This window comes from Puntigrus tetrazona, chromosome 3 (assembly GCF_018831695.1).
Source record: "Puntigrus tetrazona isolate hp1 chromosome 3, ASM1883169v1, whole genome shotgun sequence".
In the NCBI taxonomy this organism is placed as follows: domain Eukaryota; kingdom Metazoa; phylum Chordata; class Actinopteri; order Cypriniformes; family Cyprinidae; genus Puntigrus; species Puntigrus tetrazona.
The window spans coordinates 15,092,719-15,230,009 of record NC_056701.1 but is presented as its reverse complement, the minus strand read 5'-3'; the positions used below and the strand labels follow the sequence as shown (position 1 = coordinate 15,230,009).

At 38.1% G+C, this 137,291-nt stretch overlaps 11 protein-coding genes across 18 annotated transcripts in view; 10 read left to right on the top strand and 1 right to left on the bottom strand.

Annotated features, from left to right (window-relative positions):
- The window catches only part of arhgap23a (Rho GTPase activating protein 23a), a 62,521-nt gene extending 13,113 nt beyond the window's left edge, over nucleotides 1-49,408 (top strand). For 2 of the 7 annotated variants that reach the window (XM_043232014.1, XM_043232003.1), the window contains exons 2-23: nucleotides 21,771-21,968; nucleotides 23,979-24,003; nucleotides 25,383-25,475; nucleotides 27,372-27,450; nucleotides 27,868-27,922; nucleotides 30,457-32,146; nucleotides 37,853-38,011; nucleotides 38,448-38,562; nucleotides 38,664-38,703; nucleotides 39,066-39,203; nucleotides 39,404-39,709; nucleotides 40,543-40,604; nucleotides 40,697-40,925; nucleotides 41,017-41,169; nucleotides 41,368-41,446; nucleotides 41,607-41,680; nucleotides 41,979-42,068; nucleotides 42,603-42,728; nucleotides 42,823-42,864; nucleotides 42,969-43,062; nucleotides 44,795-44,826; nucleotides 45,128-49,408. In XM_043232014.1, the coding sequence (XP_043087949.1) occupies nucleotides 21,771-21,968; nucleotides 23,979-24,003; nucleotides 25,383-25,475; nucleotides 27,372-27,450; nucleotides 27,868-27,922; nucleotides 30,457-32,146; nucleotides 37,853-38,011; nucleotides 38,448-38,562; nucleotides 38,664-38,703; nucleotides 39,066-39,203; nucleotides 39,404-39,709; nucleotides 40,543-40,604; nucleotides 40,697-40,925; nucleotides 41,017-41,169; nucleotides 41,368-41,446; nucleotides 41,607-41,680; nucleotides 41,979-42,068; nucleotides 42,603-42,728; nucleotides 42,823-42,864; nucleotides 42,969-43,062; nucleotides 44,795-44,826; nucleotides 45,128-46,519 (5,271 nt within the window). In that variant the 3' untranslated portion in view covers nucleotides 46,520-49,408. Of the gene's footprint in view, nucleotides 1-15,326; nucleotides 16,194-21,770; nucleotides 21,969-23,978; nucleotides 24,004-25,382; nucleotides 25,476-27,371; nucleotides 27,451-27,867; nucleotides 27,923-29,357; nucleotides 29,486-30,456; nucleotides 32,147-37,852; nucleotides 38,012-38,447; nucleotides 38,563-38,663; nucleotides 38,704-39,065; nucleotides 39,204-39,403; nucleotides 39,710-40,542; nucleotides 40,605-40,696; nucleotides 40,926-41,016; nucleotides 41,170-41,367; nucleotides 41,447-41,606; nucleotides 41,681-41,978; nucleotides 42,069-42,602; nucleotides 42,729-42,822; nucleotides 42,865-42,968; nucleotides 43,063-44,794; nucleotides 44,827-45,127 lie in introns of those variants that run through there. The other 5 variants (XM_043231987.1, XM_043231986.1, XM_043231994.1 and 2 more) reach the window with 5 other exon arrangements.
- A 1,242-nt stretch (nucleotides 49,409-50,650) lies between these two features.
- Nucleotides 50,651-71,261, top strand: plcd3a (phospholipase C, delta 3a). The gene is made up of 15 exons (XM_043233692.1): nucleotides 50,651-51,131; nucleotides 55,834-56,001; nucleotides 60,749-60,977; nucleotides 61,556-61,685; nucleotides 61,802-62,027; nucleotides 62,969-63,170; nucleotides 65,129-65,273; nucleotides 65,358-65,510; nucleotides 66,146-66,298; nucleotides 66,507-66,660; nucleotides 67,918-68,034; nucleotides 68,121-68,299; nucleotides 68,433-68,568; nucleotides 68,746-68,895; nucleotides 69,611-71,261. Exons 1-15 carry the CDS (start codon nucleotides 51,044-51,046, stop codon nucleotides 69,739-69,741), a joined length of 2,361 nt encoding a protein of 786 aa, XP_043089627.1. The 5' UTR covers nucleotides 50,651-51,043; the 3' UTR covers nucleotides 69,742-71,261.
- A 407-nt stretch (nucleotides 71,262-71,668) lies between these two features.
- On the top strand, nucleotides 71,669-80,119 carry nmt1a (N-myristoyltransferase 1a). The gene is made up of 12 exons (XM_043233693.1): nucleotides 71,669-71,819; nucleotides 74,332-74,434; nucleotides 74,748-74,892; nucleotides 75,128-75,246; nucleotides 75,336-75,427; nucleotides 75,518-75,634; nucleotides 76,339-76,509; nucleotides 77,183-77,291; nucleotides 77,377-77,547; nucleotides 77,661-77,828; nucleotides 78,250-78,387; nucleotides 78,651-80,119. Exons 1-12 carry the CDS (start codon nucleotides 71,710-71,712, stop codon nucleotides 78,669-78,671), a joined length of 1,464 nt encoding a protein of 487 aa, XP_043089628.1. The 5' UTR covers nucleotides 71,669-71,709; the 3' UTR covers nucleotides 78,672-80,119.
- Nucleotides 80,120-81,864: 1,745 nt separating this feature from the next.
- On the top strand, nucleotides 81,865-83,716 carry LOC122341310 (C-type lectin domain family 4 member C; the record flags this gene model as incomplete). Its single annotated transcript, XM_043234674.1, has 3 exons — nucleotides 81,865-82,002; nucleotides 82,361-82,479; nucleotides 82,585-83,716. Coding segments are annotated over 3 exons (414 nt in total), but the record flags the coding sequence as incomplete, so codon positions are not given.
- A 685-nt stretch (nucleotides 83,717-84,401) lies between these two features.
- LOC122341947 (killer cell lectin-like receptor subfamily G member 1) lies at nucleotides 84,402-88,193 on the top strand. The gene is made up of 6 exons (XM_043235663.1): nucleotides 84,402-84,536; nucleotides 84,954-85,058; nucleotides 86,855-86,914; nucleotides 87,003-87,068; nucleotides 87,428-87,564; nucleotides 87,985-88,193. Exons 1-6 carry the CDS (start codon nucleotides 84,467-84,469, stop codon nucleotides 88,171-88,173), a joined length of 627 nt encoding a protein of 208 aa, XP_043091598.1. The 5' UTR covers nucleotides 84,402-84,466; the 3' UTR covers nucleotides 88,174-88,193.
- Nucleotides 88,194-88,988: 795 nt separating this feature from the next.
- Nucleotides 88,989-91,790, top strand: LOC122341946 (CD209 antigen-like protein C). Its single transcript, XM_043235662.1, is given in 8 exon segments — nucleotides 88,989-89,125; nucleotides 89,458-89,541; nucleotides 89,687-89,740; nucleotides 89,820-89,900; nucleotides 90,300-90,436; nucleotides 91,029-91,147; nucleotides 91,282-91,330; nucleotides 91,332-91,790. Coding segments are annotated over 8 exon segments (684 nt in total). The 5' UTR covers nucleotides 88,989-89,058; the 3' UTR covers nucleotides 91,425-91,790.
- A 325-nt stretch (nucleotides 91,791-92,115) lies between these two features.
- Nucleotides 92,116-98,595, top strand: LOC122341944 (all-trans-retinol 13,14-reductase-like). Of its 2 annotated transcripts, none has more exons than XM_043235661.1 (11): nucleotides 92,116-92,276; nucleotides 92,508-92,690; nucleotides 92,965-93,191; nucleotides 94,194-94,395; nucleotides 94,492-94,689; nucleotides 94,783-94,902; nucleotides 95,019-95,157; nucleotides 95,249-95,358; nucleotides 96,376-96,542; nucleotides 96,640-96,799; nucleotides 96,961-98,595. In XM_043235661.1, exons 1-11 carry the CDS (start codon nucleotides 92,117-92,119, stop codon nucleotides 97,104-97,106), a joined length of 1,812 nt encoding a protein of 603 aa, XP_043091596.1. In that variant the 5' UTR covers nucleotide 92,116; the 3' UTR covers nucleotides 97,107-98,595. The 2 variants fall into 2 exon arrangements, with proteins under 2 accessions (XP_043091596.1, XP_043091595.1); XM_043235660.1 differs by having other exon boundaries at nucleotides 92,965-93,206.
- An 827-nt stretch (nucleotides 98,596-99,422) lies between these two features.
- retsat.2 (retinol saturase, tandem duplicate 2) lies at nucleotides 99,423-103,509 on the top strand. Its single transcript, XM_043235528.1, is given in 12 exon segments — nucleotides 99,423-99,652; nucleotides 99,795-99,977; nucleotides 100,089-100,330; nucleotides 100,755-100,956; nucleotides 101,053-101,178; nucleotides 101,181-101,249; nucleotides 101,345-101,464; nucleotides 101,575-101,713; nucleotides 101,805-101,914; nucleotides 102,041-102,207; nucleotides 102,305-102,464; nucleotides 102,723-103,509. Coding segments are annotated over 12 exon segments (1,824 nt in total). The 5' UTR covers nucleotides 99,423-99,492; the 3' UTR covers nucleotides 102,869-103,509.
- Nucleotides 103,510-103,641: 132 nt separating this feature from the next.
- On the top strand, nucleotides 103,642-107,464 carry cdk21 (cyclin-dependent kinase 21). The gene is made up of 7 exons (XM_043235529.1): nucleotides 103,642-104,668; nucleotides 104,737-104,869; nucleotides 105,316-105,483; nucleotides 105,574-105,683; nucleotides 106,286-106,336; nucleotides 106,449-106,581; nucleotides 106,685-107,464. The coding sequence occupies exons 1-7, from the start codon at nucleotides 104,190-104,192 to the stop codon at nucleotides 106,775-106,777; spliced, it is 1,167 nt and encodes a 388-aa protein (XP_043091464.1). The 5' UTR covers nucleotides 103,642-104,189; the 3' UTR covers nucleotides 106,778-107,464.
- Nucleotides 107,465-108,233: 769 nt separating this feature from the next.
- On the top strand, nucleotides 108,234-132,091 carry svilc (supervillin c). The gene is made up of 31 exons (XM_043234673.1): nucleotides 108,234-108,270; nucleotides 111,440-111,516; nucleotides 114,051-114,548; nucleotides 115,326-115,490; nucleotides 116,649-116,825; nucleotides 117,984-118,018; nucleotides 119,563-119,624; nucleotides 120,718-120,866; nucleotides 121,202-121,430; nucleotides 122,139-122,626; nucleotides 123,089-123,176; nucleotides 123,382-123,429; nucleotides 123,631-123,699; nucleotides 123,960-124,034; nucleotides 124,458-124,651; nucleotides 124,720-124,874; nucleotides 125,036-125,137; nucleotides 125,236-125,372; nucleotides 126,267-126,414; nucleotides 126,512-126,651; nucleotides 126,786-126,961; nucleotides 127,269-127,439; nucleotides 127,533-127,858; nucleotides 128,635-128,844; nucleotides 128,922-129,129; nucleotides 129,236-129,369; nucleotides 129,461-129,616; nucleotides 129,763-129,891; nucleotides 129,972-130,084; nucleotides 130,176-130,331; nucleotides 130,747-132,091. The coding sequence occupies exons 3-31, from the start codon at nucleotides 114,244-114,246 to the stop codon at nucleotides 130,831-130,833; spliced, it is 4,632 nt and encodes a 1,543-aa protein (XP_043090608.1). The 5' UTR covers nucleotides 108,234-108,270; nucleotides 111,440-111,516; nucleotides 114,051-114,243; the 3' UTR covers nucleotides 130,834-132,091.
- tmem98 (transmembrane protein 98) lies at nucleotides 130,913-137,054 on the bottom strand. Its single transcript, XM_043235668.1, has 7 exons — nucleotides 136,919-137,054; nucleotides 134,566-134,768; nucleotides 134,279-134,410; nucleotides 134,138-134,171; nucleotides 133,399-133,529; nucleotides 133,279-133,338; nucleotides 130,913-133,191 (listed from the first exon to the last, which is right to left on the bottom strand). The coding sequence occupies exons 2-7, from the start codon at nucleotides 134,694-134,696 to the stop codon at nucleotides 133,002-133,004; spliced, it is 678 nt and encodes a 225-aa protein (XP_043091603.1). The 5' UTR covers nucleotides 134,697-134,768; nucleotides 136,919-137,054; the 3' UTR covers nucleotides 130,913-133,001.
- Between the last annotated feature and the right edge of the window lie 237 nt (nucleotides 137,055-137,291).

Here is a 137,291-nt window from a genome sequence, read left to right as displayed (position 1 = left end):
CACACTTCACTTCATTTAGAGAGATCAGCAGACTGCATTTAGTGTTCACAAACATCGGATCCAAGCAGTCAGACTCCAGTGAACACGTTGTCAGTCTATATTACTTAATCAGCGCATGATCTACGCAATTATCGAAATATTTAATTTGCACTATTATTCATGCGAAAAAATTAAAAAATACACAGCCGTGATTTCCCTTTCTGCTTTAAAAATGCAATTCGTTCATTAGAAGATTCAGCCTGGAAGGTTGTCACAGTTACTTATGAGCAGTTTGTGCTTCATGACCTTTCATGTCTTATTTATCTTGACAGTCTCTTCACAATGTTTAGGTCTATGATAGAGGAGAGAGGGAATGTTAGAATAGAGGTCCGTTAACACTGAGGCGCTTGAAACATTGTCAAAGGCCTCCAGAGCTGCTTTACACACTCAGCTCACTTCATTTCTTTCTTTTCTTTCGCTTTTGATCCATTGTCCTTGCCAATACTCTAGATGTCTATAATTCTATTCAAAAACAGTGATTTGTTTTTACATTTTAATACTGTAAGTTAGTCATGAAGTAAAAGAGCAAATAGTTCTCATTCTGCAATGCATGAGCAACTAATCTAATAAGTAAATTAGTGACGTTGATCGTCACTTTTTGTGCATAAGGTCAGATGTTCTTCTACCTAAGCCCAAGACGCTTTTGGAGAACATCAAACTGTGCAGAAGAGCTTGATCATCGGGTTTGATGCAGATGTGACCCCGGACGACAAAAACAGCCATAAGAGTACATGTTTTGAAATTGAGATTTATGCATAATCTAATAGCTAAATAAAGAAGCTTTCCATTCACGTATGGTTTGTTAGTATAGAACCATATAGATATTTGAGAACTATTTGAAAATGGTGCAAAAAAAAAAAAAAAAACCCTTTAAAGTCATCAAAACGAATTGCTAAAAAATTGTTCTGATATACTTAATAAAAATCTTCATGTGATATGATCTTTTCTTATAATAGAAACATATTATAACCCATATGATGTGTTGTTGGCTATTTCTATAAATATACTTGTCTGGTTTATGACTGGTTTTGTTCTCCAGGATCACACATATGGATGGATGGATGGATGGATGGATGGATGGATGGATAAAGAGACAAGGAAAGAGGATAGATGTGTAGACAAACCGGATAAATGCAAAGATAGCCTGGCAGAACTATATTCAAATCGGTTTTGAAAAATGTTCATTAAAAGCAATCCAGGATTTGGATTGGTCAGACTGACAAAGAGCAGAGTCTTTTAGATCCTCTCTCATCTCATGCCAGTGAAATGCTTCTGTGAGTGCGGGAAATGGTGCGGTGAATCAGGAATTGCTGTACACCGATCCATGACGCTGCGAACCCAAATTTAGAAAGGCTTCCTTTCTGAGAAGCCTGATGGTCTAGGTGGGGTGAGGTGACACACACCAGTAGTTCACACAAATAGAAGAAGAGTATAACACTTGATAATTAAACTAATCGAACAGTTCTTGACAAGAGCACATCAGAGGCTTCCTGTGACATACATTAAAACAGCTCTGAGCTCCACCGATGTGGCGCACCACCCTTCAGATATCGCTGACTCATCATATTGAAACGCAGGGGCACGGTATAAAACATGTGTGAGCAGCATGCTGTTATTCACTGCAGTATTATTGGGGCTGTATTTGAAGAATGATCGCTGTAGGCTTTAGATGTTGAATGCAGAAGCCCAGATGGGCGTTGGCCTCCACCGCTGTTCCCAGTGGATGACAGCACTCACATAATGGCTGCTTATTGATCTCTTTTTCTCTCGCGCTCTCCTTCTCTCCCTGCCTGTCTCTGTAACCTAAAGTGAACTTGATGAACCATTACAGAAGTGCTCTTGTTAGTCATGTAACTCTCGGTCTCGGTAGCCTGCAGTCAGTGCAGTGACCTGTGTTTGATGGGAATAGCCATGACAGTGACCCAGTGACCCTGACCACCCATCTCTATCAGCAGCTCATCTGACTGATGGACTCATGAGTTTATTTTTTGCACGCCTTTTTGTGTATATGAGTTTACTATTGAGTTGCTCTATCGAGTTCTTTTCAAAAACGTACCACGTTACCGATTGTTCCTTAAACAGTTCTTTTTATGGTAACTTCTGTAAAATAGGGTGGCTGTCTTATTTCAGGTATTTAGTATCCTGCAGTGTAATGTTATACTTCATCTAAAACTGTTTTAAGTAATGCTTTTTCTACAAACAGCAGTCATTAAAGTTAGTGTATTTTGAATGAGATTTGCTACACTATAAAAATAGGTTGCTCTAAAAATATGGTCGCAATGTTTCTGGTATTACAAGACAGCATCTTACCCTACTTGAAGTTTCAAAAGACGCTTTGTACCTTAAAAAGCACTGATAACCCTCATGATAATGCCGGTGGTAAAAGAAAAAACCACATGATAAATCACAGTTAATTACAAGGCCACCGCTCAAATAGAGGAGGTCATACAAAGACTAAAATAACGCAATAAACACTTACTATAGTTGTCTATAGTAAGTGTTGTCTATCTTTATTATTTTCTATCCATCTGTCCATCTATCCATCTATCCATCCATCCATCCATCCATCCGTCCATCCGTCCATCCAAGCTTTCTAGATTTTTTTGACATTTCTGTCCAGAAAGCCTTTTGCACATTTGATTGTAATAACAGAGCAAAAGCCAAAACTTTCCATTTCTGTCAGTACAGAGTGGGCAGAGGGCAATTTTTGTAAGTATGATGAAAATGCCTCTCTTCCCACTGAAGTGCATTCCTGTGTGCCCTGCAGAAAGAAAGAGAGAGAGAGCGAGAGAGAGAGAGAGAGAGTGGGAGACTAGAGCAAAATTAAAGGAATAGTTGGGCAGGGCGCAGGGCTGTTGTGCTGTGAGGAGATTCACACAATGACTCTCTCTTTCAGAAGAACACAGCAGCTAATGCAGCTCAGCTTGTTGATGGTACACAGCTGGTGTGTGTGGAAGAGAGAGAGCGAGAGAGAGAGAGGAAGGAAGAGAAGACAGATCAGACTGTGTGTTTAGCTATAACTCATTGGGCATGAGGTCATTGTCCAGAGTTTATTCATTCAAGTGATTTGAATCTTTGCTGAAAAGATTTGTTCAGTGATCCTTTCTGTAGGTTATGCCAATACGTCGGTTGAACCAGTCTTTCTGTTACAAGGAAATGATTCACTTTACAGATGAGTCAAAACCGATTCATTAGGATTTGTTAAAAAACAGACTGATTCACGACCAAACTAAACAATAGCCTAAATAATAGATTATTAATAGATTATGCTTTTGAATAATGTCTTTATTCATTTTAATGTTCATTCTCTCAGTCATTTTTATTTATTTCATAAATTGGTCTGTTTTTTTGGTCATGAAATGAATTCACATACCGAACCCACATTCAGTCAGTCATGAGATACTTGGACTTCAATAAGATGCCTCAGTTTGCTTCATTTCTTCACGAGTTAGATGCTTTGTTCATTCAGATGGTTCATAAAACTTGTACAGTGGCACTTTTAGTAGAGGTTGACAAAAAATAATATCTCAATATTTTAAAAACTCTGTCCACATCAGTTTTTGATATTTTTCATATTCTGTGTAAAGGTCAGTTATATATTTTATGGGCGTTTTTCCTTTTATAAAGCATTTTTTTCTAAAAGTGTACATTGTTTTTTGAACACTGATATTTTTAATTATTGAATATAATAAAATATACTCTGAATGTAAAATTAAAACAGTCAGTAGGTGGCGGTAAGTCACTGTAAATAAATGAGTCATTGCGATTGAACTTAATCATTTAAACAGTTGATTCAATGAAATTGTTCTTTTAAAACCGATTCTTGATTCTGATTGGTTGATCTGCATTCAAAGTTGCTGTGGCATATTTGTAACAATAGCCAAATAGTCGATAGTTTATTTTATTTGTTTAGTTTTTTTTATGTCAAAAATCATTAGTATAATAAGAAAAGATCATGTTCCATGAAGATTGTTTGTAAATTTCATGACTGAATTTTTTTTTAAGGCCAGTTAGTCTTTATCACAGCCCATGTGCTGTTTGCCTTTTTTACTTATCTTATTTGCTGCTTGGATTTATTGGTTTTTCCTTAACAACTTGCAAACTTGTTGACCTCAGCATCATGTTTATCATTATTTGTAAACAAATACATAGTTTAACAGGCCTGCATTCTGTATATGATTTGAACATCCAACCCTTGCCCTGTAAGCGCAAATATCCCTGTCTGTGAGTCTTTTAAGGGATAAGATGTTTTTTGCTAGGGAAGCAAGTCCAGGCAGGCCGGGATTGGAGCCTGGGACTTGCCTAGCTGGAGCGGCTGATGGAGAGATAAGTCAAGCGTAGGGTAACATGGCAGCAGCCCGAGGGCAGGGAGGACAACTCTCCTAATACAACTCATTTATCTCATTCTCTCTCATGTTCTTTAGTTATCCATCAGAATTCATGTTTTCATTTTTAAAGGAACCATATTGCATGTTTTTTTTCTCTATGGTCTACATACAATGCAATGTTGGTCCAAGTTATTTTACAAATATCTTGTTGAAATGTTAATGACCCCTGGTTGGAATTTGCAGTGTCCTGCTTAAAGTCATGCAATAAAACAGCAGTTGAAGTTCAACATCAGAAGCTCTGGAAGAGAGTTCAAAAAGCATGAACACATGAACACCATATATATATATATATATATATATATATATATATATATATATATATATATATATATATATATATATATATACATATATTTTGTTCTTATTTTTTGAAAGAGCTTACTAGTTTTATTCAGCAAGGATACGTTAAATTGGTCAAAATTGTAATCATTGTAATACCATTTTGAAATATAGTTTTGACTGACCAAGGTTGGTGTGCATAGATAAAGATCAACAATAGCATTTAGTTGACATCATGAGTCAAAGTGAGTACTACAGTACATTATATGACAAAAAATTATATGACATAAATGCTGCTGTGCAAATGTTTTTTGAGACAGTGGTAAATGAGCCAAATTTGAATACAAATATTCTTCTTTCTTGACCTGCCAAATTAACAGTAGCGTTGCCATTTTGTTTCTTTTTTCCCAAGCATCGGCCAGTGGAACAAATTTATGGCCGTTAGTAGGAAATGTAAAGTAGGAATATCCCACATCCGACTTCGAAAGGAGTGCAGGATAACTTCCACATAAGCGTTTTTCATCAGTCTGGGGCAAACGTGGGTGGTCATATGTTAAAGTGCTCATGGACTGTGACGTCAATTTCATCATGATTTCTGAATGACCCATTTTTGAAGCTTACTTTCCATAAAGACTGAATGGACTGGTTAAGGAGCTTTGCTTCTTGAACATTAAAGTATGTCAGCGTAATACAACATCTAACTCTTAGAACGGAGTAAGCTCAGCTTTCCACGATATGGCCCCAAATCTCAGCAATTCGCGACCTTTCTTTATCAGCGAATCCTCTCTTTAGCTTGTCCTTCTTTTTTTTTATTGGATGTGCTGTTGTTTGTTATGTCCACCACCAACATTCCTCCATACCTCTGTCTCCTCTGTCTATCTTTTCAGCAACTTTCTTTCTCAAGATCAGACTCTTCTTTAAGCTGTTGCCTTATTTGGTTATCTCTCAGCTGAAATCTATGAATACACATTTCTCTGCCTCCCTCTCTTTCTCCTTCCAGTCATCTTCTCTTTCGCGCTCAGCTGCTTGTGTAGGTCTGACAGTTGTGTTTTTTTTTTAACACAGGAGAGTAGCTGAGAGGTTCATGAACTAGCGAGCTGCCTACTTGATAAAAACACTTGGATACTGTAAGCTTATGATGCAAAGGTTGTTTTAAAAAATATATAGGACAATTGGTTTATTGCATTACGTATCTGTCAGGCAGGTTTTTTTTGTCTAGAATAATTTTTTTGTGCAAAATAAACTTTCTTATTATTGCCATTGTATTCATGATATTGTGACAAACTCAAAGTTAACAAAAAAGCATTTATTTGACAGCATTTGTAACATTATAAATGTCTTTACTGTCATCTTTGGTCAATTTAATTCATCCCTGCTGAAATACTTTGGAAAGCTTGTTTAAAACGGATCTTCTTCCATGTCATTGACCCTGTAGTCAAAAAAGTAGCTCAGCGAGAGCAGAGAATGAGAGACTGTCATAAGGTTTCCAGCAAACAAAAATTCCCCGTCAGCAATAAGACAGGGAAGGAGAGAGCAGGAAGTGCTGCCCGCATCTGTAATCAGCATTTGCGTGACTCGGCCAGTTCTGCTAACATGAATCTCACATGGCAACATCAAGAGGCCAGCAAGACAATACACCTTTCCAAGAACTCATTCACTCACACACACACACACACACACACACACACACACACACACAGACTGTGTCATGGCACAGTCCTTACAAACAACAGGAAAGAGAGCACAGATGGGTTGATAGTGAGAACCATGGTTTATTTTCTAAATCATGTCTGGCGCTTTGTGAGTGTTTATGTGAGAATGTGTGTCATTTGGACAGGAAACCAAAATGATCTGTACGTGTGTGTGTGAGAGAGAGAAAAAGAGTGTGTGTGATTCAGTATCATTGAAAACCCCACAAAGGGTTGATATCTGTTTCAAATGAGCTGTTATCGGCTCAGATTTGGGCTGGAAGCTCCTAGAGGCTGTTCTGTTATGGTTGAGTGCCATCGTCTGGATGATTTCGTGGGGCACTGCTGGAATATTCCCAAGTCCCTGCTTTGTATTTGAATTCAGAATTAACACTTGGCAAGTGGCTAATGCGAGAAAATGGACTTTGGCAAGTGAATAAAACTACCTGCCAGTTGGCTGAATACTTTATTAGGAACACAACGCATTGTTTTTATCAGCTTGTAAGAATGAAAATTGGACCCTCTCAAAACCAAGTCTACTAATGAAAACATCCAGGACATGGCATGTTCTTTTCTCCTGAACTGTATGAAGTAACACGTGGAATATTAATATACCAAATGAAAGATGGTATGATCATTGAAGGACAAATAGTACAGCAGGATCAAAATCTTCTTCATCATAAGCAAGCTGGCTTTATTGAGGACCAGTGTCTCAAGACGTCAAACTGTCACTTGGACACTTGGTGCATGGAGAATGAACTGACCACTAGAGTCATGGCTTAGTCGTCTTATATATTAGGCTGTTAAAATTTGGTTTTGCTTTGCGGGACCACGATCTGGCTCTCCTGTCTTTTCCTCTTCTCTAGTCATTGCTTTCATCCCAATGGAGGTTTGAGTTTCAGCCAGTGGAGTCCCCACTGCATTTCTACAGATGTGAACACACACACACACACACACACACACACACACACACACACACACATGGAAGAAACACGTCATCCTTGCAGTCCAACATTGTAATTTACATCTGCTAATTACACAGGGGTTGAGTGAATTGAAGGGGCCCAGTCCTAAGAGGGAGGGGACTGGGCCGCTTCTGACCACAACAAGCCCCTCTCTCTGCAGCTCTCCGGCAGCTAGAGAGAAAAGACATACTCACAGTGTAATGGAGAGCAGGAGATGACGAAAGAGAAATGGAAATTTATTGTGAAGGGTATTTGAAAGATGTCAAGTTGACATTGCCAGTTGTGACTTTTTTTTTAGTAGTGGATATCTTAGTTAGAGATATTTGCTTTTAATTAATTATTGTAAGGTTCTTATCAACACTTTTTGCATATATTCAATATTTGAATGTATTTTTACAAAGCGGCTTTTAAAAGTGGCAATCTTGGTGACTGTGGGCCTCTGATCTATTTAGAAACTGCTAACTACTAAAACTAAAGCTAATTTAATATTATGATAATGAGGGAATATGCTCACTGGTCATTGAGGCTTAATGATGCATTCATGCTGAAACGCTACAGAAATAGCAATGAAAAATTAAATACCACCATTACACATGATCAAGCAAGCTGCCCCAAGCTTTTTAAAAAAAGGTTTAAATGTCAGTTTTCTTTAAAATAGGGATGCGCTGATATTTAAGTTTGTATGACATGGCAAAACTATTTATTTCATGCATATTTTGTACTATTATTGTACTAATATGAATAATTCATGTTCTTAAAGATGAAGTTAAGGTATGTTTTTTGTTTCTTTTTATGAAGGAGAAGTGAGAATGTAAAATTAATAGGGAAAAATTAGCACAAACAATTATTTACAAAAATGGCTCAACCTGCTGGAAAAAATAATTAAACAGATAAAACCAGCCTAAGCTAGATTGCTGGTCTTAGCTGGTTTAAGCTGGTCTCACAGCCTGAATGGGCTGGTTTTGGTTTGGTTGATCAGCTGACCAGCTTAAACCCCACTAAAACCTGGAAACTAGACTGGAAGACAAGATAAATCCAGCCCGGTAGTACAATGTCAGTTCATGTTAAATTAAAATATATCTTATATTGTTTAAAATTGTACTGATCAATAATCACATATACATCAATATAGTGCTTTAATAAACAAGAACACAAACCCCACCAAAAAACTGATAAATGGTTTGGCTTGTGGTTACAGGAACATCCAGTTTAAGTTGCTGTGTTGTCGCTATGCGCCCCGTAACCCTCCTGATTGTGGAAACATTGATGGCTGCCAGGAGGCACGGTCACGATGGTGACGGGGTGTGGTTGTTAAAGCAGCTGTACTGATGTGGAATTCAGCAATGCTGAGGGGAAACCACACACACTGAAACACACCGTTCACACGGACATGAGCGTTCAGAGCCGTACAGGATGTATTTTTAGAGCGGAACAATTTCACAGTTGACTTAAAAAGGGGTCGGCGTTGAGACGGCTGCTGGTCTTCAGGTATCTGACACATCTCCACCCCTTCAGGCCCCGTGTCAGATTTGTGTACGTTTACGTTTAGAAGTCACATTTACACTTTTCTGTCAGGTTGCACTACTGTTCAAAAGTCTTCGAACGGTAAGATTTTTTGTAGTGCTGGGCAAAGATGAAAGTTTTTGTTTATATAATATGTGTGTGTAATATTTATTACGTATATATAAGGACACACACATACAGTATATATTTTAAAAATATATTTACAAGTCTATATTTATATTCATTTAAATCATATTATAAATCACATTTAATATATAAATATTACATATTTTACATGCATGTCTTTGTTTTTATATATACATAATAAATATACACAATAAATGTACATGTATATTATGTGCACAAAAACTTTTATTTATCTTCATTGTCACGTGATCCTTCAGAAATCATCTGTTACTTTTTTATTATCAAATGATGAACAGCTGCTTAATATTTTCGATGAATATGAAGTTCAAAAGAACAGCATTTATTTGAAAAGTAAGTGTCTTTATTGTTGCTTTTTTATTGATTTAATGCGTCATTGCTGAATAGGTGTATTTATTTCTTTAATAAAACGACAAAAGTCATATACCTCAAACCTTTGAACAGTATAGTGCATGTGTGTGTGCATGTGTTCATGTCGGCACATCTGCTCTGTGTTCAGTTTCTGCTCTAATCTCTCTAGTCTTCATGTAGAACAGGTGTGATGCCCTCCACACCCCCTTTTGACTTCCTCTCATGCACGTAATTCAGTCCGGTCACATGCATACCAGTTATACTGCACATTATTATCCTTGATAAATACACCTAGATACGTTTCTGTCTTTCTGTGTCCTAAACCTAAATCAACTGCTTTTCTGCTACACTTTCCAAGTCAATAACCTTTACAATGAAGGCGTCCATCCAAGTGAACCATATGGTGACCTAAAGCAAATTCAATTGAGCTGCAGACATAACCTAGTTAATATTTCATAACTTTGGCAAAACTGACCATTGTACAGCTTTCTTCATATTCTAAAAACTGCTATTGACTATTAACTAAAAACTAGTTTGCTTGTTTTTGTAAATATGACACGTGTCAGTGTTTTCTTTCGTTTTTCAATACCGTTAGCTGATAGTAGTAACCAAAACCGTTCTTAAAAATATTACTTTCTATATTTTTTCCAAGAAAGAAAAAAGTAATACATTTTTGAACTGACAAGAGGGTTAGTGAATGTTAGCACTATTTTTATTTATGGCTGAACTATCCCTTTAAAGGGGTCATATGATGCTATAAACATTATTTTGCGTATGTGGTATAAAGCAATGTTTATGTGGTTTAGGTTTAAAAGAACATACTGTACAATATTGTTTCTTCTCTAAGCCCTGCCTTCTGAAACGGGTCGATCTGTAAGAGGCTCATCATTAAAAAAGTGAGGTGTGCTCTGATTGGCCAGCTATCCAGTGCATTGCGATCATCATGACTTAGTGCTGTCTTTTTATGAGTCATTTTGCATCACGCCTCGTAAACATAACACCACGTCTGTATTCATGATCAGAGAAACGACAACAGAGCTGCCATCCACTGCTCAAAACTCACGCTTGAATACTAAGTTGCAGATTATTTTAATAAGAAAACTTAAAGGTTGCGAGTCAGAAGCGCCAGACAGATAGAATAGCTCCATAGTCTCTGTGCACAGCTAGCTTATGCTGCTCCCAGTTTCAGGAAGTAGTCCTCCGTAAATGGGCTGAACACACTCCAATGTTTGTGTTGATTTTCTTTGCGTCTTTCTTTCTTTATGAAACTACACCCCCACTTTGTGATGTCACGTGTTCATACAAGCCGCTTTAGTGGGGTTTCTACAAGTCATAATTTTAATAAAGTATATCTCTTTAGTCCTGGGACTTTAATCTTTGAAACTTAACAGATCTTCTTTAAGCACCAAGAGCTTGTAACACTCTAAAAGAATCACATCGTATCATCCCTTTAATAAACATATGTGTACAATATGTGCCTAGCCTGATGTCCCCTGCATTTTCTTCTGTTTAAACACATTTTAAGTTGTTTTTTCCTCGCTACATTCGCCTCTGGCAGGCCCACCAGGTTTTTTTCAACGCAACGTCGGACTGCTTTGAAACAATAGGTATTGTGAAAATACAATGCAAGTTAATTGATTTCAGAAATCATCCAGACAAAAGCTGGTATCTTAGACTTAGCAGAGAGGCAAACAAACCTTTAATTTAAATGTGCCTCTGTATAGGTTTCAGGCACAGCATACTGTATAGCTGTGTAAGCACATATGTGATTGTGGAGCACAAACCCAGTCTAAAGTGCCAAGGATATATTTGTAGCAATAGCCAAAAATACAAGGTATGGGTCAAAATGATAGATTTTTCTTTTATGCCAAAAGTTAAGTAAAGATCATATTCCATGAAGATTTCATAAACATAATTTTTGATTAGTGATATGCATTTCTATGAACTTAATTATGACAACATATAATAACTCAATATTTAGATTCATCAGATTTTCAGATAGTTGTATCTCACGGAAATATTGTCCTTTCCTAACAAAGCTTATTTATTCACATTTCATATGTTGTGAAAATGCACCCTTGCCACTGGTTTTGTGGCGCAGGGACACACACAGAACTATGAAATACTTTTATGCTGTAGTGCTGCCATCTGTTGGTGGTTTCTTCTCACTACAACCCTTTGGTTTTGCTTCAGGTCTGCAGCCTATTGATCAAAGGCTTTGCTGAGGATTACAGCTAAAATTAACCAGCTTAAACTACCAGAGTATTTTTTTTTTCCACACACACAAAAACATACCCGCACACACACACTTAGGAAAGTCAGATTAAAGTGGGTCCAGACTGTGTTCTGCTATCTAATGCTTTAGGGAGCAAATGATGTTGACATGTCTCCCATTATCTCCTGTCTCTGTATCACCATACGCTCACCGAGGCCTCGTTTCAACAGCCGATACTCAATATCAGCGCAAGTTGTACGCATACAGCTGTGGTTGCGCTTATTTTGTACTGTTTTGATTTTAGCTCGCCGCTTGTTATTGCAGCTCACATTCATTCATACTTAAATTCAGTGTGTATGAATGCAGACTGTTTATTTTCATGTGACCAGCAGGGGACAGACTACATCCTTTTTAAAAGTGTACAAGCGAGTGTGTGTGAGCGCTTTTATGAACATACAGGCATACATGATTGTGTTTTTTTGCATTAAGCATTTCTTTATTTACTTATTTTTTTTAAAGACTTTGTCAGAAGAGACGCCACCCAGGCGCTGAGTTACTCTGATTTAGAGTATCTGTTCCATTAGCTTGTGTTGATAAACGAATCAGTCATGTTTGTGCGAGGATGAAAGAGATTAATTCATATCAGAGCATGCGCAGATCAAACATCTGCCGCTCACGTAGCTTTCACAGAGCCAGTCTATTTACACATGAGGGCTCTACAGCGCTGTTTGCGTTTTGTAGATAAAGTACCTCAGAACAAAAAATGTAGTGTATTCCTCAGAAGTGATTCTATGGAGTTCCAATTAATGGATGCACAAAGTATTGCCTCCGTGTGTGTGTGTGTGTGTGTGTGTGTGTGTGTGTGTGTGTGTGTGTGTGTGTGTGTGTTTTAAACTACTATCAGACATTAATGGATATCTATCTGCTGATAATGGATATAAGGTATAGATCATCAATAATTTAAAGAAATGTTGATGTATCATGGCTAAGGTTTAACCCTTTTCCAGCGCTTATTGGAATGAGTTGCTGTGTGCATGTAGCAATATAGATATAAGTCGGTATGGACTTATACTGTATGACATTTATCAGTTATTGGTCGTAACATGAAAATAATTACTGGCTTATTAATATGTTATTAAGTAAGATTAAATGGAGCTCAAATGGAGACACCTACTTCTATTGTCAACAACTGACTAGTTCTATTTTTGCTTCTCTTAGGAATGTTAACCCTCTGGTATTCCTCACTTAGGGGTCATACTTGTGATCTTTGAGGTCAAAACAGGCTAAAAACAAAATGTTTAAAAATGTTTTTCGTAATTGAACGAATGCATTGATGAATTTATTTTTGTATTCTGTTTCAATAATATATATATATGCCCGTGTGTAGTATGTATTTATTTACGTAAGTCATATGTAATACCATGATGTAATCACTAGAAAACTATTCCCTAGCTGGGTATTTTCAGACATGATAATTAAATTTTCTATAGACGGTACCAGAAAATGTTGCTATGTATTTTTGTGTTTTTCTATGTCCCATAAATTTCCTATGGAACTTTATCATTAAAGGGTTTTTTTTGTACAGTTAGCCTTTTCTAATAATGGAGTTGTGGATTTTCCTTGGCTTTAAAAAGGCTAACCACAGAGCAATAAAAAAAAAATTGACAAATTTATGTGGAATGCATAGCCTAGCTTATAAAGTCGTATGAGATAAATGTTGGTGAAGTAAGTTCATATTGATTTTAAATCACAGACTTTTGTGTCTTGATGAATCTGAGATTTCTCTTTTTATTGCTTCTTATTGTTATTGTTCTGTTTAGTTCATACAGGGGTGAGGAAAAGGAGGTTGAGCTTTAGATTAGACTGCAGGAAGTCTTGGTATTCATATTTAATTACTAGAGCTTATGCGTCTTCATTTCTAACACACCTCAGGCGTGTGTGTGTGTGTGTGTGTGTGTGTGCGTTTCCTCTATTGAAGCTTTCATAACAACACAAAAGGATATTTAAGGTCATAAGCACCTTTTGTGTGTGTAAACATAAAATATAATGTATTTATGTGATTGAAAATGACTTAATCTTCAGTCTATTCATGACAGCTTCACCTGGCGTGATAAAACAAGTGTGTGTGTGTGTGTGTTGTGCGGCATGCATTGGTGTGTACATGTTTTGGCCGTATGTTTTCGTGCCGGTACACGTCTTAACAGTGCGGCAGGTGAAACCAGTCCATCCTCATTTGTAACGGATCTCAGGTGTGTGTGTGTGTGTGTGTTTTGTGGAGTTGAATGAGAAGGAAATGTCTCATCGATGGCCAGCTGCCTGCCTCTCTCACACACACACCAGAGACCTGCCTGTTGGGTGAGATTTTCCACGGATGTGTGTGTGTTAGTGTCAATATGTGAACCGATAGACGATATGTTACTGTGTGTTTTGTGTTGTGTTGGTGATTGTGTGTGCGTGTGTTGTTTTATAGCAGCTGTTTTAGTCTGGCCTCAGAGAGCAGCTGCAGTGAGGTGCCTGGCACCCGGTGTTTTTGTCTGCCATTCTGGGTTTTTCTCTCAGTATTTTGGTTTTTCTTTCCCATAGTGGTCATTCCTCCATTTGTGCTTTTTTTAGTTAGAAGCAATATGCACTGTTTTTCTGTCCTTTTTAGATTTTTTGGCTCATTGTGAGCCATTATTTTGCTCTTTCTCAGAGGGGACTTTTACAGAGCGGGGGGGTTTTTGCATTGCTCTGTTGATTCCTGTTTCACACACAGTCGAATGGTCTTTTAGAGCCGCTGGGGGCTCCGGCAGGTTTCAGCAGAGCCACAACATGTTGTTGGACTACATGGACTTTTTTAATACTGTCTGATGGCTTTAGACCTTTTCTTTTCATGTTCTTTTTACTTGACGGAACAAAGGATTGAGTGAAAAAGATGAAAATGAAATGGAGAGATTAGATAATGCAGAAATCAGAGAGCTCTGAGGGGCAAAAGGCAAAAGTTTTTCTGCTGCAGACAATAATGAGGGCTGATGGAAGAGACTGTAGAGATGACAGTGATAAAGAAAGAAAAGGAGCCAGAGGGATAGAGATGGCAAAAAGAAAATAAAGCCTTAGCCTACAGTTTTGGTCTGAGTAAGTTTAATTACATATTGAAGGGATTTTTTTGAACGCTTGTAAACTTTTGGCTGATTTCTTTTAAACATGGTGACTATTTTAGAAATGCATTTTGAAAACAACATAAGATAAGTCTGCGTGAATAGAAAGTCACTGTGTCCTTTTTTTAATTAGAAGAGGTAAAAATTATCTGCTGAAAATTATTTATAGTGAGTGTTCTGAAAGAAAAAAAGTACATTTTGGGTCAATAAATATGTTAAAAGTGATTATTAGGTGTAAACTGGCATGAACGTGGCCTTAAAGGTAACAAACGTGGACTAAAAGCAACAGATTTAGAGGGGTATTTAAAAAGATATGTGCATTTGAGAGATTAGCAAGTGAGATAAAGAATAACTGGTGAGCAGCAAACAGATAGAGGCTGGAGGGAGTGATGAAGGGAAAGACACCTGAATGAATGAAGAGAGAGAGAGAGAGAGAGAGAGAGAGAGAGAGAGAGAGAGAGAGAGAGAGAGAGAGAGAGAGAGAGAGAGAGAGCAGGAGGGCCAGCCCACTCATAGTGACAGAGAGCCAGAGTTTAGAGTTTGTCAGGAGATGACAGAGTGGAGAGAGAGAGAGAGAGAGAGAGAGAGAGAGAGAGAAAGAGAAAGAAAGACTGAATGAGCTGAATGGTTTAGAAAGTGAAGGAATAGTTGAGAAAAAGACTGAAGCAAAGAAGGAGGAGGAAAACTGATGCATAGAAACTTGGATTTAATTAATTTTTCCATCCTTCAGCCGGCTTCCCTGGATCTACATCTTGCCAGCACTGCCACGTGCTCGCCCCACACACACACACACACACACACATTTCTGGGTCTGCCAGACAGGGGTATGTGGCCACATCCTGGATCACGCTCATCTCTGGATATGCCTCTGTGGTCGTAACACTCGTCTGTGTGCGTGTGCGTGAGCATGGGAGGTGTGGAGTTCACCGGTGTGATCAGTTTAACTCCGGAGTCCTTTAAGAAGTTTCACCAACATGGATTAACGAAATATGAGGAGATTTGGGCATGTTCAACAGAAACCACATCTGGAATTTTCCTCTCTTTGGGAGAGAACGGACACATCTTTAAAGCTGACTTGTAGTTCTTAACCTTTCCCTCTTTCTGGTTATCAGATTCTTCTTTTTTTTGCCACATCAGAAGGTCTCAATGGTTCATTTGTGAGTGCTTTCGTCCTTTTGTGAGCCCTTGCATACTCCCGTGCGCGTTGATGTGTGATGTGGTCAGCGGGTCAGGTGCCGTTGGCGATGCCTGCTGTGTGCCCGCGTGTAGGGGGTAAGGAGTGGTGTTTTCAGGATGCGGTAGGGGTGGACTGCAGCTCTCCAGAACCTCGCTGTATCTGGGTGGCGGTTTTACACGGGGATACACCACAAATAAACCTTTCCAACCTCCAAAATGACACTATTGAAAGCACAAATGGCATCAATGCCAGCAGAGCACTGCCGAGACCCTCACAGACCTGCAGGGTAAGCTGTTTCTATGTATGTGTGTGTGTGTGTGTGTGGAGTAAAAGAGAGACATATCTACATGTGAATATGCTTTTAAAAGATTGAGCTGGGTCTTCAGCAAAAATGCCACTGGAAGTCTCAAAAAAGCCCAAAATATAAACAATATAAAAGCCCAAAAAAGGACAAGAATGCATTACTTAATATTGGGTAGCAGCATTAGCATTTTTTAACATTCAGTTTGTTTTAGTAGGTTAAATACTTATAGGTGAAATTTAATATGATTACTGAAGTATTTATTAAATTGATTTGATATATTAGAATATTTCATGTTATATTAGGTGCTTTATAAATATTAAGTATTTATATTATGTGTGTCTTTACAAGGTTTGGTAAAAAATGCTCTTGTATAGGTTAAAGGGGAATCAATATTGGGCCTGAAAAAACTTTTCGGAGAATGTGCCTTTACAAGGATTTAATTATTATCTGAGACTTTTAACTTATACGATGGTTGTGGGATTTAATTATTATCTGAGACTTTTAACTGTGTATATAGATGGTTGATTGGTTGGTCAGATAGATCAGCTAACCTAGAAAGTAAAGGCTTCACCAGATAAGTGGCTTATGGCCGTGACAAAAAACATGGAATGACTGTGTATGTTGCACAATTCCTCAGGGTGTGTGTTTTTTTAAGTTTGTCACTGAAAATTGGTTGGTGTCAGCAGTTTTTCTTTATAAACTCTGTAATTTTTTGCGGCTCCGGGAGCACAAAGTGGCTAGATTAAAAAAGGTAGGATATAGGATATAGTTAGGGAATGTCTAGGTCTGTTTTGTATATAGGAGTCTGTTTGTATCATGTGATCACACTTTTATATATTCACAAGACACATTTCCAGGCATGTGAGAATAGTATGAAATGGGATGGCATATTCTTTAGAATTTTACATGTAGACAGCTGTTGGCCAGACACATACTCATACGAGACGCTAACCCAAACCAAAGTCAACCGCTTTCAACTATGTGTGGTCTTACTGCTCCTTCAGTTGGGTTAACTCCATGTCTTCCTAAAAAAAGCAAACTGTGCCTGACCATGTTTGAACAACCATCATAATCCGTTCAGAGGTGAACCCTTACATTTTTTTTTCCCGTAGCAGAAGAGGAAAATGAGTGTAGAAAAACAGACTATGATCAGTTAATGAAGGCAAGGAGCCATGTTGTTTCAATTAGAGCTGCCGGTATTTAAATGAAGCTGCTTGGGTTCTTTCAGATTTACCGTAGGACTTACCGCTCTAGGTTTCTTGTTGAGTCAGTCAGCTGTGTGTTATTAGGCTGACAGAAGGTTGCCAGGTGGTGTCCTTTAGCAAGGCTGTGTTAAAATACAAAGTACTGGAAGTGCACTGTAGGGTTATTAAATGTTTTGTAGGGATGCACTCTAGATGATACACACCGCATTGTATCTGAATCAAACCAATGACTGGGGACAAATAATACAAAAAAATATTTTTTGTAAAATTCAAAATGGCTGACAGACAGAACAGAATTTGAATACTAATCTCTGTTTTAAATTGTGTGTAAGCTTGCGCATTATTGCACCAAGTTGTGGCCAGTTGACTGTTCACAAAGAGTTTAACTGGCAGGCGGTCGGGCATACGTATAACAAACAAATCAGACAGGAGAGTAGATTAACTTTGTTCACAGAGATTGTGTCTATTGACGTCTTTCCTTGGTTAAAATGAAATACAGACGCTGCATCGATCTGTCATGACACATTAAGGAGACACAAAATGGTATTTATTTTTTTACATTTCTTGAAAAATTACACAATTTGAAAGCTGAGACCTTCTCTGTCCGTATTGTCAGTGTCTTCTTTGCTCTGCAAGGTATGTTTCACTGCATGATAACATGATTCGTAACGTGAGAGTGGCAACTGTGACTAAGGAGGGTGGGTTTTTGCGAAGGGTCAGCTGTCATACAATTTGGTACATAGCCTGATTTCATAAAGATCAATCTTTTACTAATTTAAATAATTGACTTTTGAATTTTAAATGGACGTCAGCTGCCAGAAATGTATCACATTCTTAGAATATGTTAGAATTTGTAGCAACGAAGAAACACCCGACTAAATTTTAAGTTAATTTGCAGAGTTATCAGCTTTTCTGTTATAGTGTTCTTATTGGGGGAATTTGACTAAATAATATAAATGTCAGTTCAGATACCTGCCTGGACCACTAATAGGTGAGTAATCGGTTAGCAGTCATGACCCAAAGTGACTTATTGTATGCTTAAGGACAATCCCCCTGGATCAACATAGGTTTAGATGATTTGCTCGAGGGCACAACAGTGAAAGCTCGTATATCACATTTGAAACTACAACCTTTTGTCACCAATTCAAATCTTTAGCCGCTACAATACTGTAAAACTAATATGGTTGACGAAACTGTTCTTTGGCAACTAAAATAATTTTGAGTTAAGTAATTCTATTCTAACCTGAAACTGAAATAAAAAGAAATGAAAACTATTTAAGAAAAATGTCAAAAAAACAAGAAATAACTAAAACTAAAAACTGATGTAAAAAAAGAAAAAAAGCTAAATACAAATCTTAAAAAACAACAACAATAACAACAACTATAAAACTGTAAAGAGTACTAATATAACACTGATTGTAAAGTTCATGCTATGATATGCGCCACCAATGATGTCTATTTAGTACATTGTATGGTCATTAATACAATTAATACAAGAGTCTATACAATGTCTATCTGATACTTGAAGTTTGATATTGAAGTCTCTCTACTGAATACAAGTACATTCATTCATATTTCCTGCAGTTCTGTTTATTTATTTTTTTATCCTGGATTCAAACATTGCTATAAAGGTGGAAAGCCCTGTTTAACGGAGCTCCAGCGGAACTGAAAGAGCTGACAGACAGGTTTAAACACACATATACACACACCTCTTCTCAGTTGTGTGTGCGTTGCAGTCATAGGGCAGGGTGTCAGGGATTAAACACTCAACATTAATTACGCTCAACTTTTCAGCAGGATCACACACTCAGCTGTTTGCAGCGTATTGTTTCTGGCGACTGTCTGTGAGTGTGCGTAGGCACAGCCTGCCAACTTAGAGGACCGGAGACATAATAAAACACTCATCAAATGAGGTATTTTAAGGGCATTTAGCAATATACATTCTTAAGTCGATGTCCATGTTTAGTTTGTTTTGCTGATTTATGACCAAATTGCCCTGAATCAACACTAGAAACACGTCACCCTCAAAGAAAAATGTGTCGGGTGTGTGTTAACCCATCATCATCTGGTCATAAACTATGACCTCAACCCAACTGTTAGGCTCAATGAATTTTTGATGTTGAGCAGAAGTCATCAGGGTGTATTTCTGATGCACGGCACTACTGATTTGTTTTGGCAGTTTGCTGGGATTCAAAATCGGGACTCCCATAATGCAACTGTATTACATGTCAAGCACTGCCCACTAGGCTATCAGCTCTAACACTGCTATGATTTCAACAATATTTGCATTAAGCCTATTATAATGGCCGACACATAGTTAGACAAACAAAGGCAAATGCAAAAAAACCCCACAAACTAAATCAGTATACACACACACACATTTATCTATATTAGTCAATTTTGTTTTGATTCTTATTAAAATTAGACTGTTTCTCTCTAAGGTGTGATAAGAAGGATGCTGCTGTGTACCATTGTATCTGTGGACATCTTCTGGCTTGCAGCATGTCAGTAAACTTCTCAAAAGCTTCTAATCTAATGGGAATGTAGTAAATGTTCTTAGAGGTCTCTCTGACGTCAAACAGATAACTTGTCTGAGTGCTTGGTTTCCTTGGAGAGTCACGTTTGCCATCCATTAGAATGCGAGTGATGAAGAAGCACATGACAAGAACAGAACGGAAGATGTTTAATGCTCTAAACGGATGGACATTGCTGGACCATAAGATGACCAGCATGTGTTTATGTGTACACTTGTGTGTTTTTTTGGGGGGGTAATAACAGGGTTTGGTATTCTCAGTGCCGGGAGGAACCTTGTGGTCGAAACCTGCGTGTTTGAGCCTGTTGGATACGGAGCTCTCCCTCTCTTTCTCTTTCTAAAGCTAGCCTCTCCGTCTCTGTCTGAACATGTCCAGGCTTAACGGTAAACGTTATGGAATTCACACATGCCCCTGTACATTCATTCTGTCACTTACACAGCCTTATTGTGTCTTTCACTTTTATTTGTCTGTCTAATCCGTTGAGCAGGCCCACGCGCGCATGAGCAAGATGCGTTCTCTGAAAACGAACCTCGATATCCTTGCAAGATTACACATTGCAGATTAACAAGAAAGCAGAAATTAGAACACGGACTGTCAAATTGTAAACTCACATGCGAACGGTTTTCAAAGTTCATTCAGTGAAATGACAACGTAGTGTCCATTTTGTTAGGTGAGCTATCCCTTTAACAGAAGCAAACGAAATTAAATAAAACCATTACATCATTCCACACAATATACAGAGCTGTTTAAAAGGAGCATCGCCATTTGTCTGTATGTGTGTGATCATGCGTGCGAGTTGGTAAGAATGCAAGTGCAAGAGAAAAGCTTCAGACATAAGCACAGCCAAATGAAAACAGCGTGTGAGACAGAAATAGAGTGAGAAGCAGAGAGGGGGTGAGGCTGCGGTCAGAGTCAGGATTACAGAGTATGACTTCTGCTGAGCGCAGACTGGGATGTGAGGAGTAACGGGGTGCAGAGGAGACATTTAAGAACTAAATATCTGCTTTATATGAAATGAGTTGCCAAAAAAAAGAATCCCCTTGTTTACGGTTTGGTTCTTAGGGAACTTCCTGCCATTACTGGACTTCCTGTTATAATGAAACCACAGGGCTTGTGAGGTTGTTCAATTTATTTAGAAGAGAAAAGAGGTACTTACTTGCAAAATGAGAGGAATGGTGATGTCACCTTTTAAATAAAACACCACTGCACGCCTGTTCTTATCAAACGTTTAGCCAATTGATGTGTTAGATATTATCACCAAAGCTTTTATTTTATTTATTAATTTTTTTATTCAAATTTTTATATTATGCTTTTTAATTTTATTTATTTATTTTTGTTATGTTTTTAACTGAATTTAATTTAACAGTTTATTTTAATGTTTATGTTATTTATTTATTTATCTTTATTCCTACTAATCTACAAAGTAACGTTTCCGTTAGTGGCCTCTGTTAAGAATTCTTTAGAGAATGTTGACATCATAAAAATGACATCATGGTTCCCAAATGTGGAGAGATGTTTCCCGTTCCCTCCCCCTTTCAGTTACTTTTCCTCACATGCCTACGTCTTGTTTGCACAGGTGGCATAAGTAGACTGACAGATCCAAAACAGTTGGGATGGTCATTTAGAACAACAGGGTGTTATTTCTAGCAATTATCTGCCAAGAGTATTCTCCAATTATCGCATTAAATGCGACTTGTTTGTCAACACAGATGCGTTTCATTTGCATTAGATACAGTGTTCTGTGTGACGTGTTTTTCCATTGGAACAAATGACTGATCGGTGAAGGTTTACTTACAGCTATCCGTCTGTGTTTCCTCCAGGCAAAGGGGCGGAGAGATGGGATCTCTTCATCCAGTGAGAATCCTCGGCCGGTGGTCAGGAGTGGGGCAGATGGGCTGGGTGTGTCCTGGCAGGGTCCACGCACACTGGTGCTCCATAAGAACTCTCAGGGCTTTGGCTTCACACTACGTCACTTCATCGTTTACCCGCCAGAGTCCGCCCTGCACACCAGTCTCAAGGTGAGGATTTCTGCCAACCATCACAAAATCAAGCTACAAAATGTGGACAGCGCCGACCTTACAGTCAGATGACAGCTGAAATAAAACCCAATTACAACGAGTGTTGAAGTTGTGCTCACTAGGCCTCCGAGGTCTAATGATAACCACTTTGTTATGAAGAGCCTTTTGCGTGATATTAGAGCTCAAAAAATGTTCTTAATAAACTGGAGCAGCTTCAAAAAGCATCAGTACAAGCAACAGGTGGTCCACCAAGGACTTCACCTCAGAGTCCGAGTGGCATCAGTTTGGCTCCTGTTTCTAAAGAGAGGAGAAGGGAAATACCAAATAAACAGTTCAGGACAGATTAATCGTATTCTGCAAATGTGCATCATAATTAGAGCGAAAATATCAAGGGCTTATATAAGGAAAGCCGTGAGATATCTAATCATGTCTGACATCTGTTTGTTCTGCTCGCCATGTTAAATCTAGATATATTCAGATGTTTACTGAGTGTGTTTTACCTGATCTGACTTTTTTTTTTTTTTTTTGATGTAATCTAATCTGGTCAACTTGATTCAGTCATATTAAGTAATATTTTTGAACACTTTTTTTAAATGTAGGCCTATTGAAAGCATTTTATTTAGAGAGGGCTACAGAAGTTTAAACGGTGGCTGTTTGTACGCGATGATGGAGAAACAAAGCCCCATTATGATTGGATATGGCATCTCTTCTCTGAGAAGCTGCTGTTTGCTTTCTTACTCAAAGGGCCTATTTTGTGTTTGACTGGTACCACACGCTCTCTGGGTTGCTCCGGGCCGTACCAGGGCTGCTGGGACAATGTGTCCTGGTCCATTTACTGTTCCCAGTGTCCACGGGGTCACATGACTGTGTGGCACTCTCCGTCTGTCACCCCATCAGCTCTAAGTCAATGCACACGTGGACTTTCTTTTTGATCTGTAGGTTGGATGTTGATTATAAATCTTAAAGTTGTGGTCACTGTCCGTCACTCTCTAGCCATCTGTTTGCCCCTCTGTCTGTCTTTCTCCCGGGACGGCAAAGCCTCAGTATTGTGTGAGTTTGTTAGGAATCAGCCCAGTCAGCGCAGACTAAACATTGGGCTGCCCACTTTAAACTGCCTGATCAGCGTTGTGTGTGTGCCTGTGTGTGATCTGAGCCTCTGGTTTGCAGTCTGGTTATTTTGTGAAGGCTGTGCACGTGTTATCTAAACTGCGCCTGCTGTAAATAAAGATGCAGAGTAGATATTATAAAAACTATGTCATTTCCTGCACAGATGTAGATGTTGTTGCAGCTTTTGTTTATGTGTGTTTGTGGCTTAAAGCAGCACATTCACTGCTAAAGTGCTCAGTTTTTCCCAGTGCTGTCCTCTAGTGCCAGGACAAATATTGACTTCTAATTATGTTGCACAACCAAAGACATAAATGGAATAATTCACCCAACAAAAATGAAAACTGTCACCATTTACTCACCCTAATATTGTTCTAAACTTTTGTCTTATGTTTTGCATGTTTAAGAATGCTTATAATCTTAGCCACTCTTATCAATGACAAATAAGCAGCATAAAAGTATAAATTGGTGCATATGACGTCTAGTACAATAATAATATTAATAATATAATTATGCATTATATTGTACATCATGTATTATACACATATATGTATATATAAATATTATTCATAATAGCTTGTTAATAGTTCATGTCCATTTAGAAATCCTCATTATTGTAATTGCCTAGAAAGCATGACTATTTCAAAATGTCTTTCTTTCTGCTTCACAATAGAAAGAAAGTCATGGGTTTTAAAAGTGAAATAAGGGTGAGTAAAAATGACAGAAAGACATATTTTTGGTGAAACAACAACTTGATGAGCATAATCCATTTCTTTTATAGTGGACTACAGTATATTAAAGACGATAATAACACACTTAAACATCTTGTAAATTACTGAACCATTAAGGTCATGTAGTAATTTAATCTAACTATGATCTAACTCTCTTCTTATTGTTTCCTTTTAGGATGAAGAGAATGGGAATGGAAAGGGTGAGTCTTAACTTTTATATTTCTTTTATGTTCACGCATGTGAATTGTAGTCATTAAAGCTAATTTCTTATCATTTGAGAATGTTTTGTCACTCATTTACTAAACTTCATATGACTTGTGTTTCTTCCTCTTGCTTAAATTATTTTATTACATTGTCATCAGTGAGTGATCCGAGGTGAATTAGCGGCAGAAGCAATGTCAGTGATCAGGGAAACAGATGTTTGTTGCATGGCGCCTCCTAGAGCAAGTCTCTATTCTTGCACAGGCATCAGAGAGCCCATCTGCATTCAAATCTGTCCGGTTTAAGCAGGATTACAGGAAGGAACATGATTGATATGAGATATATGCCATATAATTTGCAAGTTCTGACATATGAAAATGTTTGCTTGTTTCCATATTAAACAAAACAATAAAAAAAGATGATATATCAGTACTTGTATATGAAAATAGATGCAAAACCAGATTTCCAGATCTCAAGTGAAAATGTTAAGCTCTTACTGTGCTTTACACATTGTCATAATGACATACTACTGGATCCCAGGCAATTACGACGCAAGTAAAATCCTGATTTCGGCTGCTGCAGAGGAGCATAAGAATACATACACATCTAAACACACAGTGCACACACACACAGTAGCTTCAGATCCTATAGATTAGTATAAGAACTAAGAATGAAAGCCACTTGCGACATATCATCTGATGATACACTAAAGGCCCACAGTTCACAGATCAGTCTATGCATTACTACCTCAACCTGTTTGTTGACTGTTACCATCTGTCCTCATCTTATCTTGCCATCATGAGACACTGGCATCAGTATGAGCAAAACACATTCCACACTGCCAGCTTAAACACCTGTGAATGTGAGCGTTTGTGTGAGTGTCTGTACAGCGAGGTCCAAAAGTCCATTCTATGTCGAATTTTTGGAACTTATTTTTTCATTATAAATTCTACAATTATAAATCAGAATTTTAAAATATTACCATGAATGTTTATTATTATTCAGTCTTCTGCGTTTGCTTTAATCACAGCAGCGCAAGGTTGTGTCCAAACTCTTGATTTGCACTTTAGCTTTTTCTTTTTTGCAATACAAATTTTTTAATTTAAAAATCATTTGGTCTCCAGCATGACTTGAAATGATCCAAAGAGTATATTTAGCTTCAGTGGAAGAAGAACATCTGACCTTAACCTGTCACTAATTTACGTATATGATTTGTGGCTTAGAAATAGTATAGAACATTAAATTTAACATAAAAAATCAACAGAATCTTAGATTTTGAATCCTTCATTTTCAACATTTCATTTCAGAGTGTACCCACTGTATTTGCCTTCCAAAAAACAATGAAATGTATATATTTTTGTGTGTGTATTTGATGCAGGGCTGCATCGGGGCCGTCTGGAGCCCATGGACACCATCTTCGTTAAGAATGTGAGGGAGAAAGGCCCCGCCCACCAGGCCGGCTTGTGTACAGGTAAAAGAGTGTGACGATATATTCATAGAAACTACATGTTATCAGTCTGAATGTTTGGTACAATAAATCACACACTGCAAAGAAAACCAGCCAACCAATAAAACTTGTGTTTTTGGTCACACGCCCATATAAGTCCATGTCTTGGTGACACATGGCTTGGTCACAAACTGTTGTTATTATGAAATAGTATTATACAAAATGTGCTTTTCTTTAAGCGCCACCTACAGAGTGTATTTGCATTTTCATTTAGAACATCTGCAGCTTTTTATGCATTGATCTGAATAAACAAAACAGAAACCCCAAATGATAATTGATAAATCCGACCAAATTTGTCTTATTGTTTGTGAACAGGCTTTTCAGTTGCACAATTTCACTGACTCTTTACTGATGATTAATGCACAATTAACTTCATACTAGTGACTATTACTCAATTTTCATGTTTAAGTCAGCTAGGCGGTGCAGCTCTTACTACACATAACCCTGAAATTTAGTGGGAAGTTGAGTTAACTCATGGTTTCTTTCCAGAAAACTTTTTTTAATTCATCCTTTACACATGTACACTGTGACTGTAATCATGTCACCTGACCGCCATCAGTGTGCCTTCACTGTATTCAGCATTTGATTTCTATGAATGTAATATATCTGAACCTGAGGGAGAAACTGATACAGAGCAGTATATCTGTGTGTGCTGAATTCTTTTGTTTTTCATACACAACACTTTCAGCGTGACAGAAGGTGACTCATTATCTCTCGCTCTCTCTCTCTCTCTCTGTGTGTGTGTGAGAAAGAGAGAGAGGGAGACATGGCTTCTTCCCGGTCAGGAAAATGTAGTTGAGTTCAATGAGGGCATGTTCTCCTTACCTTCTTTTATTAAAGTGTGCAATACAATACAAAATTGGAGTATATTTAGCACATTTGTTACCGGTAACTATGTCACCATACACATATGAGTAAAATAGCCTTAAGAATGTAAGAGGGATATCGTAGACTTTTTGGTATTTTATGTGATCATCCTGAAGTAAAGTCAATGGAATGTATTACATTTTTTACATTGAACTAGCAGACAGCATAATTAGAAAATATTTGTTTTGATGAGTGATTTTGATGAAAATTTTGATGAGTGTTCCAATTCTGTGGAAATAGCCTTTTTTTATAATTAAATAGAGTTTTCGGTGGAACCCGTTGCAACAGATCATGCACTACCTCTGATGAATGTATTTTAATATGATGGGTTATGACTGAATAGGAGTTTCAGCCTTCATTGACTCCTCTGACAAACCACCGCTGGTGGAGATGATCATGATCCCATAACCTAACCCTGACATGAACCCAAAACACCCCAGAGATCTAAGGAAAACAGAATGAACACATGGAATGAGTCTACTTAATCTTTATTATTTGAACAGGATGCACATGCTCGCTTGCTCTAACTATGTAAGGAATGCTAAAATCAGTAAACCCTGTTGTAAAATGATAAATGTAAAAATATTTGTAACGGTGTAATTTAATCACACAGTTGTGCAATGTAGTGTTTACTATAAGTTATGATTGTTTTTTTATGAATGATACTAATAGCAAAAAATAGTTTGGGGTTGGTAAGATTTTGAAACAATTCTCTTATTGCTCACTAAGGCACTTAATTTACTTAATCAAAAATAGTGAAATATTTTTACAATTTCAATATAATTGTTTTCTGTAATAATATATTATGAATTTAAATGTATTCCTGTAATGGCAAGCTGAATTTATGGAATCATAATTCCTTTTTTATCAGGATTGTTTGATAAATAGAACACCGTTTAAGGCTATTTAAGGTTTAGTAATGGGGCTATGCACATGGGAAACCCTGCTTTAAATGTTTGTCAAGTACAATTGTTATTTTGTGTGTGCTTGCAGGAGATAGGCTGGTTAAAGTGAATGGAGAGAGTGTGCTGGGCAAGACATACTCGCAGGTCATTGCACTGATTCAGAACAGGTGAGCTTTCTCAAGTCAAACAGCATTTATTCAAAAGCTCATGTTGTGTTTGATTCATACGAGGTCTCCAAAACTACCCTGATGATCAAGATGTCTTGATCTACAACATTATTTGGATTGTTGAGTTAAAACTTGAAGGAGCATAGCCTAACTAAACATTTTCACATGAGTCTTGTTCATGTGGAATTTGTGACATATGTTTTACGTAACAGAATGACCTCAGGCAGTGTTTGCTGTCTGGACGATTATGTGCATTACTTAAAAAGGTTACTACTGACCTCAGTGTAAAGGTTGTCTTTTTGCTCAACCCAAAACCTTTAATGGAGAGTTTGTTCCATTGTCACTGTAAGTCCTATGAACTGTAGTGACTCCTGTTGAATCTCATGCTCTCTGTGCGTCTATGTCTTCTCATCGCAGTGAGAGTGTACTGGAGCTCTCCATCATGCCAAAGGATGAGGACGTGCTGCAACTGGTAAGTGTACATTGCAGCAATTTTGCCACACTTTGCCACTCTTTCTTTGTCAGATGTTTGATGGAAGATTTATTTGCAGCAAACAGCTGGAAAAATTGTGTGAAGGATCACATACTGGCTGCATTACTCTTTCAAATAAAATATCTCGAAACGTATATGTTTGTTGATGTTTGTCATCAGCGCTTTTTCCATGGTGTAAGAGAGAGCTTGTGTGAATGGTTGCCAGGTTGCGATGATAAAATAAAACACTTTTAAAAAATGGAAAACTGTAGAATGGAAAACTGAATTTACCTTGGCACAGTTGAATAATAAGAGAAATTACATATTGTGTGCAGAACATAATACTGGCTGTGACAATCAAGATCATTAATGTTTACACCCCCAAAATTAACTCCTATAATAGCCCAGTGTTATTTTGAAAAAAAAAAGGTTGCCAGCTTCTTTCTTTATTTGTCATAGTGTTTTTTACAGAAATTAACGCTACTTCAGACTAACCCGAACCCTAAAGGTAAACCAAGCAACATTCTTAAAATAATTCATTAAAATAAGGTCAGTTTACTAAATTGTTTAAATGATTCATGATTTAGGTTTATTTTTGTTTTAATTTAATTTTAATTAAAATTTGTTATAATTAAAATATAATTATATAATATAATTAAAAATATAAATATAATAGAATCAAAATATTTGTCATGATATTTTATACCATGCTAATTTATATTTTTACTGAGACAAAATCAAAACTTGTAAACAAAAAAATGAACATTTTGCATTTGTAGAATATAGAATTAAGGTAACTTTTTTTTCAAAGCAAAGCTCGGCAGAGATGTATACGTTTCTCATACTTTGTCATAGACAAAGAAACTGAGGTTTGACAACTGTAATATTTTTCAGTAGTCATTATGAAGCAATGTGTGAGTCAGTAGGTTGCTTCAGCAGTGTCTTTGAAGCATTTCCAAGCAAGAAATCAAGAATCAGTCATGTCGTAAGCATGCAGACGGTCATATGATTACCACACAAATACTCACGAACACATATGCATTCTTTTACACAGTGCACAAACATTCCCACTCGCATATTTTCTCCAGTGCACAAATTACCCAGTTGCCCACATGATCGGACATGCAACTCACTAAAGGCGAAGGGAAACCTTTATTCACTTGCGTGGCACATACAGACACATGCTTGATGCACACTTGAACGAATCTCCTCACAAGGGCACTTATACTAAGCGAATTACCCATATAACCACCCCTGAGACCCCACTCTTTCTTACTCTTCTATTCTTCCCCCCATGTCTACCTCTCCTTCTCTCTACACACCCCTCCTTACACCCGCATCAGCTGCATTCCAGAGATGACATCATCAGTTATGTAGCCCCTCCCACACTCCCACAGGGTGGAGAGACGAGAGAGAGAGAGAGAGAGAGAAAGGAGGGAGTTCAAGAGCATTGGGTTGGGTAGGGCTCACCATAGACAGAAAGAGAAAAAGAGATACAGGGAATAACAGAGGGACGTGACAATGAGACATGAACTTGAAAAAGCACAAATCAGGAAATAAGAGGTAAATTTAAGCTCTTAAAGATGAAGAAAATGAGAGACGTTTGACACATTGGAGCTTTATGGAATGTTTCTCTCTATTAGTGAGTTTCGGTTTTCTGTGTTGGTTGTATTTGCATGTATTAGCAGACTGCATGTACTGTGCCATGGTAGTCGATTTGCTTGCCTGAAGCTGTACAGCGTTTTCGTTAGCCAGCCATGTCTCTGTTTTGTTAATAAATTCTTAATGTAGCACATGCCGAGTTTGTGTCAGTGTGTTTTGAGGTTAGTGCTGATGGAGGGCTGGTGCTTCTGGTCAGCTTGACATCCTCTTTAGAGTTACAGAGCAGTCACTGCATGGGTTGTGCCAGTTGTTGAGGTTTTGGAGTTTATTTGTTCTCATTTGTAACATTATATTGCAAAAATAATTTTCAAAATCAGTATTTTAGTCAAATTGTTATTTAAACATCCTTAAAATAAAATAAATGTCATTTAGAAGGTGGTTTTGCCTTTCTTATAATAAACATGAATTAAGTTTTAAATTTCTCTTATTCTACCCTCTTGCTTCAAACATAAATCTAAATATCACATATATTTATTATATATTCAGAGAGATTTAATGTTAAAACCAAATCAATTCTTAATAATTCAATCACTTTAAATAAATTAGAAAAATAGAAATAAAAAATTATTAGAAATCATCAGCTTTTGTCTTTGCTAGACTTCTTTAGATAAGCAAGTTTTGGTGTTTTTAAAATTTAATAAGCTAGTACTACACTGAAACTCAGTATTATGACACAATCACATGATCAGTATAGTAATAGTGTCTCGTGGTCAGTATGTAACAGAAAAGTCGTCTCTTTTTTCTATTAACTTTTCACATTCACTCATTGATGTGCTTCTCACTCTCTTGAACTTATGTCAACTTTTAAATTTAATTAACTTTTAACTTTTAATGTTCCTTTAGAATGAAAAAGTTGTATTTCTCTCTTTCAGGCATATTCCCATGATGCCTACCTAAGAGGGAACAATCCATATACAGGAAAGGCCCAGAATCTTCCTCCACCACCACCTGTCCTCTACCCTCCACGTTCAAAAACCCAGCCTCCTGAGGGGTACCCCTCCAGCCCTGCTCCAGCTTCTTCCCACATGGGGCAAAACCAGCTGGACAACTGGAGCCGCTGGCCCGGCTCCTCGTCTGGTCCCTCGCCACCCCTTGACAACCGGACAGTAGCTTCCAATGCTGTCTGGGCAGCCGAGGGCAGGAGCTGTGAGCCAGGAGGTGTTGGACACAGTAGCCCTGCACACCGAACCGAGGAGATCCAGTATGGAATGACTGACAAGGGACAGCAGGCAACTGGACAAATGAGAGGACGCTCATATTCCTCATCCTCCTCCTCAGGAGGGATGTTGAGTCCCATGCATCAAGCTCATCTCGCCAACCACAACATAGGGCACATTGGAGGCCGCAAGGAAAGCCCACCTTGGGCCAGCCCTTCTCAGTCAACATCAACACCCCCATCTAGTCGCAACGAACGGACCCAACAAGCCCTTTCCAACTGGTACTACAGCCAGGTACCAGGCCGGGAGCGGGAACGGGAACGGGAGAGATCAAATTCTCGCTCCATGCACCCACGCCACAGGAGTTTCTCACAGGACCGTCTAGGTGAGCTTGGAAGGGCCAGGCGTTCACAGCAAACAGGTTTTCCCCACAGTGCATCACAAGACACATTGCTGCTCCTTCAGCAAAGCTCGGCAGCATACGCTGATCCATACTGGAACCATGGAGACTGGCGAGGTGAGCAGGCATATGGACAGCATCCATCTGCAGTGGCCTATGGGCGCAAGTCCTCTGAAAACCTTCTCGCAAGCCGGTACGGACATTCGGGACGTTCACTAGAAACTCTCGACAGAGCCGTGGGGATACTCTCACCACAACTCGAAAGATCCACTTGGGTCCAGCAGCCTCCAAATCGGACTGAAAGCTATCTGAGACGTGGAGGACATTGTGAGTCACACCACCAAATCCAGCAGCACCACCACCACCACCACCACCAACACACACCTCAGCATCCAAACCTCACGCACGCTGTGCACCAACACTCGTCTCAGACTTCGCAACCACAGCAGGCAGCTCCACAGGCAAGACGTTTGCCTTCTTGCCAGAGTCTAGACGAGGAACCAATTGGCTATCGTAGCTACAGTCCCTCTTTCAACCGGAAGACCGGCCGCATCTTGCAGCAAGCCCAGTCTTTTAGAGACCCCTCTTACGCAGGTCCACACCTCTGGACCCCTACGCCCAAAACCAGTCCTCCAGAGGGCCACCCATCCTCAACCTCTTCTTCCCCAGCTCCGCCAACCACCTCCTCTGCAACTCCCCTTGAAGGACAAGACAGAACCTACCGACCGACTAATCACGACAGAGGGGCAGGGGAAGCAACAGGTGAAGCCCAGACACAGGAAGTGGTTCTGAGGCAGAAACCACCCACTGGCCGAAGGGGTGCGAATGCCCTGCGACATCCACATTATGGCATAGCGCTTGACTCCAGTGACCCTCTGCTCTTTACCTCTGATCCTACGGAGCCCCCTGCCAAAGCGGAGAGTGCTATTTCCCATCGGCGTACAAACGGTAACCTGCCACCCCTATCCATAGAGGATGATTCCCTCGCGTCAATTCCCTTCATAGGTAAGCTCTTATGGATCCTTTTCATCTTGATATATTCAGTGTCCTGTTCCATCTAGTTCTCAGTTTCTCCCTCTCTTCCTATCATTTGCTTGCTCTATCCTGCACATGGTTGTTATTTTAACAAGGAAACTGATTAAGTATCCAGACACCATTAAAATAGACGGATGGGAATGTTGAAGAAAGACTGTCTTAATAACTCACAACCCCACTGGTCTTACCCTTCATTTCCTATGTCTGGTGAACCAGTGTGCATGTCTATGCATTAGGTAATGTTGGAATCTCCCATGCTCAGCCTGACAATATTAGTTGTCTGTGGCTGAATCAGACTTACTGGATTTAAATTAGTCCTATTTTTTGTTCTTCCGCTCCTTCTTTTTCCACTCTTCCAGTGCCTCACCCAACGCCATCCTGTTTCTACAGTTTTAGTAGACGCTTCTGTCTAAATTGACTGCATTCTTTGGGAACTGAGCTCATGACCTTTGCGTTGCTAGTGCCATGCATAGCTGTTTGGGTGATGGGAACACTATGAAGCCAAAGTACTTGAAGTTAATTATTTTGACGTGAATTATCTTGAATATTTACATACTGTAGAAATGTTGATTGATTGGCCAAAGCATAGTTGTGTGAATTAGTGCGTTTTATAACCTACCCTTTTTTTAGGGACAAAATAGCTGAAAAATGGTAGCCAAAGCAAGATTTCTAAATAAAATAAGGAAAGTCTTAGGATAAGGTTAGGCTTGGGTTGGGATCAATTTATAGTAATTATGATGGTTTTATTTGGGGGGAAAAAGCAGCTGTCTAAGTGTGTAGTTTGTGTGTTTGCTCTGGCCTGTAGCAAGTGATCTTGTCTCTGCTTGCCTTTATTACTAAACCAGAGTGCAAGAGGAAATCTGAAACAAAATGGCTGCCTGAATGCAAAACATTCAAAACAAACGGTGATAGACACATACACACCAAATCTCTTACTGTTAAATGTGCTACAGAACGGTTATATATGGTAGGCCATGAATCTCTGTTTCCCCTAATTATATGTGTATAGCACAGCTGGATTCAAGTGGAGTGCTATTGATTTTGCAGTTTCCTTAAAAGCTTTCAATTGGTCATTGGCTTTCCTTTAACATTACATTAGAAGTTGTAATGGCAACATTAAAACAAACCCACTTCATTTCAGGCCTATTTGTAAGTGAATTTTAGATTGTTCGGATCGTTTCACTGCTGGACATCATTTTATGATCTGTTGTGATTGCATAAGCTGTTGTTAGAGCTTTCATTCCTGAGGGAGGTTAAGCCTAAAACCACTATGCATAAAAGTGCCCCACCTTTAGCATTCAGTGCAGACGAGAAGCATGTTTCTGCTACCACACACCTGTACAGTGCAACACACCCCTTGAGGTCGACCCTTCAGTTTGATTGTTGATTCAAATGATCTTGCTTACGTTATGCGTTTGTGTATGTTTAGGAGAAATATTTGACTACATATTTAGGATGAGAGCAGGTTGTATACCAGGCGAAATGGTATAAAAGTCTCTGAAATGGAGAGGACTAAACTGAAACTAACAGAAATGCTCACAAGCTGGGGCATGTTACACCATACTGATAAAAACACAACAGACAGTCTGTTCTTGCTCTACCTGCCATGTCAGTGGAGTTGTTTGTACTGGAATTTCTCTTATTGATTTGGGTTGAATGATTTTCAAACTGCGTTATTGTGTTTGTGCAATTGGATCTTTGTTTTGTGTAAAGATGACCTTGAAGTCATGATCACAACCAGAAAGCATAAATAATATTCATTGCATAAGGCCATATCTACACCGTGCAACAAAGTGCTATTTTGATTTAGATACTATTGTAGGGTGTGTTTATTTATATATATATATATATATATATATATATATATATATATATATATATATATATATACGTTGCATGTATGACATTCAACGCTGTTGCGCTTTTGGGGCGTCGAGAGTTTGAGTTAATCCTGCCCCCCCTCTCTTTATCCGCTTCACCTTCTGTCAGCTATAATCTGTCAAAATTAAAGGCAAAAAAAATTTAAATCTTAAAAAAAAATTATAAATATGCCTATATCATTTTTATTTAATTTTTACAAATTTTATTTTAGTTAACCATTGCTTCATGCTTATTCATTTTATTGTAGTTACCTTGGTTACTGCATAACTTAACTGTTAACCTAGTTACTCCAAAATGAATGTATTCTATAGTAATCTCTGGCACATTCTTAACATAAAACATTTCTCAGTTAGCAGCAGTAACTGAGGGAGGTGGAGATAATGAAGGGCTGTTTTAGGTAGAACATTTTTCAGAGGAATAACTCTGAAACTGTTTTCGAATGAATTTAGTTATATCACGCAGTGTTTACTTTTATGTTGTTTAGTTCCTGAGGACTTAATCGTGTAATGAACCGAGAATGGTAGAAGGAAGAGGGGCTGGGAGCAGGGCTTTTTGGGGTTAGGGGTGAAAGACACACACATACACACTCTCACACACAATCAGATATTAACGGATACAATCGGCACACTCAGCTCTTTCTGCCCTCAATGCGGTCATTGTGTCTTTAATAAAAAGGGGAGGAGTCTTCGCTCCACCAACCATTCACACACTAACATGCTACACGCAAAGGATATTTGCACATCTGCAAACACAGTGCCTCCCTTAAAACCCATCTTGCTTCTGGTGAAGTCCCTCTCACCATACTTTTGCTCATATTATAATGTCGTCAGGCCTGTTTTCATTTTGATTTGTGACACTATAAAAGGAAACCTCGCCATGTTCGTAATAATTGTGTGCTTCACTAGATGGTTTTGTGGATATGTCTGCAGAAAGACTGCGTATTGTGCCAGTGAGAGTCCGTTCATGGAAGTACTTCTGGTGGGTTGTGTTATTTTACAGCATCTCATCTGAACCTCAAAATAAGACTGTTGCACATGACTGATGTTAAAGTACTACAGATGGATTTTGTATGTGCTAGTGCTGTATGTTCATTATACAGACTCTATGGAGTTTGGGTTTGTGTGTGTGTGTGTGTCAGCTCATACTCAGGCTTCAGTAATGAGGGCCTTTGTTAAACCCACAGAACAGCTATTTCTGCCAGTGGCTGGAAAACAAGCACAGTCCAGATTCCACATCCTAGATTGGGAATGTTTCCGCCCCTGCTCTTTTCTAGTGTGAGAGAGAAAGCGTAGACAACATCAGAGAATTAAATGAAAGAGGATTCACTTGATTTAAGACAAACATATTTGATTAGAGGTTGGTTGATGTGTATATTGTAATGAATGTCATAAACACTTAAAAAATCTGATTAACTGATGAAAAAGAAGAAAAGAAGTGGAATTCTATGAAGTCTAAAGAGATAGATTGATGAGATAAAGATAGTCACGTTATTATGAAAAAAAGTTGTGCATGGAGTAAACACAAATAATGTGAATAGAGAGCAGCATACTGATACGTTTAAACAGGGGACCTGCTTCTTAAAGGGATAGTTCACTTAAAAATTTTGGGTACTCATCTTCATGTTGTTCCAAACTTGTAAGACCTTTGTTTATGTTCAGAATGCAAATTAAGATATTTTTGATTAAACTTGAGAGCTTTCTGACCCATGCATTGTTATTTTTGTTTTCTTTTCACACAAAAAGTATTCTTGTAGCGTCATTAAGGTTGAACCACTGATGTCACATGGACTATTTTAACAATATGTGCACTACCATTCTGGGCTTTGAACGTGGTGGTTCTGTAGCTGTCTATGGAGGATTTCATCAAAAATATCTTAGTGTGTGTTCTGAAGATGAATAAGGATGGATAATGATGGGTTTGGAACATGAGAATGGATAATTAATGACCAAATTTTTTGTTGAGCTACTGTATTTCTTTAAGCAGAGGTAAAATAAAAATGAACAAACTTTAACATTTGATTAAAGTTAGAAGCTGCATATAGGTGAAATTAACATAAAACTCAAAAGAAATTGGTTACAGGTTAGAGTGAAAACCACATTAGAGAAAAGATAAAGAGGACAAAGGTATTTTCGAAGATTGTGTCTGAAGATGAATAAAGGTCTTTCAGGTTTGAAACGTCATTAGGATTAATGGAGTTATTAATGACAGATTTTAAATTTTTGGGTGAACTGTTCCTTTTAAGCTTTTAGAAGCTTTCTAGAAACAAGAGGGTCTGTATTGTACCTAAAGCCGTCTGTTAGCATTAACCTTCTCAACTCCCACTGTAAACATCATGTGACTAATCAAAGCTGGACAATTACATTATAGCAACACTGATTGACTGATGGAACAGCAAGCTAGTTTAGAAACCTATGATAAAAAATGATACAATGATTAACATTTGATACAGCTTATTATTTTTGTTTGTTATTTACAGCTTTTGGGGGAGTTATATGTGTATATTTACTACTAAAGGCTTATTATTTGAAATTTTTTCAAGATCTAGTACATTTAGTTTCATCAAATCTGTGAATCTCAGTTTTTTTGCTGGGATCAGGATAATCGTGACAATCAAAGGTATGCCAATCCCATTAAAATGTGTTTTGAAGTACCCATATCGTGGGAGTTGATCCAGATCAAAACCAAGAATGGATTATCAACTCCAATCCCAGAATCCTTTGTTTTTTCTTTTAAACAAACGATTTTCAAGATTTTAAATAATCCACCAGAATCTGATCAAATTACTTCCAAACAACTGGGCCTAGAGGTAACTGGACCATGCTAACCAGCCAAGCCTCGTTGAGAAATCCCCTTGTTTAGCTGTGTTTGTGTTCTGCTGCCTCCTGGTGGTGTTGCCAGATGTTGTTGCAGGTGGTTTACAGTTGACAGAATCTCCTTAGTCACTAAAATACCAATGTGCTGCCAAGTTGTGTTTTTGAAGCGATCATGTTACCTCCGCAGGGCAAGAAAGCCCTGACACATAACTGCAAGCACATGCTTTAAAAAAAAAGAGGGGTTTTTAAAGAATCAATTGAAGTGCTACTCAATCTCGCACATGGCTCATATACAAAACGAGGTTTGGAAAAAAGCAAGTTTTTATAACGTATTAGCTACGTTAACCTTCACAAGAGGCTGTTATGAAAGCATACCTGCAGCAACCAAATACTTCCTACGAGAAACGCACAACACTGAGCACTATGCGCTTTAGCAAGAACTGAAACCATGCGCTAATACAAAAAGCATTTGTACATCTCAGTTCCACACTGAGCACTTATTTCATGGAGGGCCACGAGTCAGGTACAAAATGCTGTATGATTTATTCACTCTTTCTACTTTTGTCTCTCATCATTTTTCACTTTGTCACGCATTACATGCTTTAATATTAATTGCTTTAACACGTGATGAGTGGGTACAGATATAGCTTCTGCTTACAGTAACACTCGATTACTCCTCCTCTCTTTAAGAGTGTCTGAATCCCATTCGGTTTTCAGTGTTCGGTTTACTTTACATTGCACACATGTCAGAGAGGAAGAGTCTCTTGTGTTTCGGTGTATATTTTGATCTTGAAATTAACTGTGCAACACCATTTTGCTTTCCCTCTAACCTTTCCCTCCTTCCTCGTTATTGTTTTTGGTTTCCCTTCTTTCAATCTTACTCCTTTTTCCCAAATATAACTTTTTTTTTATTCTTGTCTTCCTTCCTTCCTTCCTTCCTCCCCCTTTTCCTATCCTTTCCTCCGTTCCACTCCTCCCACAGATGAGCCGACCAGTCCAAGTGCAGATCTGCGGGCACGTCATGTCCCCGCCTCCTCCGTCGTGTCCAGTGGCGGTATAAACTCCGCCCCTGCTGTGGCCACAAGCCCCGCCTCCCCAACCTTCACCTTTCCCCTCAACCGTCTTTTCTCCCAAGACTGCAGTGAGTGACGCAGAGAAAGAGAAACACTGTTACTGCTCTTACCACTAAATGATCAAATCAATGCGTACATGAAAACATCGCGACAAGTTTGCGAAATTATGTAAACACTCAGAAGCTGCATGTGATCGCTGTAAAGCTCCTCCTACTGCATGCATACTCATAGAGCAAGAAAAAGTCAAATGTATATGTGCATGCCATACTGTATGCTCACATGATCGTTCGGTAATGCCCGTGCACCGTCTTTGGACTTCACTGAGACTGTGATGAAGATGACCGCCTTCCCACCTCCTAATCTCAAATTACTTCCTGTATCCTTACCAACTCCACACTAACTGTCCTTCATCAGCTCTATCTCTTCTTTTCCTGTGTAACAGTGCTTTTTCATTTTTTGGCTGATTGTAATGAATGGGTGTATCTCTTTTTCTGTGTCTATAAGCAGGTGATCCCAAGTCTAATCGTCGCTCTTCTTACCTGCTGGCCATCACCACTGAGCGCTCCAAGTCATGTGATGAGGGGCTTAATGCATATAGAGAAGAGGGGCGGGTCTTCTCGTGAGTTTTGGGACTTGACTACTAGGATTAAATACGCTTCACATTTAAGTAAGAACGTGTGATCTGATTTTATTTTGAAACATATTGTGCTTCCTCAACAGGAGGATTCCAAAAAGAGTTAAGAGCTTCTTTACTGAAGGGGTGAGTTTAATTTACTAATTTACCGTAGAAACTCTAACATTTTGGCATGAACGAAAGTATTGTAAAAAGTATCGTTTTAAGTCTACATTAGAATTGAATGTGTTATATTTCTGAGTATATATATCAGATTCCAAATGCTGATTGGTCAATGCCTGTTTTATTTAGTATTTTTATTACTTTTTATGACTTTTATGAATAATATTATATTATATTTTTTTAAACCCATTTTGATAAAACTGTGTGATATTTTGACTGAAAACTTTGTAGTATAAGTTCTCTTCTTGTATTCTAGATATTATACTGTATATATACATATACACATACACTCTATGTCAGTGTCTCTGTCTCGTGTCATGGTTTAGTCTCTGGACAGTCTGGGTGCTGCAGAAGAGGCTCGCTCTAAACGACACTCTACCTCGGAGCTGGGCAGCATCAGCTACAGTGACGTGAAGAGAGAAGGTTGGCTCCACTTTAAACAGATCCACACGGAGAAGGGCAAGGTAAGCCAAACAGACAGCGAGGGTTCGTTTATAATACGGGGGAGCAGTTGTTAGTGGTTTAGATAACCATGTGGGCTTGTAAGCGAAAGGTTTTAGGTACAAACTCACCCTGCAAGTTGCTTTGGATTAACAGAACACCTTAATTAGCCACACCTGTATGATCTTATGGATGAGATCGGCCTTTTCTCTTTCTCTTGCAGAAGGTGGGTAGTGCCATCTGGCCTTGGAGGCGGGTGTTCTCCATGCTTCGGTCCCATTCTCTGTTCCTCTACAAAGACAAGCGAGAGGCAGTGTTGAAGGCGGCGCTAGGAAACGGGGCTGAAGACGAGCAGCCAATCAGCATCCGGGGCTGCCTTGTGGACATTGCGTACAGCGAAACGAAGCGGAAACACGCTCTGAGGTTGACCACACAGGACTTCTGTGAATACCTGCTACAGGCGGAGGACAGAGAGGACATGCTGGAGTGGATCAGGGTCATCAGAGAAAATAGCAAGACCGACAACGAGGTGAGAGTTTGACAGTCGTGGTGAGAACTGGATTTTTGAGGTTGTCATTGCCTGTGTAGGAAGCAGTGCATGTTTACATGATGTTTGTTTTTGAGATCTGCTTCCTCTTTTACTGTTGTTTACTGTCAGCAGGCTTTGCTAATGCTCCCAGGTGTGCTAATAAATGTGTGTATTACCATATATATATAATGCTGTTAAACGATTAATCATAATTGATCACATGCTTGCATAATAAATGTATGTGTTCTGTGTATATTTATTATGTATAGATACACACATGTACAGTATATATTTTAAAAATATCTATTTACATGTCTATATTTATATTAATATATTTATTTAAAATGTACATTTAATATAAATGATATTTAATATATAAAATATATACATGCATTTGTGTGTGTGTGTGTGTATATATATATATGTATGCATATAAAAACACAGTACACAGTACACACACATTAGACTGTAAACTAAAACTTATATTTTCAATGTGATTAATCGCTATTAATTGTTTGACAGCACTAATATATAACTTACTTGGAAAATCCAAATTTTAAAGAAATATAAAAATGTACTTCGTTTTCATTTTTTCTATTTATTTTTTCGTTTTAAAATTATGTTTTTAGGTTTAGGTTTTAGTGTGTAAAAATGTTTTCATTTACAGTTTGATGTAGTTCTCATTACCGATAGCACAGCTTGTCGCGTAATTTTCCTGAACACTGTGGCTCTGTTGCTCTATTCTAAATCTGCTCAACCAGTGGTGTTTGGGGTGAGACAACTGATCATTTTTCAGTTAAGTTTAAATGCTCTTTATTCATATTTGTCTTTAGGAATTGGGATTCTCACGGCAAGCTCTCATCAATAAAAAACTTAATGACTACAGGAAGCAAAGGTGAGATTGGAGACCATTGTAGCATTTTTACATTTAGCATTTCACTGTTCCAGATTTTAAAAAATCATCCTCTTCTTGCTTCCCTCCTGTAGTCCAACGGGTAGTAAACCAGACTCCTCACCCAGAGTGCCTCGAATGACATTTCTGCTCAGTAAGCAAGACAACAGCGCACCTCCACGCTCCCCAAAACACGAGGCCAAAGACGAAAGCAGCCCCCCTAAATCTCCATGGGGCATAAATATAATGAAGAAGGCTAAAAAAGCAAGTCCTAAAGCGTTTGGTGTGCGTCTAGAGGACTGCCAGCCTGCTACAAACAACAAGGTGCGTCCTTTTTGCGGTGTGCTGAATGTGTTTCTTCTGCTAACTACTAGGTTTTTAGGTTTGTATGTTTACGTGTGTACTGTCTGCGTAGTTCATTCCCCAGATTGTGGAGATCTGCTGCGGGTTGGTGGAGGACATGGGTCTGGAGTATACAGGGATCTACAGAGTGCCAGGAAACAATGCGGTAGTGTCCAGTCTGCAGGAGCAGCTCAACAAAGGAGGAGACATCAACATCGCTGAGGAGGTGAGCTGTTTACTCACACACACACACACACACACACAGAGAGACACTGTCATTGTTAAATTGCCACTAGCTCTTTGAGGCTGAGTCAACATACTGGCTGTATTCACTTCCCATGTTTGAGCGGATGCTTCCTCATACCGAGGACTCATACTGGGTTCAACAACAACAATAACTGCTTTTCCTTTTACACCTGTACAGAAATGGCAAGACCTGAATGTGGTCAGTAGCCTGCTAAAGTCTTTCTTCCGTAAACTCCCAGAACCCCTCTTCACAGATGGTGAGATTATGAGCACGCCAACGGCGATTTTAGTGCTATTTTATTTGCAAAAAACTGTAAATATAGTGGAATCCTGAAGAAATGTATTTTGAAAGGAATGAAATATGTCATGCAGTGAGATTTAATCCATCTGTTTTTGTTTCTCCTTTTCTTCTTGAAGACAAATACAATGACTTTATTGAGGCCAATCGGATGGAGAATGCCAGCGATAGGCTGAAGACAATGAAGAAACTGGTATTAACTTGATTTCAGCACGTTACTTTTAAAAAAGCCACTTTCTGCTGTTTACACTACCGTTCAAAAGTTTCAGATCTGTAAGGTTTATTTTATGCTCACCAAGGTCTGCATTTATTTGATCAAAATATTTTATAATATGTGCATAATTTCATTCAAGATTTTGTGATCAATCAAAAGTTTAAAAGCATTTACTTTAAAAAGAAATATTTAATTTTGCTTTAACTTTTGAATGGTAGTGTATAGCATGTATTTTGTATCTTTTTAACTTCTTTTGTCTCTCTTTGTCTTCCTGCAGATACGTGATTTGCCAGATCATTACTTCCACACTCTAAAATTTCTAATTGGACACCTAAAAACTGTGGCAGACAGCTCTGAAAAGAACAAAGTAATATATTTTAAATACATTTATTTGATACTAAGTAGAGTTCAAACCAATTAATATATTTACTGACATATCACTTAAGACTATATAAATATAAAAATTGTGATTGTGAAATATTTTTTTTTATATAAATCTTAATACATTTAATATACATCTAATAAAACATTTCAAATAGATTTGTTTTTCATTTGAGGTGATTCAGATATTACAGTATTTTAAATTACAGTATATTTTTCATCTTTGCTAAATTCAAAGCGTAATTAACAGGTGTTTTTTTATACATTCACTTGGATTGAGTTGAGTTTATAAACCAGCTGGGTCATGTATTTTTTCCTTGCCTATGCTGCGGCAGACATTTGCAAATGTAATTAAAATGAGGAAACTGTAAAATGTAAATGATCTGAGGTTGAATATTGATTCAGTTTTATTATAGCTTAGAGGTATCTGACATTTCATGTTAAAAAAGCAGTTGCTCATGTAAGCTGTTGCATATAGTTTGCTGGTAGGATGTTTTATTGAGCTCTTGTGTATGTGCAGATGGAGCCGCGTAATTTGGCGCTGGTGTTTGGCCCCACTCTTGTCCGGACCTCAGAGGATAACATGACAGACATGGTCACCCACATGCCTGACCGATACAAGATAGTGGAGACACTCATTCAGCATGTGAGGCACACGGCTGACCAAAAATTACCACCAGTTTTACAGCTAGTCTTCATATGAATTATTTTAAATCACGATTGTCTTGCTTTCTACGCAGCATGCCTGGTTTTTCAGTGAAGAACACGAAAAAGATGAAAAGGTTTATTTGCTTTTGAAAATAGTACATTATTAAGTGATCCATTTGACTGAAATACTAAGCATTTAAATTGTACATAGGCTAAATATTTACATGTCGCCCCACAGACACCAGTGGACACAGAAGATGTTCAGCCTGCCCCAAACATAGATCACCTCCTCTCTAATATTGGCCGGACGGGCCTGCTTGGGGAGGCATCAGGTGAGATTGCTTAACCAGTTTCAACCGACAGTATTCAGGTTATCGACAGCCAGTTCTAGTTGACAGTAGTCTCTGTTAGATGGCTTTTGACCAGCAGTCATTTTCCACCTCAGATGACTAACACTAGAGTACACACTTTCATCTGCATGTGGATGGACAGGCCTGTCTGTTGAGCATGTGACAGTAGCAAACAGCAGCAGGTCCAACATGTTTCTGTTTTCCTGCATGTTGAAGGTTCTTTACTTCTCTGAGTTTTGGTTTCTTTTTTTAAACAATCTCTTTCATTATATTCACATTCTGCTGTCTTTCTCTGTACGTTTCTGCATCCCTCTCTTAGCTGAGCCTGTGGAACAACCGTTGCGGTAGGATGGGTTTCCCCTGCCATGCACTCTGTGTGTGTGTGTGTGTGTTCATGAGTGTGTGTTTAATGCCTACAGTGTATGCGCATGTAATGGAGGTGTTTATGGCCCCGTTTACATCTGCTGTTAACATCTGTGTTAATTCAAAATGCTAAATAAAGCTGTCAACAGGATGTTTTTTTTATCCTCACGTTCCCGTTCAAAGAGAATAGCTCAATATTTTGTAATTTTAGATCATGATAATGTAGGTCTAAATAAAAAATAGCTTAATGTTTATTTAAAAACTTAATGTTTATTTAAAGTGTTTCTTAAATAATTTTTGGGGGACATTTTTAGTTGAAATGGTGTAGTTTAAATTTGTCTTCTGACTAGATAAGTTCGTACTGCTTAGAACAGACCATATACAGTATCATTCAGAATGGGTCTGTAAGATTTTTTTAATGTGTTCAACAAGGTTTCATATGGCTGCATTTATTGGATGACAAATACAGTAAAATACTATAAAAATATTAAGAACTATTATTAAAAAAGATCACTCAATCTTAATTTCTATTTAAATATATTTTAAAAAGCCACTATTTCCATTTATGTGACGGCAAAGCTGAATTTTCAGCATCCGTTACTCTACAAAATTTTCCAGAAATCATTCTAATATGCTGATTTGCTGCTCAAGAAACACTTGTTGTTATTATTATTATCAGTGCCGAAAACTGCTAAACGTTTTTGCAGACTTTTTCATACAAATGTAATTTGAAGTCCTCCCCTTTAAAACTGTGCTATGTAGGTGAATTTCATGTAAAATGATTTGTGCAGAATCTAAATAATAAAACAGTTTGAAGTTTGAAAACTGAAAAGTGAGACCCAAGCCAGGTAAACGGGGCCTGTGTGTGGTGGCAAACTGTGTTTGTTTCGTCCTCCTCATCCTCTGACAATTACCGTTTCTGCCCTGGCCTTCCCATAGCTTCTTTCGTGGGTCGATGTCATCAGTGTGTGATGTGATGTCATCGTTGTGTGCTTTATCTTTACCACCGCATTCCTTCACTTCTTCTTCTAAGACCCTGTTCACATTGGAACATTAAACCGACAATCAGCGGGTGGTTGTTTATTACACAGATGCTGTTTATACTGGATCTTGTGTGAACACTGTCTCACAATCACTGTTTAAGGGGGTGATGCTCAATGATTGACACAGAGGCTGCTATAGGTGCTGTTTATTAATGTATTAAGTTAACTTACTGACAATCACAAGGTTAAACCTCCTCTGTGCCTCTCATTAATACAGCATATATTTAACATGGCACCAAAATATTTGTTAATTTCACTAACTTCCTCTTAAAATCTCTCTCCCTATCTCTCCGTTTTTAACTGGCCAGACTCAACCAACAGTGATTCAGCAAAATCTAAGGTCAGTATTGACCAGAAACTATGTAATATGTTTGTTGTGCTTTAAAGGTTGATGAAAGAACACTGTAGGTATTTGTTATGGTTTTTATTTTGCTCTCTTGATTGATTATTAATCACTAAATTGTTTATTATTTATTCGTATTGTATTTTAATAATATATTTAAGATAACATTTGCTTTTCAAAATTGTTTCATTTTGATTTAAAATAAATATTTTATTTAATAAATATTCAATAACATATTTCCTAATAATCAATATTAATGTATTTGTTTTAATTTCCACTTTTTATATTTGTTACTTAGGGGTCGTGGGGAGCCAAACGTGACTTTACTGCCAAGGATATCCTGACGTTATCGATTATGTCGGCTGTGACACGCAAACGGCGGAAGCGGCCTAATGGCCGTCTCCTCGGAAGCAGCACAGACGATGACTCCGAGCATGAACCCGTTAAATCCTGCATCTCCGAAAAAGACGACCTGCAAGAGATGGGGAAGGTCGCATCCTTCTGCGCCCCCAGAGCAGAGGGAGAAGAAGATGATGAAGAAGAAGAAGAGGAGGAGGAAGACGAGGAAGAGGAGGAGGAGTGTGAGAGACAGAAGGCACGGGAGCAGAAGGAAGAAGTAGTTCCCAGCATTTCCTCCACAGAGGAAGCGGCCCCGGCGGTGCTGCTGAGCGAGGAGGAAGAGCAAAGGTCTGAAGTGAAAGGTCGCAGCTGGCGAGGAGATGATGCACGGTCTATTGTGTCAGGCTACTCGACTCTCTCCACTCTGGGGCGGAGCTTAGCATCAGAGGGGCGGGGTGAAGATGCAGACGACGAGCATAGCGAACTGGTGAGTGAAACCGATAACGAAAGCGGATTCGCTTCACGCTCCCTCACCCAGGAGAGGCCGGAGAAACCAAGCCGGAACTCGCACGCCTCACCCGAACCGACCGCCCCGCGCAGTTTCCTCTACGCGCACTGCAAATCGCAGCCAGCCTCAGGCTCCACCCTCGCTCCGCCTCCTCCTTCCCTCACAACCAGTCCCGAAGACAGCGCAGCCCGTTCATCTACTCCCTCCACCTCCTCTTACTCATCTACCGCCTCCCAGCGCCACCACAACCGCCACTCTTTTAACTCCCATCGCCTCATTCAGTGCGACACCCTTGCGCGGCGCCGGCTCAAAGCTGACAAAGCCAAAGCGCCCTCTGTGGACCTTTCCGAACTGTCCAGCTCCTCCACTACAGAGGGAGAACGGCTGTCGGGTGCGAATCAAATCCCTGATTCCTCTTCGCCCCCTTCCCCCAAAACCAGATCCTCTTCTAAAGGGGTTAACGTGCGCAAAGAGTACACGCCAACATCCGCAGCCGGTCTAGGAAATAAAAGCTGCTCGTTGTCCACCGGGCAGGGTTCCCTGGCGGATCAGGTCCGGGCTCGTCTAATGGGCTCAGCGGATGATCTCCGCAGTGTGGGCCTGAGGAAGCAGCTCTCCCCGGAGACGCGTCGAAAGAGACGGGCTTGGAGGAGGCACACCGTGGTGGTCTCCCCTACGGACTGTTCAGACAAAAAAGCTCCGGCGCCGCCCCCCAAACCGCTAGCTTCACCTTCCCCTATTGAAAAGCAGGACGTTGGAGAGTCCCACCTAGTGTGCTCAGAGACTGAAGCCCCTACTGCACGTCGGGCCCCGCCTACCTCGCGCTTTCGTGATTTCTTGTAGCAGTGATGGTGTGTACAGGCTAGTGAACCAAGAGAGCTGGATTTGGGTTGTGTCCTCAGTCCGTTTACGCTGCTCACACTGACAGTGATTACATGGTTGCCAGGTACCGTTGACCGTTGGGCGTTCATACTCACTATAGTCGAAGACTACAGAATAACCAAGACGTGTAGCTTGTGTAGTTCTGAATGGGGAAAAATGGAATGCGCAATATGGAACAAATCGATCGAAGCCCCACCTTCTGAGTAAAAGAGCCAATCGCGAGTCGGTAAAGTGAGCGTGTCATTGCAGCTGCCGTTAGAAGTCCCGGTTGCTATAGAAACTGTGCGCACACTGGCTGGTCTAGCTTGATAAATAAGCTTTTTAAACCACATATACGATACTGTCGGATTGCTGTCGGTTTTAACTGGCGAATTCAAATATAAAATTCAATCGTAAGCTTGGCCAACAGTTTTGGAGAATTTGATGTTTCCCCTTTTAAAGATATAGGAGCTGCGGCTGCATGCCTGAGAGGCGTTTTTAAAGACGGCCTCCGAGCAATATGACTTTGCTGGAGTGTCTGGTAGCACCATTGTGCACCATTCAGAATTGTATTGAGAATGATTTTAAATTCTAGTTCACTTTTGGAATTTGAACAGAATTTAAAATAAGGCAGCAAATTTTAAAATTGAGTAAGTGGAATTAAGATGAGCTGAAAAAAAAATGAAAAAAGGGCATTTTCATACCTGTAGACTGTTTGCTTTGTTCAGGAGCAGGGATTTGAATTGTTACAGTTGCCCCTTTCGCACAGACTTTACTGGTAAATTACAGGGAGATTACTTTTAAAAACCGCGTCATTTCAAAAACGACAGCTTCTCATACCGGTAAATTGATGGAAGAATTTACCGGTATGAGAAGTTGTAACGTTACCAGTAAACAGCCACAATGATGCTGTGTGTGAACGCAGAGTAAAGATTACGGGTATGAGCGTGTTTGAGTTCAGAACACGGTGGTGTGAGACGTCTAGTCTAATGAACAAATTAAGAGGTCACTTGGTCAATGTCTCAGAGTTTACTGGTAACTTAACATGAAATGTGCTTCACTTTCAGATGGAACATCACTGTCTGTGTAAACAGCACATTTTTGTATTTACCGGTAAAGTCGTTCAGCTAATTTTACTGAAATAGACTTGTATTACTGTGTGAAAGGGGTTAATGTTGACTCTCTCATTGATTCGGTTTGCCGTCACATGTGCATAAAACTATCCCTTCACTGGTCAGAGTCAACTTGTTCCTGTTCAATTGAATTGTTACACACACTCATATGTATAAATGTATACGTATATCAATGCTTCACTGGGACAGCATTGTTGCAATACACCTGTTTCAGAGAAGAGCAATAACAATTTAAAATGAAGAGATATTTGTCACCTACTGAATTAACACGTTTCACTTTACGAATTGTGTTAGAGCTTGGGTTGTTGGAATATAAGGCCAGATTTCATTCTCAGACTGATTGTTTCGGCAATAGTGTCAGCTTCTGAAACAAATGATCCAAGCAGGTCAGGTGTGAAAATGCCCTCAATGACGTTTGTAAAGAGAAATGAAAGCGTTATCAAGACGCGAAAATCTGCCTCACTTGATGCCACCTTTTAAACCGAGTACTTTTCTTTTTTTCATTTTACTGACAAAGGTGGAAACGCCTAATTTCCCAAAACATTACCTGTTGAAATTTTCTTGAATCGTACGTTCTACGTAAGCCTGATTTCCGTTAGTGCGTGGCCAAATTTGAATGCATTAAATTTCTTTCAACTGAAAGGAAAATTTCACCTAGCCCTGGTCCGTATCCCTTTTATTGCTTCATCACATTGCTGTTCATTTGCATAAACACGATCTCTCTCCTTTATGCAGCTGAGCGACCAATGTTGTTTCTGCTTATGTTGCCTCGAATCATTTTCAGTGAAAATGACTCCAATCACTCTGTCGCTGCGAATCGCTGTCGGTGTGATCAGCCCTTTAGGTTGGCGTGTGAATACAAAATAGAGAACCGTTTAAAGCCTTCGGTTAAATCGCATTTACATTTACTTCTACTCAGATCTCTTCACCTGCAGGGCAAAGGGGCTTTTCGGTGTTGCCAAAGTTACTGCCAAGACCCTCACGACTCACATGCCACGGAGTGCTTTTTTTGTTTTCATGTCCCAGATGAACCAATTCTTCAAATGTGCCGGTGCAGTATTGGTTAAACAGTGTTATCAAACAGGAACAGTGTTGATAGTGACAGTTTTACTAGATTTAACATAGGCCATCGAGCTTAGAGCAGGTGCGTAATTCTACCAGTAACTCACTACATTAAGATCCAAAAGAGGCAGTGTGGTGTGTTCACCTTCCCACGTTCATCTACTTTGAGTAACGGCTCGTTGGTGAAATCACTTCATATGAGTGTGTATGTGTGTCTGATATTGCTTGTGTATACATTATGTGGTCGAGTATGTGTGTCAAACTATTTTGTAACATTTGTACAAAGCCTTGCTTAAGTTAACCTTGTAAATAAACATATATTATCTTTTTTTTTTTTTTTATTTTAGTTTATATATGGTTTACAAAGTGCACTTAGGTGCACGGTCATTTCTTTCAAGATGTTACTTGAAATGTTTTTCCTTAATATTTTTTGTTTGTTTGTTTTATACACAGTATATATTATACATATATTTTGTATGAATATAATAAGTACTTTTATTTGGAAATCTTGGGGTGTACCTGTTTTAACTCCACTAGACTGTTTTCCCTGTTAATGGCCTTTCTCTGTGACTTACAAATACTATGCAGAATCTATTCACCTCAATGCAAAGAACAGAGATCTAACCTGCAAAGAGTGTCTGTCACAAGCTATAATAAATTCTTATTGCAGAGCATATTTCATTCGGGGGTTTGTGTTTTTGTCTCGTGCCGCAGGCATTTTATCACAGAGTCAGATTGCCGAGAAAAGATACAGGAGAAATGCTAAATGCCACCTCTACTGAGGAATGTGTGTGTGTGTGTGTGTGTGTGTGTGTGTGTGTGTGTGTGTGTGTGTGTGTGTGTGTACAGTTTTGGATATTCATATATATGGGGGGGACAAAGTTGTAACTAGAAGTAAACTAAACCTATATCCTTTTGTGCATACTATTATAAGAATGGTATGCTATACAGTATAAAAATATATTTTTCCCCACAAATTGTGAAGATGCATTTAGATAGATAAGTGTGTGTGTGTGTGTGTGTGTGTGTGTGTGTGTGTGTGTGTGCCCATGCATATTTACAGCATTATAGAGGGACCTGAAAAACCTGTATACTCTTCAATGTGTAAAGTGAAACTGTTTAACAGGTTTAAATGTGTTTGGCGGTCGTCTGCTAGTTAGATATTGGCTTCCAGTATTTCATTTATAAATCCCTTTATAAAATCACATCTATATATTTTAGTTACAGGGCGTGTTATATTATTTGGCTTTATGTATCAGTGCGACCTATATGTAGAGATTCTCAGATGCTGTCTTCCATGAACAACATGACACCTTTGTCACGTAAGTACAAATGTGCTCACAACGGCTACAATCTATTTTGATGCTTAAAACATCTGAGATTTTTTTTTAAATGCATATTTATATCAGGCTTCTTTAATGGGAAAATATAATATTAATAAGTTAGCCTATTGAATGCTTTATTTTCAAAAATCTAATTTGAAAGAAATTGTGTGTGTATAAAAAAAAGAAATGTGTGTAGCTACGTTTTTATATATAGAGAGATACAGGATATGCATGAATTCCAGTAGTAAAACCACTACTGCTGTTTTGGCAGTATATTTAAAAATGATTAATATATTTATTTAATTTTGATATTCATATATATTTTACATTTTCATATTATTTTCTTGATTTATTTTCGTTTAATTTTGTATCTTTTTAATTCATTTATTTATTTCGCGTTTCATTAGTACGCCAGCAGATGGCAGCATTTACAGTGATGTGCGAGTGCTCAATAAATCACACACACACACACACACACACACACACACACTCAAATAATGTTTTAAAACATCTGCTATGAATAAACCCAGAAGTGGAGTGCGGGCGAAGTCTGTGTGAAGTTCGTGTTACGCATTCAGACGGTTTTATTTCTTTGGTTCGAAACAGTCCAAAGCCTATTTTTGCGACACCTGTTCATCAGCTAGGCAGACAAGTTAAAATGCAGGCTAAAAATAAAAGTAACAAATCAGTTACACAATCAACTTCTCGCACAGTTGACCATGAAGCAGAGTCTGACACAGTAAACGAGTCACGGAGCGTGAGTTAATGACTCGTGTTCATCGGCGGAACACTTACCGTTCCTCGCCGTTTTTAGACGCGTCAAGCGTTACGACAGCCGTCACTGCAGCAGCAGCAGCGCGAGGATTCACATGCGCTGAGCCACACGTTAAAACGCGTTCTTCTGGATAGTTCGTGTCTATTGGTTATTCGCGTTTACCTCAAGAAGGCAGCAAGAACTTCTGCCTGGAGCCGAAGGGATATTCAACATGCTTGGGAGGAAGAAGAAACCAGAAACTGTTCAGACTGAACCCAAAGCGTACGAGTCGAAGACCCACGATCCGCTTCGGAGGCTTGGTGAGATTGTAGGCTACGATAATTATAGAATTTAGAGGACAAAAATGCGCAAAATAGCCCGAGTGGTACTTCATTTACGCATGCTTATGCAAACTCAATCTCAGCAACTAACTTGTTTTCAGTTCTAGAAGTTTATTTTGAGTCGAATGAGCAGATTCCGCAAAAAATCAATATAGACCTTTAACTCTTAGACAAATGATCATTTTGCGTGAAATGGATGTTTGGATATGAGATGTCTAGTATAATAACCCCTACGTTTTCTGTGTTTTATTAACCCCTTATTTTTTTAGTCGTAATTTTTGACCTGCTTTCGATAAAGAATGCGCTAATGCACATTATTTCTGTATTTGGACCTGGCTTTGTAATGTTTATACAATTAATTAGATATTTGACAGTTATTTCTGCTTTAATAAATTGGTCACGCCGAGACTGCTTGACAGCAATAGGACATTTGTTTTTATAACGTGTGATATGAGTTGAAAAAGAGAGAAGTTGTTGAAGAGATTAAGATTTAATTGTGTGTGATATTTAGCTTTTTGCAGTGACCCCAAAGTTAAGTCAAGTTAAAATGTATTCTTGAAAGTTTTCTGTGTTAACAGACCCTTAAGATTTGACACTGTGACTGTGTACGTAATGCAGTGTTATGCTTTGTTGTTGCGTCTGGGTTGGCCTGACATATGCTAACCACAAATATAAAAATCATAACCCGCACATAACCACACTGCCACGCTCAAAACCGGCACCTGTTCTCCCACAATTATTATTTTCCCACTCATGTTTACCTCTCATCCGCCCTTCAGCAGCATGACTCCAGCTGAGATCACCACCACCTACACCTATGACCCTTGCTTGTCCTGTCCGCGAAAAAAAACATTCTCCATTGTGAAATCTTATTATGCAGCAAGCTGATATCAGAAACTAGCACATTTCATGTTAATATCAGCCTGGTTCTCAAACCGAACCAAAGTAACTGTGCTAGTTTGTGCTTGGGGCTTTTGAAAGGAACCGCATGTAAAAAATACTTGAAAATATGTAACATGTAAGTCATCATGCCTTTACAAATTACGCAACAAATCATATTCAGCAATAATCAAGAACAATGGCTGACTTCCAATAAGAGCAACTGGGCTGTATTTATATTGCTTTTATTGACCTCGGCAGGTCTTTAGATGTTTGGATATCACACCTGCCTGTTTTTAGCTGGGTTTCGTCTGGGCTTCTTATCATAACTACAGCACTGTAGTTGCATCACAAAGAGTTTAGATTAAACTAGTACAAGTGGGTGATAACTCTAATCATTTTCTATTTAATGTGGCGCTCTGTATTATGGTCTCTTGGCAACCTATGCTGAATTTTTTGCTTGGTCTTTTAATGAGAGTTGTCCGTGGCTACAGTAATGCCGCTGGCTTATCTCTGCCATGGCTACTGGCGCCAATAGGTGTGCGTCAATAAGTGTATTGCTCACATTTATTGCTCTTGTAAAATTACGTTGAGTGGCTTGTATGAAGAGGTTGTTCAAGTTGGTGCTCTTCAGTGGTGTGATTTAGTGTTACTGTGTCAGTACTTCAAAATAAAACCCTCCAGTGGGAATAATCAAGAGGTTTTTGTCAGTGGTTTGAGATATGAGATTTTCTTATTGACTCAATGTGATGGGTTTATTTAAGTTGCGTTTCTCCCAGGTTGCTCTAGTTTGTGTACCGTTCTTGTCCTTCTGCTAAATGATAAAGTAATGAGAGAGAATAAGTCATCCATGCAATCATGCCCACATTTATTCTAAATATAGATATGCTCACTATGGACAAGATGCACCTCAGGTGAACTGTAGGCAACTCTAGTAGTCTAAAGTAGTTGCACGGCATGAGTCATCTGTTCACCAGCTATTACATTTAAGGGATAATACACAGTCTATGCTGCTACTATTTGAAAGAAGTCTAATTTTCACCAAAGCAACATATAATTTTGACTGCAAATATGGTAAAAACTGTTTAAAAGAGCTGTTTTCAAATGTAATTCATTATTTATTGTTTTCCGCATCAATACTCCAGTCTTCGGTGTTGCATGATCTTTCAGAAATAATTTTTGTTAATTAGCTGTTCAAGGTTTTATTGGGCATTTGAAGTTCAGTAGAATAGTATTACCATTACATGTACTATTCTATTTGAAATACAAGTCTTTTGTAGCATTATAAATGTTTTTACTGTTCCTTAAATTGAATGCATTCTTGCTGATTGAAAGTATTACTTTCTAAAAAAAATGCTGATCCCAAACCTTTGAGCAGTTGTTTACTTAAAGTTAATTGAGGATTCGTGAAATGAAAAGCACCTGAAGTGGTCATTTTCATTTTGAATGACCAGTTTCTTTCCTCTTAGTTTACTTTGAAAAGAAATGTCCCGTTTTTGCTACTGTATCATTATGATTTAAAAATAAGTGACTATTATGAACGACTAACCTGCAGTGACTACAGTTAGGTTTTTTGGGGGGTTGATGTGACGTCTAGTTTGCAATGCATTTTAAAGTTTATGCCAGCCACATTTTCACAGAATAACATGTGCTAAATTCTTCAGTCACAAACATTCGGAGACTCGTGTTTGTTACTTTACAGGCATGAGTAATTTTTTTTATCAGCTTGCAGTTTTAAAAATTTCAGGTTCCCAGGAGCACTCAGGAATGTTTTGCTTTTAATGCGAAGTGAGTGAAATTCAGCTGGTCATGTGATTTCCACGTGACAGTCCTCACGAGGAAACCCACTCCATGTAAAACACTTTGTCTCCGTTTAAGTTTTCATCTAAAGTTTAATTGAATAGCGTAACTGAAGACTTGCATTATATGGGTGGGCATATTTATCAAAGGTACCATTCATTTGTAGATTTGAGAATGAAGGAAAAATATTCAGTACTTCTTTTTTCCTCAAAGTCCTCTACATTGTACATGATTTAGTGTGGTTTAGTTTATGGTAGCGTTTCGTTGCCATGCTTCAAGTAGCTTTGTCTCTGTGCTCTGGCAGATGACCAAAAACTCTCTGACCGCTTTTCCCCCTGACCTCTTTTCTGTCTTTCACTTATACACGCATGCTTGTCAGAGACACTTTATCGGGGTCCTCACATTCTGGTTGCTGTGGTGAGGGTGTCTTTGCTGCAAACACTCTTGGCTGTTCAGCAGGAACCGATGAGGATATCTGCATTGCCTCTCTCTTAGTCATTTCTCTCTTGTTAACTTATTAACAAAAGTTTGTTAATTGTCATTTTTTTAATGTGTATATATTTTACTCTGAAGTCTCATGAAAAGTATTAAAATAAAAGAAAGCAATGTTTTATGATATTTCAGAGAGCTGATGAAAAGAAAAGGTTGACTGATGCCGTGAAAGAATGCAGAGTAGCTGTTTCACAGTGAGCTTGACCTCTGTCCAACTAAAGCTCTGGCAGAGGATTGGTTTGAATTCACAAAACAGTTTGCACATGGTATCTCAATGCAAAATTTCTTGTTCACTGCCTGCAATCCAGTTAGATCAGGTGCTAAATGCATTAGCACTTTAAGCACTGCACTTCATTGAAATTAAATCACGGCTTGACATAGCTAGATTGTGGCATATTCGTGCACCTTACTGCTATTTGCCTGGCACACATAATGCAGAACTGTTATGAAATGTCGTTTGAGTAAACAAATATAAAAAAAAAAAAAAAAAAAAAAAAAAAAGACGGGTACAATACTGTTTAAAAGCATGTGGTCAGTAGTTTTTTTAACAATGATAATAATTTGAAATGTTTTATGAAATATTTGATTGTAAGCATACATTTTTGTGCGTCGTCATGATTGTTGATCACGATGGAGCTTTTATTAACTGGATTACACTATACTAAGTAAACAGGATATGCTGGTAGGTTGCTAACTGTAGTTATTTTACTCTATTTGCATGAATTTGCACTTGAACAAAATAGTTTTTGTAAGAAAGCAATGCTTTCATAAGTTTAGTTCACTCGAACTGAAATCCTCCCCGATCCAGTTTTTTTTTTTTTTTTTTTTTTTTCCTCAGCCTATTGTAACATAGCGCCATAGCGCCATGCTGCACAGCCAGGCTTAACTTAGCTTTGAAAGGTCTATAAAGAGCTCTGTGTGCGCGCTACTGGCAATTTTGCAATCTTTGCTCTCAGTGAATAGTCTTTTTTCCAAGCTTGCACAAGCCTGTGAAGGAGAACAAGCCACTTTAATCTAGGAGCCTAACATATGTCAATGATTAAGATTTAAAACATTAAAAAATACAAAAGAAATGACCTAATTTTCCTATCATTGTCATTTGGTATCGTGTTATAAGTGCTGTCATTGCTGCTGACGTTCACACAGATATTGGTGTCTTACATCACTGTGGGATGACGTCATCCTTCTGACCTCCCAGTGCTCTCACGTCTCGAGTATGTGTCAGTGTGCATATATGCATTTGTTTTGGTAGATGCCTGAGTAATAGGATGATTTTGGTTCATGTTTTGGATGAAATATTAAAACGGAGTATGACTCAGCGCCGGGAAGTGTTAGTCTCTGGCACATATAACTTTGGGAATATGAGAACAACCTCGGGACGGCACATTATGAGTGAATTATAGTAGAGACTTGACACTTCAGATTTACAGCATGCAGCAGGTGTGTTGGACGGACTGGAATACATTTAGAAAGAACATTTATTTTAAAATGATGCATTTGTGTGACGTAGGTGTGCTGGACGATGAAGATGTGCGGCTGATGCTGCAGGGGTCGAAGATGATGAAGGTTCGATCTCAGCGTTGGAGGAAGGACAGGAGCCTGAGGCTTCTGGAGGACTGTGTGACGGTGTGGTGCGAGTCCAGCAAAACCTCCCGCAAAGGCAAAAGACAGCAAACCTGTGAGTATATCATCCGCTACTGAACTACAGACTAAAACAAATAGCACAATTATAGCTTAGAGGGCAGCATTTGTGAGTTCAGAGTGTGTATCGAGCAAGGGTCCCTTTCGTTAGTGCTCTCAGCTGAGATGTTTAGTGTCTATGACTACCCCCCCTCACTTCTTTACAATGGATCATTTGATGCTTGATATGAAACGCACAGAAACAAAATGCAGTTTTTGGGATTCTGTTCTCATGAGAGTGCTGACAGAGAGGATGGTTGTATTGATTGATAATTGGATAGTTAATGACTCACCCTCATGTTGTTCCAAACCTGTAAGACACTGCATAGAAAACAACACAACTTGACACTTTTAAGGCCGGAGGGTGCCAGTGACGCCATTACTGGACTCAGTAGCAGTATGGAAACATTTACTTTTTTTACAACTACTGCTATGCTTTTTTGTTAACCTGATCATAAAAGGACCCAGCAAGCATTAAATCTTATGATGTTCTGTTTTTAGTAAATGAATGCCACTGAATTTAACAGGACGGATGGCTTAGTGTAATGAACTGTAGCACTGACCCAATTAATCTCAGGGCAAACAAGGGAAAGAGTTTGTATTGATGTTATAGAAATGTCTAAATCCGGCACTAGTTACGATGCAGAAAGGTTATGCAATGATGAGTTATTACAGGTGCCATCACAATATAACATGCGTAGGTTCTGCATTTTGGTTTCATTTAGATTTAACATATTAGAGTTTTAACCATGCAGAATCATTCTTTTTTTTGTGCTAGAATAGCATGATGCTTTTTTTTCCATAGTAAACCAGTCACCTTTGTCCATCTGTAATATATTGCCCGGCAGGTTTTTATTGATGGACAGGACTTTCCAATCAATGCAACAGCATACAGAAAACCCATAAAGTTTTGTTTGCATATTTTCTGAACTAATTAATACATTTCTGGCTGTGTTCGTCTTTATAGACCACGAGCTCAGACTCTCAGCTTCTCTCCAGTTTAATTTCCTGCTTTTGTTTGACTTGTTTCACAAGATCAGGAAATTAAACCATAAATATTGTGTTCGTGAAATGTAGACTAGATTTAAATTATTTCAAACCTTCAGATTCGGTGTATATTTTGAATAGAGGTGTTGTGGGGCATGTCTCAATGTGTTACGTTCACCTGCTTTTTAATCACACAAATTCAACCTTTGCTCCTAGCATAATGAAAAAATACCACAGATTCATCTGCGATAAGAGACATCATAGGAAATGAGCTGCTCTATCATCTCTAATCTCTAGCTGTTCAGATGATTGTTAATCTGTTTTTAATCTCACTTATGCTCTTCAGATGGATTGATAATCCGCTGTGAGAGTGAAGAGAGTCAGACTTCCTACTATAATTTCATTCACGATGCTTCAGTGGAGCATGAAAACATAGTTTCTCTCATTGGACCGCTGGTGTTGGTGGAACCTATTTAGGGAGCCTTCAGCCCCACTGTCATTTATCTCCACTGGATTGTCTCCGCTGTCATCACCCTCAAAAGTTTCTTTTACATTTGTTGAAAACATTAGCTGCATAGAGGCATCTCAACCTGAAAGGCAAAAAAATAAACTTGTGAATTCAAACTTGTGACAACTTGCTCTTGAAGCACGAAATGTTTGGCCCACAAAACAAGGAGTTTAACAATCTTAAGACTTTAATCCTAAAATCACATATAGACTGTGAACAACAACTTTTGTGTAATAATACAGACATGTGAATGTATGCGTGTTATCGTTAATCTATTGTAGTCATATATTAATGGATTTTGAAACTTGTAAAGGTACAAACACAAAGCTGTACAGTAAAAAGCCCAGTTTATGTGTTTGTGAATAATCAGTGCTCTTAGATTTTTGAGTCATTCTGATGAGACCCTGAGGACTAAAGTGAACCTATAACCTAACTAATCATGTGACTCAGTGTGATTAACAATCACACGGTAGTACTAGTAGTCACTTTTGTGATTTTTCTGTGTAAAATGTTGATTATGTAATATTGTTATGTAATAACTAGTGTTTTCGTTGTAATTTGAACATGTTGGTTCTTGTTGCTTCTTTTGAATCGCTCCAAAATGCTGCTGTAGTAGTGTATACATATCTAGATGTATATCTAGATGCACCCTCAACAACATCAGAAGACACTCGCTCACCTGCCAACTATTAACTTTAGTAAAACAAAAAAAACGGTTTAAACGGTTTAGGACTTTATGCCAGTTCTTTGATATGCCAGAAGTCAACATGTAGTTAGTTGTGACACAGATCATGTGAAGCATATGAAGTTCAGTTCATACAGGCTCTGGAATAAAATATCAGTGTTCCTAAACTGTAAACCTTTTTTTCTGTTCATTTGGAGGCAAATGTGACCCTCGGGTATATTTGTGGCCATAGGCTGAAATACATTGTATGGGTCAAAATGATCAGTTTTGCTTTTATTCCACAAATCATTAAGATATTAAGTAAAGATCATATTTTATGAAGATATTTTTTTTAAATATCCTACTTTGAATATATCAAGACTTTATTTTTTCAATAAGTAATATGCATTACTCAGAATAATTTGAACAACTTTAAAGATGATCAGTATTTACTTATTACTTTTTTTTTTTTTTTGCACCCTCAGATTCCAGATTTTCAAATAGTTGTCTCCCCCGAATATTGTCCTGTCCCAACAAACCATACATCAATAGAAAGCTTATTGATTAAGTGTCACGGTGTGGTTTGCGAGAGAGAGGAAAAAGTAAACTTAAACGGTTTTAATCTTCTCGAAACTAAATAAACAATATATTTACAGACAGGCAGGCACAAAAACCTTAGGCATCAAAGACGAGAACCGACGATAAAACAGAAGCAACCTGGAATTTAAATACACACCGGAATTGACTAAACTAACACGACACAGCTGAAGACAATAAGACAATTAACTGAAATTACAGCACATGGTACATGAAAACACAAAACAAAGAGTCCAAAGATGTGGCATTAAGGTCCAGGGTCACATATTTGGAAACAACAGTAAAAGTTTATGCAGTTTTATTCATTTTTCAGTATCTATTTAATATTTAGGGGAATATTGTCAGATAGGTGATTTGAAAGTCATATGCATTTACTAGTATGTGTGTTGACATGGTAGTAAATTATTGTTTCAAATAAAAAGTATTTGTAGGTGAGTTGTTTCTAAAACATTGACAGACTGACCCCAAACTGTTGAATGGCAGAGTTACGTGAAACTCACTTGAAACACTTATGTTTGTCCTGCTCGACTCAGGAGACGAGACGGCCTCTCTCTCTGTTTCTGTCTTGCGTTGCATCACACTGGCTTTAGGAATGCAGGGTCAGCTGCTCCTGTCCAATCCCAGCATGCCCCTCACTGCCACACACTTGAGGGAATAAACATAGTCCAAATAATACATAACTGTGTGTGTTTGCATTCTGTGTTTGTGCGTGTGCACCACTTCATCCCTTAGTTATTTTGGCTATTTTTTAAGGTAGATAAAGATAGTAGACACATGGTTATGGCGTAAGTGTCAAATAGCCTGCACTAAATGATGCCGGTGTGTGTAGGAGATGAGTGTGTGCCGGTGTCATTGTGCTCCTCATGCAGGGCTGGATCTCTGGAGAGCTCATGCTCCTGTGCATCTATGCAGCGGGCATTAGCGAGGAATGCCAGCGGCGTAGTAAACGCCCATTCACTGCACATGTCCGAGCACAAGCGCTGTTAAAATGAACACACTTCTTCTCTGTATACACAAGAATTATGAATGCATGTTTGTCAGCGTTTGGAAGTGGGCAGGGAGTCTTTGCCATTTAGAAGAGCATGTGTTTGTCTTGCCCTGCAGTCTCTGCGTGTGTCTTTGTTTATTTGCAACGTAGGAGTTTCCACAGGTCAAAGAAGTTATTGTCCTCGTGTAGATGACTTGAAGTGTACACTTAATGTAAAACAATGGAGGAGAATGAAAGTCCATCTAATACACAAATCTTTTATGTCTGATTGTCACTGTATTAGGAAAAGCATTTTGTAAATTGGTAATAAATGGTTGCCTGTCTAAAGCCTCGGCTTGTCTATCAGGTGTGTGTGTGTGTGTGTGTGTGTGTGTGTGTGTGTGTGTGTGTGTGTGTGTATTTTGGGAGTACATTGTGGACATTTTTAGAGTCATGTTTTAAAAGAGCCAAATTAATCCTCACACACGTCTGTCGTCACACACTGTAAAGTTTTATTTTTTTCTTGTCAGTTTCCTTGTTGCTTCTTTGTCATTCATTAGGTATTTATCATCAGATTTTAAATCATTTAGTTTTGTTAAAATTATTGTCTTATTTTAAATGACACAGCTAAGACTTGCTTTAAGTTTTTGAATTTTAGTTTAGTTTGTTTTTTATTTTTTTTATTTTGTTAAGATTGTTTAGTTCCTATGAAGTGTTCTTTGGAATGATAGAGTTAAAAGTATGTTTTAGTTTATTTTGCTTGTATTTATTTTTGTTTAATATGTTTACTTCTTAAAATTCTGCTTGTTTAATTTTATTAATTTACTTTTTATTTTAGGTTTTATTTTAAATGTTTTAAGTTTTGCGTTCGTTCAGTTAGATTCATTTTAACCTTCTGATGTCTTTTGAATGACATACTTTAATCATTAAGACGTGTTTAATGTTAATTATTATGTAGCCTATATTATTATTAGTGGCGTTGATCCAGTCACCTGTTTGTGTGTGTGGTTTCTTTCTGTCAGTCTGCGTGACGGAGGTGGAGTGTGTGCGGGAGGGCTGCCAGTCGGAGTGTCTGCGACGAATGGCTGGTCTGGTCCCAGAGACACACTGCTTCACTGTGGTCTTTCGCGGAGCAAGGAAGAGCCTGGATCTGTGCTGCTCCACACAGGACGAAGCGGAGGGCTGGGTTCGAGGCCTCCGCATTCTCAAAGACCGCGTCTCCAACATGAGCCAGAAAGAAAAGCTGGACCAATATCCTTAAAGACATACTAGAAAACGCTAGTCATTTCCTAACTGCAAGTCCACTTCACATTTACAGCATTTAATACACGTTTAATTATAGGATTTAAACAGAAGGCTTAGGTTTCACTTCCTTGGCCACCATATGCCAATAAATGCACATGTAAACATACTCTCCATTACTGCACAGCTTTACTCGGTGAGAGAGCTTACTAAATATAGAGCAGATCTAGAACAGATATCTAAATGCCACTCCACCGCACATGTGAACCACAGAATGTATCTCTACTTATTCAAAAATACCTTTGTCCTCTTTATCTTTCCTCTAATGTGGTTTTCACTTTGTTTGTTTTTTAACCTGTAATCAATTTGTCGCACTCATATTTCATTTTGGGTATTCTATTCATTTTCAAATAAGTGCAACTTGTAATTTTGATTGAATGTTAAAGTATAAAATATATGTATATGCGTGTGTGTGTTTATTTATAATAATAGCAGAGAGATTGTGTTTATCGTTTCATACTATATGGCCAGCAGGACGTTGTGTATGCCAATTATTGTTTTTTCTAGTTTTCCCTAACTGTGCACACTTGGATTCGAGGCTATCTGAGACGTGCGGATCAGAACCAGGATGGGAAGATGAGCTACGACGAGGTGAAACATCTGCTACAGCTGATCAACATTGACCTGAACGAACAGTATGCACGCACACTCTTTAAGGTTAGTGTGAGAGATCAATGCGCGCGTGGCAACAGCTGTTGGATACACTAAAAGAGTTGAATTTAAATGACGCCTCAAGCAATCTCTCACTGTTTTATTCCACCTCTTGTATGTAGAAGTGTGATCGCTCGTGTGATGGGCGACTGGATCACGTGGAGATCGAGGAGTTCTGCCGTGAGCTGATGCGCAGGCCGGAGCTGGACGCTGTGTTCAGGCATTATTCTGGTAACGGGTGTGTGCTCACCACCTTGGAGCTGAGGGATTTTCTCGGGGACCAGGGTGAAGACGCATCACTGGCCCATGCGAAGACTCTCATCCACACCTATGAGCTCAACGACTGGGGTACACAGCCATCAGCACAAATACGTGAATTATTTATGAGTAAACGTTTGAGGTGTGGTGGAAACTTTTATATTATTCTTTTCTCTTAATTAAAGACTCCATACTCCATCTATATTTACTTGCATAAACAAGATACAGAGAAATTCATGCCCACAGTCCTTCTTATTTTTCTTTCATTTCATTTTTATGCATTGCTGAATCTCTCTCTCTCTTTATTCAAGTGGTTTCAAAGCATATTTTTTCAGCATAATTGCTCCAGTCTTCAGTGCCACGTGATCCTTCCCGTCTTTGCTGTGAATTTTAGTTTTTTAATGTAATTACAAAAATAGGAATGAAATAAAGGATAAAATAAAATAAAGCATAAAATAAAAGACTTGAAAATGCAATGAAAATGCATTTACTGCCCATAAAATCAGCAGTGCAAGTACAAATCTGATCTAGCAGAAAAAAAAACAAATCTTATTTTTGAGCCATGTTCCGTAATTTGAGAAACGACCGACAACTGTTAAGAGTTGCAACAAAAGGAGCTATTTGTCTAGCAGTTGACCCGTGGCGCTCATGTGGGCAGCCTCAAATCAGATCTAGCTCACATTTCCCTCGCTGTTCTGCCATCATTTCCTGTCTGCACTCCACTGTCATCTGTAACGTCAGTAAAAGTGCCACAAAGGCCACATCAAAACAGGTGTCAGTTTACCATTGTGTTAAACCATTGAGTGCAGGTCCAACAGCAAACTAAGAAAACCACACCCGTCCACTTCCACAAACTAGTGTGAGTGCATAGCTCTGTAGCGTGTCACTGGGTATTGAGTCTAATAACTGACAAACTCTTGGTTATTCCTCTTCCTCTCTCAAAAGAACTGAGAGTTTGGTGAGACAGAATACATTTTCCTTAACCAGCTCTACTGGAAAATCTGACAGAAATTTTTTTTTGTGACCCTCAGCCCGGAAGAATTTGTTCATGACCCAGAACGGTTTCACCATGTACATGCTCTCGAAAGAGAACGATGTGTTTAACCCGGATCATGCCCACGTGTATCAGGACATGAGCAGACCCCTGGCGCACTACTACATCTCTTCTTCTCATAATACGTACCTCACCAAAGACCAGGTGACCAGCGCCAGCAGCACAGAGCCTTACATCAGGTACAACACCCACCCAACTGCACCTTAAAATCTGGTTACTGAATTACAGGTCCTGCAAGTAGACCGAAACACACTAATATCTGTTTGATAAAATCACAATGATTACTTGGGTCTGAGCAATGTTGCTCTGGGAGACAGAATAATGCCCAAGGTCACAGTGAAAGAAAACACTTTTAAACTTACTTGGAATAAAACACCACACTGTAGGGCTGTACATTAACTTTTTTGCACATAGTGGAAGGTTTTGTAGCACAGCCCAAACAGTTGTAGCACAAGAATATGTCTATTTTCATAGAGAGTTCATCACTTAAAAAGGCATTGATGTTTTCGATACAAAGCACACAAAAAAATACAGACAGTCACAAAAATAGTTTTGAGGCAAAGTTTTTTCTTAATTTGCTAAAAATGGAAAAGGGCAGAAACATAACACTTCTTACACCTCAACAAAATATAAAATAGAACGATATACATTACAAATACTCATAATGTACAAATAAAGCAGACTCTTTCAAGAAATTGACTTTATAACACTGTATACACTATATACATCAGTTATACTTTTTAAAGCACTGTATTAAAGTTAATCAATCTAAAGCAGTAAGAGGCTTTCTCTCTTTTCTTTTATTAACATTAAAATAATAGTTCACCCATATATTTAAATTCTGTGATCCGTCTGTGAATTATATCATAGCGTTTCTCAATCTCAAGTTGTTTAAAAACGGAATTTAGTTTTTATTTTGAAGAATGTGGGTAACCAAGCAGTTGCTGGTTTACCGTTCCATCCATAGTTTGTTTCCCCCGTTGTAACGCCACGCCAGCAGAGGGAGCCCTCACCAGAGTCCTGACCCATCTCCTGCTCCCATTTCCTGTTTGGCCAGCATATAACCAGAGCTCACAGCTTGATCTACGTGAAGTATCGCCAGTTCCTCTGCTTTACTGAGCGGTCTACTCTACTATTCTGTGTGATTCCTGTGTGTATGATTTTTGCCTGTTGATCTGTTTTTTGATTCTTGGATTTGCCCTTCTCCCTTGTCGTTTGATTTGAATTGATATACCTGTTGTTTGACCCCTTACCTGTTACCCTGACCTTGCCTCTGGAATTCCCCTTGAACCTGTTCACGGATTGGACTGCCTTATTGTTAATGACTCCCAGCCTGCCCTTTGATATCTGTCTTTGTCTCGATTCCAATAAACAACCCGCGAATGGATTCTAACGCCGCCTCCTCATCTCAATAACACACCTCCTGTAAAAGTCAGTGAGGTCCAGCTACCGTTTGATTAACCACATTCTTCAAAATATCTACTTTTGTGTTTAGCACAAGAAAAAAATAAATACAGGTTTGGGACAACATGTGAGTGAGCAAATGCAGCAATGACTTTTTTGGGTGACCTATTCCTTTTAGACCTGAACGACCACTATTAGATTATTAGAAGTATTCAGGCGTTGTTTGACAAGCTGCTTCATGTGTATGCACTCAAAAAGGGTGCACATCTGAATGGCACCTGAAATAAATGTTTAACTGGTTAGGCATTAAAGCAGATGCATATAAGGTAGTTTTGTGGCTAATTATAATCCATGCCAAGTATAATCAGTCTCAGACACAAGCACAAAAAAAAAATCTGATTAATATTTTTGTTGAAGCAGTTAAATGGGTATTATCTAAGTTATCTCAGTTAAGTTTATTTATAATGTTAGATTGAGTAGAAAAACATCCTGTTCCCATCTGTGGAACGGGTTTATTTTGTACGTTAGGTTTATTCAATTCTGCAGAAATCTGTAAGGCTCATTTTCCGTCTAGGCCTTTACTTCATAAAATATCTGGTGACCAGCGGGAGCTGCGCAAAACATAGCCAGTGTGTTATGAGATGCAACACTCAACACTAATTCACATACTAGAATGATATTCATCATTCATTCTCTGTTTGTGGTTAAACTTGTGGGTTTTGTGTGTGTTTAGAGCTCTGCATCAGGGCTGTCGCTGTGTTGAGCTAGACTGCTGGGACGGTGATAAAGGAGAGCCTATGATCTTCCACGGACACACACTCACCTCCAAAGTGCTTTTTAAAGAAGTCATTGAGACCATCGCTCAGTACGCCTTCAAGGTGCAGACGCATGAACCATAATAGCCTATGATGAAAACCTTCGAGTGTGCGTATTTGATATTGAAAATGTCTCTCTCTCCATAGACATCTCCGTATCCTCTGATCTTGTCCCTGGAGAATCACTGCTCAGTGGAGCAGCAGGCAGTCATGGCCCAGCACCTTCGCTCTATCCTGGGAAAGAAGCTCCTGAGAAAGCCGCTCAATGACCTGCCCCTCAAAGACCTGCCCTCACCTGAGGTCACACACATACCTCCAGCTTTCCTCTCCCTTGATTTAACAATTTATCTACTTTCCAGACATTAGGAGATTTTTAGGCATTACTGGATGAAAAAAGCAAAAACAAACATTTATTTTTAGGATGCTAATTGAAGCCACTCGCTAAATGAAGTATTACATGTAATGTGATCTCAGTGAAGCAAACTTCAAGCATTCAGTAGTTTCACATGCTACTTTTTATGTTCTGTGAACTGTGATGTCCAGTAAGCATGCTGAATTTCTCAATATTTATCACGATACAGTGGTAATACATAATACAATAATTACTGTCTCACAGACACTTTTTTTTTTTTCCCAAAGTCACTTCCATAAATTCTCTGGAAAACAAACCTAAGGTCTTAGTCTTGCCAGCCCTTCTTTTCTCTCTTCTGGAAATTTCCTGATTACTTTCTGAGGATTATCAGCCAAAACATCTGACCCTTACTGATGTCTAGTGCAGTGGTAGGAATTAATTTCAGTCAGCACTCGTGTGCTGGAGTGTACACTTTTACACTGCCTCAGGCACACTTCATTTACCATACACATTTTTCCATATATGAAGGAAGTGTTCCTGGTTTTGGGTGAACATTTATATTTCTGTTCCTGGCTTACTGTAGGAGCTGATGGGGCGGATCCTGCTGAAGGGGAAGAAGTTAGGTGGTCTCCTGGGGAAGATTGACAGCTGGACTAGCTTCTCATACAGCTCAGATGAAGAGTCTACTGCTGGAGGGGGCGGCAACAAAAAGGAATCCAAAAAGGATCCTGGGAGGGTGAGTCCACATGTGAATAGCTTTTTGGGCCGAAGAATTGATTTGTAAATGGTTAGAAGATTGCGTGGTTTAATTGCCTGTATATGAGTACGATTACAGCTCAGGTAAATGCATTGGCTACAGTATGGTATGCGTGTGTTTGTAATACATACAATGCCTAAATATTCTCTGAAAAATGTACTTTGACACGTATACACTCCCTCCCCAGTCTGTGAGCACTAAACTGAGTCCAGAGCTGTCAGATCTGGTGGTGTATTGTCAGAGCGTGCCCTTCAGTGGTTTTGAGACAGCCAGCCAGAGACCTCCTGGCATGATGTCTTCTTTCTCTGAGAATGAGGCGCTCAAACTCATCAAAGACTCAGGTGAGATGAACAGGGAAAAAAAATCTTACTCCACATTTTCACTTAAGGCTCATCATATTCATCACATACCAGATCAACAGAATCTTTGCAAACGTGAAAGACGGATGGATGGATGGAAGGATGATGGATGTTTGTATGCTTGTTTATGTTTATACCGTGACGTCTGTGACAATAGATGTGGCACGTGACTTCCCAGCAATGCACTACTATGGGAATATATTTCAGATATTACTGTGAACTGTATTGTTTTGATGCTTGCTCCTTTTATCTGGACTGGCTCCTTGCCCAGGGCCCTGCCAGATGGTTCATAATAAATAAGCAGATCATCAGATCACTTCCAATGTAAAGACAGTGCTGACAGCCAGCCATTTCACTTCATAATTAGGTAGTGTCACCACTTTTCAGAGCTCAGCATTTACCACACAAACAAATAACTGTGACAACCAAATAGAAATAAAAAAAATTGTCATAGATCCAAAACTTGTTACATTGATGTTATAGGAAACTTTAGTAAATTAAAGCAAAATTTACACTGTTAAAGTTTTTTATGTGTTTAAGAGGAGTCAGAGGAGTCATTTTTGGATTAACAAATACAGAAAAAAGCAATATTTGAAAAATATTATTACAATTTAAAACAGCTGTTGTCTATTTAAAGCTATTTTAAAATGTACTTTGTTTCTGAGACGCAAAGCTGAATTTTCAGCATCACATGTGTCTTTGGTGTCACATGATCCTTCAGAAATTATTCTACTATGATTTTTATTGCTATCAATGGTTTGTGTGCAAACCTTGACTCGACTTAAGGATTCCTTCATAAATAGAAAGTTAAAAAAAATAGCATTTATTAAAAATATAAATTTTTGTAGCAATATGCATTTCTTAACTCTCAGTTTTGATCAACTTAATGCATTCTTACTGGCAAAAAAAAAAAAAATTCTTCCTGACCTCAAACTTTTGAACAGTAGTGTATCCTCCACAAAGCAAAGGAGAACTTCAGTTAGGTAACAGCATTTAAACCAAATACTAAATAATAAAAGCATTCTGTATATATACTAATAGAAAGTTATAATGTAAAATTGGCATATTAATCGGCTGTTTGTTAAAAAAAACATCTAATCTACTTTCAAAATTGCTGTACAAACTTAGTAAGATTTACTAAGTATTTAAGTATTTATAAATGAGTATTTTCAAATGAGTGTCGGTCTGTATATTTTGTTTTATGCAAATATTTTATGCAAAAAGTTTTGTCCCCTTTAGGGAAGCTGTTTGTTCGACACAACAGTCGGCAGCTGAGCAGGGTTTACCCCTCAGGCCAGAGGTTACAGTCCTCCAACTACGACCCCCAGGACATGTGGAACGGAGGCTGCCAGATGGGTGAGCGAATAAACGTTCTTGACGTTCCTGTATGTCTGAAAAGACCGCAGCCAAAGCTTGATCGCTTCCTTCTCTCTGTTCTCCAGTGGCTCTGAACTTCCAGACCCCAGGAGAGCAGATGGACCTGAATCAGGGCCGCTTTCTGCCCAACGGCCGCTGCGGATACGTGCTCAAACCTGACTTCCTGTGTCACCCAAAGTCCAACTTTGACCCCGAGAACACGGGAGGAGGGCCAGGACATATACCCACACAGCTAACAGTACGGGTTAGTAACAGCTCCTCTTCTCTTTCAGCTTGTCATGACAGGAAATATTGCTCATGATCCCATGCGCTGTGTAAATATTGTGATAAATCTCTCTTTTTAACAGCACTTGTGGGCCGTTTTGTTTCTCCTGCAGGTGATCTCGGCCCAGCAACTTCCTAAAATAAACGCAGACAATCCCAACTCCATTGTGGACCCACAGGTCTGGGTGGAGATCCATGGAGTTTCCATCGATAAGGCTCGCGCAAAAACACAGCGTATTGACAACAATGGTGAGACAGTTGTGTTATGTTGTAGGATTGTTCAATCAACATCAATGAATTGTCATTCTTTTTTTTATTTTATTTTAGTGATTGATGTTTTATTATGTGTGTGATAAACGTATTGTAGCAGTAAAAATCAGAGACGTTCCTGTGAGGATTGAATACTGTGTGTGTCTCCCCCTGCAGGCTTCAACCCTCGCTGGGACTGTACTGTGAGCTTTCAGCTGCAGGTGCCTGAGCTGGCCTTGGTGCGTTTTATGGTGGAAGATCACGACTACAAATCCAAAAATGATTTCATTGGCCAGTTCACTCTCCCATTCACCAGCTTACGAACAGGTGTGTGTATGTGTTCAGTTTACAACACTATACGCCATTAAAAAGTTAGGAGAAAGTAAGATTTTATATAGAACAGTTAGTACTTTTAATCATCGAGGATGCATTAATATACATTTATAATTGTTATAAATTATATAATTATACAAATATAAAAGCGTTAAATGCTGTTCTTTTGAACCTTATATTCATTGAAGAATTATAAAAAACTGTCATAGTATACTCTTACAGACTTTAACATTAAAACTTACCAACCTCAAGTAGTGAAAATAATCATTTTAAATAAAGCCGTCAACACACAGTGTTAGAAATATTGTACTACTGTAACAAAGAATTATTTATCAGAGACATAAAACAGACATAATGTCAGATTGGCGTTTTGTCTTCAGAACAGCTCCAGTAGTTTTGTTAGTGTTGTTTACAAGAACTGTGTGGAGTGGGATTTTTGCACCATTCTGAAGAAAAATAGTTTCCTGTTTCACTGAGAGATCAATGAGATGGAAAACTGCTTCTCAGCCCGTGGCTTAGAGTACATAATGGTTAAAAAATCCCTAGATCTGAAGGTCATGAAGGCCAAGAATAACATGTGAATTAATCTTGATTTCTACTAAAACTTTGATCTTATGGAATAACGCTGAGATCTTTAACAGGATAGTAGTAATCTGTTGCGTAATATTGCTTTAACTAGATTTATTCCAGTGTTTGTGTTGTCCTCCAGGTTATCGTCACGTTCACCTGCTGAAAGCTGACGGCTCCAGTCTGTCTCCTGCCACCCTCTTCATCCATATCAAGGTGGTTCGGCGAGGAGTTCCTATTAAAACAGTTTCTGAGCGGCTTGGCAAGGCCTGAGGCTTCTGTTGTGATTCCTGGAAGTATTTATTTCTGGAAGTACCTTACTTAAGGAGAAGCCCCTGAGCTGGGCTCTCGAGGTGCTGGGACTCTTCAGAATGAGACCACTTGAAAAAGCATGTGAAATCGGACGTACAAGCACAACAATCTGCAGAAAGTCAGTGTAGACGTGTGATTCAAAGTGCATTTTGCTTTTTTTTTATTGTTCATTTGTGGTGTTGTCTGCAGAGCAGAACGTCTAAGCGTGTCACAGAAGTGTTACCGTGGAAGTTAAAAATGTCATGAAGTCAGTATTGTTCGATGTTACAAGTCAGTGTTGTTTATAGAGTCTGTTTCCATTGAGACCGATTTCTATTGAGTCTATGAGCCTTACGAAAATGTAATCAAAATGCCATATTTTAATTGAACTTAAACTAGTCTTTACATTAATTGTTTGTACATGTAGACAGAAATTAGCTGTCCCTAATGTTTTTATAGTTTGAATCTTTAATGTTTCTATAGTTTGAATTTTGCTGGTGGTTTTTTGATATGTTGTATGCTGACAGCCAGGTGAAGAAAGGGAAAAGAAAGCAAAAAAAAACCCTTTTGAAAGAATACTGGAAGCATAGCAAGTATATGGATGGTTTAGTAAGAGTAATGATTATGAATGAAGTATGTTTTAAACACCAACTGCGATTCAGCAGTATATTAGTAATATGAAGTCAGTAATTAAGTAATCAGAGTAGTAAGATGCTTATGAAATGATAATAATAATATATTAATACAATTCATTTGATAGAAATAATACATTTTAAATATTTTTAAACTACGCTACCACTAACAATGAAATGTATTTTTAACCATGATTAGGACCGTTTTTATCATTTAAAGCTAAAAGCAAGCGCTGAAATTTTCAGTTTTGTAGGATGTTCAAATTTAGTCAAATTCCATAACTTCACCTGTGCTACGTTAATGAAGACACAGGCAACAATAGCACTTTCCATTAGAATCATATTCAAGTTGTTGAATTGTGAAAATTTGTGATTATTGAACTCATAAAGATCTATGTTTCGTATTAGGCTTGATAATTAATTTATAGAAGCAGCTGACATTATACTAAATACGTGTTTTAAACGGAGATATTATTTTTCTGTTACACAGTAGACAACACAACAGTCTTGATTTTAATGTCTTACTTGTTTATAGAGTACTGTATTTGGATGTTTGTGTATACCTGCATAATTAATTCGTTTTTAAGTTTTATTGAAATAGATAATCACTAATTAATGAAATTAATATCAAAACTATTTTTATGTCATTAATATCAGACATCAATTGGAAATCTTTACACATTTAAGCATAGATACTAATTAGGTTGGATAAACATTTTTGCTTGTTTGGTGATTTTTGAAAACATGAAGATGTGTGAATCAGTCTCCATTGTGCAGTTGTGCTCATTCATTGTTTTTATTGATTCATGGAAAGATGTAGTGCCTTTGAAAGCATGCCTAGATTTTATAAATTCAAAAAATCTAATTGTACTTAATTTTTGCGTGTTTTAATGACTTCTGAATGCCTGTATGTGCATGTGTGCAACTTTATTGTAGGCTACATTTTATAAATTAGTTTTTTGGGTGACTTTGGATGACATTCTGTCCCAGGGCACTACAAATTAGTGAACTATTACCCATATTGCATTTACAGTTGTGTTTATTAATGTGCACTGTCCCATATACATGAAGAGTTCATTTCCAAAAAAGGATTTTTTACGTTTTCATAAATCATGGGTTTTATTGCCAAAATAACTCAATTGGACTTTGATTGAGATTAATCATAATCTCTTACATAATTAAAAATAAAAATCACAACAAATGGGATAAGGCCTACGTAAATGGTTGAACTACAGAGACCATCGGGCTTTGCTGCAGTCCGCCAATAGTTTTGCGGGGTGTGAGAGCGCAGGGCGAGATCCTCACTTCCTGGTTAAAGATGGCGGATGAGAATGAGACAGCACCGCAGCCGGAGAAAGAAACTGAGGTAGAAGTGGATCACGGACACTGCAGCAATTGTGAAAATGAAGAGCATCACTCCGATGATGGGTGAGCGTGCATGCATTTTATTGTTAACTCGTAGATATAATATACTCCTCCTCAAGGCCCGAAAAGACAGGGCCCTTGTTCAGCTAGGCTGTGGCACGCTAGCAGCACATCGGCCCGCCCCCTGGTCGTACGCTATTGGGCTACTGCCTTAACTGACAGACGGATCGTTAAAACGATTGGCTCAGACGCCGTCAATCAAACAAAAGGACGGTTCCACATGGCCAGTTCTATATGGTCATTGGCATTTATATGAGAGGTTTAACAGCCTCGGTATAAATCTTGCTTTGGTAGAAAACGATTGAACTGTTACATATTTAAAGTCGCTATTCCGTGTCCTGCTCAACAACTCACAAACTAGCCAGTATTAATAGATAACCATCAAAAGCCGCTTTCAAACCTGGTATGTAGGCCTTGGTGACAACTAGGTTGTTAGTAATGTGGTTTTCCTATGGTAAACCGATATTTTGACGAGATCTAGTTATCTTGAGGGCTAATAGTAAATGGAGCATCCTTAAACCTTGCATTAACCCTGCGGTTGGTTTGCACTCGTGTTCACCGATGCTTCATGTGTTTCACTTTCATTACCAAGGAGCTCATCTTTCTTTCCCAGTTTCCTTGTGCTGTCCCTGGTTTACCGAAAGAGACTCATTAACCAGCTTCTTGTCCAGCTACATGTCCCTCAAGGTCATATGCAAGCGCTGGTCAGAATAAATTAGACAACAGAGAGTGAAATATTACGCTTATTCTAATTTTGTAGTAATGACACTGTGCCGAAGATCACGTAACATGAACATACACCGCCTATCCTGTCATGATTCACCTCGTGTAATATTTGACGGTTTTTATGCATTGTAATAATACTGCAGTTAACGTTATACATTTTTCGTTTTATTTATTAGTATCTAACAGTCATGTGGCATGTTTGCTAAATGTATAGTTTATGCATCTCGTTAGGTAACTAATGCAGCAGAAAGCAATACAAAATCTTACAAGGCTACTTCCTAAGCATTATTCAGGCCTGAAAACTGGTCAGTTTTACCATTTTGGACTGTCTTGATCCCTTAGCATGTGTTGCTTCGCAGTGTAACGAAAGCATCCTAAATACACAATTAAATGTTTATTTTATCACACTTTTATGCATCTGTAGATTTTAATTACAGTACATGTCTTTTAAAAGCTGTAGTCTTTTCAATAGGTTTTTACATTAGGCCACAAATCCCCACTTCTTTAATGATTACATTATCTTTAAACATTTTAAGTTCTGCCTGTTCACAATAGTTAAAATACAATGTCGCAATTCAACATTTCAGCTAATTCTTTCTTTGTTGACTATGGCTATATTACTATTAATATTAATTAAATATCAGCAAGATATATCAATTGTAGCAAGTTATATCAATATTAGCAAGAAAAAAAATATTTTAAACCAACCAAGGGGTTTCCTTTTGTCGGGTCATAACTGGTTTAAGATCTCTCAACCTTACCATCCATCCAAAACCATTCAACTGACTACCCAGTCTGGGCTAGGGTAGTATTAATATGCTCTTTTATATTCTCAGTAAATTTAAACATGCCTCATTTAAATCTACTATACAATTATCATATTATTAAGAGGACATCCTCTATTGCAGCTTATATTTATTGTAGCAATATAGAGAGAGATAGATGAAGCCCTGGTGGCTTGAGCCCATCCAGCAGGGATAGACGGCTGTCAAAGCAATAGTCACAGGGGTGCTTGTTTATCCGCCAGTCTTTGTCATACAGCCCACCTCCCCTCACACACACAAAACATGCTTTTTCTGCAGGTCATGTGACGGGCCATCTGTCCCCCATTAACAAATGTAGCTCAGCTCTGTCACCTCTCTCCCTTCGTGGACATTAATAGGATTAGTTCTGTATGTCGTCCCACTTCAGTTTCGACCACTGACGTGGGACTCTTACGTCTGTATAGTTCAAGCATGGGTTGAATTGCATGCTGGGATTGATGGACTTTAGTGTCATGTGCTTCCATGTGTTAGGTTTAGTGTGTGTGTGTTTTTGTATTAAATCCTTTTTAGACTCAGATTCGCTTTGTGTGTGTGTGTCTCTAATATAAATATATATACAAATATCATTGAGCTGAGTTGTATTGGTTTGTTAAAGAGGTAGTTCTTCTAAATAACAATTCAAAATTCAAAATTAACTCTAGTTTTTGAAGCAGCGTGTAAGGTCCATTTCTGGGTGAACTATCCCTTTGAATTATGGGTAATTTGTCTGTTTTGTGAGAATTCCTGGTTACAGCGTAGAAATGTAAAAGCAAAATAAAGTGTAAAGTAAGCAAAATGAATTGTGAAAAGAAATATAAGAATTTCTGTACACTAGTTAGGGATTGTGATTCTACAATACTGCTGATTGCATCAGTACCAGCGATGTGATGTTCTGTCCTTTCACCTGCATCGGCCGTGGTTAGTGCTGAATGGACATATCCTCTCATTATATGTGCCCGTGTCAACTGAGTTCATGTGACCCGCAGGGAGAAGGGAGACACGGGTGCCAAGAAGAAGAAAAAGAAACAGAAGAAAAAGAACAAAGACAAGTCTGGAGGACAAGATGTAGCACAGGACCCGTTGGCCAAAGTGAGTGTGTGGCTTTGTGTGTTTGACACAGGATTGTTTACATCTAGATTACCTTTGCCGCCTTCTGTTTCAGCTCATAGCGCTATCAGCCTGAAATGTAATATTGGTACATGACGGTTCTTTACAGTGGCTGTCCCATATTCGTGGCATACTCGTGTACAGTTAAAATATTTGAATGTATATCTATATTTTATGGCAGGAAACGCTATGGATACTATGTAATATCTGATAATATGGCACCATGGCACTATCTGTGTGTTTGGGTTTTTTTTTTTTTTTTACCCATTTTAACTAGTCTTTGTCTCTTCCTCAGGTAAACTCCCTTCCTGCAGATAAGTTACAGGAGATCCAGAAGGCCATTGAGCTGTTTTCGGTCGGACAGGGTCCGGCTAAAACCATGGAGGAGGCCACACGTCGCAGCTATCAGTTCTGGGACACTCAGCCTGTTCCTAAACTTGGTATTAATCATTTTTTTCATTATGCTTTCATGATATGGCATGTTTTTTAGTTCAGTATATTCAAGTAATCTGCTTACTGTTTTTATAACTACTCCTATATCTGAAATTATGCCAGTTTTCAGCAGTACAACCTTGAGGCACGGTGACTGATTCTGTGTGAAAGTGAAGTTTGTGTTCAACTGCCTGATGACAGAAGTCTGATTCTGTCAGGGTTTTTTTGTCGTTGTTTTTGTAGGAGAGACTGTGACGTCACACGGCTGCATTGAGGCAGATAAGGACAACATACGAGAGGAGCCCTACAGCCTTCCTCAGGGCTTCACCTGGGACACTCTCGACCTGGGAAACCCTGGAGTGGTACGACACACGAACCGATATCTGACCCACGCAAGCTTGCAGCTTTAAACAACTCCGTCTTAAAGCTGTTTTTGTTTCTCTCTCTGAAGCTGAAAGAGCTGTACACTCTCCTGAATGAGAACTATGTGGAGGATGATGACAACATGTTTCGTTTTGATTACTCCCCTGAATTTCTGCTCTGGTAAGAATACCAGCTTGAAAAGTCTTCTCACATTTGAGTCTAAAGATGTCCTCGCGTCTCAGTTTAGCTGTGGTCTTGTTTTTGTCCCAGGGCTCTGCGTCCTCCAGGCTGGTTGCCTCAGTGGCACTGTGGAGTGAGAGTGAACTCTAATCATAAGCTAGTTGGTTTCATCAGTGCCATTCCAGCCAACATCCGCATCTATGAAATGTAAGTATTCATAAATGGGCGTATATTTTGGGTTACATGCATTAAAATCATATTCTAAGTTCAGAAACACCTCAACCTCCTCTAGTGGCGGTAGCACTGAACTTTTCATTTTACCCTGTGCTTATTCTACTTGGGTTCACCCATAAATGTCAAGGCGCTTGTAGTGTATTCTAGCCTTTAATGGTAGTTGTAAACCATATTATGTAGGAAAAAAATAATATAGAAGTCAATTGCTATCACTTTTTTTTTTTTACCAACATTTCTCAAAATATCTTGTGTGTGTGAAGAAAGGAGGAAAAAAATAATAATAATAATATATATATATATATATATATATATATATATATATATATATATATATATATATATATATATATATATATATTTGCTTTTAGGTGTACTATCATTTTAATGACTGTATGAATATATCCACAGACAGCTAATGAACGGCAATACGTTTAAAAGATGTACTCATTTTTTTGAAAGACTAATCAAACTATTTTATGATTATAAATGGGTCATTTAATAATGTATAACTGATCATTTTTACGAAAGACTGTTAAGATTAACATTTTTAGTGGCCATGGTCACAGTCACATGAATGCATTGGTGAATCCGAGGCAATTTCAGTTAGTCTACACCGAGAGCATTTATGTTGAACTTGGTTTGGTTGTGGACCCATATCTGCTCTTCAATCCACACAGAGAGAAGAAGATGGTGGAGATTAACTTCCTGTGTGTTCATAAGAAACTTCGCTCGAAACGAGTGGCTCCGGTACTCATCAGGGAGATCACCAGACGGGTCAACCTGGAGGGAATCTTTCAGGCCGTGTACACTGCAGGTGTGGTGCTGCCCAAACCAGTGGGCACCTGCAGGTAAGACACACACACACACACACACACACACACACACACTATTTTAGTATGTACATGTGCCTCTGTGCAGAGTGAAAGGTAGCATTAGATGATTCCTAGAACTGTTGGTGGAAGTTCCCACTTTTTGGCATGTCCCCACCACAGAAACTAGGAATGTATTTAGTTCTAGGAACTCGGTTGTTTTTTTCCTCAGCCTCGATGATAACACTGCAAGTTGTCATAAGAGATTTAGTCAGATTTTCACGTTCTTTCAATCGTGTAAAATGTGCGCGTGCATTTACATTCCATCTCTGCTATTACGAAACTCAGGACACGCAATTAAAAATGACCCAATCCTCCCTTCACCGGTTGTTGAAGACGTCACTGTCATCTGCTTCTGAGTTTCTACCATCTGATATAATTGAAATGTAAAAATATTTTCAGGGAAAAAAAAAAAAAATAATTTGACAATCGTTTTCTTGCTGAACATAACAGGCTTATTTTTTTAAAAACTGTGCCAAGCCTGAACTTTCGAGAGGTAGCGCATATGACAAAGTAACCATCAAAATTAAAGTCTGTGTTATAGAGGTTTATTCTGTAATGATTAATCATTTCTGTTGATCCAGCTTGATGTGTAGAGTAGCAACATTTGTCAGATGTTTCACAGTAATTGAGTTGCTTGTTTGTATGGTAGATACTGGCATCGGTCCTTGAACCCACGGAAGCTGATTGAGGTGAAGTTCTCTCACCTGAGTCGAAACATGACTATGCAACGAACCATGAAGCTCTACCGCCTGCCAGAGGTGTGTGCCAGCCTGCTTCCGTGGGTAATGTCTGCCTTGTTTTTCTTTTTCCCTTATTTTCTTACTGCATGTTTCTCTGCCGTAGGCTCCTAAGACTTCAGGCCTCAGGCCGATGACTGTAAAGGATGTGCCAGCAGTTCACCGTCTGCTGAAGGAATACCTGAGCCAGTTTAACCTGGTTCCTGTCATGAGCCCCGAGGAGGTCCAACACTGGCTGCTTCCTCAGGAGAACATCATTGACACCTTTATAGTGCAGGTACTGCGCTCACTGAATCATCCTAGTGATATCAAACATGTTAAGAGTGGACGATGAGGTTATTTCTGCACGATATGTTTGATGGGAACAGCTTGTCTTTTATATCATTGTAGAATTCAGACGGGAAGGTGACTGACATCCTGAGTTTCTACACTCTGCCGTCCACCATCATGAACCATCCTGTGCATCGCAGTCTGAAGGCTGCGTATTCCTTCTATAATGTACACACCACCACCACCTTGCTAGACCTGATGGGAGACGCTCTCATCCTCGCCAAGTCGGTCAGTCAGTGAAAAAATTACTTCTCTTTTGAGGCAATGTTAAAAAACTAATGCAAACAAATTTTTTTTTTGTAACCACGATAGTCCAGAATCTCTGCTATTTGACATTTCTATCGGTTAATTGTGTTTTCCAGTATATCACCCACCCCTAAGTTCGTTGTTGATCTGTTTTGGTTTATTAGCATAAATTTGAGTTTGCATACAGTTTTGGTGTATATTTACTTGTTGCAGGAAGTGAGCTACAGTTTTCCTCATTTGGAAACATTATTCATAAATGAATGTTGTTGTAGCGGTCAAGCACCATAGGCAGTCCTGTGTGTATTTAGACTAACACTATCAGTTAGTGTGTAACTGACAGGATATGGGGCTTTAAACTTTAAGCAGATTCATGAAATCTTTTCTTGTGTCATTGCTCCTCCAGAAAGGATTTGATGTCTTTAATGCACTGGACCTAATGGAGAACAAGACATTTTTGGAGAAGCTCAAGTTTGGCATTGGGGATGGAAACCTGCAGTATTACCTCTACAATTGGAAATGTCCCAGCATGGGGTCAGAAAAGGTGAATAAGCTGTCCTTTTATTAGGCAGTCAAAGTCAAGTTCATGTGTACATTAAGTTAGCGTTGTCATTGCTAAGTCAATTCACTAGGTGGCCATAGTGCTGCAAATCTGGCTGCCAAAGCACATCAGTTCTTTTTGTATGATTTTGCATTGATTTTTTGTTTTCATTTCTTTATTTTAGTGCAACGTATAAAAAGCGTAGAAGTTTAACGCTAACTCAGCTGCTATAATGATATACTTTATTATCATTATTTTATTTTTAGGTGGGTTTGGTTCTACAGTGACCTATTCCACCCTCCGTAATCTGTGTCTCGCATGACAGCGAGGCGGATTTATGACATCACGCATTGACCACCTGACAGATGCTACCAATGGACTTCCTGCTCCAGGAAGGAAAATCCACCGGCCATTTTTAAGTTTGAACTTTGACCTTTTGGACCTGCACTACTGCTGCCAGACTGAGAGAAGATGCGTTTTCTTCTCTTTTCTCTCTTATTTCTCTCTCTCTCTTTCCCTCACTCTTCTTCTTATTCTCTCTCTGCGCATGGACCTAAAGCCATTGTAATTACCATCATCAGAGATGAGGAACCTTAATCTGTTATGATTGTTAACAACAGTGCATACATACACACACACACACACACACACACACACATAGGTAACACCAGACAAGCTCAAGATGAACCCTGATGCGTAAGTGTTGCGCTGTTCGCATCGGTAGATTCAACCCGTTCAGTATAACATGATTTTACTCTCCCTGTCCAACGGGAGGTGCTTTTTTTGCAGAAACATGGATGATAATGTTAATTTCCTCAGTGTTTTAGAAAACAACAGACAACAATCAGACACATGAAAATTCCAAGAGAAAAAAAACAGCCAATGAAATGATAAAAATCCCAAGTGGACATGACAAGGGCTGCTGTCAATGATTTTTTTCCTGTGGTCGTTCTCTCCTTCGCACATCTTAAGCTGTTGCCATGTCTCTACTTTCTTTTGACAAACGTTGACCAACTGATGTGTGCGGTACATGGCGAATGAGATTTTTTTTTTTTTTTTTTTTTCTGTCTTGGTTTTGCTTTGTCATTGCTTTTAATCTGTCCTCTAATCAGTTTATTGCATTTTTGTCTCTAACTGCCTGTGATTCCCTTTCACTGTATTGCCAACAGAGAAGCGCCGTATGTTTTCCCGGAAACAACGAGAAATACCACATAAGATCCACAGGCTGATAATGGTTGGAACTTTAATGTATACCTGGCGGATTAGGGAGGGGATCATCATAAATTAGCAATAATGATGGTGTTTTTCTGAGGAAATGGTTTTGTTTGGGGGGGGTGGGGGAGCTGAAACACGGAGTTAAGAATGAAATGTGGTGAATTATGTCGTGGACGATAGATTTTGCCTGCTCATAAAGTCGTACAGCTCTATAAGGATTGGAGAAGATCCTGATTGTATTGCAACTCTTATTTATCATGCGACTTCATCTGTCCAGCAAGTGGAAGCGGATTGATGTCCCAAATCAGTACAGTTTTATGAGTAACTGGCAGTATCTATTTAAAGTTGTGGTTTTCTTGAACATAGTATGGGTAATTTGAGGAAACGTGTTGTGGAAAGTACAATGGAAGCAACTGAAAACGGGTCTTTAGGTTTTTATGATGGAGTGAAAGATGTCAACATGTATTAATTTTTTTTTTTTTTTTTTTTTTTTTAAATAAAAAGTAGCAGCTGCTGTGAACGGTTGTGCTTTGACTTGTCATTTCTACGTTTTTTTTTTCTTGCGTTGTTTCACACATGGTATTGTAGTCCTCTCTGAAATCCTGTCTCAAAATCTAATTAAGCGGTAATAAGCATCAACATTTGATTTTAACCATTTCATTGTGATTTTAGTCTTTGTGTCTTTGCTCAGTCAGTATTAAAGATGTCAATTTTATATTTTCACAGAATCAGTAAATCACAAAAAAAGACTTATATTGCAAATATGTTTCTTTAATGCAGCTGTTTCCGGGAATTTTAAGTTTAGCCGCCACCAAAATCAGTCAAACCTCAACGAGGTCAACAATACACAGTTTTTTGGGGGGGGATTTATGCCCATGTGCAACAATGTGAAACCTCTGCCTTGAAGACGTGTTGATTATAGACCCTAGAATCAGACGAGTCAGTAGAAACCTTCCTGGTGTACTTCATAGAAGTGTGAAATTGCTTCTAACGTTTTGAAAAGGTCTCTCTCTGCAGCTGCATCTTGTGTATGTAACTGTTGAAGGGTTTTGCACTCTGTTCTACAAATTCAGACTTTAAGCAGGAAATGCTGATACATGGAAACTTAGCTGAGCATAAATGTTTTTATCTGATATTAATCTGTTATTTTCTGTAATTTTCTGACCGATTTACATCTAACCACAGCCAAAAACTGAAACTGTCCCACTGTCATCCCCAGCTAACAACTTTGGTTCTTTGGTTTCTGGGAATGGTAACAAATAACAATGACTTTTTTTTTTTTTTTTTTTTTTTTTTTATATATATATATATATATATATATATATATATATATATATATATATTCTAACATGCTCCTCCTACTCTCTCATTATGCTTGACAGCAGCGCTTATCTCACATCATGTCATTCATTGTTTGAGATGATGCCCCTAAGAACTAAAACAAAAACTGACAGGAAATGTTGGCAGGAAATATCACCATTAACAAAGTTAAACCCCTCCAGCCAGAATACTTCAAGAGATCCTTTCTTCATTTCTCACATAACTACGAAAGATGCCTGAACTTATTTATACCAACGTCATGCCGAAGGCCCCCTCAAGATCAGCACATGAAGACCAAAGTGCGTGCTATTTCACAGCTTCGATTTTTGGGGGGTGATTTGTTTTATTTCATTTTTTATGTTATTGTAATATACTTATTTTTCTTTCTAGGTAGAAATTGCTTTGTTAATAAGAAAGAAGCTGTCTGTATGGTTTTTCTCTTCCTGTCTCTGTCGGTCAATGCGGTATTGGCTTACCTGTGTGAGTATCCTTATGTTCCATCCTTTTCACATTTTGAACCTTTTGGTGTTTACAAAACTGCATTTTTTTATGCAACATGTATTACATATACACAATAGAAGTTTAAAATAGAAGTCTTTCTGATTTGTGTTACAGATTATATCGATGACCCAGCATGGCTTATAAATTGCGAACTAGTAAGGAACTGTTCAGATCGAGGTAGACAAACTCATCTTCTTCATTTACATGACAAAACGGATAATAGCGCACAATGTTTCTTTATTGTTTATTTATAATGTTGTTAATTCTATGCTAGATGTTGTCCACAATGCTCAAATCGAACACTTTCTTCACAAGGATTTAGAAAACCGGTCACGAGCACATCACTGTCCCCAAAAAAGCAAGTCGATTTATTTTTTTTATATCAGCGCTGCTCATGAGACATACCAATGTTTTGCTACTAAACATTCAGAAATGTTCATGTAAGCTTTCGCAGAGAAGTGGGTCCAGGACAGAGACAGATTCTATGTTTTCTCCAGCGATAAAAAGGACTGGAACAGCAGCAGACGACGCTGTCAGGATCTGGGTGGAGATCTGGTCATCATCAACAACAAAGAGGAGCAGGTATAGATATATTATAAGAAAAATCTGATGAAATACATTTGAAGTCAGAAGTTTACGGAATCTGCAACATGTTAATCAAACTTTTGAACTGGGCCATTTGTATATATCCAATATTATTTTCTCTTTTGTACTGTATGTTAACATCCTTTGTGAAATATCTCATACAGGTCACTACTAAACAAACAGTAAAACTTTTGAACTGGGCCATTTGTATATATCCAATATTATTTTCTCTTTTGTACTGTATGTTAACATTTGATTGATGCATCTCATTTTGCAAGGGTGTGTGTAAACGTTCGACTTCAACTGTGTGTGCGTCGGACATAATAAATGAAATAGATCGATTTCTATTTTGTAGAACTATCTTGCAAAGAAGATACACGCTATTGGCAGAGACGCGTTATATTGGATTGGTCTGACTGATAGCCGCACAGAAGGTGTATGGCTGTGGGTGGACAACACCAAGGATCATCTTGAGCAAGTATTCCTTTAAATACATGGTGCATGTAGGCGATCTGAAAATTCATTAGATAAGTGCCTGTCTATACAAATAATCAATTACTCATTTTTTTAATCTGTCAGGTTTTGGGCGCTGCCTCCTGATGATCACAAATCAGCTGACAATCCTCTGGGGGAGGACTGTGTTGTACTGAATGGACGAACGTTTGAGGCCAAGTGGGGAGATGTTTTTTGCTTGAGGCAGGAGAGAAGCATTTGTGAGATTCCCTGTTCTGACTAAATGATATTTCCATATGTAGTTTACGCATCCTTTTACACGCATGTAATAAAATGTGCATAGGCCCTGGGGAAAATGTACAATAAAGATCAAATTAAAGTGGCATATGATCATAATAAATGTAAGAGAAAAAAAATCTGATTGGTCACTTAATGTAAACAGTTATAAAGAGGAGCTTGTTTAGGACTATTTTGACATTTTTATACATTTTCATAAAAGATCAAAGGAAAAACTCTAAACTCAGCCGAAGACTAAGAGTAGTCTTCAGCTACCACAAATTCTGTGGTTTTTCAGCATTTTCTGTGTTTGAGTTAGATTTTTTTTTTGTTTTTGAACCCTTTCCGACAGTGACTGTATGATTTTGAGATCCATCTTTTCACACTGATGACAGCTGAGGGACTCGTATGCAACTATTAGAGAAGGTTGAAAAGCTCACTGATGCTCCAGAAAGAAAGCACAATGCATGAAAAATTCTAAACAGAATGAAGATTTTTTTCTTATTTTGCCTAAATATCATATCTTCTCATTCAGTACTGCCCTTCAGGAGCTACAGAAGATATGTGCATGTTTCCCAGAAGACCAAATAAGTTAATTTTACCATGGTCTTCAAATTTAACATTTTTTCCAACCCCTGGCTCTTAACACGTTGTGTTTCCTTCTGGAGCATCAGAGAGCTTTTGAAACTTCTGTAATAGTTGCATATGAGTCCCTCAGTTGTCCTCAAAAATGATGAAAAAACACGGAATTTTGTAGCTGAGGAACATTTTTCTGAAGAACAGCCGGCTGGTTAACTGTTCAAGAGACAAACAAAGAGAAACATGAACAGCTATCACTAAAAACACAGCTGTGGATCATTCAGCTAACAACACAGTAATAAAAAACTAGAGTCATATTTATACATTCGTCTATTATTTTCTCTTATTGACTGTAAATGTTTTTTATGTGAAATGTCTTATTCAGGTCAGTACTATATAAAAAATAAATAACATGCATTTTGTATGATCCCTCTTCTTTTGGTAAAGTAATCTTTTAAACGTGACCTCTTTAAACTTCCATATACAGTCATATCTTTAAACTGCTTCTTAAATAAGTACAATACAACTGAAGATAAAGGACAATATCCTTTTGAATTTGGAAATCTCCTTCAGTTGATTCAGCCAGACACATGAACAGAAACGTCTGTTGGAGGGAAACGTAACAACATTTTTTGTATAACAAAATTCAAATACGTTAAAGATTCAAATGCATTCTTTGAGCTAAAGCAAGTAGATTAATCTTAATAATGTGTGTCTTGAGGTTTTGACTCAATTAATATCAGGGAAGACAAATGAACTTGACAAACAGAACACTTTGTAGCAATATTTAGACCGGTTGTGATTAGAGACTGTTATGATGTGATGTTACGTTATAGACCTTTCAATGTTACAACATCTTCATCCCTCATTTAGCTTTAGATTTTTTCCTTTCCATATTTTAACATTATTTAGAAACTTTAACATAATAATAATAGACTAATTCTTGCGATCACACAATGCACTTTATTTGGATTTTGACTAGGCTATGTCTGCACAATAGGCCTAAATATATTTGAAAAAAAATTGTCAGTAGAACAACATAATCAGAAAAGTCGACCAGCGTCAGACAGGAAGTGACATTTGGTTTGCCTTAGCTTAGTGTGTCTTCCCTGACGCACAGAGCACTTGTTTCTGCTGCACACTTCACACAGTAATGGCCAAACATAACATGTCTGACCATATTTATGGAAACTTCAACTTCATGAAAAAGGACTCATTTGGAAGTAAGTGCTTTATTCTTTTTCTCCTTGATAATAACACACACAGGTTTACCGCTTTAACTGATAGCGCTGCCGTATGGTTGATCTTCATTGATAGAGAATAAGTGTATCAAAAGGAAGAGATGAGATAGGACTCTTTCCCACGGCTGTATTGTCCCATCTCCGTGTCCGCTGTTGCCATGAGGAGTTTGGGTATTTACAGCAGCAGTAGAAATAACCCTGCCGCTGCCCTCACTCATCAGATAATAGGGTCAAACGAGCAATCACCAAAGTAGGCATGAAACCACAATGCTGTTATGAATAGGGTAAAGTGTAAAGAACAGAAATATAGCAAAATGTACAAATATATAACACATAAATGCACAACTGTTTATTTATGAACGTTGCATCATACTGTACGATTTTGTTTTTCTGTTGTAGTAAAGAAATCTGCCAGAGAGAAGCGGTGTAGACCTGTCTGTGCCAAGGCTCTCCTTCTTCTTTTCATCCTGTCTCTGCTGGTTAATGGATGGCTGGTATACTTGTGTGAGTTTATGGATTTTACAGGAACCACTAACCAATTGCATACAGTAGTGTACTTATACAGTCATGTGAAAAAATTAGGACACCCTTTGAAAGCATGTGGTTTTATTGTAACATTTTTAATAAATGGTTATTTCATCTCAGTTTCAACAATACAGAGAGATTAAAGTAATCAAACTAAACAATGAAAACTGAAGAAAAGTCTTTTCAAGATCTTCTGTACATGTCATTCTACAAAAATGCCTATTCTAACTGAGGAAAAAGATAGGACACCCTTGCCCCTAATAGCGAGTGTTACCTCCTTTGGCTGAAATAACGGCAGTGAGACGGTTCTTGTAGCCATCTACCAGTCTCCGACATCGGTCTGAGGAAATTTTACCCCACTCCTCAATGCAGAACTTTTTCAGCTGTGAGATGTTTGAGGGGTTTCTTGCACAGACAGCCCTTTTCAAGTCACCCCACAGCATCTCAATAGGATTCAAATCTGGACTTTGACTTGGCCATTCCAGGACTCTCCATTTCTTCTTTTTCAGCCAATCTTTGGTTGATTTACTAGTATGTTTTGGGTCATTGTCATGTTGCATGGTCCAGTTCCGCTTCAGCTTTAATTTTCTAACTGATGGTCTCACATGTTCTTCAAGCACCTTCTGATACACAGTAGAATTCATGGGGGATTCTATGATGGTGAGCTGACCAGGTCCTGCTGCAGCAAAGCAGCCCCAAACCATGACACTTCCACCTCCATGCTTCACAGTTGGTATGAGGTTCTTTTCTTGGAATGCTGTATTTGGTTTACACCAAACATGTCCTCTGCTCTTGTGTCCAAATAATTCAATTTTGGACTCATCTGTCCAAAGAACATTATTCCAGAAGTCCTGGTCTTTGTCAACTTTATCTCTGGCAAATGTCAGTCTGGCCTTGATGTTTCTGTTGGAAAGCAAAGGTTTCCTCCTTGCACACCTCCCATGCAAGTTAAACTTGTACAGTCTCTTTCTGATTGTAGAGGCATGTACTTCTACATCAACAGTAACCAGAGCCTGCTGTAGTTCTCGAGATGACACTTTAGGGTTTTTGGAGACCTCTTTTAGCATCTTGCGGTCTGCTCTTGGGGTGAACTTGCTGGGGCGACCAGTCCTGGGCATGTTGGCAGTTGTTTTGAAAGCCCTCCACTTGTAGACTATCTTCCGGACAGTGGAATGGCTGATTTCAAAATCTTTTGAGATCTTTTAAATCCCTTCCCAGACTCATAGGCTGCTACAATCTTTTCTGAAGTCCTCTGACAGCTCTTTTGCTCTCACCATGGTGCTCACTCTCACTTCAACAGTCAGGAGCACACCAAACTAAATGTCTGAGGTTTAAATAGGGCAAGCCTCATTCAACATGCAGAGTAACAATCTACTAATTATGTGCACCTGGTGTGATGTACCTGTGTGAGATCTGAGCCAATTTAAGAGGGAATACATGTGAGGGTGTCCTATCTTTTCCTCAGTTAGAATAGGCATTTTTGTAGAATGACATGTACAGAAGATCTTGAAAATACTTTTCTTCAGTTTTCATTGTTTAGTTTGATTACTTTAATCTCTCTGTATTGTTGAAACTGAGATGAAATAACCATTTATTAAAAATGTTACAATAAAACCACATGCTTTCAAAGGGTGTCCTAATTTTTTCACATGACTGTATATACATACAGTAAATATATATATATATATATATATATATATATATATATATATATATATATATATATATATATATATATATTTCACTACCTTTTATACATTTGTTGTCTTTTGCAGGTGCCACTAAATACAATATGCTGTTGCATTGTGAGCCAGTAACAAACTGCTCGAATTCTGGTAAATTATTCACCTCTATCTGCTCAAATTTTATATTATAATAAGGCTTTTTTTTATTTTTAATTTAATTTCTCACAATTCTTTTCAGATGATGAACAAGTTATTCCAGGCTGCACTTATGATGAGGACTGGAGCTCATTAAACTACTGCCCGGGTAAAACTATGCTTCGTTTTTTTCACCATACACAAGAACTGATTGATCGTCTTTATTATTTGCACCTTGGCCAACCAAACATTTATGCTTTTCTCATCAGTAAAATATCCACATTGAGTATGTGCTTCTGTACACATTCTGTTCCACCTTGCCGTACGTCTGTCTGTCCTTTTTTTTTTTAAACTGTGAGTCATTCTAAAAAAAACTGTAGAGAAACATTTATGTAAAGGTTCAGTTCAGCGGGGTTTCGGCTTTTTTTTTTTCCAACCTCTATGTGTGTTTCTAGCTAAACCACAAGCCCAAAACGCATACACACAAGCGTGTTTCCTCTTCATAAACACAGAAAACTGTCTCTGTAGATCTGCCAGAGCATTGGTATAAGGGCAACAGCAGATTTTACGTTTTCACAAATAACAACAAAACCTGGAGCTCCAGCAGAGAGTACTGCAAGAGTCTGGGAGGAGACCTGGCCTTTATCAACAGCACAGAGGAGAAGGTACTTCACTTTGTGTTCTGCATAGTTTCAAAAGAGGAAGAAATGTGAGAGAAGTGGGTCCAGGTGTAAAAAACAGTGTATACCGTACGAAGCGACATCGCTTATTATTCTTATAATAGATATTTTTGTTAATACATGTGCAAGCGATTGTATCATTTACACTGAGGCAAGTAAAATAGTCACATCGCATACTTTATAAAAATGTCTCGGATAATAAACTATACATAAACACTGATTTCACTGAACGCTGAAATTATACTAATGTTTTTTTTAAAAAAGAAACATACATGAGAGAAGTGGTTACAGGTGCGAAAACCCACAGTGTGTGCTCACAAATACAACACTGAGGCAAGCGTAAAAATAGCGACATGCATAAATACGGAAGTGAATAAATGCAATATATCATGTGTTGTGACGCAGGAGTTTCTTGCTCAGAGACTGTGTGTTACTGGAGAATCTGACCTCTACTGGGCGGGGAACGAGGACACAAACTGGACAAATCTGGACTCCAAACAACATAACTGTGCTGCGCTTAAAGGAAGCACGCAAGAAACCATCTCTTGCTCGAGAGAGGAGAGGAGCATTTGTGAGATCCCATGCCTTCAATAGAACCTCAGTATTAGTTTGATATGGTTGATTTTTAATCTCTCTGTGCACTCTTTTTAATGTAGGATTGATACATTTGATATTCTTTCTTATTTACTCATTGTCGTATTTTTGTACTGTGCCATCTTTGAAATGGGAATCTTCCGTTTTTCATATAATGAAAATCAAGAAAAATGTAAGAACTATGAAGTTCTAATGACAGTGTGTAACACACAAACATGCAATGCGTAAGTGTGGTGTAAAAATGTTTTGGTGCATTTTGTAGATAAAAGATTTAGTAGAGGAATGAGAGCCGGCATCTAGTGGGAAACATATGCATTTGGTCACTTTAACACGAATGAATGCCTTTGCAGAACTGTTTATGATCATTCAAGTAAATTGCAAAAGTGAAGTGCAAAAGTGAAGTGTTCATTGTTATCCATATCTGTGCACTGCAAATCCTTCCACGGCAAGAAAGGTATTTCTGAAATGTTCTTTTTTAGGTGGTATATATTTTTTAAAACATCAACTTTTATGCCTTATTAATTTTGCAGTTTGTGTTCGTAGCTGTTTATCTTATTTTCTAACTTTCATCTCAAGGGCTTCATCCTAACAAATAAACTTTAACTACTAACAATGAATCATTACCAAGGGATAGTCAATACAAATATAATCAAAAACAAACAAACAAGGAAAATAATACCAACTTAAAAGGCACGTTGAGTATTAACATAATTGTATATGTTGAATAATATATCTTGAATAATAAGACGCTGACTGGAAATTTTTTGCAAATGCTGTCGATGTGGTTAAATGAAAACCTCAGAGTCGAGGTTTTTGTCAGACAAGACTAGAGCGCTTCAGTTCTCTCTTATCACTGCGAAATAACGGTCTCTCTTCAGACTAAAGATGGCTGAAAATGTTTATTCTAACTGTTTATCAGACCCTAAACCGACATCAGTGGATAAAGATGAAAGTAAGTGTGTTTCTTGCTCTTGCTAACTAACTGACTTATAAATATTGACTTAATATAATCTTTTTCAAAGATGCCCGCTGCATTAAAATATCGTAAGTTGTCAGTGTTTAATGTTTTGATATTTTTTCCTTCCTCCTGCATTTGTACTGCGTGTCAGTAACTCAGTTTTGACTAAAATGGTTTTCTTGTGCATTCTCCTGGCACATTTTGAAAGTGGATGAAAATAAATGGATAAAAAGTCAAATGAAATACAAAACTGCTGTGAATAAAATCTAAATTATTATATACATATTAAATAAATAGTGTAATAATGCTTATATTTACTAACACAGGGCACTGTTGTGAACGAATGCTGAAGAAATGCTCAGTTCTCCTCTTTCTGTCTCTGTTAGCAAATGGGGTATTGGTATACCTGTGTAAGTATTTATGATTTACTGATATGATAAGTGACCTACAATTTTGCATCATGACTTTCTATTTAAGTCTGTGTTTAAACAAGGTTTTACAAATGTTCCGATTTTTTTAGTGGGGTTTTATTTTTATTTTCAATGCACAATGCAGATACCACCAATTCAATTCTGTTTTGTGAACCAAGAAGACACTGCTTACATTCAGGTAGATAATAATTTCTCCTCATCCAAAACCGTCCAGGCACTTCACCTTGATAGTCTTACCCATTGGACTCTTTCCACAGGATTGCCTTTAGATGCTCAGCCAATCATGAAAATAAATTCCATGAACATTAAAAACCAAAGTCTACCAAACTACTGTTCAGGTACAGTAACATCATTTTCAATTCTTAAAGAGGAAAAAGCACCTCCATACAGTCTACTAAAAAATGCTAATAAAAAAATGGGATACAAACGTTTTTAATAAAAACCAAAGCATTTACAGCAGCAAAACAAAACAAATGTTTTGTGCACACGAAGGACCAGAGTCAGTAAAATAAAGTTTACTGTAAAGTAAAAAAAATGCGCAGAGCGGCAGGAGTATTACAAAATATACTTGCATTTCTATATTTAAGGTCAGAATTTGATTAGTGACACCGTTAATTAAATAAATCAGAAGCGCACAAGATTAAAAACATCTGATTTCAGCCTAACCACACACTGATATTTTTTTTCTCTTGAGCGCACTTCCTGTACATATTTCTAAAGCTACACCGTCTGTGCAGATTTACAAGAGAAGTGGATCAGAGCTCAGGGCAGATTCTATGTATTCTCTGTTGATCTCATGGACTGGAACAGCAGCAGACGACGCTGTCAGGATCTAGATGGAGATCTGGACATCATCAACAACGAAGAGGAGCAGGTACGGATCAGGACCATCTGATCTCAGGACATAAACGTACCTGGGCACGAAATATGTACCAATAAATGCAGTTTCCAAAAGCAATTCACACTAAAACCCTTAACAGCTTGTATTCCGTTTCACACAGATTTCGATTAATGAAGTGTAATTTTCGCACAGTTGCTATCAGTATATCATTTTATGACTTCAAAACAATATTAACATGCTGATTTCACCCAGATAGCTGACTTACGTTTGCTAGCTGGGTAGCAACGGTCCACGGATATTTGAATTCCGAACTATCGCGATATTTAACTAAAACGACATAGTAAAAACACAACAATACTTAACTATGTCAAGGTAATAAAAGTGCGAGTGTTCATGTATCAAACCTGTGTTTTATCGCCACTCAGTGGACATTTCTCTGTAGCGAAACTGTAGTCAGGTACATAAAAGCGGTGCTGTACAAAAAGTGCTTTTATTTTTAGGGGGCAGGTTGGATTAGTAGCAGTATGAAGATGGCAGGGATAAAGAGACATTCTTGTCTGCATGTTAAAATACTGGCTTCTGAATTTCACAGTATGAGACAAAAGCACTTATTTCTGTGTTGTAGGAATTTCTTTCCAAAAGAGTAAATGGTGTATCTGACTATCACTGGATTGGCCTGAGCGACAGCCAGACGGAGGGTGTGTGGCTTTGGGTGGACAACAGTCCCTTAAACAACAACCTCTTGTGAGCATCGCTTCTTCTTAAAACCACCTTTGCATGGATAGTGGCAAATTAAGCTTTTTCCAAAACAGCCGTTATTCCCCATTAATCTGTATTTGACCTCATATGTGTAACAGATAATTTAATTGTTATTTTAGATGGGATTCTCCTCCAGATGACTGGAAAGTTGAAAACCCTTTGCAAGGTTGAAGACTGCGTTATCTTAAAGGGAGAGAAATGGGGAGATGTCTCTTGCATGAGGAAAGAGAAGAGGATCTGTGAGATTCCGTGTTATAACTAAGTAGTAATAAATGTCTAAATTAGTAGTAATAAGATTACTTTTATCGCTTGTATTTAGATAGTTAGCTGTAAACTTTAACCTGTTGTCATTTCTTAAGCCCTTAAGAATAAAGGCATGTTTGCATGACCTTTCCTCCGCAATCATTGACACAGACGGACACTCGTCCAACAGTGGTGTGTTTAAAGGGGAAATGAAGACACTGCATTCTTACAGAGTTGTAATAGGCTGTTGTTATATTTTATGTTTGTAAATGAAGACATACATTTAGTCCCTGTTTATTGTTGCATTATTTTTTATTTTATAGACTATTTTACTTAATTCTTTTCCAAGATTGTTTTCTTAAAAAGTCAAAATGAAGATTTTTTTTTTTTGCATATGTGTCAAAAGGAATAATTCATAAGTTAAGCTTCAGACAATAACAATTGGAAATGTTGACACATTCTAAAGAAACCTGGAAGAATTTCACAATGCAACCCCCTCCCCACCCCCCAAAAAAACTAAAAAAAACCAAAAAGCAGGTAAATATTAGTAGTTGCAACATCTAACATAGCCTACTATGTTACCAAGTTTTATTAGTTCAAATAGCTCGGTATCGTAGGAGGAGGAGTCAACACTAAACGGTGGTGTGATGAAATGTTAACAGTGCGGCAGTACGCTGCTTGTCACCACGAGACAACACTTTGCTTCACAACATGTGGATCGCTATCATCGCAATTTCCTTGGCTTTAGTGGCCATTCTATTTAAATATGTGTTGGGAACTGCAAAAACTAACCCTTTTGCTATCGACACGCGCGAGCCGCTGAAGCCCATGGTGTTTGACGAGAAGCTGAAGAAAAAAGTCCTGAAAAAAGGTGAGATAAAAATATGACACTGTTGATGTTGCTATCTAGACGATGTGCGGTACGCTTTTGGCAATATTTAAAAAGAATGTACAGTAAACTTTATTGTACTGGCTATTGTCTTGCATCTTCTTCGTATGGACAAAACATGCACAGAATTTTAGTTTTGTTTTCCTGTTGTAAATGGTTTTGTTTTAAATTGAAACACTAATAGACTAACTCCTCACGTGTATCCACATCCAGGCTTTCTGGCCAGTAAGGTCCCTCAGGACTTGGACGCAGTAGTGGTCGGCAGTGGGATCGGTGGATTGGCAATTGCTGTTCTGTTGGCTAAAGTGGGTAAAAAGGTTCTGGTTCTGGAGCAGCATGACCGGGCTGGAGGATGCTGTCACACCTTCACAGAGCAAGGCTTTGAGTTTGATGTTGGTGAGAAAGACTTCTGTACTTCACAATGGATCAACCTGTTATAACAGTATTCATCTGCCTAAAATTCTATCATGTCTTGCTTCTGCAAAGATTAGCACATTTATTGAGTATTATTAAAACAATTAATGTGGCATATCACATGTAATCTTAATTAAATTGTGTGTTTGTCCAGTTTGAAAGTCAAAAATCTCTATATACACACTTCACATGCAGAGTAGCACACGTGAATTTCCTAATGGTCAGTTTGCGGTGATTTGTCTTTCCAATACTTCAGGCATACACTATATTGGAGAACTGATGGATGACAGCCCATTTCGCTGTATGGTTGACCAGTTGACCAATGGGCAGCTGCAGTGGGACCCGCTGGAGAACCCCTTTGATAAAGTGGTCCTGGGTCCACCAGAAAACCGCCGCATATACCCAATCTACAGTGGAAAAAAACGCTATGTTGATGAACTGAAGAAGTGTTTCCCAGGGGAGGAAAAGGCCATTGATGAATATGTGAGACTTTCCAAGGTGTGAAACATGCATTTGCTCAAAACAAGTAACATTGTGAAATATTGTTAGGAAATACCTGCTCCTTTTAATGTAATTTGAATTTTCACCAACCATCAATCCAGTCGTAGGGCTATTCACAGGTTTTTGTAAAAACTAATGATACACTACACAACTTTTGCCATAACTTTCCCCTTAATTTTCAGTTTGTTTACACTAGTTGCTGAATTCAGAGCCAGTCTGCAGAACTGAGTTGACAGATTTAATAGAAAATCACATAGTGTTTTCAGCCAATTTTAGCTAGCTGATCCTCAGTCGTTTAGTGCATGATGACTAGTTTTCCCCTGTGACTATTTTGGTAAGTGTATGATGCCTAAAATCTGTACAGATGTGAAAAGTCATGTGTTGTTTTCCAGTTTTAAGTAAACCTGACAGACAAGCTTGATCATTGTGGTCACATCTCATATAACACACTGTCCTCAATTTAAATGTACAAAAAGAAAAAGCAAGCTCCTAGAGATTGCTTTTTCATTTCTCTGACCTGCAACTCACATTTATTACTGCAAAATGTGTTATGTAGTGTTCAGAATATTCTAATATGCTGATTTAGCTCTCAAGAAACAATTTTCATCCTTATCAATGCTTCATCCTTTTTCCAGGATGAGAAAAAAACATTATTTATTTGAAATATAAAAATATTTTTGTAACATGACAAATGATTTTATTGACGCTTGATCAGTTTAAAGCTTCCTAATTGAATAAAAATCTAGGGTGTTTTCATGCCCTTAAGAATAAAGGCATGTTTGTATGACCTTTCCTCCACAATCATAAAAACTTACATAACCTTCATTAACTAGTTCTTTTGTTTAATGCGTTTATGAGTTAGAATGTCTAGACTTAGAAAATGGTTGGACCAGCACTTTTGCAGAACAAAAGCACATTAAAGAGCTTCACGGAGACACAGAGTAAAAGATAAAACATAACACTAATCTTTAACGCTTCTATCAGAAAGTGGCAAATGGCGTTTGGTTCATGGTCCTGCTGAAGCTCCTCCCGACTCCTCTCGCAAAGTTCCTGGTGCACACAGGCCTGGCCAGTCGTCTTTCTTCATTCTTCCGCTATGCTTCCCGCAGCCTGACGGATGTGGTGAGTGAGCTCACACAGAACAAAGACCTGAGAGCTGTGATGTCCTACATCTTTGGTACCTACGGTGAGATGATCCGGTTCTCTGACTTGACTGAAAATCTGTGGTTTCATATGTTTGTTCGATAACTCACGGCTACAGTTTTTGTGTTTGTATAAACAGGTAAAATGCCCAAAGATGCAAGCTTTTCCATGCACAGTTTGCTTTTGTGCCACTATTTAAATGGTGCCTGGTACCCAAAAGGTGGTGCTAGTGAGATCGCCTACCACATGATCCCCATCATTGAAAAGGCAGGGGGTGCAGTTCTGGTCAGAGCACCGGTCAACCGCATACTCCTCAATGACGCCAAAGAGGCTATTGGTAATTCCTCTCACTTCAGAAACTAAATCATAGAACTGATTTAATTTAAAGCCAGGATTTACTGACTGGGCTGTTTTGTTGGGGCTGGTGCAGGTGTGAGTGTCCTGAAGGGGCAGGAGGAGGTGCATGTTCACGCTCCCATCGTGATTTCAGATGCTGGAATCTTCAATACCTACGAACGTCTCCTGCCAAAAGATGTGCAGACTATGCCTGGTGAGAGAGAGCCTATGCTTATAAAGCGTTATATTCTTGTAGAGCAGCTTGATGTACTTTTATATAATTACAGCCAAAACCTCTTTGCACTGATGTTTTTTTTTTGTGATGTGCAGCGATTCAGAAACAGCTAAGTATGGTGCAGCATGGAGATGGTGGTCTCAGTATTTTCATTGGTGTAGAAGGGACAAAAGAAGAGTTGGGCCTAAAAGCAGACAATTATTTCATCTTCCCTGAGAACAATTTGGATGAGCTGTGAGTGTGAACATGTTTCCCCTAAATATAAAGTATTTCGAAACCCCTGGCCATCAGTTCTCATCTGTGTACATGTCTGCTGTTCTCACAGGATAGACGGTTACATGAAGGGGAAGAGAGAGGAATCTTCTAAAAAGGTCCCTATTATATTTGTGGCCTCACCTTCTGCCAAAGACTCAACCTGGCCAGAAAGAAGTCCAGGTAGAGAGAAAAGAAGATCAATCAATCAGTCATTTTTATTTATATAGCCTTTTTAACGACACAGGTTGCATCAAAGCACTGTACAGTATAAAGTAGAAGAATACAATGACAGGGATGTATAATGATGAGAGTGAACAATTTGTTATTAAATGCAGAGACGGTCTCTGTAATCAATTTGACGATAATCACTAGAAGTTAAGTGTCCCCAACAAAGCAAGCCAGAAACCAAAACCCCATCCATACAGAATGGAGGAAAAAAAACTTTGGGAGAAACCAGACTCAGTTGGGGCCAGTTCTCCTCTGACAGGACGCCCAGCACTTAACTTCCAGTTCAATTTTAAATGCAGCTGTGTCAGATAGTATAAATGACATAGTGTGTGTGTGTGTGCACATCAGGATCTGGTGAGTGTGCGCATCAGGATCTTTGCTGCAGAACTTCAACCATTTTAACATCCATTCCATGTGACAATATTAGATCTAGAGTATGATTTCTACAATGAGTAGGTCCAGAGACGTGTTGTCTAACCCCAACGGAGTTCAGAATGTCTAAGAAAGCTGATCCTAATGCTTCTTTTTCATTATCAACATGGATATTAAAATCGCCAACAATTAAGACTTTATCTGTACTAAGAAAATCAGCAAATTCTTTAATGAAATCTGTGCTGTGCCCTGGTGGCCTGTATACAGTAGCCAGTACAAACATGACAGGGGATTTATCACTAGCACATGATTCTATAGATAATGTGCTATAGATATGCAGCACCAAAACTTCAAATGAGTTATGCTTAAATCCTGCCCTCTGAAATGTACTAAGAATGTTGTTATAAATTGTAGCAACACCTCCCCCTTTACCTTTTAAACATGGCTCATTTTTATAGCAATAATTTTGGGGGGTAGACTCATCAAGATAAACCAGTGCATTCACAAGTGGACAAACCTGTAATTGTAGTCAAGAGTGTTTGAATGCAATGTGATTGAATGAGTTCTAATTAAAATCCAAATATTCTTCACCTCCAGGTAAATCCACTGTGACTGTCGTTAGCTTTGCTAACTATGCATGGTTTAAAGAGTGGAAAGATGACAAAGTGAAGAACAGAAGCGTAGATTACAAGGAGCTGAAGGAGGCGTTCATCAACAACATCTTAGAGGCAGTGACTGAGATCTATCCTAACATCAAGGACAGGGTATGAACTCTCTAAACGGGGACTAAACAGGGTCTTGCTCTCATCATGTACGATACACCCTTTTTGTTGTGTGTTTTCTTCGTCTCTGTGTCTGTAGATTGAATATGTGGATGCAGGCACCCCAATCACCAATCAGCATTACATCGCCGCTCCTGAAGGAGAGATCTATGGTATTGATCATGGCATTCCTCGCTTCAATGTTGAACTAAACGCTATCATCAGACCACAGACTCCTATTAAAAACCTCTTCCTCACAGGTGAGTTTGTTTGAGTTTGTCTTGATGTGTGCAGTCTATACTGTATTCATGCAATCCAAAAGTATATTTTGTGATGCTTTTAAGCTGTTTAAAATGAAGTGCACTCAAAAAAGGACATGAGATATTGGATTCATACTAACAAATCTGGACTTTGCTTACAGGTCAGGACATGATGTTGTGTGGTTTTATTGGAGCATTGTCAGGAGCGCTGATATGTGGTTCTGCCATCCTGAACCGCAATCTTTACGTGGATGCCTTAATGCATGTCATAAAAGTCAAGTACGGCAGGAAGAAGAAGAAAGAATAAGCATCACATAATCTTCACAATAATTGCCAGAGATATTAGATATGGCTAATATACATGTGTATTTTTTGAATGATTGACTGGGCTAAACTGCTTAAAGGCCTTAACTGTCATTTCAAAACTAGTTTTTGTTGCACTTAAAAGTAAACTGTAAAACAAAGCACTTAATCAAGGGTTTTACAAAAACAGTATTGCTGTAATCATCTTAGTTCTCTCACAGTAAACTGAGCATGCATTCAAATCTTAGTTGCATTTAGATTTGATTAAATATTGAGTACAAAGGTTTTACGTGCAATTTAAATATTTTAGATGCTATGTGATGATGGCATGTAAACATATATCTGGGTTTTGCTGCCTTTTTCAGTTGTGATATTTGTTTAAACCTGCTCATCAATGTGCTGAATGATATCCAAACTTTGTACGTTCCTGCTGCTGCATAGACTTGCTACTGCCAATGCAACGTGAGCATGTAACCATCATGAACCGTCTTGATTCAACATTAACATTGTAGTGCTACCTATACAATACAGTCACTCAACAGCAATGCTCTCTCTTAGATTTTGCTAATGTAACTGTGCTGTTTCCCATCGCTAGTTTAAGTAGTGGTGGGTGGTAATAGACAAGAAATATACAGTTTTATATATTGTTATTCTGTTAAGATTTCTTTTTTCAAAACAAGTTACCAAAGAGGGTTCAGTGTGATTAAAAAAAACAAAAAACAAACAAACAAATAAAACATCATGTGAATACATTTCTAATGTTACAAAATATTTAAACCTTTAACTAAAAAAGCATTTATTTGAAATATATGTTTTTTTTGGTAACATTAGAAATGTCTTTATTGTCATTTGAACAATTTAGATCGTCATTGTTGAATAAAAAGTGAAGTATTTTAATGCTCTTAGGAATAAAGGCATGTTTGCATGACCTTTCCCCTGCAATCATAGACACAGGATACTCGTCCAACAGTGGTGTGATTAAAGGGGAAATGAGGACATCGCCCACATGCACATAAACCTGATGTCAACTTTGTCAACTAGTTCTGTTGTTTTAATGCTTTTATGATTGCATGTTATTAGATTAATCTAGACTTACAAAACTGGTTTAAAATACAAATCCACAGTTGCAGAGCAAAAGCACACTAAAGAACTTCATGGAGACACAGAGTAAAACACAAAATGTAATCTTCACTATTACTGCTCCTGCCAGAAAATTGGGAATAGCATATGGTTCATGTTCCTGCTGCACAAGAGCCTGGTCATTTTTCTCTAAACAGGGTCTCTGTCTCTAAATCACATTTATTTCCTGCTCTCATCTTGTATTATTCACCTTTGTTGTGTTTTTTTTTCCTGCAGTCTGCTTGTATAATCTGAATAAATGTTCATTTTAACTTTGATTAGACTTTTATTCAGCAAGGATGTATTAAATTGATCAAAAATTACAGTGAAGAATGTATGATGTTACACAAGATTTCCATTTCAAATAAATGCTGAAACATGCTTCAAACTTGAAATCTGTTGTCATTTCCTGTGAAGTTGTAATAGGCTATCTTTAGTAGTCATATATCATGTCCTACTGCATATGTTGCAAATGAAGCTATAAATATACAACTTGTATAAAACAAGGCTGGGCATGTTTTGCTAGCCTACCTAATTTACTTGTTTGGTGGCAATTAAATGATTTAAAAATGGTCCATGCAAATTATCAGCAAACTACTGATAGAGCATGGTTTATGATTATTGCTGCATTTTTTTTGTCTGATTTGTTGCAGTTTACTGAAGACTAACGCGCATTCCGTTATTTTACACGGAACGATGAAATAGTTACATTTTTATATTCGTAATATATAATATTAAAAGTACTTTTTTAAATTGTTTTTCATTATTATTTACACAGATGTATATAAATAAACACTGCACAAGATGTAAACAGTTATACACTAGAGGGGGATGTATACTAATACAGATTTTTATTTTTATCTGCTATTCTCTAAAATACCTAACAATACATATTTCCAAAACAAAACAAAATGTCTATCGATGTGTTGTACAATAAAATAGCAGACGTTTCTCCAGAATTGTTTTACAAAAGGGCAATGCCAAAACAAATGTACCACCGTTTCATGTTTAAATAACCTAGAGACTTATAAACTTATAAACGTTGGTATATTCCCCTGGTGTTACATATTATACATAATATGTATTAAACGTACATTAAAACTGCCCTCCTCTCCCAAGCAACACGTCATTTAAAACCAAACCTTGTGATTGGTCCGCATCGTCTCGGGGGGAGGAGTCAACACTGAACACCTTTTATATTGGACAGTGGTGTGAGGAAGTGTTGTTGATAACAGTTTTTGTTAGCAAATGACAACATTTTGCTTGACAACATGTGGTTTGCTGTCGTCGTAATTTCCTTGGCTTTAGTGGCCATTCTGTTTAAATATGTTTTGGGAACTCCTGGACCGAACCCTTTTGCTATCGACACGCGCGAGCCGCTGAAGCCCATGGTGCTTGACAGAAAGCTGAAGAATAAAGTCCTGAAACAAGGTCGGTTAAAAATATGACTCTGCACGTTACTGTTGACACTGACCAAGTTTTTATGTTTAACCTAATTGTAAGTTAAAATATTAACTTATTACTGTAAACTAGCTTTTGACCATGTGCATATTTTATTTGTATCCACTTCCAGGCTTTCTGGCCAGTAAGGTCCCTCAGGACTTGGACGCAGTAGTGGTCGGCAGTGGGATCGGTGGATTGGCAATTGCTGTTCTGTTGGCTAAAGTGGGTAAAAAGGTTCTGGTTCTGGAGCAGCATGACCGGGCTGGAGGATGCTGTCACACCTTCACAGAGCAAGGCTTTGAGTTTGATGTTGGTGAGAAAGACTTCTGTAATCAACATGATAACAGTATTTATCAACCATAAACCCCTATCGTGTCTTTCTAGATCAGTTTTTGGTGATCTGAATGTCTTTCCACTAAATTAGGCATACACTATATTGGGGAACTACTGGATCACAAGCCATTTCGCTGTGTGGTTGACCAGTTGACCAATGGGCAGCTGCAGTGGGACCCGCTGGAGAACCCCTTTGACAAAGTGGTCCTGGGTCCACCAGAAAACCGCCGCATATACCCAATCTACAGTGGAAAAAAACGCTATGTTGATGAACTGAAGAAGTGTTTCCCAGGGGAGGAAAAGGCCATTGATGAATATGTAAGACTTTCCAAGGTGAGAACAAGGACAGTGTTTAGTAAGTTAAGGAGTTGTCTGTCAGGGGTCACTGCACATGCTGTTTATATGGGCCATATATTGTATATGTTTTAACTTTTTTCTTATGCTCACCAAGGCTGCATGTATTTGATCCAAAATACAGGAGTAACAGGAATTTGTAGTTAGTTAGTTTACTGGTAAAAGTATTAATTTCTAGTTTTAGTCATTCAGTATGAATGTGCTTAGGAGTTCAAAGTTGAAATCTCTTTATAACTGTATGTAGCTGTTTGCATGACCTTTCCCCTACAATCATATCTACAGACAGGCACTCATCCAAGACTGTTGTGACTCCCTGAAGGAATGAGGCTTGCACATGAGCTTGCGTCATCTCTTAAACCTGTAAAACACATAACATAACACTGATTTTTCATGCTCTTGTCAGAAAGTGGCAAATGGCGTTTGGTTCATGGTCCTGCTGAAGCTCCTCCCGACTCCTCTCGCAAAGTTCCTGGTGCACACAGGCCTGGCCAGTCGTCTTTCTTCATTCTTCGGATATGCTTCCCGCAGCCTGACGGATGTGGTGAGTGAGCTCACACAGAACAAAGACCTGAGAGCTGTGATGTCCTACATCTTTGGTACCTACGGTGAGATGATCCGGTTCTCTGACTTGACTGAAAATCTGTGGTTTCATATGTTTGTTCGATAACTCACGGCTACAGTTTTTGTGTTTGTATAAACAGGTAAAATGCCCAAAGATGCAAGCTTTTCCATGCACAGTTTGCTTTTGTGCCACTATTTAAATGGTGCCTGGTACCCAAAAGGTGGTGCTAGTGAGATCGCCTACCACATGATCCCCATCATTGAAAAGGCAGGGGTGCAGTTCTGGTCAGAGCACCGGTCAACCGCATACTCCTCAATGACGCCAAAGAGGCTATTGGTAACTCTTCTCTCACTTCAGAAACTAAATAATAGAACTGATTTAATTTAAAGCCAGGATTTACTGACTGGGCTGTTTTGTTGGGGCTGGTGCAGGTGTGAGTGTCCTGAAGGGGCAGGAGGAGGTGCATGTTCACGCTCCCATCGTGATTTCAGATGCTGGAATCTTCAATACCTACGAACGTCTCCTGCCAAAAGATGTGCAGACTATGCCTGGTGAGAGAGCCTATGCTTATAAAGCGTTATATTCTTGTAGAGCAGCTTGATGTACTTTATATAATTATAGTCAAAACCTCTTTGCACTGATGTTTTTTTGTGATGTGCAGCGATTCAGAAACAGCTAAGTATGGTGCAGCATGGAGATGGTGGTCTCAGTATTTTCATTGGTGTGGATGGGACAAAAGAAGAGTTGGGCCTGAAAGCAGACAACTATTTCATCTTCCCTGAGAACAATTTCGATGAGCTGTGAGTGTGAACCTGTTTCCCCTAAATATAAAGCTTTTCGAAACCCCTGGCCATCAGTTCTCATCTGTGTACATGTCTGCTGTTTTCACAGGATAGACGGTTACATGAAGGGGAAGAGAGAGGAATCTTCTAAAAAGGTCCCTTTAATTTTTGTGGCCTCACCTTCTGCCAAAGACTCAACCTGGCCAGAAAGAAGTCCAGGTAGAAAAAAAAGAAGATAAACCAGTGCATTCACAAGTGGACAAACCTGTAATTGTAGTCAAGAGTGTTTGAATGCAATGTGACTGAATGAGTTCTAATTAAAATCCAAATATTCTTCACCTCCAGGTAAATCCACTGTGACTGTCGTTAGCTTTGCTAACTATGCATGGTTTAAAGAGTGGAAAGATGACAAAGTGAAGAACAGAAGCGTAGATTACAAGGAGCTGAAGGAGGCGTTCATCAACAACATCTTAGAGGCAGTGACTGAGATCTATCCTAACATCAAGGACAGGGTATGAACTCTCTAAACGGGGACTAAACAGGGTCTTGCTCTCATCATGTACGATACACCCTTTTTGTTGTGTGTTTTCTTCGTCTCTGTGTCTGTAGATTGAATATGTGGATGCAGGCACCCCAATCACCAATCAGCATTACATCGCCGCTCCTGAAGGAGAGATCTATGGTATTGATCATGGCATTCCTCGCTTCAATGTTGAACTAAACGCTATCATCAGACCACAGACTCCTATTAAAAACCTCTTCCTCACGGGTGAGTTTGTCTTATATATATATATATATATATATATATATATATATATATATATATATATATATATATATATATATATATATATATATATATATATATATATATATATATATATATTCATTCAAAAGTAGGTTTTTGAGAGAAATACAATGCCTTTGTTTTTGTTTTAGTTGATGGTACCTAATGTTTATATTGAAGAAAGGACAACATGCTCTGTTTTTTCCCCTTTCTCTTTCAAATTCTGGACTTTGTTTACAGGTCAGGATGTAATGTTGTGTGGCTTTGCTGGTGCGCTGACAGGAGCGCTGACGTGTGGTTCTGTTATCTTGAACCGTAACCTTCACCTGGATGCCATTGGTCTTGCCAAGAGAGTCAAGAATGGCAACAACAAGAAGAAAGAATAAGTATCAAGTAACATGTTCTTAATCATTCCCAGTGATACCAGATGTGGCTCTGGAGAAGAACACATGTAGGATACGTGTGATTTAATAAGCACTGCCTAACAATAATGCACCAGTGCATTTGTACCTAATCATTTTAAAGCTCGTTGATTAGTAAAGTGCTTACCAAGTGCCTTACTTGTCTAAATCTCAACTATACAGAAATTCCAATTCTAGATTTTAATGCACTTTAAAGGGAAATGAATCCGAATCAGTTTATTTAATTGTTTAAATATTTTTTATTTTAGGCTGTAAAATAATGCAGAGTTTTCCCATTATCCTTCTTTCTGAACAGTTTATTGTGTAAAAAGCACAAGATGTGCTTAGCACTGTGAGTGTTTCATAACTATGAACTAAAATCTTATTTGCCCTTAGATTTGATTTAATTACTATGGATATAGGCCTGAAGGTCTGTATAAAGGGTTTACAAGAATCTTTTTCAAATTATGTATTTGAGATGCTGATGCTGTCATCTGCACAGTTATAAGTGTGTTTATTCTGTCTTTTTAAGTTGCAGTGAGATTGCAATCTGCCTATAAATGTGCTTATTAATATACAAGGCATGCTTGTGCATAATGAATAAATATGTTCATTTCAACAACAAATCACTGTGTGGTATGTGTCAGCTTTTACATCAAGGGGGCAGTGTTGGAAAAAAAAGTAAAGTCTCAAAATGGCAGATCCTATATTTAATGTCGTTATTCTTATCTACCCCGTTGAAAAAAAAATAATAACAACAAAAAAAACATACCCGACCTGAACTAAATTATTAAAAATATTATTTTGTATATATAAGTTTTTTGTAATATAAGTATTTAGCATTTTTTTAAAAATGTCATGAGATGGGGGATATCCAGAAAAAAATCCTGAGCTGTTCATTGGTTGGTTTTTGTAGTTGCAAATCTCGCCCCCGTGCATGTAGTGAGGTTTTATTAAAATCATGGCGAACAACGTTTATTGATCCGTCTCATTGATCCAAATTAATAGCCAATAGTTTTCCTCCTCGCGGTTTTGGATGACACTGGCAGAAAAGGTAAGTTAATTTACTTAAAACTGTATATCTTCGAAAGAGCGTAGCAATGAACACGTTTCACAGCGTGCACGCTCACCGCGTTATCAATTAAGGGAAAGTGTCTAGAAACACCATTTTTAATGCCAAATGTGCATCTTTGTGTTTTGCATAAATCTCGTGGCATCTGAAGTTGGTCCTCTTTAAGTGGAAAAATCAAATACACAGGTTCAGTTCAACGAATCACTAATCATTTTAATCTTTTAAAGACTATTAATGCAAACTTCAATTAATCATAAACCAATCTTGTGTCGACGGGATGTCCACTTTTTTTTTAATAGCACGCATGCATTAATGAATATTTGTTATGTTTATGCAATAATGCTTATTTTGTTTCATGTAACAGTTATACGGTCTAAGGTAGAGTTGAAGGTTGCCCGATTTTCTAAATCCTTTTATCAGGCACCCAATGCCTTTCGTCTCTTGCAGTGGCACGCTCCGACAGACCGATCTGATCTAAACATGGATGACAGCTGCTGTTGGGAGAGCTCAGATTATGAAATCTTGGCAGAAGTCGGCCAGGGCGCCTACGGAAAAGTGTACAAAGCCCGAGAGAGGCGCGGGAAGCAGCGCTTCATAGCGGTCAAGAGGCTCAACATCCCCGAGGAGCCGGAGTCTGGCATCCCTCAGTTCGTGATACGAGAAGTGGCTCTTCTGCGAAAATTAGAGCACTTCAACCACCCCAACATAGTCAAGTGGGTATGGAAACCGCTTTTGGAAAGCATAATGCATTTTCAGCATTATTATGACATTTCTCTGTTAGGTTGCTGAATGTGTCAGCTGGATGGCAGAACGAGAAGTTTGACCTGACGTTGGTGTTTGAGTACATCGATCAGGATCTGACCACATTCCTCAGCAAAGCATCGGAAAAAGGCCTAGCCAGGGACAAGATCAAGGTTTTAACTCTGCTTTCATTTCATTTAGTCATTCTATATAGTCCCTGAACCACCAAACTTTTTTAAACAGTTGTAATTTTTCTACTGTAAATATATCAAAACTTCACTTTTGATTAGCAAGATGCGATGCATTTTTTTTCACCCTTAGTTTCCAGATTTTCAAATAGTTGTGTCTCAGCAAATATTGCCCTATCCTAAAAAAACATTTTAAGATGATACACAAATCTAAAATTAAAAAAAAGACACTCCCCTAAACGTGGTTTGAGATCACGTATCTGAAAGTCTTTGCTACAAAAAGTCATTGCACACTGCTACCATGAAAGCCCATTAAAGAAGATACAGTTCTTTAAATGTACATACACCTTTAGTGACAGCATGCCCCCAATATAGCGATACATTAAAGACTAGAGCATAGATTCACGTGTTTGACCTTTCTCTTGCTATAGGATGTGATGCGTCAGTTGCTCTGCGGACTTGACTTCCTCCACACTAACACCGTCATTCATCGGGACCTGAAGCCAGACAATGTGCTTGTGAGCACTCGAGGGGAGGTCAAGATTGCAGACTTCGGTTTAGCCAGGATGTATACGTACCACATCGCCCTCACCCCATGTGTACGGAGCTCGGACTGACGTTCACAGGAGTAAGTGAGGCGCTAGTGAGCCTGTATTGTATGAGTGAGTTTTGTATTTCCGCGTGTGTAGGTCGTGACCCTGTGGTACAGGGCTCCAGAGGTCCTGCTGAAGTCCAGTTACATGTCTTCGGTGGATATGTGGAGTGCTGGGTGCATCTTTGCAGAGCTCTTTCTGTTAAGGTGAGAGCATTTTATACAATGTTCAGCAAGACGCAACTTAACGTACACCACCGTTTTCCACATTTTTTTTAAGAAAAGGTCAACATATTATATATGCATTATTTTATTAAGCAAAGACTAATTAAAGGAGTGACATATACTGTTAAAAATATATTTCTATTTCAAATAATTGCTGTTCTTTTGAACCTCTAGTCTTCAAAGGATCCTGAAAGATTCCACAAAAATATCAAGCGGCAATTCTGCTTTCAGCATTGAAAGTAATACTACTAATAATAAATGTTTCCTAAGTTGCAAATCGGCATAGTAGGATTATTTCTGAATGATCATGTGACACTGAAGACTGGAGTAATGATGCTGAAAATGCAGCTTTAACATCACAGGATTAAATTATATTTAAAAAGATTTGTAAATAATAACATGGCTGCTTTTACTGTATTTTGAAAAACCCCAAACATTTGAACAGTGGTCGCATTTGTCTACAAAGCAAGAAAAAAGTAAACGAAAACATATTTCTTTTGCCTTGTGTAGTTGTTTATGGTTTTGAAAAGGCATGCAACCTTTTGCCTTTGGCTTAATTTAAAACTCTCTCACCTTTTCTGCAGGCCTTTGTTTTGTGGATTCACAGAGATCCAGCAGCTGCAAAAGATCTTTGAGTGAGTCGAAATACTTCTGCATTTCTTAATCCCAGTTAATATTATTGCAAACCACATCTACGCCATTTTTATGGTCATTTGTGGTCTTGCGTGTTCGCTCTCTCTCTCTCAGGGTCATTGGATTGCCGGCTGAGGAGGACTGGCCCATTGAAAGCCCTGTCTGCTACAGCACTACATGGGCTGAGAAAAAGCCTACAAAACAACTGCTGCCCAGTCTCACCCATGAGGAGAATGACCTGCTGTCTGTAAGTGGTGTTTATTCCTGTGTGAGAGAGATTTTAGTGACCGGTACGCAAAATACATATATACAAATAACCTTTCTTGTTTAAAACTTCTCTTTCCTTACAGCAATTTTTGACCTTCAATCCAGCTCATCGCATTTCTGCCTGTAGAGCTTTAGCGCATCCTGTCCTGGCAGATTGCCACCGTGAAGATGAATGACAGATGAGCGAAGAGGGCGGAGTCAAATGATTAGACAGGCTCCTCCCAGCCAATCAGCGGCGCACAAAAAATTATTCTGTTAAATTGATTTTGTTGTTGTTTTTATAATGGAGTAAAGTGCAGCACCTTCATCTGTAGATCACGGTTTTGTCTAATGAAAACAAGGTACAAACATCTTTGGTGGAAATATGTACAATTTTACTGGTATTGTTAAAAAGAAACTTAAAAAAACTTCAGATGTTTTTGGAGCTCTCTCTCCTTAATTCATGGGTTTAAAATGACGAGCAGGAATGAGAATTTGTCTTTTTCATGTATGACAGCTCTCTAATAATGACATTTTGTGTATGTTGCAGCACAGTTGGTTGTCTAACGGGTAAGTTTGATGTTTCCAGTTAGCTTCAGTGTGCTAACTTAGAGTTGTTCTCAAAAGTTAACTTATAGCAAAAGTTTTTGCGCCTTGTTTTGTGTTTGTTTTGGCATCACTTGGAAGTGTTTGCTTTTATTAGTAAATTGTTTGAAGTTTGTATGTTTTCTGTTCCTGACACATTTTCGGTAAAAAGCAGAGCTAACAGTGCATGTTTGGAGTTAAATGGGCCGAGATTAAGTAGTTACGACATTTTGTAATTTAATGCGCATTTTGTCTATTTTCTTTATACTGACACTTCAGTAATAAAATTAGAATTTCAATATTGTTTGCCACCTTTCTTCTTAATCACCTGACAGTTTCCATTTGATTAACCTAATGCAATTAGTAAAGAGCTAAGATAACCACAAAGCGTCCTGCTTATATATGGAAGTTATAGAAGTTGGCCACTGGGAGGCAGATATGTCAAAGTATAATTGCACAAGATTTTTTTATACAATAGCACATGAGCATAAATTGGTTCAGTGGTGGTTTATGGAGTGACATCTGCCATTCTGAAGAAACCTAATGCAGAGGGGTCAGCGAGTTCATTCATTATTTACCGATATTTTTCCAGCTTAAAATTTAAAAGTACACCCCAAAACAGTCTGTTAATGTTTAGCTGACATTTGTTCACCTCAGTATTGCCAGTGGTTTTAGCATTTACCGACATTTTTTGTCTGTTTACTAACAAACTAATTGTCGTTATGAATTGGAAGCTCCGTCGTGTGACGTCAACATAATGGCGACCATGAGGGGGCGACCCGCTCCATGTAGAACTCAAATGCTTGATATATCGGCTATTCTTGTTCATGTTTTTATTAGCAGGAAAAAAAATGTTAAACCAAATGTAGCTGTTTAACTGTAACTGTGCTGTTACCCCTTACAATGGAATGTTGCCCTAGTCATGGGGTATTTTTACCTCTCTCTCTCTCTCTCTCACACACACACACACACACACACTCACGCACACACTCACACACCCCTAAAAGGGCTTTTCACACGTTCCCATTGGCCATTGGGGCAGAGTGTGTGTGTGTGAAGCTGTCAGAGCTGATCCGAGCGCACAGCTGATCCACCCACAGACGGAGTAAGTACACTCATTCATTTCTGTTCTTACATTTATCACGATTTTTTTTGGAATATCAACAGTGAGATTCTTCTATCGTGGTGAAACTTGACGACTAAGCGATCAGCTTTTGAGCTCATTTCATAAATGTGGCCCATGCAAAACAGTGTAGTGTGTTTCTCGTGTAATGAGCTCGCGCGCTGGATTTTGCTTGCAGACCGAATAACGAGCTTTTATTGCGAGTCTTTACTGTATAAAATGTGTGAAGTGTTGTATCTGGTTCGCTGCCCTGCTCCGATATCTGCTTACTTGGACCTATTTCCAGCGCAGCAAACGCACCTGTACACCTCAAACTCAATAACTCACTTCATCAAGTTTCTATAAATGTACGCTAGCGCAAATTCAAATGACTTAGCTGAATCATTTGTCTATGCTGAGCATTATTTTCATATTGTGGTCGTCTGCATTTCCTCACCAGGACTTGATAAGCAGTATGATGACTGTTATAAGTGATTGATATAATACATTACTTGACGTTTTATGTGCAATACATATAAAGGCTTTCTGGATGCATACTGGTGCAACAATTTATACATTTTACTCAGTTTTTTAATAAATGCATGGAACTACAGATATAGTGCACTACGTTTTAATGCTTTACTACTGAGTGTACCCAAAAATAGATATTGTCTGCAGATATAAATGCATTGAATTATAATATGTATTGTAAAATCTTAATGAATACCTCTATCATATGTTATATGTACAGGCTTCAAATAAACTTGCAGGTTATTATTATTATTATTTTTATTGGGAAGGATAATAACCATAACAGGAAAGTTAGAATTTCTTTCTTCCCTGCCTGCAATGAGGTTATGAGTCAGTTAGTGTTCATGTTTGTAGTGTGTGTGTGTGTGTGTGTGTGTGTGTGTGTGTGTGTGTGTGTGTGTGTGAGGTTATGACTTGTCTAGTTTGTGTGACCTGTGTGTGGTGTGAGTATAACCGAGGTCAAAAGCTATGTAATTTCTGTCATCCACTGCCACTATTTGTTTATTTGTTATGTTCATTCTGTTCTTGCTCAGCGTCTTAAACATCTTTGTGTTGTGCTGTTAACCTCTTGTCTTAAGACTATTACTATGTCTGTAATGATGGTGTTAAATATAACCGTGACATTGCATTACCTGATCATAGCTCAGGATGGGGGCAAGAATGCTGGAATCCCATCATGGTTGTAGCTGTAAGTCCATAAACTTACTCTGCTCTAAATCCTTATGATGTAACTGAGCAGAATGACATGTAATAGGACGTGTCTTATAGCAGTATGTATTATAGCAAACAATGCCTTTAAGAAAATTGTGCCGGTATTACTTGCTCTGGATTTTTTCTTTTTTTTTGCATTTAATCCTTTAATCGTTTGATTCAGATTTATTTAACATATGCACACATACACACACACACACCACAGAGATAATGATTTATACTGATTTTATAAGAAAACTAATGCCATTTTTTGAATTTGAAAAAACAGTGTTTAGTGTGTTTTTTCAGACGAAGATACAGGAAGTGTCATAAACTATGTTTACATTGTCATTATACACAAGGCGACAGTATGTATATCCAGTTTCCTCAAGTTACATACACCAGTAGGTGGCGACATATGACTGTAAGCGTTTGAATCATTAACTCAACTGATTTGTTCAAAAACTCATTCAGGGAATACACACTACTGTGTGTTGAAACAGATCTGCTGTGGCTTTTTTGAAACCTTTTTGGTTGGGAAAGCACAAATATGTGGGAAAAAGCAATTATGTTTCTAATATATAAGTTACGCAATACGTAAGTTGCCTTGTATATACCACTGACATGGCTCAAAAACACAAGACACAAGGTGATATAATAATTTTTTTCAAATAATGCTTTTTTTTATTAACTGCTTTTTTTAAAAACTTGACTGCTGCTTTTTTAGAATGCCAGCACGTTTCCTTAAGTGGAAAAGCAGCGCATTCTGTGTTTTTTTTGCAGTCTTGCTCGTATTGTGACAAGCAGAAAAGAAACAATAATACAGATTAAGATGAATTAAGATGTGTATCGTACTGAATCTCACCTGCTTTTTGAATACAAGCCCTTTGGCAATTAACTGATGTCTGATGATTTCTAATGCATCTTGAATGACTTGTTTTTCCTGGCACAAGCCTTGGTCTCGTATTATTATAATGAGACCTAACAATCTAAATGCTGCAGGATTGTTGTGAATCAGCCAGAAATTCATAAAACACACCTTCCATAAGCTAGCTGTAGTACAATTAATCCAGCAGCTATTAAGCAAGATAAGTAGTGTGTGCTGAGAATATCTCGGTCGTGACCGGTGATTTGTGAACGCTGCTGTGTGTGTGTGTGTGTGTGTGTGTGTGTGTGTGTTTGTTTGCATATGTCTGTGCTCAGCACATGTCCATGCCAGATAGAGTTACTGGATTAAGGACTGATGAGTCTAACTGATCCCAAACGTCAACCAGCCACTACAGTGCCTTTCCTACCCGTATCCTCAAACTCCCTCTCACGTGACTCGCTCTGTCTCTCTGGCTCGGTCTCTGGCGTAGTTGCTTTGTTTGGTTGCTAACTGCTGGATGCCGTGCAGGGACATCATTACTTACAAACTGTGTCGTTCCTCTAATGTAAAAGCAAGGAAAAATAAAATGTAAAATGTTTTAAGCAGTATCAAAGTCAGGCGTCAGTTAGATGAAAACAAAGATGTTGTTAGATGCGCATAGCAGACCTTTTTAACACAAATAGTTGGTTAAAACACTCTTTGCTCTTCTGATCTGAGACTCTTATCAGGGGTCATAACATGGCTGAGCTTGTTAAACCTCTCAGGCAAGACATGACTCTCATACTCCCTATAGAAACATGGCAATGCTGCTGAAGATCCTGCTGGTGATTCACAGTCTTAAGAGGTTTAAGCTATTATTAGATTAGATTTGACAACAGCATTCATCAGCGTTTATTTATTATAACTTAAATAATAACCAATAGTCTTTCCTGTAGCTTGAACAGATGGCACAATGTGGTTCTGTGTTGTATTACCAAGAAAAGCAAGAACCGCTAAAATGTAAATGTATAATTTAAATGCAACGTAAGCTCATTTGGATAAAAGTGTTTGCCAAATGACTTCCACAGTTTTTGTTTACAGCAGAAGTCAATGGCTACCGGCAATGTTCTTTTGTTCTCAACAGAAGAAAGAGGTTCACACGGTTTTGGAGTGAAATGAGGGTGAGTAAATGATGACAGAATTTTATATTTGACCGAGCTTTTCTTTTACGTGCACCAACCTGTGGTTTCCACTATCGACGGTTGCTTAGAATATTGCTTTCAAAAACTTGCACTTTTAAACTTATGTGCTTTTAGCCTGCCAAAACACTGTTGTCGTCTAGATGAATGGGCATAAACCGTTTGCTAGTTTTTGTGTCAGGAAGCAGTCGCTTGTTCGGTTCTTGGAGGAAGAGCACTATTAAACTGGTCATACTAATTGTGATTCCTCATGTTGTGAGTTCAGTAGAGTTGAGAGCTGAAAATGTGGGTTCCTGAAACACTCGCTGCTCATTCTCTGCTGTAGTGCTGCTGGGTCTCTGCGCTGTTGTTATACCGGGCTTATTGTGTTTCATTTGTGAGAGGATCTGGCAGAACGCTGATGCCTACAGTTTGCTTATTTAGGAGCAGAGGAGCCCTTACAAATTCACACACACACACACACACACACACACACACACACACACACACACACACACACACACACACACACACACACACACACACACACACACACACACACACACACACACACGCACACACACACATTCATAGCTGTTCTTTGATGGACTAAACTTCAAGATTGAAACCAGTCATTACTAGATATTCCCGTTTCAAAACTATTCTTAACAATTTCAAAGGGCTTATTTAAAACATGAGTAATTATAGCTCAGTCTCTTCACTAAACTTAGTGTGGCCTTCCACACACACACACACACACACACACACACACAATGGTGCATTCCCTACAGCAGCTCTCTTGGAGGGCTCCCACGAGTCGACCGTCCACCACATGCCAGCCAGGTCCATGTTATATGGGTGATAACATGGTGATGTCATTATTTATGCATGAGTAAAGCTGTGTTTATGTTGTTATGGCAGGTTGGTGTCTAGGTAACCACATCTGTGGACTCATGAATGATCATTTAGGAAGGCATGTTCTGAACAGCACTGTTTGGATGATTTCATGTATTACAGCCGAGTGTGACGAACAAGATGATGGCGTACAGATGCATTAGCTTCACTTGTTATGCAGGTTCTTCATCTTATTGTTTAGAAATGACTTTCTTTACTATACTTTACATAAAAAAATAGATAAATATAAATTATATAAATAATAGCTATTTCTAAGTTAAATAATGGTTTATGCTAAATATTTATAACATGCTCAATAAAATAGCTTGAAATGTTTTGGAATTAGTTCAAACTTAACCCTAAACTGCACTAAACTAAACTAAACTCCAAAAAGACAATTAACAGTAGTGTACTGCACCACTATTTTTCCCCAGTTATTATTAATATTTAAGCTTTTATTTCGCAAGGAATTAACTTGATCAATAGTGACAGTAAAGACATTTATATTTTTACAAAATTTAATTTAATAAATGTTGTTTTCAACATTAATAATAATACAAAATGTTTCTTGAGCAGCATTTATGATGATTTTTGAATTAATGATGCTGAAAATAATATTACTGTTTTACTGTATTTCTGATCAAATAAATGCAGCCTTGGTAAGCATAAGAAATTCTTACTAGCCCCAGCTGTTGAACAGTAGTATATGTTTTTTTGTTTGTCTGTTTTTCATCAGTGTGTCAATGAGGTATTTAGAGATATCAGATATACGTTTAACACACATTAACAAGCTTAATCATTTTATGCAATGTAAGCAGTTTTTAAGTAGGAATCATTGTAATAATTATAAGCTTTGTTGCTATTAGACTTTTATTTATTTAAATGTGCAGTATTATAAAAGCAGTAAACCTGCTGAGACTGCAATATACTAAAATACACCTGTATTGGGTGTTGATGGATCAGCTTGTCTGATGAATGGCTTGCCCTCAAAGACTGCTGAGTTGAGCTGCACTTCAGAGGTGTAGAGTGTCAGTGCAAGTGGAGTTTCCCAAATGTAGGAGCTCAGCAAAGCAGGTTATAAAGCATACTTACACAGATAAATAAGGAAGAGAAAGGCTAGTTTTATAGGTTGTTTTTTAGTCTTGCACGAAGAAATGGGGAAAAAAGGGTCTATGTTTATAGTGGAGATGTTGGTTGGGTTACTCTTCATTTTGATAGTTCTCTTTAGACATTCTACTAACTGTAAGTATCTTTGTAACTACATATGAACCACATGTCAAATAATTCTCTTTATTTCCCAGCTACATGTCTACTAACTCTGAGAGTAGACTTTTAGGGTAGGTTTAGGGTTAATAGAATAAGTTCACGTATACATGCAAAATTTTTCATAGTCAATATGCGGTATGTTGTGAACCCATCAAAAGAAAGAGTTAGAAGTTGTCAAGCAGACAGTCTACTAATTTTAAAGTACACTCGACTTGACTTAATACTGTAATGACAGCCAGTTGACATGTAGTTGCAAAGTAAAGTGGACTATGGAAATAAAGTGTTACCGATTGCTTTCGTGTTCTCCTGTTTATAGAAATGTTACGCCTCTGAATACTTCTGTTTTAATCGAGAACTCTTATTTGTTTTTTTAACAGTGCCATGTCCTCGGGGAAGTAATCAGGATGGTACACAGACACATTATTAGAGGAACCTGCTGTAATTCGAGCTTCTGATCAACCAAACTTTCTTCAGTTGAGACTCCGCCCTTGTTTTTCAATTTGAGGTGTTGATATCATTTTAACCGCACGACAGGACTTCTACTTCAGACACCCAAACTGAGTTCATGTTATGGAAACGATGGAAAGTGCAGCCCCGGAGTCCAGAGCTGAACGGATAGCGCGCTACAAAGCGGAGAGACGCAGAGAGCTGGCCGAACGCTACGGCAGCCAGGAAGAGGAGCTCCCGTCTAAGTGGTCGAGAAGAGAGAGGGAAGGACGTGGCGTGCGTGACTCTACATATGTGGATAAGTCTGTTTCGGGAGGAATGTATGGAGGGATGGGGAGGAATGGACAAATGGAAGAGAGGCCTGTTCCCACAAAGATCTCCAATGGGTGTAAGGTGAACTCCAGTGGAGAGAACACACACCAAAGCAGGTGAGCTTTCCTGTGACTTTGTACTCTACAAAGATTTGTGACATCCCTCTTAGCCCAACTAATGGTCCAATTCTTGCATTTACTCTGACTTGGTATTAAAGGTTTAGGTATTGGGTAGGATTAGGGATGTAGAATATGGTCATGCAGAATATGTGCTTCATATTCCCTAATAGATAAGCAATTTGTTAATAACAGGCATGCTCATATGCAAATAATGAGAACTGGTCCTTATACTAAAGTGCTGCCAAATTCCTAAATTCTATTTAAAACATTCTTCTAATTTGCTGTCCTTGAACACATTTCTGGTTTTACTGTGGACATAAGCAAGGCATTGCATTGAGGGAGATATGGGACATTTTCTGCCAATATTTAGGCTGATTTCGCAGGACTTCCAGCTTTGAGTTTATTCTGATCCCTGCTATTAGGTTTTGCTATATTTCCCTGTGCACTAAAAACCGACTGAAACTTGATTTATTGTTGATCAATATTTAAACCCCGTTTTTGTGCATTTAAAACACATTCATTTTATTAGTACCTTCGTATTTGTTTATTTTATATATAACTGGCAAGTGTGCATCACGTCAAGCTTGTTTCTTTATGTCAAAACTGTGTAATCCAAATGGACGGAAATGTTATCTGCAAATTTTTTTCCAGCTACACTTTTAGCACTCTTTATGTATCTACCCCTGTCCCTCTTATCTCTCACCTGTCCCTTCCTTGCACACTTTATTTTCCTGGCGTTCTTGTGTCTAGTTGAAGTCTTCTGCCTCTCTCCAGGGAAGGTTTGTTAGGCTCGTCTGGTACAGTGGCAGGGGAAAAGCCTCCAGACTCCCATGGGCCTTCAACCCCTGACACTCCTCAGTTACACACTCATGTATCTGTAGGCCGGCTGAGGAACGCTCTTCTACAGCAAACCTCGAGCCCAGCTCCGTCTGATAGAGTGTAGGGACTCCTCAGTGTGTGTCTTCATTTCATGCTTCATTCTGTTTGTATTACCCCAGGCAAAACATCTTCACTTATTTGACCAGCGCTAACTCTTAACACCAGTATCTATATAACATGCTATATATTCACATTCACAAAATCATATTACTATAACACATATAACACATATTAATATAATGAATATATGCTTCTGCTCAAAAGTTATGATATTATTTGGACTTTGTATTCATTCAAAAATCTTGAAAAAATCTTTCGTAAATGTTTCTTAAGCAGCAAATCATCATATTAAAATGATTTCTGAAGGATCATGTGACTCTGAGGACTGGAGTAATGATGATGAAAATTCAGCTTTGGATCACAGAAATATAAGACATTTTTGAAAAAGTTATTTAAAAGTTACTTATTCACATATATATAGTAGTTTTCATATATTTTTGTTCAAAAATTGCATCCTTGGTGAGCATAACATACATCTTTCAAAAACATAAAACAAATCTTACTCCAATTTAAATGGTATTGTTTAAATAGAAATAATATGAATATATATAAATAAATATAAATAAACAATGAATGTACTTTACATAAGTCATACATAATATATGGAAATATAAAATTATAAATATATTATAAATTATAAATATATACATGTATATAAATTTAAATATTTTCAAAATATATACTGTATGTGTGTGTGGCTTAACATATACATAATAAAGTACAGCACACATATGTAAACAACTATTTTAGTTTATATGTTATGCTCTTTCAAACATTTAAAAAGCTTTCACATTTAATAAATGTTTTTAAATGTGTTAAGGAATATTTTAAGCATTTGTTCCATTGTTGGCTGGATCTTTATCCTTGTACGCTAAAGATACATTTTGGGGTTCACTGGAGTTTATCTCTTTATGTAATAACCTGTATTCTGTGCACATTTTGTGGTGCTAACACAGTGTTAATGTGCACCTGTAGTTTTGGGGCAGTGTGTGACTGATGCTGTCTAACACTCTACCATCTTCAGTGTGCTGTGAGGAGTAGCAGAGTTCTTCTCTGATCTTTTCTTTTGACTCATTGCGTCTTTCTCTGTTTCTTTTTCCCACAACCACACGTTCTTCCTCTCCCCCATTTGTTACGGTCTGTCTGCTCAAATGTTAGAGCCACTGATGGTGGCGTGGTGGCCTTGACCCTTGACCTCGCAGTTCAACCAGGTGCAGAGGGAAGTCGTCGGCGTGCTCGTCGATACATGCCAGGGGATTCTGCAGGGAGCCGCAAAAATAGTGAACGTTTCCGTACTCAACCCGTTACAGCCTGTGAGATAAAGGACAGCTGCGGGTATGGAGACGACTGTCTCTGATCTCCACTTAGGCCTACAGTGTGCCTACCTAGACACACTAAACTGGGTGTTTTGCCTGTATTAACCTTTTATGATGTTTTTGTTTTTAATTAAAAATGTTGCAGTTTTTATATATATATATATATATATATATTTTTTTTTTTTTTTGTATTTTAAAATGAATATATTTCAGTATTAATGGCACTTTTTCTATGCACTTTTTCATAAGCATAAGAAACTTATTTAAAAAACATAAAAATTGCACAAATCTCAACTTTTGAAAAGTACAAAATTGGAGCAAGTTTCATCCATAGGGGAAAAAAAGAAAACAATGTATTAATACAAAGTAATTGTAACTTTTTATCTTACAGATCATATTTCTCCCCTTGCAATTTTGAGTTTATATTTGTAAACTTTATATCATTTAACAATTGCAAGATATAAACTCAATTACAATACAATAAAATCACAATAAAAAGTTTAAACTGTAACATGAAAAATAGCAATCACTCTATTGTGTTGAATGTAAACTCAGCATATTGAGAAAGAATAAGGAGATATAAACAAGCAAAATGTCAGAATTATGAGTTATGTGAGTTCTCAAAATTCGAATAATTCTGATTTAAGGGATGTTGAATATTATCATGTAGAATAACACACACACACGCACATATATTTATAATATATACACATTGTTGAATCACTGCATAGTAACAAATGCATGTTTAAGAAAGTGCTGGGTGTGATTGTTGCTTAGTAATTTAAGAGTAAAATCAAAGAACTTTTTTTGTAATATAACTACCTGGAAGATATTAACAGAGATCATAAGCCAGCACAGTCCTTTCCTTTGAGTCAGGAAATGAGTTCAGCATGTATCTTACGTGCTTGATAGGATCATCAAACAGGGTGTGTGTGAGAGCTCATAGCTTTAATAGTTAGCATTATGTCATGCTTATAACCTGCACAGATGTGTCTGTGTCTGTCACAGCGCCTGTAGTGCAGGAGAGGCTTGTTACAGCAGATCTGGCGTGAAGTCATCTCACTTTTTTCTGTGTATCTTTTGCTTTGCATGAAAAGGATTGAGTGCTTGAGTGTGAGTTTGATTGTCTGGTGCTTCCTGTTACTCTAAGAGCTCTCGTTTTTTTCTCTTTTCACAGAATAATGGACGATGAAATTCAAGACAACTCACAAAGTAAGTGCTTAAAATTGCTGCACTTTTAATCAAGCAATTCATGTTGTTATAAAGTTTAAAACCTGCAGTGAAAAGCTCATTGCACTTTTTCAGCAGCACTGAATTGAATTATTGAGGTAAATTGAGGTTGGTATCATTTTGAATGCCTTTGAAAGATCTTATGCCCACCACGACTGCATTTATTTTATTAATGTAGTAACATGATAGTATTGTGAAATATGTTTTCTATTTTAATAGATGTTAAAATGTAATTTGTTCCTATGCACTGTAAAAAACAAAAATGGAGCTAAGCTAAAATTTTAAGGCAACCAGATTTGGCAGATATTTGAATTTGTTTCTCATCTTTTGATCGTATGAGTTTTGTAAGTTGAGAGAACTCAAAAATCTGCTGAATTTTTTTTTTTTTTTTTTTTTGCAAAACCACATTTTCAGCACTATTACGTCAGTCTTCAGTGTCATGTTTCCTTCAGAAATCATTTTATTCTACTTATTTGCTGCTCAAGAAACACTTATGATTAATATCAATGTTACTTAATGTTTTTGTAGAATCCGTGACATTTTTTTCCAAGATTCTTTGATTTACATTTCTCTTCATTAGACACTTTTGATCAATTTAATGCCGAATAAAGTGTATATTAATTTGTAGAAGAAAAAAAAACTAACTTTGATCGGTAATGTGTATACTGTAGTATGTATGGTTTTGTTTTTTTTATTTTATTTTATTTTATTTCGTTTAAGTTTCTATTACTCTAATGCTACATAGTATCAATGCAACATAACACCTGTTTTAAAAATACATTTTTTACTGCTAGTTTTATGATGGAATAAAACTATGGATCATAGTGAGCCTGTGTGTAGTGGAAGTGTGTAAGATATCATATTAAACCAAAACATAAACACACTCTTATACACTTTTACACATGCATATATTTTGAGTAAGAGGATACTGTCGTTAACAGTTATAATGATCTCTGTTTTATTACCGGAGAGAGGATAAATCAAATCTCAAGAGCTTAAAGAGTCATAAGTATAAGCTATGCTTTTTAGGACAGTAATAATTCACACAATCGCCTAATCATCCAAAAACACAGTTAGCTTAATGAACTAAGTTCACACATGACCTGAGAGACAAACAGAGGGAAGAAGTGTGTGTGTGTTTGAGGTCAGCGGTAAATCTGCCAGGCAAGAGAAGTACACACAGGTGAAGAATACATCTGCCAGGCCAACCACGGAGCAGTGAGTTTATTAGTGCGTGAGAGACTAGGTATGATATGGTCCTTAGTCATTTAGTGATCTCACACAGGCGTTAGGCTGCTCTGATCTAAGATGAATCAAATGCACATGTGCGTGTGCGTATGCGTTTAGATATAGCTATAGTTTGGGGCCAAATAATATTTTAAAGCATTCTGAAAAGGGACCGAGTTACAGCTAATTAATTATAGTTCTATTATTCAAAAACAGTAGCGGTTATGTCCTCAGTTAGATAAATATGTGTCTGAGTGTGTGAATCAGCATGTAATGTGCGCTTGCTGTTTTTCTTGCAGTGGATGTAAAGACCGATGACAGAGCCAAGATGAGTGTAGCTGCCAAGATGTCTCTGTTTAAAGTAGGTGAAACAAGAGCCCACCATATCTCTTTAGCAACTGCTGCAGGCTGAAAAGAAAAAGGTCATTGCCATGGATGGAATACACACACCTTGTATATATTTACCCGTGTGGGGACTTCCCAATTTACTCTTCTTAATAGAAACTAATTATATATACTGTAGACTATACTTATCCTGTACTATGAAATACCCCTTTTGGTTTTTTAGTATTTAGTACTTATTTTTCAGGCATCATAATATTATATTTACAGAAATTGCACACATTTAAAAAATCTAAATCCTTCTGCTTTTTAAAAAAATACATATATATAATTTTAACACTTTAGAACACTTATTCACTATGATTACTTATAATAAGGTGGTTGTTTAGGTGTTGGGTTTGATTAGTGACATAAAATAAGGTCGTGTCTAATAAGGCATTCATATGGGTTTAACAACTATTAAAAGGCTAATATTGTAGTAATACGCTTAAGACACTAGTTAAGAGACCCTAAAAAAAGTCTTAGCATAATAATTCTACAAATAAATAAATATAATTTAGTTGTAAAAAAAACTTGTAGGAAGCATTAGATTGAATGCACTCATTTAATTCTCTGCATTTTGGAGAACTCGCTCTCTATTTCTGCTACAGCTTGTTTTTTCTTCTCTGTTCTTTTGCTTTTTCTTTGGGCTGTAGGTGGTAATAAGACACCTGGAGTGTTTGGTTACAGTGCGACCCATTGGGTTTCATTGGTTACTGTGTCTTCCTTACCCAGAGTGCCAACCCGGGCTCTATTTTATTCATTCTGCCATTGACCCACTTAACCAGAGACATCAAAAATTGCAGAAATCACAGAAACTGTCCACCTAACAATGATAATTCTGACATGTATTCATCTACATGTTGATGTGATTACTGATAGTCATTCCTCTGTGGGATGCATTATTGTTTTGCATACAGTAGCTAGAACATATGCCAACATGACTGTAACGACCGAACTCTGAAATCAACGGTCGTTATTTGACTTTGATGGACTTTGGTTAACATTCACGTTAATTTTATGAAAACAAACAGCACGGACACTTTACAATTTTTTTGTCATTCTTCTGTCAGGAGTTGGAAAAGACATCTTCTGCTGAGGCTTCCTCGTTCCTCAAACCTCGCTCCAGTAACAGTTTTCACGAGCGCAGAGTTCGCCGTAACAACGATGCTCGTGCACTCACTCAACCAATCACCTTTGAGGAAACAGCGATGGCAGCGAGGTAGACAGGACTAATTTCTAATATTATCCAATATGGGACTAATATTTATCCAATATATATTGGATAGTCTTAAAATCTCTATCTATACTCACAGCAGAAGCACCACTGCTACATTAAAAAGTAATTCCGAGAGTTAAAAACAAGCAGTGTATGTAGAAGAAAGATGATTCATGAGTTCATGAACTGTTAATTATTTTCTGTAGCTCAAATAGTAGAGCGTGGCGCTAGCTGTGCCAAGATCTGATAAAATGTAAAACTGTAGTTAGAATTCAGTGTAAGTCGCTTTGGATAAAAGCATCTGCTAAATGTAAATGTAATTATTATCCTTCCTCCAGCCCACAGCGGGGTGAGGCAGGTGAGACTGAGCCTGGGGTGGAGGATGATGCTGGCACCAAACTGTCGATGAGTGAGAAACTGGCTCTCTTCAACAAACTGTCTCAGCCCATGCTGGGTGCTGTGGGGGGTCCGGCGAGAGACGGCAGCCCTCTAGAGGCCGCGGAGAGACGCAGACAGAAGGGTGCGCGTTACCGCACGCAGCCCATCACCGTGGATGAGGTCAATTTGGTAAGTGTATTTGGTGTGATGTGTAAGTCTCCACTTGTTAAATCTGTCTAGTCAGTATGCAATGTGAACAGATCTTCTCTAGTGACAGTGACAAGAGCTTTAGATCTAGTCAACTTTGTGAATTTTCATGCTGGTTTGTGCTGGTTGGTGCATGTTTAGCTGGTTGAGCAGCACTGCCATCACGCACAAAAAAGTTCAGTGCTAACATTTTGATCATTTTTAAAATGTGTGTAAGAATATATGTCCAAAGAAAGGGCCTCATTTATTTTTTTTCATCAACCCTTGACTGTTGGAAGCAAGTTTTCATAAAAATGCTACATTTTAAACAGAATGCTGAGAAAAATCATGCTTTTGTCGAAGAATATAGTTTTTAATGATGATGAAAACATAGATGCAGTAGACTGTAACCATAAACACCCCCAAAGCTTTATTTCATTCAGTTCCATGATGCAGTTTGGATTAATATGCTGTTTAATGTTTGATGAAAACACAGCGAAAACACAGAAAGCTTAAAATTTGCGTCAGTGGTGGGGAGGGGGTTAAATAATAAATTATTACAAATAGCTAATTCAGAATCCAATTAATTAATAAGGTAGGAATAAAGGACATTTGCAATTATTTGCAGTAATGCAGTTTTGCAAATCTTCCATTGATGTATATATATATATATCTTTCAGAGACATGACAATGTCTTTCTTTCACTCTTAGCTTCAGAAAGGGCCTGTTGAGCTTCCTCGTCTTCATCTGGCACCTCACCTCTCTGACCGACAGCAGGCTGAGTCCATCAATCTGAAGCCCAGTGAAGTGCGTCTCTCTGGGCAGGACTGGGCTTCCTCCTCTGAACTCACCCCATCACCCCATCTAAAGCCTGCATCAGACAGCAGCTCCCAGAATGCAGTGCAGATTAAAAGCATCTTGAAAAAGAGCTCTTCGGAGGGAGTGGTGTGGAGGAGTGAAAGCAGAGACAGGGATAACCTGAACGGACACGGCCTGGAGAGGAGAGAGAGAGAGGTGATAGAGGAGAGACAGATGACACCCGTGGATCAGTCCCCAGCTCCTCTCTCCAGCGCTCCCTGGAGGCAGAGGGCGAGGAAGGAAGCCTCTGTAAGCTCTGGCAGAACACGCAGATCTGCTCCAAAGCATGAGGAACGTCCGTCTCTATCAGAGGACCTCCAGATCACCGAACAGAGTGACAGGTGCTCTCCTTTTTACTCTCTCACTGTGTGCGTCAGATATATATGCAACGCTTCAAAAGTTTGGGGTCATCAGGAAGGAAATATTCATTTGTTTAAACGTGACTGTAAATAAAGTTCAGCTCCTTCGCAGACAGATTTTCAATTAGATAAAAAAATGTAAAAACAGATACTGATTACTTCTTCTGACAGTAAGGTGGTGCCAAGTTTTTATTTTAAAGTATTACTTTCCGTTTGGGATTCTTAGGACGTTTAATGAAGTAGATGGCACGGTTTCATATTGCAAACTATACTGTTATATTATTATTTATTATTTGAGTTATTATTATTATTTATTTTCATAGAAAACATCCTGCTTATGCATTTAATAAAATGAGGTGTATTGGATTTGTTCAAATGTTTTAGTTTTTAAACAAAGTAGTCTGCAGTCTTTTGGTCCTACTAAATGAGAAAAACTGTCCGCAGGCTGACAGACTCAAAAGAAGCTGAGAAAGAAGAGGAAAAGCAAAATGCTATGGAAAGGTGCAATATCAGTCAAAGCAGTGAGCCACAGGTTTGTAAACTGTGTGTGTGATAAAGTTTCTAAGCAAGCTCAACCAAATCATATTGACTGAGATGTGTATTCCTATTTGTGTGATTAAATGAATGCATCAGCATGTGTTTTTGTGGCCACATGCACATTGGCATGCAGCAAGTGAGTCACAGGTGTCAGTCTAATGTGTGTTCTTCCTCTGTGGTGTCCACACTGCTCCCTGCAGGACGACAATCTCACTACAGCCGAGTTTCATCCCCAAACTCAGTGCTGGGTAAGAATGCTACAGTATGTGTGTTTTACAGGTTTGTTTGTAAGTGTTTTAGCTACTTTAACTAAATCATACGGTATTGCTTTGTCACTGCGTATTACTTATGTGTTAAAAGTGATGTTCATTATATTTAACCATATATATTTTTTGTATGTGACTGTAAGAGATTTCCTCTCCTCTCCTCTCCTCTCTTCGTGTCTCCAGGAGCCTGTGTTTTCCTCGGTGTATTCTCGTTCAAGCTCCACGCCTCAATACGTGATGTGTTTCAATGAGGTTACAATTTATTTCATATTTTTGGTCTACATTTTTATAACATACCAGCTGAATGGAATGAATGTGTTCATAAACTGCTATTTCTCTTAGCATGTGCTTTTTAACATAACGTATGCATCTGTTTTACTGTAAATTATGTATGTGTGTGTGTGTGTGTGTTTCAGCTGCCTTGTTATATTAAGATCCACACAAGACAAAAGGGAAACAGAACACAAGAGTTGCTATTATTATACTCTTCTTCTTTCTCTCTGTCTCTCTAGAGGACTCTTTCTTATGAAGCTCAGGAGGTTTCCACAACCACTCAAACCCAACCACAGGTGACAGAGAGAGTCGAGGTACTTTTAAGTTTGTTACAAAAATATTCGATTTCTGGAATTTGTGTCTGTTTCCATTAATCAATAATAATAATAATAATAATAAAAAAAATGTATCCTTTTCCACAAAATATTTAAACAAATAAAACTTTTGGAACATTAAAATAATAAACAGTGTTTCTTGAGCAGGAAAACCGGATTTTAGAATGATTTATGAAGGAACATGTCACACAGAAAATTCAGCTTTGCTATAAAAGTAATAAATGACATTTATAAAATATATAATTAGAGATATATTTAATATTATATATAATACATTTTTATTAAATTTAAATTTAACCTTAAACTTCCCAAAAAATCAGGAAAACTTTTGAATGGTAGTCTTAAGTATAATAATGGCTATTAAAAAGTATATCAGCTAACTGAGTTTGTCTGTTATTTTAGACAAGCTGTGAGGAGGAAGACTCTCCCAAACTCATCTTTACAGAAACACAAACTGTTTGTGCCAGTGAAGTCCAAGAGTGTCAGATGTTTGGTGCTGAGATGACCTCTGAACCCTCTTCACCTCCAGTCTGTTCGACAACTGAAGGAGACACAGAGCCGGACCTGAGCACCCTCTGTCAGACCAACACACCGATGTAAAGCCAGCATCTGTACACGCTTATCCGTGGGGCATTTCTCAGGTTAACGCTCTGTTTGTGTTTAGTTTGAGCTCAGCTGTAGCCGAGCACAGGCGCTCCGTTCGGCCGTCCCGCAGGACCCAGGGTTCGAGGAATCCATTACGTGCTCTCGCTGCTCGAGAAGACATCCAGCAGGATTTCATGCAGTCTGAAGAAAACAGCGAAATGGAGAATAATACAGGTTCACGATGAGAATTTGTAACTGTTTTATCTTCCTCATTTAGTCGAGGCACTGACGGTGTTTTAGGTTTAGCTGATTAAACTGTTTTGTCGGGATTAATATGATCTGTTAACGGCATTAAACATATTTATTTTTTGTTTTTTACTATTTTATTTTTCAAGCTATGAAAAATTCTAACTGCACCCCAGCTGTCGTCTCTACCTCTGGGAAAGGGAGCAGACCCACAGTGCCATACAATGAACTTATGCTCATCCAGGTTAAAGGTACGATGGTGTATCTAACGTTCTTCTTTAATGCAGACTTGCTGCTTAAAAAAAGTTTAACGCGAGAGCAGCGCAGGTAATGTTGTTTGTTTGTCCAGGGTGGAGGCAGGTGCAGGTGCGGTTGGTGGAGCCGGTGTCACGGTCTCTTAACAGCGGTGACTGCTTTCTGCTGGTCACACCTTCACACTGCTTCCTCTGGACGGGCAAACTCTCCAACACCGTTGAGAGAGAAAAGGTACATCAGTTCACACAGAAACAGAGTGATTGCTATGGAAGCCCGTTTCTGCCACTGAAAAATGTAGGCTAACTGTAACTTTTTTTTATCTGGCAATTCTGAATTTTTCTCACTACTGAATGTTTATATCTTGCAATTACAATTTTTTTCTGCGGATCTTTTGTAAGATCTAAATCCACAATTGCAAGTTATAAAGTTAAGGTTTAAAATAAATAAAGAAAATGCTAAATTCTGAGAAAAAAAATCTAAATGTTGAGAAATAGGCTATTATCACTTTTTATCTCACAATACTGATTTTTTTATTTTGCAGTGGCTACTATTGTCTCTTAGTTGTGAGATATAATCTTAGAATTGTCAGATCTAAACTATAAATTCTGAGTGCTGAAAAATTGTTTTTTGTTGCAGTGGCGAGTTTACATCTTGCGATTCTGACATTTTTAAATAAACTTTCATAAACTTGCAATTCTGAGAACATATCATAATGCACTATAATGGATTTCACAATTCAGAGAAAAAATCAGAGAAACAAAAATCTCAGTTTTTAGAAAAAAAATATAAAGTTGCAATTACCTTTGTTGTAAATTCTCTACATAGTGGCAGAAATGAGCTTCAGTGGATTCCTGTTTAAGCCATTACAGCAATTTTTCCACCATAAGCTGTATATTTTGAGGTGCTAATTCTAAGAAAGTGTTTTGATTTACTGATACATTTTGTTTTATTTAATATAAAGTAATAAATAAAATATTAATTTAATATCGTTTTATTATTAAGCTCAAATTATTAATTCTCAAATGCTGCATTTAATTTAATTAAGATCATGCATTTTTAAGCGTAGTATTATTGTTGTCTTTTTTTGTGAACGGGCTTCTGATATTGACTAACGGTTTGTTCCAGGCGTCTGAAATGGCCTCAGTGATTGTGACCCAGAGGGATCTGGGTTGTCAGGCAACAGGTGTTGTTCACCTGGATGAAGGTGTAAATACAGACAGCCTGCAGGCAGCAGAGTTCTGGAACCTTCTCAGGGGACAGACCCAGTATAAAGGCAAGATACATCACAGAGAATATCCAATCATAAACACTTTTATTTCTCAAAACTGCTCAAATGACATTTGTGTGTGTGTTTTTGTCTGCATGTCCAGACAGTGCAGAGGATGATGAACATTACGAGAGAGCCATATCAGAGTCAAACTGTATTTATAGGCTGCAGGGGGACAGACTCAGTCCTCATGAGCAGGGCTGGGCTGTCGTACCGGACCTCAGTCTTCTCAGCTCCTCTCAGGTTCGGATCTCACTCCACACTGTTAAGGAATAACACGTACTTCATATTCAGATGTTTTGTTATATTATTATACGTAGTGAAACAGCATTGAAGGTGTTTCGTGAAATGTAAAGACGGTACTTTTTCCATTCCAGACTCTGCTGTTTGACTTTGGCAGTGAGCTCTATTTGTGGCACGGGAAAGACGTGGGCCCCAGCGAGAGGAAAGTGGCCCTTCAGCTGGCTCAGCAGGTTTGGGACGGAGCGTATGACTACAGCAACTGCAGGATCAACCCTCTGGATCCCTCTGGTGGCAGTGAGCATATTCACACGTAGGTTCACTTCTATTTTGCATTTTTTTTTATGTAAACATAAATAGATATTTTTTTAATTACAAATTTTAAGCATAGTAATTCAAAATACTAACATTCATTTCAGAATTTATCGGTATTTGGTCTGTCCTTTTTGTGTTAATAACAGCTTCACTTATATGTTTGTATAAATGTAGGAATTGTGTGAAACATATATACAAGTTATATTAAAAATTTTAGTTTTTTTGATGAAAGAATGAGTTTTAAGATGAAAGGAGTAAGTGGAATAACCTATTATTTGCTATCATAAACCATTATGTGTGTTCAGGCAGGGTATTGGACGGCCAGACTGGGCGCTTTTTGGCCGCGTGTTTGACCAAAACGAGACGATACTGTTTAAAGAGAAGTTTGCAAACTCGTTTGAACAGACCACTGTGAATAAAAAGAACATTGCTCCATCCATACAAGAGGAGGTGAAGGTGAGGATACGGATATACACGTTATTATAATAACATATCTCGTGTTTCCCCATCATCCTCAACTTGTTTTTTCTAAATAGTCTTACTTTTCTCTGCTGGTTTTCACTCTTAAGTAATTTAATTTTTATATTGTCTTGTGTCTTTTCTCCAGACCCCTCACAGGAGTCATCTGAGCAGTGGTCATGTGATGCCAGAGCTCTCTTGGGCGGAGTCTGTCTCTCAGGGGTGTCTCAGGTTGTTCTGGATGGTGTGGATGTACGAAGGGGACGGGACACGGTCACTCTGAGTGATGGCCGGCAGGCGGAGTTATGCACTCTTGCAGTGAAAGCGTGGCTTATTTCCGACGGTGTGGAGTGTGAGGTTTCCTCAGAGAGCTTTGGACAGTTTCATGAGGACAGCACATATGCTGTATGCTGGACGTACAGCCTCACAGTTTTAGGTGACTTCATGTGTGGGGACGTTTGTTTTTTTTTTTTAACTCAATGGCTTTACGTATGTGTACATATGGCAGCAGTTCTGTTTATTAAAACTTTTACAATTGATTTAAAAATAATTCTGAAAATAACTATTAATTTTTCAAGAATAAAAGCATACTACTACTACTAATAATAATAATTTAGAAACGTAAGCTTTAATAGATAAAATCAACAATAAAATTAACAGTAAAAAAGATGAACTGTATTTGGCTATATATGATACAGTATAAAATATTATATATTATTGAATAATATTCTAATAAAATAATATGAATGACACTGTTGAGTTTTTGTTCGTTAAACTGTTAAAACATAATAACTAATTTATTTGCTTTGCCTCTATACTGTGTATATGCTGTAGAATTAAAATTCTCATTTGCATTTATGAAATTTGAAATATAGGACCCTAGACCACAAAACCTTAAAATCCTTTAGGATATTAAGTAAAGATATTTAGTAAATGTTCTATATTGTAATGTTTGATTAGTAGTATGCATTGTTAAGAACTTGATTTGGACAAATTTAAATATTTCTCAATATTTAGATTTTTTTTTTTTTGCATCTTCAGTTTCCAGATTTTCAGATAGTTGTATCTCAGCCAAAGTTAACATCAATGGAAATGGAAAGCTTTGGATAATGTATTAACCTTTTTCTAATAGTTGTGTAAGTTACTCTGTATAAATGTATATAAACGATCTTCCATTTGTGTCAATTATTTATTTATTTTACTATTTCACAGGAGGTCAAATGTCAATAGGTCAGGAACGATCTGCTCTTTTTATCTGGAAGGGGCGTCATTCCAATATCAGTGGGCAGGACCTGTCACCAGCACTGACCAATCAGTGTAGTTCTCAGGTGTTCATAACAGAAGGGGAGGAGCCGCCCTGTTTTCTGCAGTTGTTCCAGGGAGGACTGGTCATTTATAGACAACAGCAAAGCAGAGACACAGGTCTGGTCATATCTGATCCTCTCCTTTACTATGTTTCCACTTGACACGTCTGACGTTGAGTTTGGTATGTGTTTCAGGAGGCTGGCGTCTGTTCTGTGTGAGGGGTGACGTCCCAGTGGAGGGCAGTCTGTTGGAGGTACAGTGCTCCTGCTCCGGTCTGAGGTCTCGTGGCTCACTGATCTTGTTAAACAGCCAGCAGGGGGCGATCTACCTGTGGCACGGCTGCAAAGCCCACAGCAAAGCACGTCAGGTGGCCAAACAGACCGTCCAACGCCTCACACAAATGTGAGCAACACCTTCACGATTCTCTGTCACGCAAACCCATAAAACATAACGAAAGATGCACGTTGCCAGATTGTGCTTGGCTTCACGCGGTTAATGTGATGATTAGGTGCCCACCTGAGCTGAGTCTGAGAACTGGCAGCTTTATGAATGTCCAGGAAGTGGAGGAGGGGAAAGAGCCAGCGGATTTCTGGAATGCTATCGGACCACAGGACAGGAAGTCATATGACTGCATGCTACAAGGTGTGACGTATAACAAACTATGATACATTTGATGCGAACGCGTTACTCTTTGTCACGCAATGAACATTTGAAATCATTTCATTCCTTCTAGATCCTGGTAAATTTAATTTTACCCCCCGCCTTTATCACCTGAGTGCCCAGTCAGGAACTTTCGTAGGGGTGGAGCTTATTAGCCCCTCCCACGTGAATGGTGTCATTACAGCAATGCCCTTCCTCCAGGATAAGTTATATGCCGTGCCACATCCAGGTGAGAGTAAGCAAGGTCACATATTGCACACAGAATTATTATAAAAGTCTTTAACACTACACTTAAATCAATATGTTTAGTACTTGACAGACAAAGTAAATCTTAATATAATATGCGATATTTTTCTCTCCCACTTCTCTCGGCAGCACTGTTCCTGCTGGATAACTATCTAGAGGTGTATTTATGGCAAAGTTGTGAATCTTCGGTCTCACAGCGCTCTCACTGGGACAAAGAGAAGAAGTGTGCCATGGAGACCGCTTTACAGTACTGCAAAGGTGAGTCTGGGCAACTGGATATTAGAAAGCATAACCTTCTGTTCCCGATTTGTTAGTTATTGTTGATGTTTGGTGCTCAGAGAGGAATCCCAGGCGGCCTCCCATGGCGTATCTTATCGATGAAGGGGCGGAGCCTCTCACCTTTACTAATATATTCCCTTCATGGGACATGAGACTGACACAGGAAGCACAGGTAAGTGAGAACACATCATCATCATCATATACATGCACACGTTCAGAGTTATATGATTTACGCTGAAATTTCATTTGAATACTTTTTTCAGGACTGCACGGCGTGTAAAAAGCTAACTTTGGTGCAGGATGCTCTAGCTGCTGTTAATAAGACCCAGTTCCCCCTCAAAGATCTGCTGAAGAGACCTTTACCCGAAGGAGTGGATCCTTTACACCTGGAGAACTACCTGTCTCAGCACGATTTCAAGGTTTGACACAAAAACAGGATGTAGATTATTTTATGGTTGACTCAAAAGATGATCGTCAGAAGTGAATGTGAAGACTTCCACTGTCATCAGTTCATTGTTTTTAGCTCAAAAATTGTACGTTTAAAAATATGGCTGTTTCATCTTACATAGAGTTTTCCTTAGATATGTGATGAATAATCAGCGAAATAATTAAGATATTTAATTAATCTCACAGTTGCAAACTATGGTGTATGTGGATGTGTAGTCAACTATTTAAGAGCCTTATTGTTTCCAGGCAGACCGAAAAAAAATCACAATAATATCAGCAAGTAATATCAACTAATACCAAGTGAACTGTTAAGCTCAACATTATAAAGAAATGATAAAAACGATATAGCAGGTGATGTTTTAAGTAACGCCCCTGTTTTTGTTTTAGGTTGCTTTGGGAATGACATGGAACGACTACAACTGTCTATCAGATTTACAGAAAATGGACCTGAAGAAAAGTAAAGGACTTTACTGAGTGTCAGCAGCATTTTAAAGATGTGTTTGTAAGATGGCACTCATGTGTACAGTGTAACTGTGAGTGTGTTAAACAGTGAGTGTGAGTGTGTGTCCTTTCAGTCCGCTGCTTTTTTTAATGCCTATTGTCCAGCGCTCGTTTTGGCCAAAAGCTTTCTACTCAAAGCTAGACAGAACTGTTTTACTCTGACTTTGAGAAATAGCGGTCGTGTTTTTCTTTTCTTCCCTCCCTTCCTCCACTGCAGCTGTTTCTCCTCCCTCTTTCTTCATCTCTCCCTGTCTGCCTCCTCTCTCCACACAAAGCAGCACATGTGAGGTCCGATTGTTTCACTGAACTTACAGCTGAATTTAGTAATGTTTATTTTAAAATAAAAATATCATGACATCTTTTCGCTGTGAAACATTTATTCACCTTTACAAATCTCAAATGCATAAACCGTTTGAGAATCAGAGAACAAACAGAGAAACAAACAAGAAATGTCAGTAACAAAGTTGCTCCGAGAGGAAATGAAAAGAGGAAATACTCAATCAATAACTGAATGTGCAATATATTCTTAGCATCGAAACTTGAAATTTGAATATAATACATGAAATGAGAGAGTCTTGAATGTGTGTGGCTGTTGAAAGTGTGGTGGGGGTTGAGGGAAGGAATTAGTGTGGATTTAGACTTCATGTGACTCTGGTGAAAAATGACATGCCATGGCTAGATAGCAGGTGAACAAAAGAATGTAAGTTTTACTTGCTGCAAACTGTTCACAACCAGCTAGTCAACTGTTCAAAAGTTTGGGGTTTTATTTGAGAAATAAAAATGTTTCTTCGGGATGCATTAAATGGATCAAAAATGACAGTAAAGACGTTAATAATTACAAAAGATTTCTATTTCAAATAAATACTTCGATATTTCAATGCTAAATACTAAAATACCTCAAAATATATGTAAATTATTTTAATCCCTCAAATAAATTGTTTACATAATTTACAGTGGTTTTGATCAAATAAATTCAGCCTTGGTGAGCATAGGAGGCTTTGTTAAAAAAATGTTAAAACATAATATTACTGACCCCAAACCTTTGAATGGTAGCGTGCACATCATGAGAGGGAAAAAAAGTAGAGAATGTACAAATACGAAAGTGCTGTAGGAGAATTTTGTCATTAATTAGTTACTTCATGTTGTGCTTTGTTTGTCTTAAGAGCAAAATGTAAGATATTTTTTGGATGACAACCAGGAGGCTTGTGATTGTCCCATTGACTGTAAATAATGAACACTGTCAAGGTGCAGAAAACTATGAAAGACATCGTCTGAATAGAGGATGGTCTCCAAATTGACACTGGTGAATTTACACTGATGAACTCATTATTTTTGTTTTCTTTCCATACAAAAAGTACAGCTGAAACCACTGACTGTGTTTATTATGGCTTTGACAGGGTTTATTACCTAGCAGTCAATGGGACAGTCACAAGCCCGGTTTTCATCCAAAATATCTTCAATTGTATTCCAAAGACGAACAAAGCTTTTACTGGTTTGGAACAACATGGGGGTAAGTGATTAATGACAAAACATTTCCTTTTGGGTTAGAGGTACCCTTTAACGTGATTGTATGATGGTAAAAAAAAATCATTTCAGCATCTTATTTTTTGTGTGTTTTCAAAGACAAATAAAAGCAAAAAGACTATAAATTTGTATATATATATATATATATATATATATATATATATATATATATATATATATATATATATATATATATCTTGATGCTAATAATGAAAAATTGTATTTGATTAAAACAATACTAGTCTCAAATATTAGAGACACTAAAAAAAATATTGACCATTTTTGGTTTATATAATATTTGATTCTCAAAATATCCGACAGCATGATCACAGTTTAACTAACACACTTAGCAATACCAATAAAAAACGGCTTGGTTTATACATTCTTCTTTTGGATTTTTTTTAGACATTTTTGGTACTAGCATCTACATATAAATCCAGCGTATGACCAGCGATTAAACTGGAATGTAACAGAAATAAAAATGAGATGCAGTGAAAGAGTGACATTATGGACGTGCTGAGGTAATGTCCACTAAATATCATATTCTTTACAGGTGCATTCATGCACATGTTCTTGAATAATGTGTGTACTGTACATACAGTATGTCTGTGAGTGACTCAGATGGACTGCTCTCTCTCTGGCAAACCTCTCTCTGGCTCGGAGGCTAAAGCTGCCTCTCTCAACACGACCATGTGATCCTCAGCCGCATGCAGTGATTGGTCGATCCAGTCCAGGCTGCCGGACATGTGACAGGCGTTTCGTGTCACCAGTACCAAGTGACTGACCGACAATAGTAATGCCGTGGCCCTGGTCCAAAAAACAAGTTGGTGAAGTCAATGCACTTGCTCGCAGAAATGTAAAGATTCAATAAACCCCACCGACATAAAATGTTACCTGGCATCCAGGAGAATAGGGTCTAGCGGAGGGTACATCGATCGAACCACGTCATCCACCCTGTGATGGCACAAAGCAGCTCAGCGTCAGTGCCCGCACTCTCAGATGTGTCATATCAACCTCTTAATCTGTTTACCTCGGGCGATGCGTTTGGCCACGGTGATGATGTCGTTGAGGCTGGCAGGCGCTTTGACCTTTGCCCCGGAGCCCATCGTCATGGCAACAAGCTTTTCAGTGAGAGTGTGGCATATCTGTACAGAACCAGGACGATCGTTTTATTTAGCCAAATGCAACAATGCTAAATAAAATGCTTAAACAACTGTCCAAAGTTTGTGGTCAGTGAGATTAAATTGATCATTAAATTGATTAAAAGGAACAGTGAAGTCATTTATAAGTTTTGAATTTTGTTCTTTTGAACTTTCTGTATATCAAAAAATCCTAACTATTTATCACAGTTCTCAAAAAAGCATTAAGCAGCACAGCGCTTTCAACAACAACATAATAATGATAATAATATTGAGCAGCCAATCAGCATATCAGCATGTTTATGAAGGATCATGTGACACTGAAAACTGAGTAATGATGCTACAAATTCAGCTTTGCATTAAAGGAATAAATGACACTTTAAAATATATTCAAATAGAAAACAGATCATTTAAATTGAAATAATTTCACAATTTTTTAGATTAAATAAACACAGCCTTTCTGAGCAAATATAGCTTTTAGAAAACATAAAAAAATTATTCCTAAACTTTTGACCAGTAGTATAATTATTAAGCACGTATCTCAATATTTATTATATTATATTATTACAATGTATTTGGTCTTGAAAATACCACATTTGTGCATAGAAATGTACCTTCAGAATCGCAATGCAGTGAGACACAAGACCCCTGAGAGAAAAAGAGATATCAGATATCAGTTATCTAGTGTCAAAACAAGTATACTATTATGAATAAAATACTATGGTTGTGAGGGTGAACGAGGTGAGAAGGCATACGAGGCATCTTCGATCCAGTCCTCGTTCTCCAGCATGGCCTCAATGTGAGGATTCGTGATGACCACATCATCCAGCTCCAGCTCTGACGGTTCACTCTGAGTCTCCATCGCTCCGATCAGATCCACTGTAGGTCTGAAATACAGAGAAGAACAGGAGGTACAGAAAGCGATTTAAAAACGAATTTCCATTATTTCCACGGAGAATCAAATGGTCGGAATGCACAAGGCGATCCCTGCGTAATCCTCGGTGTGGGAATGAGGTCACGACTTATACACTCAAGTACACACTTGGAGTCAAACTGGTGCAGGAAGTCTGGAGGGTGGCAGTAACGATGACGGCACACAACCACCAGCGCCACAAACGATGCCAAGAAGATGGTGGCGAGTACACCTATGGCCACGATCACCACCGTCTCCATGGTTACAGATGAAGAACGACGAGGAGGATTTTCAGGAAATGGTTTGGCTGGAGTTGCAAAAGCTAGATGATTCTGAGGAGATAAAGATGAGACTTCTGTGTTATATCAATATCGATAACCGACAAATGGTCTAACCTAACTATCTATCATTTACCTTATCATATATTTATGTGAAACACTATTTTGTCTGGTTACACCAAAGCTTTTCATTTTGTCTAGTTGCAAAGCAATTTAAGTCTTGTACTAGTTCATAAAGTCTTAGATTAAGACAAAGAAGCAAAATTATTGCTGTGACCTTTTTTTAAGTAAATAATGTCTTGATGAAAACATTTCCTCCCATTTCCTCTCTTTATGCTTTACTAAGTACAGAGATAACGGCTTGATTTATATGTTTATCTTGATTTGACTTTTATCTAGACTATTTTGAATTAAACAGTGCTTTCATTCATTCTTTCTTTCCAGGGCTTTCTTTAATAAAAAAGCTACGGAGATTTTAAATATCTATTTCCTTATAGGCTTTTGATACTTATAGCAGTCTAAGAGATAAAATAAGCGCCACAATGTTGCTTTTATGAATATAGAAATTACAAAAATGAATGAAGGAGTGTTTTGTGTACTTGTGTATGGAATTGTGTGTTTGTGAGGGTAACGCCCATCAGACCTTTGATCAGTCATTAACCTGCTCACAGTTTACTTGGCACCATGCGTTTGCTACGTATTGCTGTCATTACAGCTGTACTGTACATGTACGGCGTGTTTGTTTCGCCCTTGTAGTCAAGAGCAGAGGACTGAATATTTCAATATTGAAATGAAGTTATAGCTTTGATTTCCACCCCAGTCTTTCATGTAATGCTGTGTCTATTTAGTCACTGAATGCTTATAGAACACGCACAGCTGTTACGACAGAAGTAGTATTTTGAAGAGATGATTATGTGAAATTGTGTTTTGGAATGCCGTAATTCCCTAATCGGATTAATTTGAACTCTCCTGGCCGTATCAAACTGTGCACTCCCCATAGGCACCGATTCCAATTCACCCTGGCATTCAGAAACACTGGATTAGTTCATGGATTTGACAAACACAGTGCATTTTGGGGACACTAAAACAGCTATATTTTCACAAGTTTTACACGATGTGAGGAAAAAACAAATAAGCATTTTCATTTTGACACATAGGCTTGATACAGAAACTAGTCTTTAGTTGTAGATACGCGTACTTTAGTTTATAGCCATTGTGCAACCAATCAGATTAAATGTAAAAACATTTAGGCTTGGTTTCACAAACAGGGCTCAGCTTAAGCCAGGACTAGGCCTTAGTTAAATTAATCAACTTTTTAAATAAGTTTTAAAATATGTCAGAGCAAGATATTTTCAGTTGAGACATCTCAAACATGGATTTTAGTCTTAGACTAGTTTCAGCTAGTTTGTCTGTGAAACTGGGGCTAATTGTGTCAATTAAACCTTTTCATCATCAGGCAATAACAGCACTGAGAAATGAGCCAGAAATAATCTATAAACCTTAAATACTTATTTGAAACGTTTTTGTTTTTGTGCTGTCCTCATGTTTTATTGTTTTGTGTTATAAGTGTATTTTTTAGTTATTATTTTAACCTAATCAAAACAACCAAACTTCATTGAGAATAAACTAACTGTAATGCACAATGAACATGACTTTTGATTTTACTTTGGAGTTTGGTTGTGTTTTTAAGACAAGTTACACAAGTGTGAGCACAGTCTGCTTTATATATAAATATAAAATGGGGTGCAAAAACGCGAGACCATTCCCCTTCAAATAATACCCTTGCGACAAATATTTAATTTTGTGGTATACTTATGTTATAATAATTTGCATTTGTTATAGTCAATGTATATATAAATAGTTGTTTGTTGTTGTTTTCTTTCACTCCAGAAAGTCTAAAGGAGTTGATATGTATGGCATATTGGTTGCAGCAGCAAGACATGAACAAAGACGTTGGGACTATATTATCAGCTGTAATGCTACACTTGAAACAAAGAAAGCATTATTTCAAATCAGTGCGTCTTCCACAGCGAACAAACTTTTTAGGTGCATTGTCTTTTCATTAAATTCAAACAAAACAAAAATCATTATGAATCTTCTGTCACTGTTTAAAGACCTTTGACTCATATTTATTAAGTAGGCTATACGTACTATTGATCGGTTAAAACATCGTTGGCAATTATAGATGTACTTTAAGATCTTACCTGTATATCCTGTCCATTTTACGTCGTTTATCCCACGAAACGAAGCGCGTTTAGGGTGTACAGGCGGAGACGGCACGGAGATCTCCAGCGCGGGAGCGCGCCGTGAACTTCGGTCCTGCTGGACGCGCGCTCTCACGTCTACAGACGTCAGCGATCATCTTGTAGGCGCGTCCACCAGGAGTCGTTCACGAGCCTTTAGTTGGGAACCTCATGCGGAAGCACGCACGCGAGCAGCGAAAATTATTCTGTTAATTTATATTATTTTAACCCAAGAGCGTGTGAGACAGTGACAACGGATTTTTATTGTAACTATAGGACTCGGTTGACTAGAGTGATAAGATTTCACAATAACGCTTACACTGGTGAAGGCTAC

What these genes read in the sequence shown, in the direction of transcription:
- plcd3a (XM_043233692.1), top strand. Translation starts at nt 51,044, where the DNA reads ATGCTTGGGAGGAAGAAGAAACCAGAAACTGTTCAGACTGAACCCAAA. An exon ending in CAGAAAGAAAAGCTGGACCA is followed by an intron (nt 60,978 to 61,555) that starts ATATCCTTAAAG and finishes AACTGTGCACAC; the next exon opens with TTGGATTCGAGGCTATCTGA. An exon ending in TCGCTCAGTACGCCTTCAAG is followed by an intron (nt 65,274 to 65,357) that starts GTGCAGACGCAT and finishes CTCTCTCCATAG; the next exon opens with ACATCTCCGTATCCTCTGAT.
- nmt1a (XM_043233693.1), top strand. Translation starts at nt 71,710, where the DNA reads ATGGCGGATGAGAATGAGACAGCACCGCAGCCGGAGAAAGAAACTGAG. An exon ending in GAGCATCACTCCGATGATGG is followed by an intron (nt 71,820 to 74,331) that starts GTGAGCGTGCAT and finishes TGTGACCCGCAG; the next exon opens with GGAGAAGGGAGACACGGGTG. An exon ending in TCAGCCTGTTCCTAAACTTG is followed by an intron (nt 74,893 to 75,127) that starts GTATTAATCATT and finishes TTGTTTTTGTAG; the next exon opens with GAGAGACTGTGACGTCACAC.
- LOC122341947 (XM_043235663.1), top strand. Translation starts at nt 84,467, where the DNA reads ATGGCCAAACATAACATGTCTGACCATATTTATGGAAACTTCAACTTC. An exon ending in GAAAAAGGACTCATTTGGAA is followed by an intron (nt 84,537 to 84,953) that starts GTAAGTGCTTTA and finishes TTTCTGTTGTAG; the next exon opens with TAAAGAAATCTGCCAGAGAG. An exon ending in TCAACAGCACAGAGGAGAAG is followed by an intron (nt 87,565 to 87,984) that starts GTACTTCACTTT and finishes GTTGTGACGCAG; the next exon opens with GAGTTTCTTGCTCAGAGACT.
- LOC122341944 (XM_043235660.1), top strand. Translation starts at nt 92,117, where the DNA reads ATGTGGATCGCTATCATCGCAATTTCCTTGGCTTTAGTGGCCATTCTA. An exon ending in AATATGTGAGACTTTCCAAG is followed by an intron (nt 93,207 to 94,193) that starts GTGTGAAACATG and finishes CGCTTCTATCAG; the next exon opens with AAAGTGGCAAATGGCGTTTG. An exon ending in CTGGCCAGAAAGAAGTCCAG is followed by an intron (nt 95,359 to 96,375) that starts GTAGAGAGAAAA and finishes CTTCACCTCCAG; the next exon opens with GTAAATCCACTGTGACTGTC.
- cdk21 (XM_043235529.1), top strand. Translation starts at nt 104,190, where the DNA reads ATGCAAACTTCAATTAATCATAAACCAATCTTGTGTCGACGGGATGTC. An exon ending in AACCACCCCAACATAGTCAA is followed by an intron (nt 104,669 to 104,736) that starts GTGGGTATGGAA and finishes TTTCTCTGTTAG; the next exon opens with GTTGCTGAATGTGTCAGCTG. An exon ending in CAGCTGCAAAAGATCTTTGA is followed by an intron (nt 106,337 to 106,448) that starts GTGAGTCGAAAT and finishes TCTCTCTCTCAG; the next exon opens with GGTCATTGGATTGCCGGCTG.
- svilc (XM_043234673.1), top strand. Translation starts at nt 114,244, where the DNA reads ATGGAAACGATGGAAAGTGCAGCCCCGGAGTCCAGAGCTGAACGGATA. An exon ending in GAGAACACACACCAAAGCAG is followed by an intron (nt 114,549 to 115,325) that starts GTGAGCTTTCCT and finishes GCCTCTCTCCAG; the next exon opens with GGAAGGTTTGTTAGGCTCGT. An exon ending in ATCCCCAAACTCAGTGCTGG is followed by an intron (nt 123,430 to 123,630) that starts GTAAGAATGCTA and finishes TCGTGTCTCCAG; the next exon opens with GAGCCTGTGTTTTCCTCGGT.
- tmem98 (XM_043235668.1), bottom strand. Translation starts at nt 134,696, where the DNA reads ATGGAGACGGTGGTGATCGTGGCCATAGGTGTACTCGCCACCATCTTC. An exon ending in CTGCACCAGTTTGACTCCAA is followed by an intron (nt 134,411 to 134,565) that starts GTGTGTACTTGA and finishes TCTGTATTTCAG; the next exon opens with ACCTACAGTGGATCTGATCG. An exon ending in CCTATTCTCCTGGATGCCAG is followed by an intron (nt 133,192 to 133,278) that starts GTAACATTTTAT and finishes TTTTTGGACCAG; the next exon opens with GGCCACGGCATTACTATTGT.